At 47.4% G+C, this 144179-nt stretch overlaps 1 protein-coding gene across 1 annotated transcript; it reads right to left on the minus strand.

Moving 5' to 3' along the window:
• Positions 1 to 5963: 5963 nt before the first annotated feature.
• On the minus strand, positions 5964 to 77593 carry lzts3a (leucine zipper, putative tumor suppressor family member 3a). The gene is given in 5 exon segments (XM_078408938.1): positions 5964 to 6668; positions 6670 to 7043; positions 15635 to 16471; positions 43547 to 44026; positions 77389 to 77593. Coding segments are annotated over 4 exon segments (2040 nt in total). The 5' UTR covers positions 43988 to 44026; positions 77389 to 77593; the 3' UTR covers positions 5964 to 6280.
• Positions 77594 to 144179: the final 66586 nt, after the last annotated feature.

A 144179-nucleotide genomic window follows, 5' to 3' on the forward strand; every position in this document is an offset into this window, starting at 1 on the left:
TATTTACGCTGAGGATTTACTGTAAAAGTAGACATTGTCTGCCATTGAAAAAGTGCTTTCACCAAATGCCCTGTGTTTATTGCTATATTTCAATTAGTTCCTTGGGAGTGGTGTACAAGTGATTGGTACAACCACACTTCACCGAGAGAAGGTATATGTCCACCCAGCACTGGCTTGGCCATAGGCTGGGTTGTACCCAGTGCCAACCTTGGAGGTAGCCAAGAGGAAGGTCCCCTGGGTCAGTAGTCTCCGGCTTATACTGGCATCAGTTATACTGGCATTTATTATTTGTATCATAATAAATACGGCAAGATAGTCCTGCCCACGTGTAACTAATTCTCTGTCAACGGCAACCTTGCTGGATCAAGTTGGTAAAGATACCTTGTGGTATGGACACCAGTGAACAAGATGCTTGGGTTCCTAATTGTTGAACAGAATGCACCAAAGGGTGGGATATAATTTGAATGTTTAAAAAAAAAATCTAATGTAGTACACGACACAACTAAAGAAACTTTGGTATAAACTAAAGCGCTAAAGGTATTTCCAGGTGCTGAATAACAGAGGGGGTGCCTGAAGCAAATAGAAATGTGCTTACTGCTGCCAACGCAGTCTATGTCTTTCCTTGTGCTCAGCTTATTAAAAGACCAATTGTCAACATTTTGAGGCAATGAAGAAGTATAGCTGGGCACAGAATATTGACTGGATTTATGTAGGAAGGAACCTCAGATGCTGGTTTATGCCGAAGATAGACACAAAAGGCTAGAGTAACTCAGCGGGACAGGCAGCATCTCTGGAGAGAAGGAATGGGTGGCGTTTTGGGTAGAGACCCTTCTTCAGACTGAGAGTCAGGAGAGAGGAAAGCTAGAGATATGGAAGGGTACAAAGAGCATGTCAGGTGTGAGAAGGACAGATCAAAGCAGATGCTGATCAGGGAAATGTACGATGGTTAACTGATGACTGAGGGGAAGGTGACGATGAGCCAACGAGACCCGCTGAATTACTCCAGCATTCCGTGTCCATGATCCCTCCTTTCCTTAGCTATCCATGTGCCGAGATGTAACCTGCTGGATAACTGTTTTTTGAAATACCACTTCGGCACAATCTGCCTGGGGATTCAGTCTGTGCACCAGGGTGTCCATGACCATTCCTGATGTGTCAGTACAACTTAAATTGTATTTCCCCCCCTCCCCCACCACCAACCTCCAGCAGGTTTGGTCAAGGTTCAATCAAATGAAACAACTGCTGAGAAAACATGAAGCTCCAAATTAATTTCTGGTCACGCATTTGCAAATTGGTTGCAAGCACTGCTTGTATATTTAATGCATTTTCAATTGCACAATGTTGTGGAAGTTAAAAGACCTCCGGAATTTGGCGACGCATAAAATGAACAATTAAACAGCACGATAAGGGAGATGCAAGGGAGGAAATAGTCAATTGCATTGTCTAATTGTACACAAAATCTTTAGAAACTGTAATCTTAGGAAGAATAATGTCTACCTTTACGCACAGCACGGGCACACATATTTACATAGAACTATACACGTTCTACCCAACATTTACCAACGAACAAATTAATGGATAATTCCTCTTTCAACTGGTGTTGTTACAAGTAGATTACCAGTAATTCTCTGAAGGCTGATATGGGGGGGGAAAATCTCCTCTCAAATTGACAGAAATAGAAGCGACAATCTTTTCCCCCGGTCAGTACAGTAATATTGATGAGGATGTGACTTATTGAACTACTATCCATTTCTTCATTTATTCCTTCCCTGTCACCTCTTCAGTACAGGCAGGGGCACAAAGGGCCAAATGCCCCCCCTCCCCCATGTGTTGTTTGAATCTTATTAATCTTCATTTAATAATAACAGGGTTTTTCTTAATCATACACACAGCGTATCAATCCTCCTTTATCACCATAGATTCTTGAGGTCAGTAAAGGGGAAGAATCGGACAAAATTGCCAAGGCAACCAGGTTTGAGGAATCCTATTTGTCTGCAAAATGACTCCATTTGGGTTTCCACACTCTGAAATAGTGGAGTGGAGTCCATTTGCCACTAAAGGGCATCACCCATTGCTTGGGTCCTTGAAACATCAGTTGCATTCCCTTCTTGCTTAGCAAGCAATCAGACATGCCATTTGCATCAGTTCTTTGAGTGCATTTACTTCTAGTGTGAAAGAAACAATGGTAAAGAACAAATAATGATAGACACTATTTTGCTGTGCAGGTGTGGAAAGCAATATGTAAAATGGAATGAGCATTGGCCACAGCAATAAGTGAATGATATTACTAGTCGGCTCTCTTTTACAGTGTATGATGCTATCTTGTCCTAACTAGAGTTGTCCACAACAAATGTGGGCCAGTCCAATAAAAATTATTGTCATGACCTTTACTCACGTCACATGTCAGGATTTAATAAGGGTTGGGCATATTTTCGCTGGAAAGACATTTGGAGGTGGCTCCTCAAGATTATGAAAGGGATCGAAGTTTTCCCAATGAAAATGGTGTTCAAATCTCAAGGGTAGAGATTGGATTTGGGCAAGGATGACAAGGCTTGTTTATTCAGCAAAGAAACTTGTACAATATGGTTACCATGTGATAGGAGAGATGTTGTCAAGCTGGAAAAGGGTGCACAGATTTACGAGGATGTTGCCAGGGCTCGAGGGCCTGAGCTATAGGTAGAGGTTTGTGTGTGCTAGGCAGGAGGATGAGGGGTGATCTTACAGAGGTGTTCAAAGTCATGAGAGGAATGGATCGGGTGGACCAGAGTCTCTTGCCCAGAGCAGGGAAATTGAGAAGCAGAGGACATAAGTTTAAGGTAAGGGGGAACCTGAGGGGCAACTTTTTTTTACACAGAGGGTGGAGGGTGTCTCGAACGAGCTGCTGGAGGAGGTAGTTGAGGCAGGTACTATCATAACTTTTGGAGAAATTTGGACAGGTGGATAGGATAAGTTTAGCGGGTTATGGGCCAAGCGCGGGCAAGTGGGACTAGTGTAGATGGGGCATGTTGGTTGGCGTGGGCAAAGTGGGCTGAAGGGCCTGTTTCCAGGCTGTGACTCTATAACATGTTTCCAAAGATGTTGGAATGAACGTTCACTGCAGCAGGGTTCAAGATCCAATTACATGTCTTTGGAGAAACAAAGGAGATGAAGGAATACCAATGAATATATAAATTATTTGCAGGATTATTCCTTGTATCTTGATATGTGATGTCTCTGTCATTCTTACATAAACTGAAGGTTGCTACAGATAGTTAAGGTATTCCAGTGATTCACAGAGAAAGTGGTCACGATGGAAGATTTCCCTGACAATTAACTTGTTCCTTTCTGTCTCTGATCTTGAGCCCCTAAAACTTGTTCCACCCTCCAATTAAACCAGGGCTGGCTTCAATAAGGTGGACTGATTATGTTAAGCAAGGTCGAAGAGAGCTTTTTTTAAAAATAATTTGTTCTCGTTTTCAGAACTGCAAGCTCCAAACTGATAAATCTATCCATTTAAGGTTTTATCCGTCAGTAAAAGACACGGTTAAAAAGGTGGCAGGAACCGGGAGGAGGTGCGGGGTGGGGGAGAGGGGTTGTCAAGGAGGGTGTGAGGACAATATAGAGATATGGAGCAATATTGCACTCAGGCTTTACATGAGGGGCTACTGGACCAAAAGGGTGGGAGGGACGCTTCAAGGTAACTAAACATAATTTCAACAGGGAATGCTGGAACTGTTCAGCAAGCCAAGCAGCATCTGTGAAGAGGGAAACCGAGTTAATTTTTCACTTTGATGGCCCTTCATCAGCACTGGAAGCTGTTAGATTATAAACATAGCACAAAAAGTAAGGAAATTTGTGTTTGGTAGATTATTTCTTTGTTGTAACAATGCTTCTTGGCAATAAATCTTATACCATTGGAAAGCCTGTTTATTTCCCTTTTAAATGGTGCCACATTTGTAAGGAACATGCATTTGTGGGATGAGCAGCAGAGCTGAGTATATGGGTTGCGCCCATGAAAAATTTGCCAAATCTCTGCCAATGCCAAACAGCTTATTCTGCCATTGACTCTTGTTCGGTGTTGTTTGGTGGATTGGATGATTGAAGTCTGAAGAAACAAGACATATTGACAATTTAACAATTTATTCATTTAATAAACAGGAGCCACAGTAGCGTGTGGAAGAACCATACACAGCCATAACAGCCTGGCACCTCCTCCTCATGCTGGTCACCAGCCTGGTCACACACTGTTGTGGGATGGCATCCCATTCTTGTCAGCACCTGGGGGTACCAGAAGCTCAAAACAAGAGTCAATAGCAACAGCAGAATAAGCTGTTTGGCATTGGCAGAGAAGATTTGGCAAATTTTTCATGGGCGCAACCCATATACTCAGCGCTGCTGCTCATCCCACAAATGCATGTTCCTTACAAATGTGGCACCATTTAAAAGGGAAATAAACAGGCTTTCCAACGGTATAAGATTTATTGCCAAGAAGCATTGTTACAACAAAGAAATAATCTACCAAACACAAATTTCCTTACTTTTTGTGCTATGTTTATATGCATTTTAGTGACTGCAAAGAGGAAAGGACACAGTGGCACATCGGTAGAGTTGCTGCCTTGCAGTGCCAGCGATCCGGGTTCAATCCCGACTACGGGCGCTGTCTGCACGAAGTTTGTATGTTCTCCCCGTGAGTTTTCTCCGGGTGCTCCGGTTTTCTCCCACATTCTAAAGATGAACAGGTTTGTAGGTTAATTGGCTTCCGTAAATTGTCCCTAGTGAGTGGGATAGTGCTAGTAGTGTATGGGGCGATGGTTGGTTGGCGTGGACTTGGTGGGCTGAAGGGCCTGTTTACGCGCTGTATATATAACGTCAAAAGAAAAGGAAGTGCAGGAGGAGGGTATGGAAAGAGCAAGTGGGAAGGTTTGTGGTAGGGAAGTATGGAGACTCTTCTTCACCCTGAGAGTTGTGAATCTGTGGAATTCTCTGCCACAGAAGGCAGTGGAGGCCGATTCACTGGAAGTTTTCAAGAGAGAGTTAGATTTAGCTCTTGGGGTTAACGGAATCAAGGGATATGGGGAGAAAGCAGGAACGGGGTACTGATTTTGGATGATCAGCCACGATCATATTGAATGGCGGTGCTGGCTCGAAGGGCCGAATGGCAGTGGTCTCTGTGCCTATGATTTGGCTGGGAGTACAGCGCCTGGCATCGAGTACACTGCACGCACTGGGAAACAGCTCACCCAACCCCTCTCTGCAAGAGGACACAAAGTGCCGGAGTAGCCCAGCGGGTCAGGCGGCATCTGTGGAGAACATGGATAGGTGACGTTTTGGGTCGGGACCTTTCTTCAGCTCCCCCTGAAACGTTACCCTCCTTACCTCACTCCCCGAAACATTTGCCCTTCTCGCCTCTCTGCAAGTCTTGCTGCTGGAGGAACGGGAACAGGGTGTGAAGATTCCATCTCACATTTGGGATGGGAGAGGGGTGGTAGAAGGGGGGGGGGGGGGTCATTTTTTCCTCATTCAATTTTAAAAGGAAAAGGATCAGATTTCGTGCCGTGCAAACACATTTGAAAACCAGACCATATTTGACGTGGTGCTACATAAAAAGGAGGAGATGAATTGAACACCGAAGATAGACACAAAATGGTGGAGTAACTCAGCGGGAAACGCAGCATCTCTGGAGAGAAGGAATGGGTGATGTTTTGGGTGGAGATCCTTCCTTCTTACTCCAGCATTTTGTGTCCATCTCTGGTGTAAAGCACCATCCCCACACAGATGAATTGAACAGGCGAGGAGCTTTAGAGAAGCCATGTAAGCCACGATCCCATTCGCACATTCGTGTCACAGTCAACAGACTGCAGGAGGAGGCCATTCGGCCCTTCGAGCCAGCACCACCATTCAATGTGATCATGGCTGATCATTCTCAATCAGTACCCCGTTCCTGCCTTCTCCCCATACCCCCTGACTCCGCTATCCTTAAGAGCTCTATCCAGCTCTCTCTTGAATGCATTCAGAGAATTCGGTTTCCTCCACACTCCAAAGACGTACAGGTATGTAGGTTAATTGGCTGGGTAAATGTAAAAATTGTCCCGAGTGGGTGTAGGATAGTGTTAATGTACGGGGATCGCTGGGCGGCACGGACTTGGTGGGCCGAAAAGGCCTGTTTCCGGCTGTATATATATATGATATGATGTGATATGATAATTGGCCTCCACTGCCTTCTGAGGCAGAGAATTCCACAGATTCACAACTCTCTGACTGAAAACGTTTTTCCTCGTCTCATCTCAGTCCTCTGCAGGTGTTATATCTCGGTGGATTCGATGCGTTCCAGGCGGGAAGGTGTCCATTGCTTGATGTCCTCGGCGGTGGGGGAGCTGCCCTTTGAGTTTATCTCGTCAACTTTGCTCTCCAGCTCCTGGTTTTTCTGGTACATTTCCACATAGTTCAGCTGCAGCTGTTTCTGGTACTTGATGACTTTCTCCTTCTCCTCCTGCCAGGTCTGCCTCTCCTCCTCGAAGTGGGAGAGCTGCTGCTCGTGCTGCTGCCTCTCCAGCCGCAGCTCCCCCTGCAGGCGCTCCACCTGCTTCTTCAGCGCCCTCGCCGCGTCCTCGCTCTGCCGCTGCATCTTGGCCTCGTCGCTCTCGCAGGCCAGCCCGTCCCGCTGCTGCTGGTGCTCCTCCCCCTCCCCCCCCCTCCCCCTCCTCCCCCTCCCCCTCCGGCGTCGCCGCCTCCTTGCCGCACCCCCCGGCCTGCTGCCCGGCCAGGGCCAGTGCCTGCTTCAGCCCCGAGATCTCCGCTTCGTTCTGGCCCAGCTTCTCCCTCAGCAGCTGGGCCTCGCTGGCCTTCCTCTGCAGCTCGTTCTCGCACACCTCCAGCTCGACGCCCTTGGCACTGAAGGAGTCCTTCAGTGCCAGGACCTGCTCTTCCTTGGCCCGCAGTGACGAGGTCACCTCCTTCAGCTGAGTCCTTAACGCCACCATCTCGTTCAGCTTCTGAGCCACGTCGGCTTGAGAATCCTTCATCTGCTGCTTCATTAGGGAGATCTCGCCAGCCTTCTGACACACCTGGGGCCGAGAGAGAGAGAGAGAGAGAGAGAGAGAGAGAGAGAGAGAGAGAGAGGGTGAGTAATGGTCCAGCAAATATCCCCATTGTAAAAGAACTAGCCTTGTCCTCCAACCAATGGCCCCATTGTAAAAGACCCAGCCTTGTCCTCCAACCAATGGCCCCATTGTAAAATAGACAATAGGTGCAGGAGGAGGCCATTCGGCCCTTCGAGCCAGCACCGCCATTCAATGTGATCATGGCTGATCATTCTCAATCAGTACCCCGTTCCCGCCTTCTCCCCATACCCCCTGACTCCGCTATCCTTAAGAGCTCTATCTAGCTCTCTCTTGAATGCATTCAGAGAATTGGCCTCCACTGCCTTCTGAGGCAGAGAATTCCACAGATTCACAACTCTTTGACTGAAAAAGTTTTTCCTCATCTCAGTTCTAAATGGCCTACCCCTTATTCTTAAACTGTGGCCCCTTGTTCTGGACTCCCCCAACATTGGGAACATGTTTCCTGCCTCTAACGTGTCCAACCCCTTAATAATCTTATACGTTTCGATAAGATCTCCTCTCATCCTTCTAAAACTACCACCCTTGTACTCCAACCAATGTCCCCACTGTAAAAGACCCAGCCTTGTCCTCCAACCAATGTCCCCACTGTAAAACACACACCCCTTTACACCGACCAATGCCCCCATTGTAAAACTACCAGCCCTGTACTCCAACTATAGGACAATCTCAAGAGTCAAAAGTGTTTAATTGTAATATGTACTGAAATTGTGCACTGTATGCACATTGGGGGCCATGGGGCCTGTTCTTGTGCTGCTCTGCACTATGTTCTATGAGTGTGGTGAGAATGTAATGGGATTGGTATCAATGGGTAGTTGATGGTCGGTGTGTCTTTTTCAAAGGGCTCGTTTCCCTGCTGAGTGAATCTTTGACTCTGCCACTCTTCCATTTGTAGCTTCCAGATCACATCCACAGTTTCCGCTGCGCGACTGCTCCTAACACTGCCTTCAGCTACAACAAATGTTTTCTTTAACATTATCCACTTCCCTACCCTGTGACGAGATGTTCTGAAAACCCAACCTCTTCAACAAAAGATTTCAGCGCCTGTCTAACATCTCTTTCTGTTACCGGAGGCCTCTTCTACGTTGTATCCCTAAACTAAACTAAACTAAACTAAACTTAGGGCGTCACGGTGGCACAGCGGTAGAGTTGCTGCCTTACAGCGCTTGCAACGCCAGAGACCCGGGTTCGATCCTGACTCCGGGTGCTGTCTGTACGGAGTTTGTACGTTCTCCCCGTGACCGCGTGGGTTTTCTCCCAGATCTTCGATTTCCTCCCACACTCCAAAGACGTACAGGCTTGTAGGTTCATTGGCTTGGAATAAGTGAAAACTGTCCCTAGTGTGTGTGTTGATGTGCGGGGATCGCTGGTCGGTGCGGACTCAGTGGGCCGAAGGGCCTGTTTCTAAACTAAACTATAAAGAGCTGGCAAGTGATAGGCGGGTCCAGGTAAGGAGGGGTTGATTTTGCAGAATGAGTCCGATGCGGGAGAATGGTGAAGATAATAACCAAGGATGGAGGTGGTACAGAGATCACAAAAGGGTGCACATGGTGGAATCTGACAAGAAAGAAAGATGGGGAGTGAAATGTAGAAGCAAGCAAGGGGAGGGCGGGTAGAAGGAATGGGGGGAAGGGAAGAAAAATGTGGGAGTCGGGAATGGGGAGGGGTAGGCGATGAGCAGATAGATAAGGGGCAAGGAATTGGGTAGAGAGGAACTGGGAGGCTCCGCCGCGGGCCGCCTGGACGTCGGAAGCCCGCAGGCCCCTGGATGGGGGCTGACATCGGGAGCTCCGGCAGCGGCAGCGACAGCGTCTTCGCCCGCCCCGAATCGCGGGGCTTGGGTCGGCCCGCCGCGGACCTTTCACCGTCCGGCGCGGCCTGAAATAGGCCGCGGGATTTTCTCAGCCCGGCAGGGGCTTCAATGTCGGGAGCCCCGAACGCCCCGATGGGGCAACTTCAACAGCCTGACCGCGGGAGAAGACGGCAGGGGAAGAGAAAAAGGCATTCTGGCCTTCCATCACAGTGAGGAGGGGACTGGAGGAGACTCACTGTGATGGATGTTTCTTTTGTTTGGTGTTAGTTTATGATTGTATGTGTTATTGCATTTTTATTGATTATTCTTATGGTCTTATTGTTAAACTGCGGGTAATGTTTCATTTCACTACACATTTATGTGTATGTGACAAATAAACGACTATTGACTATTGAGCAGTAGAGTTGCTGCCTCACAGCGCCAGAGATCCAGGTTCGATCCTGAACACAGGTGCTGTTTGTATGGAGTTTGTACGTTCTCCCTCTGACTGCATGGGTTTTCTCCGGGAGCTCCGGTTTCCTCCCACATTCCAAAGACATATTGGTTTGTGGTTCATTCACTTCGGTAAGAAATGTAAATTGTCCCTAGCCTCGTAGGATAGTGCTGTTGTACAGGGATCACTGATCGGCACAGACTCGTTGGGCTGAAGGGCCTGATACCGCTCTGTATCTCTAAACTAAATTGAACAACTGGAAGAACTCACTGGGTCAAGCAGCATTTTGGAGACATAGGGTGTAGTTATGGTTGCCAACTTCCTCACTCCCAAATAAGGGACAAGGTGATGCCCAGCGCCCCACGTGACCTCACCTGGCCAGCGGCCACGTGCTCCCGCTCCACCAATAGCGGCCGCCCGGGCCGGGAGGTGGGTTGCTATACAACATCCGTTAGGCAGCGCCCGGGCCTACACTGTCCGGGACTCCAGCGGCCCCCGGGCTACAGTGTTCGAGCCTAGCGCCCGGGCCTACAGTGTCCGGGCCTACAGTGTCCGGGCCTACAGTGTCCGGGCCTACAGCGCCGTCTGGTCCTAATACGGGACAAGGGCGGTCCCGTACGGGACAAATCAATTTAGCCCAAAATACGATATGTCCCGGTTAATACGGGACAGTTGGCAACCCTAGGTGTAGAGGACATTTTGGGTCAAGGTCTGTAATGTGTGAATGAGGTATGGTGAATTAAAACGCTTTGTTTGAGAAGCCATTGGAAGCAGAATGAAGCGTAATTATGAAAGGGAAGTGAGTAAACACTTGGAAAGGGAAATCGTGTGGAGCTGCAGAGAAGGAGTGGGCGAGGTGGGGAGGATTAATTAAAGAGCTCTCAATGGCCTCCTTTAATGCTGTAAGATTCTATGGCTTACCAATGAAAACAAACATTAAATAACTTGCCAGAAAATTAACATTATTTTTACACCTCTGACTGAGAAGGAAATGATGTCAGCATGTTAATGGTTCATTATGAAGTTAATCTGAGAAGCATTATATAGAAGTACTCCTGTTAATGTGAATAAATGGAACAAAGTGCATGGCATCTGGCACCTTCATTCTCTGGGAGTAGTGACAGCCTGGATTATACCTATGACACCTAGTTTATTTTATAGAGTTTACACCATGGAAACAGGCCCTTTGGACCAACTTGCCCACACCAGCCATTATGTTCCATCTACGCTAGTCCCAACCGTCTGCATTTGGCCCATGTATCTCTCTAAACCTGTCCTAAATGTTTCTTAAACGTTGTAATGGTCCCAGTCTCAACTACCTCCTCCTGCAGCTCGCTCCATTCACCAACCACCCTTTGTGTGAAAAGGTTTCCCCTCAGGTTCATATTAAATCTTTCCCCCACCTCAGCTAAAACCTATTTCCTTTGATTCTCAAGTTTAGTTTAGTTTAGTTTCGTGAGAACCTGAACCGTTCCCAAGTCACCTCTGCTCCACCAAATGTTTACTAGCACTTACCCATTAACACGGGAATGCAACAACAGAGGCCATTCAGCCCCAGGAATCTGTTTGTACGTTCCTTTAGTTTAGTTTAGAGATACAGCGTGAAAACAGGCCCTTCGCCCACCTTGTCAGTGCCGACCAGCGATCTCCCTGCACACTAACACTATCCCACACACCAGGGACAATTTACAACCTTTACCAAAGCCAATTAACCTACAAAGCTGTACGTCTTTGTAATGTGGGAGGAAACCTGAGCACCCGGGGAAAACCCACAGGGTCACGGGAAGAACGTACAAACTCCGTACAGACAGCACCCATAGTCAGGATCGAACCTGAGTCTCCAGCGCTGTAAGACAGCAACTCTACCACTGCGCCACCGTGCCACACCTACACGCAAAGCCTGCAACCATTCTAAACACACTTGTTAGTAAAAATCCATCAATTTTGGATCTTAAATTACTAAACTGCAATCCAGTACAAAAATGTTGTTTGTGAACTATTTTTCCTATAGTCTTCCCATTGCTCCTCTTTCATGGTATTGATTTCTGGGTCCATTTCCTCCGATACCTTTTTCAATTATCTTCCTTCATGCTCGAGCTAAGACAGTGTAGCATTGATTTTCTTTACTCCAGGTATCTGGAGTTGGCAGGTGGATAACCTCAGAGGTCGATGCCCTATAGCCCAACAGGTCCTGAAGACCATAAGAGTAGAATTAGGCCATTCGGTCCATCGAGCCTGCCCCACCATTCGATCATGGCTGATCTATTTTTCCCCTCTCACCTCCATTCTCCTGCCTTCTCCCCGTAACCTTTGACACCCTAACTAATGAAGAACCTGACAATCTCCGCTTTAAAAATACCCAATGACTTGGCCTCCACAGATTCACCACCCACTGGCTGAACAAACTCCTCCTCATCACCGTTCTAAAGGTACGTCCTTTTATTCTGAGGCTGTGCCCTCTCGTCCTAGACTTTCCCATTACTGGAAACATCCTTTCGACAACCACTTTATCCAGGCCTTTCATTAATCGGTAAGTTTCAATGAGATCCCCTACACATCCTTCTGAACTCCAGCGGGTACGGGCCCAGAGCCATCAAACGCTCCTCACAGGATAAACCAATCGTTCCCAGGATCATTGTTGTAAACCCCCTCTGGACCGCTGGATTTCCTTACACTCCGTATATCGGGAGTCGCTAGGTGGATAACCTGTCACGTTTGACAATAGACAATAGGTGCAGGTGTAGGCCATTCGGCCCTTCGAGCCAGCACCGCCAGGTTCGATCCTGACTACGGGTGCTGCCTGTATTGAGTTTGTACGTTCTCCCTGTGACCGTGTGGGTTTTCTCGAGTTGCTCCAATTTCCTCCCACACTCCAAAGACATACAGGTTTATAGAGTAATTGGCTTTGGTAAAATTGTAAATCCCCCCGAGTGTGTAGGATAGTGCTGGTGTACGGGATAATCGCTGGCCGGCACGGACTCGACGGGCTGAACAGCCTGTTGTATCTCTAACGTAAAAGTCTAACGTAAAAGCCCGAAGCGCGAGGTACGATCGACCCGCTCGCAGGCCCTTCATCGCCCTGCGTAGCTCGGCCGCAGCACTTTCCATCGCCCGGTGGGGGCTCAGGACTTTCATCGGCCTGCTCGGCTCGGCCCTGGGACTTTCCATCGCCCGGTGGGGGCTCAGGACCTTCATCGGCCTGCTCGGCTCGGCCCTGGGACTTTCCATCGCCCGGTGGGGGCTTCAAAAAGTTGGGAGCCTCGATCACCTCGTGGCACCACGGGAGAAGAATGAGGAGGAGATAAGACTTTGCCTTCCATCACAGTGAGGGTATGCCTAGAGCAATCACTGTGATGGCTGTTTGTGTAAAAATTGTATCTGTGTGTCCTGTGCTTTTTGTTGTCTACTGCTGGACCCTGACGTGAGAGGACGCTGGCGCTGTTTATTCGCCGCTTTTCCGTTAGGATAGTTTGTCTGTTTGTTTTTATGTTGATTGTTTTTGTAAAGCGCTTTGAGCACCTGATAAGGCGCTATATAAAATAAATGAATTATTATTATTATTATTAAACAAATAAACTCGCCATCAGTTGCAGCCTGTAGTACGTGCAGTCTCCCTGTTCTCACTCTGCTCTTCTCCCTAGAACTCTCAGAAATCCACAAGTTTCACAAAACCACTGCTCTTAATACGCTAACAATATCCAAAGCTCACTGCAGTTGCAGGTTAAGTACCACCGTGAAATTGAGGGCAGGTGTCACAGTTGACAAATTGGATGGGCATATTGCTAACTTCCCGGGTAAGCACTGCAGCTTGGAGAGCCGTGTACAGGGGTGTGATTTGGCAAAAACGACCCCATTTGGCAAAGTGCTGTGGGCAAAGAGGTCCTTCTGCAGTTGTACAGGGCCCTAGTGAGACCGCACCTGGAGTACTGTGTGCAGTTTTGGTCTCCAAATTTGAGGAAGGATATTCTTGCTATTGAGGGCGTGCAGCATAGGTTCACTAGGTTAATTCCCGGAATGGCGGGACTGTCGTATGTTGAAAGACTGGAGCGACTAGGCTTATATACACTGGAATTTAGAAGGATGAGAGGGGATCTTATCGAAACATATAAGATTATTAAGGGGTTGGACACGTTAGAGGCAGGAAACATGTTCCCAATGTTGGGGGAGTCCAGAACCAGGGGCCACAGTTTAAGAATAAGAGGTAGACCATTTAGAACTGAGATAAGGGGAAACCTTTTCAGTCAGAGAGTTGTAAATCTGTGGAATTCGCTGCCTCAGAAGGCAATGGAGGCCAATTCTCTGAATGCATTCAAGAGAGAGCTAGATAGAGGTCTTAAGGATAGCGGAGTCAGGGGGTATGGGGAGAAGGCAGGAACGGGGTACTGATTGAGAATGATCAGTCATGATCACATTGAATGGCGGTGCTGGCTCGAAGGGCCGAATGGCCTACTCCTGCACCTATTGTCTATTGTCTATTGTCTGAAGCGTTCACATGGAGTGCGGTGGGTGTACGGAACAAGCTGCCAGAGGAGGTAGTTGAGGCGGGTTCCATAACAACATTTAAAAGTTATTTGGACAGGTACATGACCTTAAACTAGAACAGGCATCAGGTTCAATTTGACCTCCAATAAAGAGCCCAAAGCTTCTTCAGTGCCACCTCACCAAACTCACAAACCTCTGCCTGCATGACTGCTGGGATCACGCAGCAGTTTTGATGAAGGCAATCGGAAGGGCATCGGAGGGAAAATAATTTGCCGGGTTGCAGGGGGAGAGTTGCATGGTGGATTCAGGGATGATTGTATATAAAATCATGAGAGGAATAGATCGGGTAGATGCACAGAGTCTCTTGCCCAGAGTAGGGGAATCGAGGACCAGAGGACATAGGTTCAAGGTGAAGGGGGAAAGATTTAATAGGATTCTGAGGGGTAACTTTTTCATACAGAGGGTGGTGGGTGTGTGGAACAAGCTGCCAGTTGAGGTTTGTTGAGGCTGGGACTATCCCGACGTTTAAGAAACAGTTAGACAGGTACATGGATAGGACACGTTTCGAGGGATACGGACCAAGCGCAGGCAGGTGGGACTAGTGTAGCTGGGACATGGTGTGGGCAAGTTGGGCTGAAGGGCCTGGTTCCACACTGTATCACTCTATGACTCTATGATTGCTGCACAAGAAGCCAGCAATGGGTCGAACTCCCTCGCCCCATGTTGTCGTGGTTCCATGACTGGAGTGGGAGAGCAGAGACCTGTTAGAACCCACTTTACTGCTCCCAGTCAAAGGGGTCAAGAGTGTTTTATTGCCATATGTCCCGAAACGTAACATTTAAATTCCTACTTGCAGCAGGACGGAACATGTAAATATAGTCACTGTGGACAATGTAATAAATGGCAGTGCAGCAGTTCCAAGTCAAAGTCAAAGTCTCAAGTCAAAGTCCAGAATGTGGGGAGAACAGGTGACAGAGAACATTAGTGGGGAATGGGATTGATCGTAAGCAATGGGAGCAGAATTAGGCTACTTGGCCCATCAAGTCTATTCCGCCGTTCAATCATGGCTGATCCTATCTTCCCCTCTCAACCACATTCTCCCGCCTTCTCCCCACAACTCCTGACACCCGAACTAATCTAGAATCTATCTGGCTCTGCCGTAAAAATATCCATTGATGGCCTCCACAGCCTTCTGTGGCAATGAATTCCACAGATTCACCACCCTCTGACTATAGAAATTCCTCCTCATCTCCTTCGTAAAGGAACGTCTTTTAATTCTGAGGCTATGACCTCTGGCGCTAGACTCCCCCACTAGTGGAAACATCCTCTCCACATCCACTCTAACCAGGCCTTTCACTATTCGATTGCATAGGCTTGATGGACCAAAATGGCCTCCTCCTACATCATAAAGAAACATTGATGCCCATAGAAACATAGAAAGTAGGTGCAGGAGTAGGCCATTCGGCCCTTCGAGCCTGCACCGCCATTCAATATGATCATGGCTGATCATCCAACTCAGTATCCTGTACCTGCCTTCTCTCCATACCCCCTGATCCCTTTAGCCACAAGGGCCACATCTAACTCCCTCTTAAATATAGCCAATGAACTGGCCTCAACTACCTTCTGTGGCAGAGAATTCCACAGATTCACCACTCTCTGTGTGAAAAAAACGTTCTCATCTCGGTCCTAAAAGACTTCCCCCTTATCCTTAAACTGTGACCCCTTGTTCTGGACTTCCCCAACATCGGGAACAATCTTCCTGCATCTAGCCTGTCCAGCCCCTTAAGGTGACTGATAATCAATCCTCACCTCCCATTTGGTCTCCTCCAGCCTGGGTAGAAGTTCACATTGCTCCTTTTTGAAAGTCAGGCATTTTCTCTCCAGCTCCTCCCGTTGTTGCAGCAGTTTGCCGACATCTTCCTGTAGCTTCTTCTTCTCCTGCTGCAGCTTGTAGATCTGGAGCTGCAGGGCCTGCTGAGCTCGCTGCGCCTTCTTCGACACCTGCTGCAGCTTGTTGGCGTAGCTCTGCTTCAGCTCCTCCATCTCCCGCTCCCACATCTTCTGCTTCTCCTCGAACACCTGCACGATGGCCGCCTCGCTCTTATCCAGGCTCCTCCGCATCTGGATCACCTCCTGCTCCTTCTCCCACAGCCTGTCCTCCAGGTCCTGGACGATGTCCTCGTGGGAGGGCGAGTGGTAGGCCAGGCCCTCGTGCACGTGGTTCAGCTTGTTGAAGGAGGACACGCTTTTGCTGGACGAGCGGCCGCTGTCCGAGGTGGAGATGCCGTTGTAGGCCAGCGCGCCCCTCTCCCCGTAAGACGTGCCCAGGCGGTTGATGTGGCTGGTGGACGCGCTCATGGGCCCGACGTGCTGGTTGTATCCCGAGCTGTAGGTGGGAAGGCTGGTCAGCGAGTTGCGGCCAGAGTCCGACATGCCGCCACTGTGGTCCATAGTCCTGCTGTGGCCGGCCTTGTCAATCCCCACTCTCGCTCCGGCGGGGCTGCTGCTGTTATTGTGGTGAGCATTAAGGCTTTTCCTGCTGTCCACGATCCCATTGCTTTGTGGTGGACAGAGGTTCTGCATGGAGTGAAAGTTTTTGGGAACAACAGGCTTGAAGGCTGAGGGTCTAATCAACGACTCGCCGGTCTGCGGGTGGAAAATAAAACATATTACTTTAAAAGTGTTTTTGTTTAGATTTAGAGATACAGCGCGGAAACAGGCCCTTCGGCCCACCGAGTCCGCGCCGACCAGCGATCCCCGCACATTAACACTATCCTACACACACTAGGGACGATTTTTACATTTTTACCCAGTCAATTAACCTACATACCTGTACGTCTTTGGAGTGTGGGAGGAAACCGAAGATCTCGGAGAAAACCCACGCAGGTCAAGGGGAGAACGTACAAACTCCGTACAGACGGCGCCACTAGTCAGGATCGAACCTGAGCCTCCGGCGCTGCATTCGCTGTAAGGCAGCAACTCTACCGCTGCGCCACCGTGCCGCCCCTACGTTTAGTTTAGTTTAGTTTAGTTTAGAGATCCAGCGCAGAAATAGGCCCTTCGGCCCACCAAGTCCACGCTGACCAGTCATCCCCACACGCTAGCACTATCCTACACACTCTCGGGACAATTTACAATTATGCCAAGCCAATTAACCTACAAACCTGTACGCCTTTGGAGTGTGGGAGGAAACCAGAGATCTCGGAGAAAACCCACGCAGGTCACGGGGAGAACGTACAAATTCTGTACAGACGGCGCCCGTAGTCAGGATCGAACCCGTGTCTCTGGCGCTGTGGGGCAGCAACTCTACCGCTGTGCCACCATGTGTAGAAAGGAACTACAGGTGCTGGTTTATACTGAAGATAGACACAAAGTGCTGGAGTAACTAAGCGGGTCAGGCAGCATCGCTGGAGAAAAGGAATAGGGGACGTTTAGGGTCGGAACCCCATCTTCGGAGCTTCTTCAGACTTACTTTATAAGTGGGCTGGATCCCCTAAATCACAATACCACTGGGATTTTTTAAAAACACACAAAATGCTGTAGATGCTGCAGGTCAGGCAGCATTTCTGGAGAACATGGATGGACCATGTTTTGGGTCGGGACCCTTCTTTAGACTTCACACTTAAAAAGGTCCTGGCCTGAAATATTGCCTATCCATGTCCTCCAGAGAAGTTGTCAGGCCTGCTGAGTTACTCCAGCACTTTGTGTCTTTTTAAAACTAAACCAGCATCTGCAGTTCCTTGTATCTACCACTAGGGTTTAGTTCAGACTGCGTATTGATGGCTGGTGCGGTCTCATGGCCTGACGAGCAATCTCAGCCAGGGTAGGCAGAAGTTCACTGCCCGCCAGTGCCACCATGTTCCAACCTAGTGGTCATCGTGCAGGTGGTCTCCCCTTCACATATTTAGTTTTGTTTCAGGATACAGGGCGGCATGGTGGTAGACAATAGACAATAGACAATAGACCATAGGTGCAGGAGGAGGCCATTCGGCCCTTTGAGCCAGCACCGTCATTCAATGTGATCATGGCTGATCATTCTCAATCAGTACCCCGTTCCTGCCTTCTCCCCATACCCCCTGACTCCGCTATCCTTAAGAGCCCTATCAAGGTCTCTCTTGAATGCATTCAGAGAATTGGCCTCCACTGCCTTCTGAGGCAGAGAATTCCACAGATTCACAACTCTCTGACTGAAAATGTTTTTCCTCATCTCCGTTCTAAATGGCCTACCTCTTATTCTTAAACTGTGGCCCCTGGTTCTGGACTCCCCCAACATTGGGAACATGTTTCCTGCCTCTAACGTGTCCAACCCCTTAATAATCTTATACGTTTCGATAAGATCTCCTCTCATCCTTCTAAATTCCAGTGTATACAAGCCTAGTCGCTCCAGTCTTTCAACATGACTGCAACGGTAGAGCTGCTGCCTTACAGCGTCAGAGACCCGGGTTCGATCCCGACTACGGGCGCTGTCTGCATGGAGTTTGCACGTTCTCCCCGTGACCTGCGTTGGTTTTCTCCGAGATCTTCGGTTTCCTCCAAAGATATACAGGTTTGTAGGTTAATTGGCTTGGTATGAATGTAGAATTGTCCCTAGTGTGTGTATGATGGTGTTAATGTGCGGGGATCGCTGGTCGGTACGGACTTGCTGGGTCGAAGGGCCTGTTTCTGCACTGTATCTCTAAAGTTTTGTAAAAATTAAAACAGTGTGGATTCAGGCCCTTCGGCCCACCAAGTCCATGCCGACCAGATTTATAGATACCAATTGATCTACAAAACCACATGTCTTTGGGTTGTTTGAGGAACCTGGAGCACCCGGAGGATACCCACCTGGTCATGTTAAGAACGTGCAAACTCCACACGTAGATGGAACCCGGGTCTCTGGCGCTGTGAGGCAGCAGCACCACCAGCAGCGGCACTTAGCCACCCCACCTTTTCTTAAGTAGGGATGCAGAGACAAGGTGAGACCCAACTCTTGGCATTCTGCATTGCTCCATTTTCTGGACAGACTCTATTTGGAACTAAGGTTAATTGGCAGCTTAGTGTGGAGGGAGCGGATGGGAAAATGGGATAGCAAAAGAGTAAAAGAACTTGCATTGATTTAACACCTTCCATTCGTTCAAGTAATCCCCGAATATTTTTGAAGCAGTGAAATACTTCCACAGTGCAGCCCCTGCCTCAGTGTTGCAAATTATTAGTTTAGAAATACAGCGTGGAAATAGGCCCTTCGGCCAACCGAGTCCGGGCCAACCATCGATCACATGTTATGTGACCCATGCCTGCCTTCTCCTCATATCCCTTGATTCCACTAGCCCCGAGAGCTCCATCTAACTCTCTTTTAAAATTCATCCAGTGAACATGTTATCCCAGTTTCACATCCTACAGCCAGGGCAATTTACAGAAGCCAATGTACCTACAAACCTGCACGTCTTTGTAATGTGTGAGGAAACGAGATAACGAGAGGATTTGAGCATCGGACTACATAATGGATTTGAGAGTAGGAGTTTTATAATGAGAGGATTTGAGTGTAGGAGTAAAGAAGTCCTTCTGCAGTTGTATAGGGCCCTGGTGAGACCACATCTGGAATATTGTGTGCAGTTTTGGTCTCCTAATTTGAGGAAGGACGTCCTTGCTATTGAGGCAGTGCAGCGTAGGTTCACGAGGTTAATCCCCGGGATGGCAGGACTGTCATATGAGGAAAGATTGGAAAGACTGGGCTTGTATTCACTGGAGTTTAGAAGGATGAGAGGGGATCTTATGGAGACGTATAAAATTATGAAAGGACTGGACAAGCTAGATGCAGGAAAAATGTTCCCAATGTTGGCCACAGTCTAAGAATAAAGAGGAGGCCATTTAAAACTGAGGTGAGAAAAAACTCTTTCACCCAGAGTTGTGAATTTGTGGAATTCTCTGCCACAGAAGGCAGTGGAGGCCAATTCACTTGATGAATTTTAAAAGAGAGTTAGATAGAGCTATCGGGGCTAGTGAAATCAAGGGGTATGGGGAGAAGGCAGGCACGGGTTACTGATTGTGGTTGATCAGCCATGATCACAATGAATGGTGGTGCTGGCTCGAAGGGGCAAATGGCCTCCTCCTGTACCTATTTTCTATGTTTCTATGAAACCGGAGAAACGCGGTCACTGGGAGAACGTACAAACTCCGCGCTGACAGCACCCGTGGTCAGGATCACGGGCCTCTGGCGCTGTGAGGCAGCAGTACTACTAGCAGCATCACGTAGCCGGCCCATTTTATCTTGGGTAGGGGTGCAGAGATGGGGTGAAACCCAGCTCTTGCAGCTCTACCACTGTGCCACCCTCATGAGTGCAATAGGCAGCAACGAGATAACGCCCAGGGTATTGTTTGACGGAGGGATGTAGATGGGGCCAGAACATCCCATCCCAGGTCATCCCATTCAATAGACAATAGACAATAGGTGCAGGAGGAGGCCATTCGGCCCTTCGAGCCAGCACCGCCATTCAATGTGATTATGGCTGATCATTCTCAATCAGTACCCCGTTCCTGCCTTCTCCCCATACCCCCTGACTCCGCTATCCTTAAGAGCTCTATTCTTCTTCTGAACAGTGGTGTGGGAGAGGGGGATGGGGGGGGGGAGGAAGAGAGCGGGAGAGAGGGGGGGAGAGACAGGGAGGGAGAGGGAGGGGGGGGGGAGAGAGAAAGAGGGAGAAAGAGGGAGAGAGAGGGGAGAGAGAGAGAGGGAAAGGGAGATGGAGAGAGGGAGGGGGAGAGAGGGAGAGGGTGAGAGAGGGAGAGGGGGAGAGAGGGAGAGAGAGGGGGAGAGGGGGAGACGGGGGAGACGGGGGAGAGGGAGAGAGAGGGAGAGGGAGAGGGAGAGAGAGAGAGAGAGAGAGAGACTCAAGACCTCATCTGAAAGATGGCAGCTATCTCAGTGATTTTATGCTGCTACTGGACCCAGAACGTACAGGAAAAATTACCTGCTTTCTACAAAGTATTTAAATAAATAATTGGAAGGGGAAACAGCTGCTCGGACAAGTACGTCAGCCTGTCATTCCAACATCAAAAGCAGACATCAGCTGGCACCTCAGAACAGCCCTGAATATACAGTAAATCTAGGTCTGTCAGTCTGTGTCGGGCTGAGGATGGATTTAGACAATAGACAATAGACAATAGGTGCAGGAGTAGGCCATTCAGCCCTTCGAGCCAGCACCACCATTCAATGCGATCATGGCTGATCACTCTCAATCAGTACCCCGTTCCTGCCTTCTCCCCATACCCCCTCACTCCGCTATCCTTAAGAGCTCTATCCAGCTCTCTCTTGAAAGCATCCAACGAACTGGCCTCCACTGCCTTCTGAGGCAGAGAATTCCACACCTTCACCACCCTCTGACTTAAACTGCAATGACAGAGAGTTCTTATACATTGAGCTGCAACGAAGTTGTTATGGCCTCAGGAATTTTATCACAGCACACAGGAGTGCAGCTTGAAACTGTGTGATTAGAAAAGCCCAGCATGAGATGAGACTGCTGGAAGATTTATTTTCTAACCCATGAGTGGATTTAGTTTTGTTTGGAGATACAGCGCGGAAACGAGACCACCAGCCCACCGAGTCCGCACCCACCAGCGGTCCCCACACATTAACACAAGCCTACCCACACTAGGGTCAATTTTACACTTATACCAGGTATACAAACCCAAGCCAATTAACCTACAAACCTGAGATAGACACAAAAAGCTGGAGTAACTCAGCAGGGCAGGCAGCATCTCTGGATAGAAGGAATGGGTGACGTTTCAGGTCGAGACCCTTCTTCAGGCTGGTTAGGGATAAGGGAAACGAGAGATATAAACGGTGATGTGGAGAGATAAAGAACAATGAATGAAAGATATGCAAAAAAGTAACGATGATAAAGGAAACAGGCCATTGTTAGCTGATTGTGGGGTGAAAATGAGAAGCTAGTGTGACTTGGGTGGGGGAGGGATAGAGAGAGAGGGAATGCTGGGGCTACCTGAAGTGAGAAAAATCAATATTCATACCACTGGGCTGTAAGGTGCCCAAGCAAAATATGAGATGCTGTTCCTCCAATTTGCGTTTAACCTCACTCTGACAATGGAGGAGACCGAGGACAGAAAGGTCTGTGTAGGAATGGGAAGGAGAATTAAAGTGTCCAGCAACCGGGAGATCAGGTAGGTCCAGGCGGGCTGAGCGAAGGTGTTCTGTGAAACGATCACCCAGTCTGCGTTTGGTCTCGCCGATGTATACGAGTCCACATCTTGAACAACGGATACAGTAGATGAGGTTGGAGGAGGTGCAAGTGAACCTCTGCCTAACTTGCCTAAGGACTGTTGTGGTCCCCAGACAGAGTCGAGGGAGGGGGTATAGCGACAGGTGTTGCATCTCCTGCGGTTGTAGGGGAAGGTACCTGGGGAAGGGGTGGGAAGGGATGAGTTAACCAGGGAGTTGCGGAGGGAACGGTCTCTGCAGAAGGCGGAAAGGGGCGGAGATGGAAAAATGTGGCTAGTGGTGGGATCCCGTTGGACATGGCACAAATCAACCAAAATGTAGCTTGAAGAAAATGTCAACGGAAGATTCATTGGGAGAGAGTGATGAGCTTTTACTAAATGTATTTTAGTTTAGTTTAGTTTAGAGATGCAGCATGGAAACAGGTCCTTCTGCCCACTGAGTCCGTACCCACCAGCGGTCACCTGCTCACACTAGTTATCTTACTACACACGAGGGGCATTTTTCAGAAGTCAATTAATATACAATCCCACCTGTCTTTGGATCGTGAGAGGAAACCAGAGCACCTGGTGGAAACCCACGAGGGTTTTTTTTCTATGGGATCTTGGTGTAAACTGGGCTGTCTGCCCTTGGACAGCAGTAACCCCTCCCTCCATCCATGGTGAGTGCAGTCAGGAAAGGGTAGAAGTGTAGTCAGGGTAGGGTAGAACCCTATTCACAAAATGCTGGAGTAACTCAGCAGGTCAGGCAGCATCTCAGGAGAGAACTTCAGATAGCTCCTCTGTCCCTCCCCCTCCTCCTTCCCAGATCTCCCTCTATCTTCCTGTCTCCACCTATATCCTTCCTTTGTCCCACCCCCGACATCAGTCTGAAGAAGGGTCTCGACCCGAAACGTCACCCATTCCTTCTCTCCCGAGATGCTGCCTGACCTGCTGAGTTACTCCAGCATTTTGTGAATAAATCAATTTGTACCAGCATCTGCAGTTATTTTCTTATATATAGGGTAGAACCCTACTCTAAACAATAAACAATTTATAAGCAATAACAGCTTGGGGAACAGACATCTTAACCCACGTGTGCATTAGGAATTCCCTCAGCAGGGAATAAACTTAAACCTAAACTAAGTCCACAATGTAACCAGGCCGGGAATATAAATAATCGAGCTATTTATTCACAAAATGCTGGAGTAACTCAACAGGTCAGGCAGCATCTCAGGAGAGAAGGAATGGGTGACGTTTCGGGTCGAGACCCTTCTTCAGACTTATGTCATGGGGGTGGGACAAAGGAAGGATATAGGTGGAGACAGGAAGACAGTGGGAGAACTGGGAAGGGGGAGGGGAAGAGAGGGACAGAGGAACTATCTAAAGTTGGAGGTCAATGTTCATTCTGTTGGGCTGCAAGCTGCCCAAGCGAAATATGAGGTGCTGTTCCTCCAATTTCCGGTGGGCCTCACTATGGCACTGGAGGAGGCCCATGACAGAAAGGTCAGACTGGGAGTGGGAGGGGTAGTTGAAGTGCTGAGCCACTGGGAGATCAGGTTGGTTAAGGCGGACTGAGCGAAGGTGTTGAGCGAAACGATCGCCGAGCCTGCGTTTGGTTTCGCCGATGTAGAGAAGTTGACATCTAGAGCAGCGGATACAATAGATGAGGTTGGAGGAGGTGCAGGTGAACCTCTGCCTCACCTGGAAAGACTGTTTGGGTCCTTGGATGGAGTCGAGGGGGAAGGTAAAGGGACAGGTGTTGCATCTCCTGCGGTTGTTGGGGAAAGTGCCCGGGAATGGGGTGGTTTGGGTAGGAAGGGACGAGTGGACCAGGGAGTTACGGAGGGAACGGTCTCTGCAGAACGCAGAAAGGGGAGGGGATGGGAAGATGCGGCCAGTGGTGGGGTGTTGTAAATGACTGAAATGTTGGCGGATTTGTACCAGCATCTGCAGTTATTTTCTTATACAAAATAATCTAGCTGGTTAATTAACGTAAGCAGGCAAAATGCGTCTACCTTGTGTTATTTTTAATGCATTTGCAGGGGCTTCTGCCAATTTCACACCATTCCTTGTGAAGAGCACTGGATGAGACAGGTTTAGAGGGATATGGGCCAAACGCAGGCAGGTGGGACAAGTGTAGATGGGACATTATCGGTCAACGTGGGCAGGTTGAGCCGAAGGGCCTGTTTCCAAGCTGTGTGACTCTTCGACACTGAGAACTTGGACTCCAGGACACGAGAAACCAGCTGCTCCATCAAAATGTTCTGCCCGAGGGTCAGGAAGCGACAAACAATGGGCGAACGTGTCTCGGTTCTGGCGCCTAGTAACCCCAACCCTGCAGCTGATCTGATGCATTCTGACTGGCTCCACTTCCACTGCCAAACGCTCCGACTGATTAATACTCCTCGTCTCAGCGAAAGGAAAGAAAGATGGGTTTTTGCTTTTGGGAAGCAGTTGACAGTGTGCAGAGATGAGTTGATACAGTTGACAGTGTGCAGAGATGAGCCAATGGCTCATTGCCAACTATCTCCCAACACACTCCTTGGAATTACTCTTCCCTCCCTGAAGGATCTCCTGTGATTCTATAACCTGGCGATGACTTTGCTGTCCAGAGTTTCCTCAATACTTATCTCGGAAAGTTGGAACTTTGAGCATAAACTTTCCAGATTAGTTTAGTTTGGAGGTAAAGTGCGGAAACAGGCCCTTCGGCCCAATCGGGTCCGCACCGACCAGCGATCCCTGCACATTAACACTAGGAGCAACTTTTTAAAACTTTACCAAGCCAATTAACCTACAGACCTGTACGTCTTTGGAGTGTGCATTCTCTGAATGCATTCAAGAGAGAGCTAGATAGAGCTCTTAAGGATAGCGGAGTCAGGGGGTATGGGGAGAAGGCAGGAACGGGGGTACTGATTGAGAATGATCAGCCACGATCACATTGAATGGCGGTGCTGGCTCGAAGGGCCGAATGGCCTCCTCCTGCACCTATTATCTAGTGTCTATTGTGTGGGAGGAAACCGAATATCTCGGAAAAAAACCCACACGGGTCATGGGGAGAACGTACAAACTCCGTACAGACAGCGCCCGTAGTCAGGATCGAAGCCGGGTCTCCGGTGCTGCAAGTGCTGTAAGGCAGCAACTCTACTGCTGTGCCATAATGATGATTCAATCCATGCTTCAGAATCGCTCTCAAGCAGCCTGGGGCTCACCTGGTTTGGCAGCCACTGCAGTACATCGAGCGTGTCGAGCGTGGACTTTGGACTTTTTCAATTTGTAAACGGTGCCAAGATATGGCGACTGTGCAAAAACAATGTAACTGTGAAGTGCATACGTGACAATAAAGAACCATTAATGGTGGATGTGGACCAAGCTTTCTTGACAAGCTCCTGCCCTCACATAAACGCCAGCAACATTTTAATATCGTAACTTTTACACAACAAAATGTCCCAGCGGTCATCTCAGTCCTAAATGGCCTACCCCTTATTCTTAAACTGTGACCCCTGGTTCCAATCCCTTAAGAATTTTATAAGTTTCTATACATTGTGGGCTGGAAGGCCTGTTTTTGTGCTATACACCGATCAGCCAAAACATTATGACCACTGAAGGGCGAGGTGAATAACTTTGATTATCTTGTTACAATGGCACCTGTCAAGGGGTGGTATATATTAGGCAGCAAGTGAACAGTCAGTTCTTGACGTTGATGTGTTGGATGCAGGAGAAATGGGCAGGAGTAAAGACCTGAGCGACTTTGACAAGGGCCAAATTGTTATGGCCAGACGACTGGGTCAGAGCATCTCTGAAACGGCAAGGCTTGTGGGTTGCTCCCGGTCAGCAGGGGTGAGTACCTACCGACAGTGGTCCAAGGAGGGACAAACCACAAACCGGCGACAGACAGGGTGTTGGGCGCCCAAGGCTCATCGATGCGCGAGGGCAACGAAGGCTACCCCATCTGGTCCGAACCGACAGAAAATTTTAATGGTGGTCACGGGAGGAATGTGTCACAATACACAGTGCATCGCACCCTGCTGCGTATGGGGCTGCACACGGAGGACCAACAGCATATTAGGCAGGTGGTCATAATGTTTTGGCTGATCGGTGTACCTGGCTGCTTTATCTGACCATCCCCCAGACGAATGGACGGTGGATTCTGCTGATCTCCGCCACAAAAACCAGGCAGAAATAAAGTGAAATTAAAAGCAGTCCCTCCTGCCACCACCCCCAACACCCCAACCCCTAGACTGAGCCTGACACCTCCGTACTTCCCAGGACCTCACTCAGACACTAGCCCCAATCTGGAGTGTAGATGGAACCCATAATCCTCTGAGGCTCATAGAGTCATACAGCGTGGAAACAGGCCCTTCTTTCCCATTCAAATCCAAGTTCCTGATTGGTGATCAGTGTATGGTTTTTTTGGTAGTCAATAGACAATAGACAATAGACAATAGGTGCAGGAGGAGGCCATTCAGCCCTTCGAGCCAGCACCGCCATTCAATGCGATCATGGCTGATCACTCTCAATCAGTACCCCATTTCTGCCTTCTCCCCATACCCCCTCACTCCGCTATCCTTAAGAGCTCTATCCAGCTCTCTCTTGAAAGCATCCAACGAACTGACCTCCACTGCCTTCTGAGGCAGAGAATTCCACACCTTCACCACTCTCTGACTGAAAAAGTTCTTCCTCATCTCCGTTCTAAATGGCCTACCCCTTATTCTTAAACTGTGGCCCCTTGTTCTGGACTCCCCCAACATTGGGAACATGTTTCCTGCCTCTAATGTGTCCAATCCCCTAATTATCTTATATGTTTCAATAAGATCCCCCCTCATCCTTCTAGTCATAGTCATAGAGTCACACAGCAATCAAATAGGCTCTTCGGCCCAAATTGCCCACACTGACCAACATATCCCATCTACACGTCCCACCTGCCCGCGTTTGGCCCATATTACTCTAACCCTACCCTATCCATGTACCTGCCCAAATGTTTTCAAAATGTCGTGATAGTACCTGCCTCAACTACATCCTCTGGCAGCTCATTCCACATACCTACCACCCTTTGTGTAAAAAAAGGTTGCCCCTCAGGTTCCAATCTTTCCACCCCCTCACCTTAAACCTATGTCCTCTGGTTCTTGATTCTCTTACTCTGGGTAAAAGTCCATTTGCCCTATCTGGGTAAAAGTCCATTTGCCCTATCTATTCTCTTATGGTCTTATACACCGGCGGCACGGTGGCGCAATGGTAGAGTTGCTGCCTTACAGCGAATGCAGCGCCGGAGACTCAGGTTCGATCCTGACTACGGGCGCCGTCTGTACGGAGTTTGTACGTTCTCCCCGTGACCTGCGTGGGGTTTCTCCGAGATCTTCGGTTTCCTCCCACACTCCAAAGACGTACAGGTATGTAGGTTAATTAGCTGGGTAAATGTACAAATTGTCCCTAGTGTGTGCAGTATAGTGTTAATGTGCGGGTATCGCTGGGCGGCGCGGACTCGGTGGGCCGAAGGGCCTGTTTCCGCGCTGTATCTCTAAATCTATAAGATCACCCCTCATCCTCCTGCGCTCAAAGGAATAAAGACCGAGCCTGCTCAGCCTCTCTCTATTGCTCAGGCCATCGAGTCCTGACAACCTCGTAAATCCTCTCTGCACTCTTTCCAGCTCAACAACATCTTTCCTACAACAGGGTAGCCAAAACTGAACACAATACTCTAAATGTGTTCCACCAACACTCTCACAGTAATATATGGCCACACTTGCTGTTCCCCTTTCTTCAGACTGAAGGGTCACGACCCGAAATGTCACCCATTCCAGAGATGCTGCCTGTCCCGCTGAGTTACTCCAGCATGTTGTGCCTGTCTACGGTTTAAACCAGCATCTGCAGTTCCTGCCCACACGTTCCCCACGAAGGGTGGTGGGGCCTTGGGATTGGACTGTGCCACACTTGGTCTGCTCGTGTGCACTACCCGATGGCCAGCTGAAGAAGTGCCGGTGTTTGGACCGAGAAGGAAGGGGTTTGTACACGTGAAGCACAGAACAAAGCAGGGTTCGGGGTGCAGTGGGGAGAGCTGCACAGCATTGTTCAACAGCGCAAGAAACACGAGCACACAAATGAATCATTAGTTTGACGAAACACCTTCCATTCTAATCCCTTCGCAAGATACCGGATTTACTCAACTCTGAATCAAAGTTCAAGCCTTCTTAGCTTCCACGAATTAAAGCCGAGTTGATTGAAATGCAAATTGAGATGATAATTGCAAACGTCACCTTAAATTCCATTGTGGGTGAAGTACGAGGCTCATATTAAAAATTTGCAATTCATAATGCTTTTTCTATTTTCAAATGTCAAATATCAATTCAGTGGAAGCAGCCACTCTCCCCGGAGGTGGGGGACTTGGCTGAGCTGTTGCTGCTCACAGCCGGCTATAGGACGGGACAGGAATCCTTTCCTTTCACAGGCCCATTGGGACATTTGTGGCTGACAACAGTCATGGCAAGCAGCACTTTTTATGCCCGACTACTAGTCTTGCCAACTCCTGCACCTCGCAGCCATTTAGAGAAACAGAAATTCAGATTATAGTGTTTCGTGGAACATCGAACAGTATGTACACCGATCAGCCAAAACATTATGACCACCTGCCTAATATGCTGTTGGTCCTCCGTGTGCAGCCCCATACGCAGCAGGGTGCGATGCACTGTGTATTGTGACACATTCCTCCCGTGACCACCATTAAAGTTTTCTGTGACTTGTGCCACAGTAGACCTTCTGTCGGTTCGGACCAGACGGGATAGCCTTCGTTGCCCTCGCGCATCAATGAGCCTTGGGCGCCCAACACCCAGACCACTCTTCCCTTTATCTATTGCATCCGCTGCTCTAGATGTCAACTTATTTACATCGGCGAAACCAAGCGCAGGCTCGGCGATCGCTTCGCTGAACACCTGCGCTCGGTCCGCATTAACCAAACTGATCTCCCGGTGGCCGAGCACTTCAACTCCCCCTCCCACTCCCAGTCTGACCTTTCTGTCATGGGCCTCCTCCAGTGCCATAGTGAGGCCCACCGGAAATTGGAGGAACAGCACCTCATATTTCGCCTAGGCAGTTTGCAGCCCAGCGGTGTGAACATCGACTTCTCCAACTTTAGATAGTTCCTCTGTCCCTCCCTTCCCCTCCTCCTTCCCAGATCTCCCTCTATCTTCCTGTCTCCACCTATATCCTTCCTTTGTCCCGCCCCCCTGACATCAGTCTGAAGAAGGGTCTCAACCCGAAACGTCACCCATTCCTTCTCTCCTGAGATGCTGCCTGACCTGCTGAGTTACTCCAGCATTTTGTGAATAAATCGATTTGTACCAGCATCTGCAGTTATTTTCTTATACTCTTCCCTTCAGTTTGATATTTGTTGTTCTCAACCCCTTCATCAAAGGAGACCCACTATCCATTCCACCCAGACCACAGGTCCTTTTTTATCCCTTCAAACTTTGCCTCAGTCTTCCACGATGCAGCTCTATACGAACTTGGTTCGGCCGCGTTTGGAGTATTAGCTGCGGTTTTGGTCGCCCCATTACTGCAAGAGTGTGGAGGCTTTGGAAAGGGCACAGAGGAGATACACCAGAATTATGCCTTGATTACAGGGTATTAGCTACACAAAGTTGGGCTGACTTGGATTGTTTTCTCTTGAAGGTTGAAGCTGATAGAAGTATATAAAATTAAGAGGCTTAGATAGGATAGACAGTCAGAGCCCTTTTCCCAAGGTGGAAATGTCAAAAATTAGAGGGCAAAGCTTTAAGGTAAGAGGAGCAAAGTTTAAAGAGATAGAAACATAGAAACAGAGAAAATAGGTGCAGGAGGAGGCCATTCGGCCATTCGAGCCAGCACTGGCATGCATTGTGATCATGGCTGATCGTCCACAAACAGTAACCTGTACCCAACTTCTCCCCATACCCCTTGATTCCACTAGCCCCCAGAGCTCTATCTAACTCTCTCTTAAATTCATCCAGTGATTTGGCCTCCACTGCCCTCTGTGGTAGAGAATTCCACAAATTCACAACTCTCTGGATGAAAACGTTCCGTCTCACCTCAGTTTTAAATGGCCTCCCCTTTAGTCTAAGACTGTGGCCCCTGGTTCTGGACTCCCACAACATTGGGAACATTTTTCCTGCATCTAGCTTGTCCAGCCCTTTTATAATTTTATATGTCTCTATAAGATCCCCTCTCATCCTTCTAAACTCCAGTGAATACAAGCCTAGTCTTTTCAATCTTTCCTCATATGACAGTCCCGCCATCCCAGGGATCAATCTCGTGAACCTACGCTGCACTGCCTCAATAGCAAGGATGTCCTTCCTCAAATTAGGAGACCAAAACTGTGCACAATACTCCAGATGTGGTCTCACCAGGGCCCTGTACAACTGCAGAAGAACCTCTTTACTCCTATACTGAAATCCTCTCGTTATGAAGGCCAACATGCCATTAGCTTTCTTCACTGCCTGCGTGGGGCAAATCGTTTTTTAGACAAGAGTGGTGGACGTTGGAACTCACTGCCAGGGTATTGGTGGAGGCAGATACTAAAGTGGCATTTAAGAGGCTGTTCGGATAAACACATGGATATGCAGGGACAGAGAGTTATGATGGCGTGCAGGCAGGTTATTAGTTTTGTTTAGTTTAGAGATACAGAGCAAACACAGGCCCTTCGGCCACCGAGACCGCACCGACCAGCAATCCCCGCACACAAATGCTATCCTACACACACTAGAACCAATTTACAATTTTACCAAACCAATTAACCAACAAACCCCTACATCTTTGTGGGAGGAAACCGGATATCCCGGAGAAAACCCACACAGGTCACGGGGAGAACGCACAAACTCCGTACAGACAGCATCCGTGGTCAGGATAGAAACTGGGTCTCTGGTGCTGTGAGGCAACAACTTTACCACTGCGCCACCGTGCCGCCCCGGTAGAGATTAGTTTATCTTAGGATCATGTTACGGTAGCGCGGTAGCGCAGCGGTAGAGTTGCTGCTTTACAGCGAATGCAGCGCCGGAGACTCAGGTTCGATCCTGACTACGGGTGCTGCACTGTAAGGAGTTTGTACGTTCTCCCCGTGACCTGCGTGGGTTTTCTCCGAGATCTTCGGTTTCCTCCCACACTCCAAAGACGTACAGGTATGTAGGTTAATTGGCTGGGTAAATGTAAGAATTGTCCCTAGTGGGTGTAGGATAGTGTTAATGTACGGGGATCGCTGGGCGGCACGGACTTGGAGGGCCGAAAAGGCCTGTTTCCGGCTGTATATATATGATATGATATGATGATATGTTCAGCCGGGACATTGTGGGCTGAAGGGCCCGTTCCTGTGCTTTATACTCTACGAGTGCTGGTCTTCGTCAGGAGGACTGAACGACGGTTTGGACGGTGTGCTCCTATATTTACCACAGCATTCAGCAGCCAATACCTACAGACACAGCAACAGGTGTTTCAGACTCCAGTGAACCCTTGGCTGACTTTCATACAGTCACATAATCAGCAGTTAATAAACCCATTCAAGCTATTCCACAGAAGCCGATAAACCTGTCAGGCAGGAGATTTCTCAAGCACCGCATTCCATATGTGACATGTGTTGCATACTTTCCTTGCCTCGGAATGAAAGCGTCAAGTGAACAGAGTTCCTTGTGCAGCCTGTTGTGAGTTCTCATGGTGAAACTGGGCTAAACGTATCATTATCATTCCCACCACTACTTACCAACAGCGGTTGGCAGTTCTCATGAAACCGCTGATTGCGGCCCACCCAGTCAATCAGCCGCTTCTTCTTTACCTCAATATATAACTGATAAACAAGTGACGTACGGAGGTGCAGCGGTAGTTGCTGCCCCACAGCGCCAGAGACCCGGGTTCGGTCCGGACTACGTGCTGTCTGTACGGAGTTTGTACGTTCGCCGGGTGCTTCGGTTTCCTCCCACATCCCAAAGACGTGCAGGTTTGCAGATTAATTGGCTGCTGTAAATCGTTGCTAGTGTGTAGGATAGAACTAGTGTATGGGCGGTCGTTGGTCAGTGTGGACTCGGTAGGCCGAAGGGCCTGTTGTAAAGCTGCATTGTTCAACTAAACTAAACTAAACAAGGGTACCCAAAGAAAATGGAAGCGAGAAACACCATGATTATTTCTGAGTCACCTGCAGAAGCTTGCAAGAGGAATTTGTCTTTCATTCTTTGGAAACTCCAGAGAACCGGAAAGGGTTGGCAACAATCCCTGCCCTTCTGGGAATTTGTAGAGATGCCTGACTGATTGCCCAAAATTCCTGGGATTAGGCAGTGGTATCTTAGTGTCTTACAGCACGGAAACAGGCCTTTCGACCCAAATTGCCCATGCCAACCAAAATGTCTCATCTACACTAGTCCCACCTGACCGCGTTTGGCCCGTATCCCTCTAAATCTTTCCTGTCCATGTACTTGTCCAAATATCTTTTAAATGTTTAGTTTTAGTTTGGTTTAGAGATACAGCGCGGAAACAGGCCCTTCGGCCCACCGAATCCGCGCCGACCAGTGATCCCCGCATATTAACACTATCCCACACACGCTAGGGACAATTTTATACTTATACCGAGCCAATTAACCTACATACCTGTATGTCTTTGAAGTGGGGGAGGGAACCGAGAAAACCCACGCAGGTCACGGGGAGAACGTACAAACTCCGCACAGACAGCACCCGTAGTCGGGATCGAACCCGGGGCTCCGGCGCTGTAAGGCAGCAACTCTACTGCGGCGCCACCGTGCCACCATGTTGTTATATGTTTTGCCAAGATTAGTACTCCAGGTGCTGCCAAAGCTTGCAGTTTCACACTATTCCTATCTCATGAAACTCCTCATTTAAGTTTACACAAAAGAAAAGAAAAAGAAAAGGCAAACCTCCTTGTATCATAACAAATGTGTGCAATTGTTCCAGGCTGATTTACTAACCTAAATAGGGGAAGGAACCTGCTCATCTCACTGTCTAGCCTCGGTCTAATTCCAAAACCACAGTAATGTGGTCGTGTTAACGCCCCTCTGAAACTGCCTGGCGAGCTCTCTGTTTTACCATTCTCATAACGTTCAAGGGAAGACTAAAACCCAGCCTCAAACAAGGCCCAAAAGTTGCACCAAGCCTGATTAATCTTGCAAAGATCTCCTCCTAAATATCTGAGCATCGGTGGCCAAATTGGCAGTGTCCCACTCCTACAGAGTAAGATCTACCCAGAGGACATAGGTTTAAAGTGAAGGGGAAATGGATTTAATAGGAATCTGAGGGGGATCTTTTTCACAAAAAGGGTGGTGGGTGTATGGTACAAGCTGCCAGAGGAGGTAGTTGAGGCTGGGACTATCCCAACCTTCAAGAAGCAGGGTAGATGTCAACTAGTAGGGGTTGGCAGCAGTGTATCCACACTGACCACTTATGACCTCACGCTCCAGTTCTCTACCTCTGTTCCCCACTTCTCTACCTCACCCTTTATTTTCCAAATCGATCAATACACTATCTACTCTCAACGATCCATTAAAACATAGTCATAGAGTCATAGAGTGATATAGTGTGGAAACAGGCCCTTCGGCCCAACTTGCCACACCGGCCAACAATGTCCCAGCTACACTAGACCCACTTGCCTGCTCTTGGTCCATATCCCTCCAAACCTGACCTATCCATGTACCTGTCTAACTGTTTCTTAAACGATGGGATAGTTCCAGCCTCAACTACCTCCTCTGGCAGCTTGTTCCATACACCCACCACCCTTTGTGTGAAAAAGTTACCTCTCAGATTCCTATTCAATCTTTTCCCCTTCAAATTGAACCTATGTCCTCTGTTCCTTGATTTCCTTACTCTGAGCAAGAGACTCTGTGCATTTACCCGATCTATACCTCTCATGATTTTAGACAATAGACAATAGGTGCAGCAGTAGGCCATTCGGCCCTTCGCACCAGCACCGCCATTCACTATGATTATGGCTGATTATCTACAATCAGTACCCCTTTCCTGCCTTTCCCCCATATCCCTTCACTCCGCTATCTTTAAGAGCTCTATCTAACTATCTCTTGAAAGCATCCAGAGAATTGGCATCCACTGCCTTCTGAGGCAGAGAGTTCCACAGGTTCACAACTCTCTGAATGAAAAAGTTCTTCCTCATCTCAGTTCTAAATGGCCTACCCCTTATTCTTAAACTGTGGCCCCTGGTTCTGGACTCCCCCAACATCGGGAACATGTTTCCTGCCTCTAGCGTGTCTAATCTCTTAATGATCGTATATGTTTCAATAAGATCCCCTCTCATCCTTCTAAATTCCAGTGTATACAAGCCCAGTCGCTCCAGTCTTTCAACATATGACAGTCCCGTCATCCCGGGAATGAACCTAGTAAACCTATGCTGCACTCCCTCAATAGCACGAATGTCCTTCCTCAAATTTGGAGACCAAAACTGCACACAGTACTCCAGGTGTGGTCTCACTAGGGCCCTGTACAACTGCAGAAGGACCTCTTTGCTCCTATACTCTACCCCTCTTGTTATGAAGGCCAACATGCTATTAGCTTTCTTCACTGCCTGCTGTACCTGCATGCTTGCTTTCAGTGACTGATGAACAAGGACACCCAGATCTCGTTGTACTTCCCCTTTTCCTAACTTGACACCATTCAGATAATATTCTGCCTTCCTGTTCTTGCCACCAAAGTGGATAACCTCATATTTATTCACATTAAACTGCATCTGCCAGGCATCTGCCCACTCACACAACCTGCCCAAGTCACCCTGCAACCTCATAGCATCCTCCTCACAGTTCACACTGCCACCCAGCTTTGTGTCATCTGCAAATTTTGCTGTTATTTTTAATCCCTTCATCTAAGTCATTAAAGAAGGGTCTTGAACCGAAACGTCACCCATTCCTTCTCTCCTGAGATGCTGCCTGACCCGCTGAGTTACTCCATCTTTTTGTGATACCTTCGAAAAGTCATTAATGTATATTGTAAATAGCAGCGATCCAAGCACCGAGTCTTGCGGTACCCCACTAGTCCCTGCCTGCCATTCTGAAAGGGACCCGTTCATCCCTATTCTTTCCTGTCTGCCAACCAATTTTCTATCCATGTCAGTACCCTAGCCCCAATACACTTCTATAAGATCACCCCTCATCCTCCTGCGGTCCAAGGAATAGAGACCCAGCCGAATCAACCTCTCCCTATAGCTCACACCCTCCCGTCCAGGCAACTTTCCATTTACACCTGTGACCATGACCTTGTCTTTCTTCTGCTCGATTCCAATGGCCCGATGTGCTGGGAGAGCATTAACAAAGATATCATATCGTTGTTACTGCCATATTCTACCAGTTACTTATAGTCCGCTTGTGCCAATCTGGTGCTAAACAAAATAAACGGGCCCCTGACCATGTGACAGCTTCAGAAAGAATGATTTATAGATTCAGGTACGCCCCAATTTAGGTACAATAGTTCGGATTCTATTGTGACTTCAGTGATTGATGACCTTAGGGCTTTTCATTACTTTCCCTCTTTCGGTTTATTTTATCACCTGTACATTAACGTTGGGGCTGACAAGGTGTGAATACACCATAATTAAGCTTTGCAGAGGCATACGAGCCCGCGAATGGAAAATAAATATTTGCCATCAAGCAACTGTGATTGCACTATCCCAGGTAGACCGTGAGTACACTGGACTCCGACTGGATATCCCTGTTCTGTGGAACAATACACAACTATTAGCCGAACAAAAAACAGAACCAGACAAAGATCAACTGCAACGTTATCTCATCACGTTGTTCTGACTGAGAGATCAGGAGCTAAATATGTCTCAGAATACATACGACTCAAACTTATGCTGCAACAAAATCAGCCAGCTTTCCGTGATTTAAAAATTGATAAAAATGACTTGTGTTTTATAAGCACACGATTCAGCAGCAAACTTCATTCTGAATGATTTAAAGCAGAATATTTCTGACTACCTACACAATGGTTGGTGGGTGCCTGGAATGCCCTGCCAGGGTGGTGGTACAGGAAGATATGATAGTTATATTGAAACACATCCTATCTAAAATCGATTTAAGATTCAAGAAGATTTTAGATAGGATGTGTTTCAATATAACTCAGTCTTTAATGACCTCCCTTGTATTTTTTTTTATTTTTAGATTTTGAGATACAGCGCAGAAACAGGCCCTTCGGCCCACTGGGTCTGCGCCGCCCAGCGATGCCCGCATATGAACACTATCCTATACCCACTACGGACAATTTTTACATTTACCAAGCCAATTAACCTACGTACCTGTACGTCTTTGGAGTGTGGGAGGAAACCGAAGATCTCGGAGAAAACCAACGCAGGTCAAGGGGAGAACGTACAAACTCCGTACAGACAGTGCCCGTAGTCAGGATCGAACCTGAGTCTCTGGCGCTGCATTCGCTGTACGGCAGCAACTCTACCGCTGCGCCACCGTGCCGCCGAAGGGCCTGTTTCAAATGTTGGTTGTAGTTATAGAAACATAGAAACATAGAAAATAGGTGCAGGAGTAGGCCATTCGGCCCTTCGAGCCTGCACCGCCATTCAATATGATCATGGCTGATCATCCAACTCAGTATCCCGTACCTGCCTTCTCTCCATACCCCCTGATCCCTTTAGCCACAAGGGCCACATCTAACTCCCTCTTACATATAGCCAATGAACTGGCCTCAACTACCTTCTGTGGCAGAGAATTCCACAGATTCACCACCATCTGTGTGGAAAAAAACTTTCTCATCTCGGTCCTAAAAGACTTCCCCCTTATCCTTACCATGGAGCTCCGGGTTCAATGCTGACTATCCGGATAGAACCAGTATGTTCTCTGCGTGACAGCATGGGTTTTCCCCAGGTGCTCCGGTTTCCTCCCACATTCCAAAGACTACAGGTTTGTCGGTTTGTAGGTCGGCTTCGGTAAAATGGTAAATTGTCCCTAATGCGTAGGATAGTGTTAGTGTGCGGGGTGATTGCTGGTCGGCGCGGACTCGGTGGGCCGAAGGACCTGTTTCTGCAATGTATCTCTACAGTAATCTACCCTATTTACATCGCTCAGACTTTTGTCGACCTGTATCAGATTCCCCCTCGGCTTCTCTATTTCAAGGAAAACAAACCCATGGTCTCTCCATCATTCCAAGCAGCATCCTGGTGAATCTCCTCTGTACTCTCTCTCTAACGCAAACATGTCCTTCCAGTAGTGTTGTGGGCTAACTAATATTTTATGCAGCTGTATCTGTCACTAATCTCCCGCTATTTATACCTAAGAGCGGCAGAGTGGTGCCTTACAGCGCCAGAGAGCCGGGTTCGATCCTGACTACGGATGCTGTCTGCATGGAGTTAGCATGTTCTCCGCTTGCGTTTCCTCCCACATTGAGGTTATCCACTTTGGTGGTAAGAATAGGAAGGCAGAGTATTATCTGAATGGTGTCAAGTTAGGAACAGGGGACGTACAACGAGATCTGGGTGTCCTAGTGCATCAGTCACTGAAAGGAGGCATGCAGGTACAGCAGGCAGTGAAGAAAGCCAATGGAATGTTGGCCTTCATAACAAGAGGAGTTGAGTATAGGAGCAAAGAGGTCCTTCTGCAGTTGTACCGGGCCCTAGTGAGACCGCACCTGGAGTACTGTGTGCAGTTTTGGTCTCCAAATTTGAGGAAGGATATTCTTGCTATTGAGGGCGTGCAGCGTAGGTTTACTAGGTTAATTCCCGGAATGGCGGGACTGTCAAATGTTGAAAGACTGGAGCGACTAGGCTTGTATACACTGGAATTTAGAAGGATGAGAGGAGATCTTATCGAAACGTACAAGATTATTAAGGGGTTGGATATGTTAGAGACAGGAAACATGTTCCCAATGTTGGGGGAGTCCAGAACAAGGAGCCACAGTTTAAAAATAAGGGGTAGGCCATTTAGAACGGAGATGAGGAAAAATCCTTTTCAGTCAGAGAGTTGTAAATCTGTGGGATTCTCTGCCTCAGAAGGCAGTGGAGGCCAGTTCTCTGAATGCATTCAAGAGAGAGCTAGATAGAGCTCTTAAGGATAGCGGAGTCAGGGGGGATGGGGAGAAGGCAGGAACGGGGTACTGATTGAGAATGATCAGCCATGATCACATTGAATGGTGGTGCTGGCTCGAAGGGCCGAATGGCCTCCTCCTGCACCTATTGTCTATTGTCTATTGTCACTCTCTCTCTAACGCAAACATGTCCTTCCAGTAGTGTTGTGGGCTAACTTAATATTTTATGCAGCTGCATGTCACTAATCTCCCGCTATTTATACCTAAGAGCGTCAGAGTGGTGCAGTGGTAAAGTTGCTGCCTTACAGTGCTAGAGAGCCGGGTTCGATCCTGACTACGGATGCTGTCTGCACGGAGTTTGCATGTTCTCCCCATGGGTTTCCTCCCACATGCCAAATACGTCCAGGTTTGTAGATTAATTGCCTTTGGTAAATTGTCGCTCGAGTGTAGGATAGAACTAGTGTACGGGGTGAGTGTTGGTCGGCGTGGACTCGGTGGGCTGAAGGCCTGGTTTCCATGCTGTATCCCGAAACTAAACTGCACCAAACCTCCTTAAAACAGATCAGCTACGAGGAACAAGCCCTCCCCACTCTCTCCCAGTTGGCACGGTGATGCAGCGGTAGAGTTGCTGCCTTACAGTGCCCAGGTCCCAGGTTCGATCCTGACTCCGGGTACTCATCTGTACGGAGATTGTACGTTCTCCCCGTGACCTGCGAGGGTTTTCCCCGAGATCCCCGGTTTCCTCCCACACTCCAAAGACGTACAGGTTTGTAGGTTAATAGGTTTGGTATAAATGTAGAATTGTCCCTAGTGTGTGCAGGATAGTGATAATGTGCCGAGATCGCTGGCCGGTGTGGACTCGGTGGGCCGAAGGGCCTGTTTCCACGCTGCATCGCCAAACCAAGACCCCACCTACCACAAACATTCCCTTCAGCCCTCCCTCCCTCTCCCCACAACTGAAAACACACTGGTTTTCGAACCGCCCAGATCTGATGAAAGTTCACCAACCAGATGCACCTGGCAGATGCAGTTTAATGTAGATAAGTGTGAGGTTATTCACTTTGGAAGTAAGAATAGAAAGGCAGATTATTATCTGAATGGTGTCAAGTTAGGAGGAGGGGGAGTTCAACGAGATCTGGGTGTCCTAGTGCATCAGTCAATGAAAGGAAGCATGCAGGTACAGCAGGCAGTGAAGAAAGCCAATGGAATGTTGGCCTTCGTAACAAGAGGAGTTGAGTATAGGAGCAAAGAGGTCCTTCTACAGTTGTACCGGGCCCTGGTGAGACCGCACCTGGCGTACTGTGTGCAGTTTTGGTCTCCAAATTTGAGGAAGGATATTCTTGCTATGGAGGGCGTGCAGCGTAGGTTCACTAGGTTAATTCCCGGAATGGCGGGACTGTCGTATGTTGAAAGGCTGGAGCGATTGGGCTTGTATACACTGGAATTTAGAAGGATGAGGGGGGATCTTATTGAAACATATAAGATAATTAGGGGATTGGACACATTAGAGGCAGGAAACATGTTCCCAATGTTGGGGGAGTCCAGAACAAGTGGCCACAGTTTAAGAATAAGGGGTAGGCCATTTAGAACGGAGATGAGGAAGAACTTTTTCAGTCAGAGAGTGGTGAAGGTGTGGAATTCTCTGCCTCAGAAGGCAGTGGAGGCCAGTTCGTTGGATGCTTTCAAGAGAGAGCTGGATAGAGCTCTTAAGGATAGCGGAGTGAGGGGGTATGGGGAGAAGGCAGGAACGAGGTACTGATTGAGAATGATCAGCCATGATCGCATTGAATGGCGGTGCTGGCTCGAAGGGCTGAATGGCCTACTCCTGCACCTATTGTCTATTGTCTATTGTCTATTATAGAACCTTGCTCCACAAATGCGACTTGTCTCTCTCAGTTTCTGTTTTTATCTCAGGTTTCCAACATCTGTAACTTAGACCTTAATGCCTCTGCCTTTTTGTATTTATTCAATGCATGGGGTGTGGCACCTGGTGTTTACAGTAAAAATGGAGCTTAACTTGAACAAAGTCTCAATGCAGGCAAGAACATGTTATATAAATAAGAGATACAAAACAATGATATCAAAGTTGTAGGTTTCAGGACCGATCTGTTAACACGTGGCTTCCAGCTGCATCTAACACCATCAGATGTCCAGTCTGTAAAATCTACTGGACAATCATCCATCTACAGGGTCAGACAGGGATGAGATGGCAATCCTCGCCTTCTATTGCAACTATGACTTCAAACATTGCACGCTAAGAGCAGCAGTAAGCTCTCATTTCAGAATTATTCCCCACACTGTAGAGCTGCTGCCTTACAGCGCCAGAGTCCCGCGTTCGATCCTGACTAATGGTGCTTGTCTCTACAGTACGTTCTCCCCGTGACCTCCCTGGGCTTTCCTCGAGATCTTCAGTTTCCTCCCACACTCCAAAGACGTAGAGATTTGCAGTTTAATTAGCTTCGATAAATTGTCCCTAGTATGTAGGATAGGGCTAGTGATCGCTGGTCGGCACGGACTCGGTGGGCCACAGGACCTGTTTCCACACTGTATCACTAAAGAACAAAGACCAAAATCGGATTGGGGGGAAAACAAAATCACTGCAAGCAAAGTGAAAGGCTGGGAATGAAAAAAAGGTTGTTGCAATGTTTGCTCTATGAGGGCGGGTTGACAAAGTCTGAAAACATTTCATTCAGAACACCACAGTCAGCACCAAATGTTTTTGGAGTAAGCCACATACCCACCCGCACCATTGCTACAATTGCCAGTTGCTTGGTAAACAACAGGTCGCTGCAATTTACCAGTTGCCCCTTCAATGCAACCCGCCTCGCTCAGCCCAGCTCCTGCACAAACCCTCATCCATGTCTCCCGCCTCCAGGCAAGAATCGCAAAACTCTGTCCTGCCTGCCGTGCTTTCCCATTTCACAGAGATCCATACATTTGAACAGGACACTGTTCTATCTATATACTAAAACTCTCGTTTGTTATCTTGTTTGTGACTGAACGTCAGCCAAAACGGTACACGATAGCGCGACAATTTTAGGCCCACCATTGTCACCTTAGTGATAATGCAAGTACTTTTATTGAAATCGGTGTTATATTTTTAAAGTTGTTCACATTTTTAAGTTTAAAAGGAGGGGAGGGAGAGGGGAGGAGGGAGGGAGGGGGGAGAAGGGAGAGGGGGGTTGAGGAGAGAGGGGAAGGGGGGAGGACAGGGTGCTGCACCAATGCAGGAGAGGTTTGGGCCCAACGGGTCCACTTGGTCTAGTCTTTGCACTAAAGATAGATGATGCAAGTGGGGCGGCACGGTGGTGCAGCAGTAGAGCTGCTGCCTTACAGCGCCAGGGTCCCAGGTTCGATCCTGTCTACGGGTGTTGTCTGTACAGAGTTTGTACGTTCTCCCCGTGACCACGTGGGTTTTCTCTGGATGCTCCGGTTTCCTCCCATTCTCCAAAGGCATACATGTTTGTAGGCTAATAGGCTTTAAGTTGCTCCTAGCATGTACGATAGTGTTAGTGTTTGACAATATACAAGAGACAATAGGTGCAGGAGTGGTCCATTCGACCCTTCGAGGCAGCACCGCTATTCACTGTGATCATGGCTTATCATCCACCAATCAGTACCCCGTTCCTGCCTTCTCCCCATATCCCTTGACTCCGCTATCTTTAAGAGCTCTATCTAACTCTCTCTTGAAAGCATCCAGAGAATTAGCCTTCTGAGGCAGAGAATTCTGCGCAACTCTCTGAGTGAAAAGGTTTTTCCTCATCTCCGTTCTAAATCCCTTATTCGACCCCTTATTCTTAAACTGTGGCCCCTGGTTCGGGACTCCCCCAACATCGGGAACATGTTTCCTGCCTCTAGCGTGTCCAACCCCTTAATAATCTTATACGTTTCAATAAGATCCCCTCTCATCCTTCTAAATTCCAGTGTACACGAGCTCTATTCTTTCAACATATGACAGTCCCACCATTCTGGGAATTAACCTCGTGACCCTACGCTGCACTCCCTCAATAGCAAGAATGTCCTCGCTCAAATTTGGAGACCAAAACTGCACACAATACTCCAGGGTGATCGCTAGTCAGCACGCTCAGTGGGCCGAAGGGCCTGTTTTCATGCCGTATCTCTGTGCACCCTTTATCCCTGCACTGTGGACAACTTGATTGCATTCATGTACAGTTTTTGAAGGGCTAGCATGCAAACAAAAGCAACTGTATCACTGGTCGGCACGGTCTCAGTGGGCTAAAGGGCCTGTTTCCACGCTCTCTCTCCAAACTAAACATCCTGGTCTATGAGGAATGAACAGGAGACTTTCTTCTTGAAGCAGGTGAGGAATGACCGGGAACAGGTGATAAATTTGATAGATCGACTAATGTCCCGTGAAAAAAAAGTGAACAGACGGTTGAAGGTGCTGGGAAGAAAAAACTAACACAAAGAAAGCAGCAAAATGTAGGCAGAATGAACTGCAAATGGTGGAATCTTGCGTAGAACACAAAGCGCTGGAGTACCTCAGTGGGTCAACCAGCATCTACCATTCCTTGTGTCTATCCATGTTCTCCAGAGATGCTGCCTGACCCGCTGAGTTATTCCAGCGCTTTGCGTCGAGTTTTGTAAACTGGCGTCTGCAGTTCCTTGTGTCTATGTAATAATGCAGTAAGGTCCTATTAGTAGGAGAGAAACACAGCAAGTTGCTTATTGGAATATTTTCTTGGAATGGTCAGCCACTGAAACAAATTCGAGTGATTGATGTGGGTTACACACTTTGCATGGCTAACACAGGAAAGAAGGGTCGGTTCTGGGTTTAAACTCCCATCAATACCTTCACTGCTTTAGTTTAGTTCTGTTTTGTTCATTGCCATGTGTACCGAGGTACAGTGAAAAGCTTTTGCTTTGTGCTAATCAGACAGCAGAAAGACAACACATATGATTGCTATCAAGCCATCTACAGATACATGATAAGGGCGTAGTTAAAGTAAGAAAAGCTGCTGTTGGAGTAGAGATTTAAAAGAATGGAGTGATTGTAATGCGTGATTACAGATGCACTTCTGTGACCAGCACACAACGAGTCACCTGGCTTGGGCGCCATCTTGGATTTACAAGCTTTCTTAAAACACACAATGCTGGATTAACTCAGTGGGTCAGGCAGCATCTCTCTCAAGAACATGGATAGGCGACTTCAGACCATAAATCTGAAGACAGGTCTCAATCCAAAACCACACTTATCCATGTCTTCCAGGGATGCGGTCTGACCTGCTGAGTTCTCCAACACTTTGTGTTTTTTACCGAAGATAGGCACAAAAAAAGCTGGAGTAACTCAGCGGGTCAGGCAGCAACCCTGGGGAAAAGGAACAGGTGACGTTTCGGGTCGAGACCCTTCTTCAGACTGCAGAAGGGTCTGAAGAAAGGACTCGACCCGAAACGTCACCCATTCCTTCTCTCCAGAGATGCTGCCTGACCTGCTGAGTGACTCCAGCTCTTTGTGTCTATCTTTGGTTTAAACTCGGTTCCTTCGTACACACTTTGTGCCTTTTCGTGCATTATTACCTGTTCCAGTTTGCCAGAGATGGGAAGTATCTTCGGAGGGTTACTTGGCTCCCTGTACTGCGGGGGCAAGTTCTTCTCATTGTTGTTTTTCACGTCAGTTTTCGTTCTGTCTCCCAGGCGACGGTCCCCGTTGATGTACAAAGAACCCTGTGGGTTGAAGCACTTCTCGTCGGCCGAGAAGCGTTTGGAGAATTCCCGGGAGGTGTAACCATTCCTCGGCCCGTCCTGCTGGCGCCCAGCGGTCTGGACCAGGCCCGAGCGGTTGATGGTGTTCATGCTCTTCATGGCAAACTCCTGCTCGTTGGCGACGCCGCTGCCCACGCTTCCCATCGTGCCCTGGGGGTAGCCAGGGTCGGCAGGCCTGGGGCCAAAGACCGGGAACGTCTCACAGCCGCGGTAACCCGCCTCACTGCTCGCCGACAGCATCTGAAGCTTCGCCATGTTGCCCCAGCGACAACGCAGCAACCTCAGCCGGCGACCCTGAAAGGCGGAAGAGAATTGGATGAGTGCCCCTCGCTCACACCATACAGCCCCGATGCCAGAAACTCCCTCCCCCGCCCACTCACACCGGCAACTGCACAGGAAAGTGGAAGAGCATCGGCATAATGGCGCAGCGGTAGAGTTGCTGCCTTACAGCGCCAGAGACCTGCGTTCAATCCTTCATAAGACATTGGAGCAAAATTAGACCATTCGGTCCATCAAGTCTACTCCGCCATTCAACCATGGCTGATCTGCCTCTCCCTCCTAACCCCACTCTCCTGCCGTCTCCCCTGAAACCCGTACTAATCAAGAATCTATCAATCTCCACCTTAAAAATATCCATTGACCTGGCCTCCACACCTCTCTTAGCAATGACTTCCACAGATTCACCACCCTATGACTAAAGGAATTATGGGAATAGCGCACCCGGTGGTGCAGTACCGGGGATATATTACCCATGAGGCTGTAGCCAAGCTGATCCTGAATTTAAATGGCTGAACCCAAGACTCGAGTGTAAAGCCTCTGTTAATTAGTTGTGTATCTTAAGGATAGCGGAGTGAGGGGGTATGGGGAGAAGGCAGGAACGGGGTACTGATTGAGAGTGATCAGCCATGATCGCATTGAATGGCGGTGCTGGCTCGAAGGGCTGAATGGCCTACTCCTGCACCTATTGTCTATTGTCTATTGTAGCAGGTTACAGAAAGGAAACACACTAACAAAACACTCATCATCTTTCTAAAGATCCGTCCTTTTATTCTGAGGCTCTGGCCTCCTCTGGTCCTAGACTCTCCCACTAGTAGAAACATCCTCTCCACATCCACTCTTCCCTGACCACAGGTGCTGTCTGTACGGAGTTTGTACCTTCTTCCTGAGACACTGTGGGGTTTCTCGGGGGAGGGGGTTCCTGTTTCCTCCCACACTCCAAAGGCGTGCACGTTTGTAGGTTAATTGGCTTTGGTACAAAATTGCAAATTGACCCAAGTGTGCAGGATAATGCTAGTGTACAGGGTGATCACTGGTCGGCCCAGACTCGATGGGGCTGTTTCCGCGCTGCACATGCAATGTTTAAAGTCCTCAGTATCAGAACTGGTGAAAGATGGTCCTTTCAAATGCCTTGGCTGGTTGTAAAACCTTGGCCTGCCAATTCAAGGTGGTAGAGTGGCTGTAATTGGTCCATCAATCCAGGAGCCTGGATCGATGTCTACAAAACCGTGAGAGGCACAGGTAAGGCGAATGGTTATAGTCTTTATCTCAGGCTAGAGGATTCCAGGACTAAGAGGGCATAAAATGGGAGGGGGAAGATTGACAAGAAACCTGAATGGCAATTCCTTCACCCAGAGTGTGGTGCATATATGGAACGAACTGCCAGAGGAAGATAGAGGCAGGTACAATGGCTATGTTTAAAGAAATATTTTGACAGATATACAGGTGGGAAAGGTTTTTGGGATTTTAGATTTTTTTTTAGATTTAGATTTAGAGTTACAGCGCGGAAACAGGCCCTTCGGCCCACCGAGTCCGTGCCGCCCAGCGATCCCCGCACATTAACACTATCCTACACATACTAGGGATAATTTTTACATTTACCCAGTCAATTAACCTACATACCTGTACGTCTTTGGAGTGTGGGAGGAAACCGAAAATCTCGGAGAAAACCCACGCAGGTCACAGGGAGAACGTACAAACTCCGTACAGACAGCGCCCGTAGTCAGGATCAAACCTGAGTCTCCGGCGCTGCATTCGCTGTAAGGCAGCAACTCTACCGCTGCGCCACCGTGCCACCCATGGTACATGGACAGGCCAGGATATGAGCCAAATACAGGTAAATGGGACTAGCTATGAGACCTGGCCAGCAGGGCGAGTTGGGCAGAAGGGCCCGTTTCCCCGAGTAGGAAGGAATTGCAGAAGCTGGTTTATACCAAAGACAGACAAAAAGTGCTGGCATAACTCAGCGGGTCAGGCAGCATCACTGGAGAAAAGAAGATGGGTGACGTTTTGGATCGGAACCTTTCTTCAGACTGAAAGTAGAGAGGGGGGGGGGGGGGGGGGGCACTGGAGGTAGGAAAAAGGACGACCTTTAGTCCCCCCCTCCCGCTCTCCCTCTCCACCTTCAGTCTGAAGAAAGTGTCCGACCCGAAACGTTAGCCATCTTGGTCTCCAGAGGTGCTACCTGACCCTCTGAGGTACTCCGGGCATGTTTCTACCCTTGTAACTCTATGATCTGTAGATATGTTCAAATGCCACTATGGAAATGGTGGCTTTTATAGAGTCATAGAGTCAAACAGCATGTAAACAGGCCCTTCGGCCCAACTTGCCCACACCGGTCAACATGTCCCAACTACCTGCCTGCGTTTGGCCCATGTCCCTCAAAACCTGGCCTGTCCATGTACCTGTCAAATTGTTTCTTAAACATTGGGATAGTCCCTGCCTCAACTACCTCCTCTGGCAGCCTGTTCCCTACACTCACCACCCTTTGTGTGAAAAAGTTACTCCTCAGATTCCCAGTCAATCTTTTCCCCTTCATCTTAAACCTTTGTCCTCTCGTCCTCGATTCACCTATTCTGTGCAAACAACTCTGTGCATGAAGTAATTTGGAACAGACAGCGAATTATGGTGAAAGAAAGTGCTGGAGTAATTCAGCAGGTCCGGCAGCATCTCTGGAGAACAAGGAATGGTGACGTTTCAGGTTGGGGCCCTTCTTCAGACCCAATTATGGCAATGGTGACAGTGATCAGATTGTTTTAAAAGTTGATCTGGTTCATGAAAGTAAATTCAAGGAGGAAACATGCTATACTTAACCAATCCATCCTACGTACAACTTGAGGCTGTCTTGTAACTGAAAGGTCTAGGAAGCTCATCAACACAATTCAAGATGGATATAAATGATGTAGAAACAAGGAACCACAGATGCTGGTTTACAAAGGATGGCACAAAGTGTTGGAATAACTCAGTGGCATCAGGCAGCATCTCTGGAGTGCATGGATCGGTGATGTTTGGGGTTGGGTCCTGTCTTCAGACTGGTTCCATCTCATGATGGAATATGTAAAGGATAAGGCACTGGAGAACGGATCATTTGTGCAGCCAGCTCTCTCCCACACTGGTCGGCCATGTTGGAAAATGTGGACAGCAAAACCGACATGGAAGATAGACACAAAAAGCTGGAGTAACTCAGCGGTGCAGGCAGCATCTCTGGAGAGAAGGAATGTGTGATGTTTCGGGTCAAGACACTTCTTCAGACCTGACCCGAAACATCACCCATTCCTTCTCTCCAGAGATGCTGCCTGTCCCGCTGAGTTACTCCAGCATTTTGTGTCTATCTTCGGTTTAAACCAGCATCTGCAGTTCATTCCTGTACATTTAGAGAGGTATATGGGTGGGATAGGTTTAGAGGGATATGGGCCAAATGCTGGCAGGTGGGACATGTTGGTCGGGCTGGGCAAGTTGGGTCGAAGGGCCTGTTTCCACGCTGTATGATTCTATAATCAACCCAGGCACTGGATCAATCCTGTCTTGTTTCGCATTGGCTAAAGTCACCAGCTTTACATCAGTACAAATGGGGCAAGGGAAGGAAAGGAAGACAGGGAGATAAAAGAGACTGTGAGAAAAAGAGAGAATACAAAGCAATGGAGGTAAAGAGAGAGCAGGAGAGGGGAAAAGAGCAGAGAAATAGAGGTATAGGAAGGATAAATAATAAGAACATTTTCCCTCTGGATTGGTATCTAAGACCAGAGGGATGGGTTTAAGGAGCAAGAAATTTAGGGGGATGCGGGTTAAGAATGTTTTCACCCAGAGGGTGATTGCAATCTGGAATGTGCTGCTGAGATGGGGACGGAGGCAGGTATTCCCACAACATTTAAGAAGCATTTGGACCATCACTTGAATCACCAAGTGATAGCAAGCATTGGACAAGTGCTGGTAAATGTAATTAGAATGGATCGGCACTTGATGGTCGGCATGGACATGGCGGCCTGAAGGGCCTGCTTCTGCACTGGAGGATTATGGTTGTAAAGTGACCAGATATTGATTCGGTCAGAGAGAGAGTGATAGGAAGTGCTATGATGTACAAGTTAACTCGAGGTCTCCAAGTATTACACGTTATTATTAGGAAGTTGAATCAAACCTCATGTAGCATTGATGTGCCGACTGTGAGCAGTTTGACTGTTTGGGAAATGGATGGCGGGATGCGGCACGAGACCCGGGTTCGATCCCGACTACGGGTGCTGCCTGTATGGAGTGTGTACGCTCTCTCCATGACCTGCGTGGGTTTGCTCCAGGATCTCCGGTCTCCTCCCACAATCCAAAGGCATACAGGTTTGTAGGCTAATTAGCTTGGTGAAATTGCACATTTTTCCTAGTGTGTTTAGGAAAGTGTTTGCGTGCGGGGATCGCTGGTCGGTGCGGACTCGGTAGGCAGAAGGGCCTGTTTCCATGCTGGTAGACACAAAATGCTGGAGTAACTCAGTGGGTCAGGCAGCATCTCGGGAAAGAAGCGAATGGATGACGTTTCGGGTCGAGACCCTTCTTCAGACTGAAGAAGGGTCTCAGCCCGAAATGTCACCCATTCCTTCTCTCCCAAGATGCTGCCTGACCCGCTGAGTTACTCCAGCATTTTGTGTCTACCTTCGATTTAAACCAGCATCTGCAGTTTTTTTCCTACTGTTTCCACGTTGTATCTCCAAAACTGAAAAACATCTATTGACTGGGATTCCCCTGCAATTTTCCCTACAGGTTCCCCATAGTTCATGTTGCAAAGCCCCACCTTGAACACGCCAATTAACCACAAGGGTTGAATCCATAATTCTGCAGCTGGTGAATGATTAGTCATAATACTGATTCCCTGAAGGGCTGGATTAATGAATCTGAGACAAATAAATCTTAAATAATGGACAAATATACGCCAAGCGGGAAGTATGTGGAAAGGAAATAGGACAGTGCACGTAATCCATACGTACATGTGGTTAGACACACGGGAATGCCCACACGCAAACCCACACGCTAACGCAGAAGCATTGATTTCAAGAGGGCTTGTATACAAAAACAGGGATGTAATGTTGAGGCTCTACAAGGCACAGGTTCGAAGGACCGGATGGGCTACTCGGGCACCTATTTTTCTGTGGTCAGGCCGCATTTGGAATCTTGTGAGCAATATTAGGCACCATATCTGAGGAAGGACGTGCTGGCTCTGGAGAGGGTCCAGAGGAGGTTTACAAGAATGATCCCAGGAATTAGTAGGTTAACATGTGATGAGCGTTTGTCGGCACTGGGCCTGTACGCGCTGGAGTTTAGAAGAATGAGGGGGGACCTCATTGAAACGTACAGAATAGTGAAAGGCTTGGATAGAGTGGATGTGGAGAGGATGCACCAATGGGAGAGTCTAAGACTAGAGGCCATGGCCTCAGAATTAAAGGACGTTCTTTTGGGAAGGAGATGAGGAGAAATTTCTTTAGTCAGAGGGTGGTGAATCTGTGGAATTCTTTGCCACAGACGGCTGCAGAGGTCAAGTCAATGGATATTTTTAAGGCAGATGTAGATAAATTCTTGATCAGTACAGGTGTCAGAGGTTCTGGGGAGAAGGCAGGAGAATGTGGTTAGGAGGGAGGGATAGATCAGCCATGATTGAATGGTGGAGTAGACTTGATGGGCTGAATGGCCTAATTCTACTCCTATTACTTATCATACACAGACAGACCCACATGCACACAGACCCGCACGCACACAGACAGACCCCCACACAGACAGACTCACACACACAGGCCAAGGCAACAGGCCCTTCAGCCTAACTTGCCCGCGCCCACTAACAGGCCCCATCTATACTTGTCCCCACCTGCCTGCGTTTGGCCCATATCCTTATCCACGTAACTGGGTTCAGGGCGTAGCGGTAGAGTTGCTGCCTTACAGCGTCAGAGACCCGGGTTCGATCCTGACTCTGGCTTCTGTCTGTGCGGAGTTTGCAAGTTCTCCCCGTGACCTGCATTGGCTTTCCCCAGGTGCTCCGGTGTCCTCCCACACTCCAAAGATCTACACGTTTGTAGGTTAATTGACTTCGGTAAAATTGTAGGTTGTTCCCGAGTGTGCAGGATAGTGTTGGTGTGCGGGGATCGCTGGTCGGCATGGACTCGGTGGGCCGAAGGGCTTGTTTCCTCGCTGTATCTCCAAACTAAACCAACCCAAATGCTTTTTTAGACAGTGTGATAGTACCTTCAAACATTGGATAGTACCTCCAATGATAGTTACCTTCTCAGGATAATAAAAATAATATATTCCTTTATTCGTCCCGCACCGGGGAAATTTACCCAGTCACATTGAATATATGTTGATAAGACTGGCATAGATAACATTATAAAAAGTTTGAGCAGAATATTCTTCAATAGGTTGCTCCAGTTTGACACCTTCCGTGGCTGTTTGTCATAATGCTACAACTGTGGAGTGGACTCTTCAACATACTTGTTGACACCAAGAGTATCACCAGGTTGATAGAAATTGTTCCACTGTGTACCTTATGCATGTGTAATGCTTCCATATATAGAATAAAACAGCAAATATTCTTAATTTCCTTCTGGGACGTTCGAAGCCTTTCCTATGGGAAAAGTTGGGGCACTTAATACACACATTTTCCTCTCCAGAGCCAGGTCCCCAGTAGGATGATTCTGAGAACACAAAACAACAGGTGCTCCCACCGCCTTCCTCAATTTGAGGCTTGTTGTGTTTCATTTTAAATAAGTCAGATTGAGTGCGGTAATGTTTCGGGTCAGGACAACAGACAATAGACAATAGGTGCAGGAGGAGGCCATTCGGCCCTTCGAGCCAGCACCGCCATTCAATGTGATCATGGCTGATCATTCTCAATCAGTACCCCGTTCCTGCCTTCTCCCCATACCCCCTGACTCCGCTATCCTTAACAGCTCTATCCAGCTCTGCCTTGAATGCAAGGGACGCTCCCTTAGACTGATGGGGTAGGGGCAAGAAAGCTGAAAAGAGAGTTGGGGGTGAGACAAAGCCTGGCAAGTGATAGGTGGACACAAGCGAGTGGGGGTGGGTGGTGTCAGTGGCAAAGGGTGGAGATGAAAGGGAGACAAAAGGAAAGAAGGGGGAGGAGAGAAAGGTAAAGCTGGAGTAAATGGTATAGAGTCATGGAGTCATAGTGCGTGGAAACAGGCCCTTTGTCCCAACTTGCCCATGCCGACCAACATGCCCCATCTACACTAGTCCCACCTGCCCGCGTTTGGCCCATATCCCTCTAAATCGGTCCTATCCATGTACCTGTCTAAATGAATCTTAAATGTTGTGATAGTACCTGTGATATCGAGGGAAGAAAACTGGCGGGGGGGGAGGGGGGGAAAGAGGGAGTTTAAGAGAGAAATAGGTGACACAGAGATAAGGGATGAGCGTACAGGCTGGCTGGGGCAACGGGAGATGGTGGGAGGGAACACAGTATAGAGAGGTGGGGGTGGAGGTGGGGAGGAGTGGAGGATAAGGAGCTATTACTTGAAATTGGATCATTCAATGTTACTCCGTTCATAACATTTGTGTTTCATATCTAGAATTTGGAGAGTAGAATTCTATATTTAGACTACCCAATTTGAGGGAGCAATCTGCTTCCATCTATCCCACCTCACCACGTAACACCTTTTGATGAAAGATCGCAAGGTTTTGCACAATGTGCAGTGACCCACATCTGGATCAATGGTCATTTTCTACTCATCGATAAACACTGTCCTAAATGCCGAACCCATTTTGACAAGTACAGGATAGGGGCAAGGCAAGCTGTCGAAACAAGGAACTGCAGATGCTGGTTAGATTTTCAGATTTTAGATTTAGAGATACAGCAAAGAAACAGGCCCTTCGGCCCACCGGGTCCGCGCCGCCCAGCGATCCCCGCACATTAACACTGTCCTACACCCACTAGGGATAATTTTTACATTTGCCCAGCCAATTAACCTACATACCTGTACGTGTTTGGAGTGTGGGAGGAAACCGAAGATCTCGGAGAAAACCCACGCAGGTCACGGGGAGAACGTGCAAACTCCATACAGACGGCGCCCGTAGTCAGGATCGAACCTGAGACTCCGGCACTACATTCGTTGTAAGGCAGCATCTACACTAGTCCCGCCCATGGTGTTAATTCACAAAAGGACACAAAGTGCTGGAGTAACTCGGCGGGTCAGGCAGCATCTCTGGAGAACATGGCGAGGTGACTTTTCGGGTTAAGGACCCTTCTTCAGACAGTCTCGCCGCTTTAGTAAAATCCGGCCGCTCTCTGCCCATTGCTCCACCCCTTTGGCCAACATCTGCGCTCAACGGAGGACCGGACAACAAAACGAAGGAACTAGAGAGCCAGAGGAATAAAAATTCTGAAACTCCAGGGGAGGCGTGAGCTTTGCAGAAACACTGCTTTGAAATGGCGTTCCCAATGAACCGAGTTAATGCTGGCGTGATGGAACAAAAGAGCAGTGTGGCCATATGGTTGGTGCGTGGGCCAAGGGGTTATGAATGCTGTGTAGATTATGACTCCTGAGCTGTTGATGCAACGCCATGCCAAGTAAAGCAGCCAGTCAGGGATGATTAATGTCGCTCAGGATATAATTGGACCAGGGAGGGTTTGCAACGTCAAGACATGAAGTAAGCAGGCCTGAACTCCATGACAGGGTGGATTGCTGTCGTCCAGGGAAGGATCAAATGACTTCTTGTCATTTCATGTGCAAGAAAATAACTGCAAATGCTGGTACAAATCGAAGGTATTTATTCACAAAATGCTGGAGTAACTCAGCAGATTCACAAAATGCTGGAGTAACTCAGCAATAGACAATAGATGCAGGAGGAGGCCATTCGGCCCTTCGAGCCAGCACCGCCATTCAATGTGATCATGGCTGATCATTCTCAATCAGTACCCCGTTCCTGCCTTCTCCCCATACCCCCTGACTCCGCTATCCTTAACAGCTCTATCTAGCTCTCTCTTGAATGCATTCACAGAATTGGCCTTCACTGCCTTCTGAGGCAGAGAATTCCTCAAAATTCCAGCAGATTCACAAAATGCTGGAGTAACTCAGCAGATTCACAAAATACTGGAGTAACTCAGCAGATTCACAAAATACTGGAGTAACTCAGCAGATTCACAAAATGCTGGAGTAACTCGGCAGATTCACAAAAATCTGGATTTCATGCTTATTTAGTTCATCTGATACCACCTCCCAATTAAAGCACTAACCTGCCACTAACTGCACAGTAAAGCCCTGGGGTCCTATACAAACCTCTGTGCATTGAACAGTACAGCACAGGAACAGGCCCTTTGACCTACAATGGTTGTGCCGAGCATGATGCCAAGTTAAACTGATCTCATTTGCCTGCATGTGATCCATATCCCTCTATTTCCTGAATATTCTCTGAAGCAGGGGCTCGACACGAAACGTCACCTATTCCTTTTCTCCAGAGCTGCTGCCTATCCCGCTGAGTTCCTCCAGCTTATTGTGTCTGCCTTCTATTTCCTGCATACCCATGTGCCTATGTAGGCGCCTCTTAAACGCCACTATAGTATCGGCTTCCACCGCCAACCCTCAATGCATTCCAGGCACCCACCACCCTCTGTGTAAACAACACACCTGGCACATCTCCATTAAACTCTCCCCCTCCCCCCTCACACCTATGCCCTCCAGTGTTGGACATTTCCAGCCTGGGAAATAGGTTCTGACTGTCTACTCTATCTGTGCCTCGTATAAGTATGTCTTTGAAGGTGTTTCTCTGCCCAAATAAATATACTTGGGGAAGATTAGACAAACCAGGTACTTGCTCAGAGGCAACAGAGGTTACGCTGCCGAGGGTAGTAGTGGAGGTAGACAAAATAGTGGCATTTGAGAGGCTTTTAGATAGGCACATAGATATGAAGGGGATGGAGGGACATGGGTTTTATGCGGGCAGAGGAGATTAGTTTAACCTGGCATCATGTTCGACACGGACATAGTGGGTTGAAGGGTTTGTTCCACTGCTGTACTAGAAACATAGGAAAATATAAACATAGAATCATCGAAAAATAGGTACAGGAGTAGGCCATTCGACCCTTCGAGCCAGCGCTGCCATTCAATATGATCACGGCTGAACATCTAAAATCAGTACCCTGTTCCTGCTTTATCCCCATATCCCTTGATTCCTTTAGCCCCAAGAGCTAAATCTAACTCTCTCTTGAAAACATCCAGTGAATTGGCCTCCACTGCCTTCTGTGGCAGAGAATTCCACAGATTCATAACTCTCTGGGTGAAAAAGTATTTCCTCATCTCTGTCCCAAATGGCCTACTCCTTATTCTTAAACCGTGACCGCTGGTTCTGGACTCCCCCGACATGGTGAACAATTTTCCTGCATCTAGCCTGTCCAATCCTTTAAGAATGTTATACGTTTCTATAAGATCCCCTCTCATCCTTCTAAATTCCAGTGAATACAAGCCCAGTCGACCCATTATTTCATTATATGTCACAGAAGACAATCGCCGAAGCCGACTCGTTAGTGCCAGAGACAGGAGGAAGGCGGCAAGCCTAAATCCGGGGCGAGACCCTTCTTCAGACTGAGGGTCGGGGGAGAGGAAAACTGGAGATATGGAAGGGTACAAAGAGAATGTAAGGTGTGAAAATGACAGATCAAAACAGACGATGATAAAAGGAAATGTGGAATGGATTTATCTACACTAATCCCATTTTCATTAGGTCTAGGGCCTTCTATGCTTTGGCTATTCAAGTGCTTGCCCAGATTCTATTAAACGTCACCAGTGTACCTGCCTCCACCACATCTCAGGCAGCTTGTTCCAGATTCTAACCATCATCTGAGGGTGGAAAAACTCCTCTTCCAATCCCCTCCCAACCTGCTGGCAATCTCACACCTTCTACCTACAAAGACGTACAGGTTTGTAGGTTAATAGGCTTGGTAATAATTGTAAATTGTCCCTAATGTGTGTGTAGAATAGTGTTAGTGTGCGGGGATCGTTGGTCGGTGTGGACTCGGTGAGCCGAAGGGTCTGTTTCCACGTTGTCTAAACTAAACTAAAATAAATTAAATCTATGACTTCACACCACAGGGCTGTGTTCTCAGCCCCATGCTCTACTCCCTCTTCACACACGACTGTGTTCCTGCATTCGACACCAACACCATTGTCAAGTTTGCAGACGACACAACGGTGATCGGGCTTATCACCAACGGTGATGAAACAAAATACAGAGCGGAGGTGCAGAACCTGGCGGACTGGTGCTCAGATAACAACCTGTCCCTAAATACCACCAAGACCAAGGAGCTGATCATCAACTTCCGTAGGTCTCATAACGGGGAATACGCCCCGATCTCTATCAACGGGGACAGTGTGGAGAGAGTGTCCAGCTTCAAGTTTCTGGGCACTCACATTTCGGAGGACCTAACATGGTCCAATAACACTGCTGCGCTGGTCAAGAAGGCACAGCAACGACTGTTCTACCTAAGAACACTGAAAAAGTCTGGTCTACCCCAACAGCTGCTGACGACCTTGTACCGCTGCACCATAGAGAGCATCCTAACGCATGGCATCCCTGTGTGGTACCTCAGCTGCACGGAGGCAGAAAGGAAAGCCCTTCAGCGGGTAGTCCATAGAGCTCAGAGGACCATCGGAACACAGCTACCAGACTTGGAGGGCATCTACAACACACGATGCCTCAGAAAAGCCACCAGCATCCACAAAGACTCTTCACACCCCTGCAACAGTCTGTTCGAACTCTTTCCATCGGGCAGACGATACAAGGCCTTCTACGCCCGCACCTCCAGACTCAGGAACAGCTTCATCCCCAGGGCCATAGCTGTTATGAACCGGTCCTGCTGAGCCGGATGGTCACATCGCACAGTGATCCGGCACAGATCTACTTGCACTTTATTCTGTCTTAAAACTGTTACAATTGTTTCGTTGGGTTGTTGTTGGTTAAATTAATTAAATTATTGCATCGTATGGGAGGCGCATTCCCAATCTCGTTGTACCCCTGGGTACAATGACAATAAAGATATATTGTATTGTATTGTATTGTATTGTATTTTAGACAACCTTATTATGGGAATATTAATCTCACAATCCACCCTGTCTACGCTGCTCATAAGGCTGCGTATTTTACAGAACTGGAGACACAGCTGACTTGAGTCCGCCATTTCATTTTCCCAACATTAGCCGCTGCAGGTAAAGCTGATGTGACATTTTTGTAAAGTGTGTGATTTTGACCTTGAACAAAGTCCATTGTGGAGTGTACAGAGTGATTTACGAGCAGCTCAACGCCGATCTATGTTTAAACCAGTGCATTACATTCACAGCAGGAAATTAGTGAACCTGACGTCGGTCAAAACACAGTCACGGAGTCACAGCATAGAAACTGGCCCTTCGGCCCACCACAGCCGTGCTGACCTTTAAACCCAACTACACCAATTCCCAATTCGCTCTGCATTCTTCTGTGCCCTGCCTGTTTAAATGACCTACTTGAACTTTGTACTGTTTTAAATCTGTTTCTAATTTTGTTTCACTGCGTTGTATAAATTTATACTGATTAGCTAATTAATTTATTGCATCGTAAGGGAGGCGCATTCCCAATCTCGTTGTACCCCTATACAATGACAATAAAGATATATTGTATTGTATTGTATTGTATTGTAATAACATTTAATGGACATTTGGACAGATGCATGATGCGAAGTTAAACTGATCTCATCTGCCTCTCCATATCCCTCGATTGAGTTTGAGTTTAGTTAACACTATCCTATCCACGGCGGCGCAGCAGTAGAGTTGCTGCCTTACAGCGAATGCAGCGCCGGAGACTCAGGTTCGATCCTGACTACGGGCACCATCTGTACGGAGTTTGTACGTTCTCCCCGTGACCTGCGTGGGTTTTCTACGAGATCTTCGGTTTCTTCCCACACTACAAAGACGTAAAGGTATGTAGGTTAATTGACTGGGTAAAATGTAAAAATTGTCCCTAGTGTGTGTAGGACAGTGTTAATGTGCGGGGATCGCTGGGCGGCATGGACTGGGTGGGTCGAAGGGCCTGTTTCCACGCTGTATCTCTAAATCTAAAAAAAATCTAATTTATTGTCACGTGCACCAAAGTACAGTGAAATGCTTTGTTGCTTGTTAACCAGTCAAGCAAAAAGACAAAACATGATTATAATCGAGCCATCCACAGTGCCTAGATACATGACAATAGACAATAGACAATAGGTGCAGGAGGAGGCCATTCAGCCCTTCGAGCCAGCACCGCCATTCAATGCGATCATGGCTGATCACTCTCAATCAGTACCCCGTTCCTGCCTTCTCCCCATACCCCCTCACTCCGCTATCCTTAAAAGCTCTATCCAGCTCTCTCTTGAAAGCATCCAACGAACTGGCCTCCACTGCCTTCTGAGGCAGAGAATTCCACACCTTCACCACTCTCTGACTGAAAAAGTTCTTCCTCATCTCCGTTCTAAATGGCCTACCCCTTATTCTTAAACTGTGGCCCCTTGTTCTGGACTCCCCCAACATTGGGAACATGTTTCCTGCCTCTAATGTGTCCAATCCCCTAATTATCTTATATGTTTCAATAAGATCCCCCCTCATCCTTCTAAATTCCAGTGTATACAAGCCTAATTGCTCCAGCCTTTCAACATACGACAGTCCCGCCATTCCGGGAATCAACCTAGTGAACCTACGCTGCACGCCCTCAATAGCAAGAATATCCTTCCTCAAATTTGGAGACCAAAACTGCACACAATACTCCAGGTGCGGTCTCACCAGGGCCCAATACAACTGTAGAAGGACCTCTTTGCTCCTATACTCAACTCCTCTTGTTACGAAGGCCAACATTCCATTGGCTTTCTTCACTGCCTGCTGTACCTGCATGCTTCCTTTCAGTGACTGATGCACTAGGACACCCAGATCTCGTTGAACATCCCCTCTTCCTAACTTGACACCATTCAGATAATAATCTGCCTTTCTATTCTTACTTCCAAAGTGAATAACCTCACACTTATCTACATTAAACTGCATCTGCCATGTATCCGCCCACTCACACAACCTGTCCAAGTCACCCTGCAGCCTTATTGCATCTTCCTCACAATTCCTCACATGATAAAGGGAATAACATGAATAACGTTTAGTGCAAGGTAAAGCCAGTAAAGTCCGATCAAAGATAGTCTGAGCCTCACCAATGAGGTAGATAGTAGCTCAGGACTGCTCTCTAGTTGTGGTAGGGCGGTTCGGTTGCCTGATAACAGCTGGGAAGAAACTGTCCCTGAATCTGGAGGTGTGCGTTTTCACACTTCGATACCTTTTGCCTGGTGGGAGAGGGGAGAAGAGGGAGTGGCCAGGGTGCGACTCGTCCTTGATTATGCTGCTGGCCTTGCCGAGGCAGCGTGAGGTATAAATGGAGTCAATGGAAGGGAGGTTGGTTTGCGTGATGGTCTGGGCTGCGTCCACAATTCTCTGCAATTTCGTGTGGTCTTGGATGGAGCGGTTCCCAAACCCTGCTGTGACGTGCCCTGATAAAATGCTTTCTATTGTGCATTCCCTGCACTTCCCTGTGCCTATCTAAAAACCCCTTTAATGCCACCATCGTACCTGTCTACATCACCAACCCTGGCAATGCATTCCAGGTCCACACCATTCTCTGTGTAAACAAAAACCTACCCCCCACATCTCCTTTAAACATTCCCCCTTTCACCTGCAGCCATGCGCTCCAGTGTTAGACATTTCCACACTGTGAAAAAGCTCCTGACTGTCCACACGGTCAGTGGTGGTAGCCCATCGTATACAATGATAGCATGGTTGTGCAGCCTCATGTCTCGTGGGATGGAGCTTGGTTCACGAGTCCGATGTGCGAGCCATACAGGCGGGAGTAGTGGGGGTACACGAAAGCTGTTTTGGGGGGATTTAGGCTTGCCGCCTTCCTCCTGTCTCTGGCACTAACGAGTCGGCTTCGGCGATTGTCTTCTGTGACATATAATGAAATAATGGGTCGACTGGGCTTGTATTCACTGGAATTTAGAAGGATGAGAGGGGATCTTATAGAAACGTATAACATTCTTAAAGGATTGGACAGGCAAGATGCAGGAAAATTGTTCACCGTGTCGTGGGAGCCCAGAACCAGGGGTCACGGTTTAAGAATAAAGAGTAGGCCATTTGGGACTGAGATGTGGAAATACTGATTTTAGATGATCAGCCATGATCATATTGAATGGCGGTGCAGGCTTGAAGGGCCGAATGGCCTACTCCTGCACCTATTTTCTATGTTTCTATGTTTCTTCAAAACTGTTGACCACCTTCCTATGTATGCCCATCGACCGTATCTATGCCTCTCATGATTTTATATACTTCGATCAAATCTCTCTTCAACCGTTGACGTTCCAGAGGAAACAATCTAAGTCTGTCCAACCTCTCGCTGTAGCTCAAACCCTCTAATCCAGGCAACATTCTGGGAGACCTTCAAACCTCCTCTGCAGCCTCTCCAAAGCCCCCACATCCTTCCTGTAATGGGGTGACCAGAACTGCACACAATACTCCAAAAAGAATGAAAAGCCCTAAAGCAATAAGTTTTGTTCAAAACCAATGTTACATATTCCACAACTGCGTAAGGCAGTGAAAGCTTCAGGCAAAGAGGGTGTGGACAAAGAGGAACTATTACAATAGCAGACACAAACAAGCTGCAAATAATGTTCTGTAAACACTGGCGTGTTAACATTTAATTAAGTTTGTTTGAATCTCCTTTGTGTGACTTCTTGTTGGCTGTAAAGTGCATTGGGATATTGTGTGTTTACAATGACAATAATCATCTCAATGGAACTGATTTATTTAGAAGAATTGCAAACCCTTTCAGAATGGCTGGTGTTTATCGCAGTACATGTACAGAAGGCCATTCAGCCCATCTTAAGCGTGCTGGCTGGTAAACACCAGTAGGGCTTTTTCCCATTCCCAGTTCCTGTTCCGATGCCTTGCAGTTTCCGACAAACTCGGAGTGTGAAGTGATTTTCTGGCAAAATTTACAACAGTTATCTCCAAATCGCATTAATTTCTGAGTCATAAAATCAAACAGCGTGGAAACAGACCCTTCGGCCAAATGTGTAGGAAGGAACTGCAGATGCTGGTTTAAACCGCAGATAGACACAAAAAGCTGGAGTAACTCAGCGGGACAGGCAACATCTCTGGAGAGAACAAATGGGTGACGTTTCGGGTTGAGACCCTTCTTCAGACCAACATGCCCACGCCGACCAACATGCTCCATCTAAACTAGTACCACCTGCCTGCTTTTGGCCCATATCCCACAAAACCTTTTCGACCCATGTACCCGTCTAAATGTTTTTTAAACATTGCGATAGTACCTGCCGCAACTACCTTCTCCGGCTGTTTGTTCCATACACCCACCACCCTTTGTGGTCAAGAGACTCTGTGCATTTACCCCGATCTATTCTTCTCATGATTTTGTACACCTCTATAAGATCAACTCTCAGAAAACAAAATTTCCTCTCATCCTTTCTAACTTCTTATATAAACACAGTCAGTGCGGCCTTTGGTTATGACTGCAAGCTTAGAAACATAGAAAATAGGCGCAGGAGGAGGCCATTCGGCCCTTCGAGCCAGCACCGTTAATGTGCGGGGATCGCTGGGCGACGTTGACTCGGCGGGCCGAAGGGCCTGTTTCGCGCGCTGTTACTCTAAATCTAAAAAATCTAAAAATTACCCATTGTACTTGGTTTAGTTTAGTTTAGAGATACAGCGCGGAAACTGGCTCTTCGGCCCACCGAGTCTGCGCCGACCAGCGATCCCCGCACATTAACACTATTCTACACGCAATAGGGACAATTTACACATACACCAAGCCATTTAACCCACACATCTGTACATCTTTGAAGTGTGGGAGGAAACTGAAGATCTCGGAGAAAACCCAAGCGGTCACGGGGAGAACGTACAAACTCCGTACAGACGGCACCTGTACTCGGGATCGAACCCAGGTCTCCGGCGCTGCAAAGGCTGTATGGCAGCAACTCTACCGCTGCGCCACCGTGCTGCCCTTGTATGTGCCCTGATTATACTCATGTACAGTATGATTTGACTGGACAGCACGCAAAACAAAGATTTTCACAATATCCCACTATACATGACGACAATAAACCAACATCAATAAATTCTCAGAAAACCCCACATCGCAAAAGGTTGGTGAGTCAGTGGCTTGAAGTACATATTTTGGGTTATTACAGAAATAGGAATGGAGAAGATTTGGAAGAACTCATCATAAGAATGAATGTCGGGATATAATAATCTATAATACCCAGCCAGAATGAGTAATAAAAGCAGAATTCATAAATATTTCCATGAAATATTTTGGCATGGATAGGACAATTTAGAGGGATATGGGCCAAACGTAGGCAGGTGGGACTAGTGTAGATGGGGCATGTTGGTCGGCGTGGGCAAATTGGGCCGAAGAGCCTGTTTCCACACAGTATGACCTTAAACACGAAAGACATAAGGTTGGCGTAATGTCGCACCTAGTAATGCCACAACCTCACGGTGGCGTAGCAGTAGACCCACTGCCTTACAGCGCCAGAGACCACGGTTCGATCCTGACTACGGGTGCTTATCTGTACGGAGTTTGTACGTTCTCCCCGTGACCTGCATGTGTTTTCTCCGAGATCTCCTTTTTCCTCCCACACTCCAAAGACGTACAGGTTTGTCGGTTAATTGGCCTGGTATAAATGTAAATTGTCCCTCCTGTGTGTAGGATAGTGTTAGTGTGCGGAGATCGCTAGTCGGGACTCAGTGGGCCTAAGGGCCTGTTTCCTCGCTGTATCTATAAACTAAACTAAACCCACAGCTCCAGAAACCAGGGTTCATTCCTGACTTTAGACAGTGTGGAGTTTGCATGGTCTTCCTCCGTGGGATTCCTCCGGGAGCTCCGGTTTCCTCCCACATCCCAAATACGTGGAGTTTGTTAAGTTAAATGGTCATTGAATATTGCTTCCAGTGTGTGGGTGAGTGCTAGAATCTGGGAGTAGTTCGAGAGAATGTGGGGAGAATAAATTGGGCATGATGTAGGACTGGTGTCAATAGGAGCTTGATGACTGGCGTGGACTTGGTGGGCCGAAGCTTCATCCACGCTCAATTTCTAAATGACTCTATGAAAATATTACCAGGATAAAGAGTGTAGATATTTATTTCACGTAATTGGCATGGATTTGACAGGCTGACCTCCCAAACCCATTCCACCAGAGTCAGACCAGAGGAGTATGGGACCACCACTGCCTGCAGCTTCCTCTCCACATCACCCACCACTCAGACTTTGGAATCCATCCTCGCTCCTCCTTCATTGTCGGGTCTAACCCTGAACTCCTCCGTCGCCAGCTTTGTATAGGCAGCTTCAATAGGACTGCAGTGATTCTAGATGGCACCTCTTCTAGTTTAGAGAAAATAGACAATAGGTGCAGGAATAGGCCATTCGGCCCTTCGAGCCAGCACCGCCATTCAATGTGATCATGGCAGATCTTTCACAATCAGGAACCCATTCCTGCCTTCTCCCCATACCCCCTGACTCCGCTATCATTAAGAGCTCTATCTACTCTCTCTTGAAAGCATCCAGAGAATTGGCCTCCACTGCCTTCTGAGGCAGAGAATTCCACAGATTTACAACTCTCTGAGTGAACATTTTTTTCCTCATCTCTGTTCTAAATGGCCTACCCCTTATTCTTAAACTGTGGCCCCCTGGTTCTGGATACATCGCAGAAACAGGCCCTTCGGTCCACGCTAACCAATAATACAACGTGGAAACAAGCTTTCACCCACCGAGTCCGCGCCAACCAATAATACAGCGTGGAAACAGGCCTTCACCCACCGAGTCCGCGCCAACCAATGATACAGCGTGGAAACAGGCCCTTCGGTCCACCGAGTCCACGCCAACCAATGATACAGCGTGGAAACAGTCCTTCACCCACTGAGTCCAAGCCGACTAACGATCACCTGTACACTAGTTCTACTCTACAACCTCGGGACAATTTATAGAAGCCAATTAACCTGCAAACCCACATTCCTTTTGTGGAGAAAACAGGAGGAAACCCACACGATCACAGGGAGAACGTACAAACTCCGTACAGACAGCACCTGTAGTCAGGGTGGATCCTGGGTCTCTGGTGCTGTGAGGCAGCAACTCTACCGCTGCACCACTCTGCCGTCCTCGTTTTCAAGAGCAATTAGATAGAAGCAATAAATGCAGCTCTTGACAACAATTCAATAAGATATAAGACCTATGATTAAAGATCACCTGCTGCTTGGCAGAATTTTAATGAGGTGAATTTTCACAATGTAATTTGAAGGTTACATAATGTAGTTCAATGATTAGCATGGTCCTCAATACATTGTCCTAGACATTGATCGTTTCGTATCCTCTGCACATCAACGGTGGGAGTATATTTGGGCAGCCCGGCCTTTTGGGGATGTCTTATCCTGTCGGGCACACAAATCTTTGGCTGGTCTTTGAGGCGGCAAGTTAGCTGCCTGCGCCAGAGGCAAGCGTACAACACAATTACTGGGGAAAGGCAAGGAATGGAGTCTGGGAAGATAAGCTTCAGGCAGGCCCTGCACTAGGAAATGCTAGTGGGAGTAAAAGACTGTGGCGGTCCCTGGGTATCAGGCCACTCCTTGGGTCAGCCCCCTCGGCACTTGACGGACAGGCTTAAGGGGTTAAGAGTCAGCCCGTTGGGGGGGGGGGGTGGTTTATCCCTAAGTGGACTTCGCTGTGAGTAGAAGCTCACAGCCAAATAAAGACCTTTACTAAACTTGCCTGGCGTCCAGCCTTTTCTGTGGCCTCCGCCAGGCCACCACAAGACGGTGGATGCAACTTTCAGGATTCAGTTCAGTTTTGTTTATTGTCATGTGTACCGAGGTACAGTGAAAAGCTTTTGTTCCGTGCTAACCAGTCAGCGGAAAGACAACACATGATAAATACATTGCAACCCTTGTTGAGCACAGAGGGGCACTTTAGCAGTATGAAAATTATAGCCACCTCGCAAATATTTAACTGCTTAGTTTAGTTTAGTTTAGAGATACAGCACGGAAACAGGCCCTTCGGCCCACCGAGACTGAGCCGTGACATGAGTGGATTTTCTCCGGTTTGTTCCTACACTCCAGAGACATACAGGTTTGTAGGTTAATTAGCTTGATATAATTGTAAATTGTCCCAGGTGTGTGTAGGATAGTGTTGGTGTACGGGGATTGCCAGTCGGCCCGGACTTGAAGGGCCTGTTTCTGTGCTGTATCTCAAAACTAAACTAAACTAGACCCAAAAGTCTGAAGAAGGGTCTCGACCCGAAACGTCACCCATTCCTTCTCTCCCGAGATGCTGCGTGACCTGAGTTACTCCAGCATTTTGTGAATAAAAATCTAGACCCAAAACGTCATCTGTTTATTTCTCTCCACAGATGTTGCCTGACCCGCTGAGTTACTGCAGTGGTGAAGCTGGTAGAACTACTGCCTCACAGCGCCAGAGAACAGGGCTTCAATCCTGACCGCGGGTGCTGTCTAGGTGGACTATGCATGTTCTCCCTGTGACCAAGAGGGTTTCCTCTAGGTGCTCTGGTTTCCACCCACACCACAAAGACATGCGGGTTTGAAGGTTAATTGGCCTCTAAATTGCTTCTGTTGTGTCGAGAGTGGATGAGAAAGTGGGATAACATAGAACTAGCTTGATGGACACAAAATGTGAGAGTAACCCCTGGGTCAGGCAGCATATCTGGAGAAAATGGATAGGTAATGTTTCCGGTCGGGACTCTTCAGACTTTTCTGAAGAAATGTCCCGACCTGAAAAGTCACTTCAGAGTCTACAGAAGGGTTCCGACCCAAAATGTCACCGATCCATTTCCTCCAGATATGCTGCCTGACCCACTGAGTTGCTCCAGCATTTTGTGTCTATCTTTGGTACAAACCAGCATCTGCAGTTCATTTTTTAATACGTTATGTGAATAATCGATGAACAGTGTGAACTCAGTGCGCCGAAGGACCTGTTTCCATGCAATATCTTGAAACTAAACTAAACTATTGGTTTGCACAGTTTTAATGTTCATTCCTTCATTTCTTGCTCCACTGATGCTAGCTGACCTGACAAGTATTTCCTGATTTTTTTTGTTTCCAATGAAAAAAAAAATGAGAACAAAAGACATTCGATGCCGTTCGCTACCATGATCCTTAACATTTGCATCCAAGTCACGCTTGACTATCAGCTCAGTAACAGGTTAAACGAGTAGCTTAGTAAACAAAGACATTGTGCCTTCTTTCAATTATTTTGAGCTAACCAATTAGCATTTACAAAAGATCCTGGGACTTTCCTGTTGCATCAGTTATGTAACTGGTGTGACCAAGAACAAAATGGCTTTGTTCAACTCAGGAAGTGTGCTGTGCATGTGGTCAGTAAGGGAGTCACAGAGTGGATTTGACTGAGTTATTGAGAAACAAGGAACTTCAGATGCTGGTTTACAACAACAAAAAAAAGAAAAATCAAAGACTAAAATAGACAAAGTGCTGAAGAATCACCTTCAGTCTGAAGAAGGATCCCTTGACATTCCCAACCTGAAACGTCACCTGTCCATGTTCTCCAGAGATGCTGCCTGACCCACTGAGTTACTCCTGCATTTTGTGCCTTAGATTGAGTTATGATGTCTTGGACCATGCTCAAGACACAAAAGAGGAGATATGGTGGCAAAGATAACATCGCTGCTGGACAACGACTCCCACCCCATTCAGGACACTGTCACTGCACTGAGTAGCTCCTTCAGTGACAGACTCCTTCACCCCAAGTGTGTGAAGGAGAGATATAGGAGGTCCTTCCTTCCCGCTACTGTGAGACTGCACAACCAGCGCTACTCCCAACAGACCAGTCAATAGACCAGTCAACAGTAAAGGAAAAACACAGCAAATGATGACAATTATCCTTATCTTTATTTTTATTTATAATGAATGTCTCTTGCTATCTATCCACTTTGCTGCTGTGACACTGTAAATTTCCCCAGTGTGGGACAAATAAAGGAATATATTATTATTATTATTATTATTAAAACAGATAAAGGTGGATAAATCAGGGTATAACTTTCACGGTGAATGGTAGGACCCTTGAGAGTACTGTTGAAAAGAGTAATTTAGGAGTACAAGTAAACACTTCTCTGAAAGTAGCTTCACAGATAGAAAGGATGATGAAGAAGGCTTTTGGCATGCTGGCCTTTGTTGGTCAAGGAAAAGAGGTCAGAAGTTGGGAGAGTAGGAAAGAACTGCAGACGCTGGTTTACACCGAAGATAGACGCAAAGTACTGGAATAACTCAGCAGGTCAGGCAGCACCTCTGGAGAAATGGAATACGTGACATTGCGGGTCGAAACCCTTCTTCAGACCTCTTCAAAGTCGGCAGAAGTTGGGATGCTATGTTGAAATTATACAAGACATTGGTGAGGCTGCACTAAGGATAATGTGTTCAGTTTTGGTCGCCCCACTATAGGAAAGATGCCATTAAGCTAGAAAGAGTGCTGAGATGATTTATAAGAATGTTTCCTCAAGGATCTACAGTATAAGAGGTTGGGCAACCTAAGACTTTATTTGTTCAATTCTTTGACTGTAGCAGACCAAGAGACAACTTTAAGGATGTATATAAAATCAAGAGGGGTGTAGATAGGGTGGAAGCACACAGACATATTGACCAAGGGAAGGGGAATCTGATAAGTGTGAGGTGCTGCATTTTGGTAGGACAAATCAAAATAGGACGTACAGGGTAAATGGTAGGGAATTGAGGAATGCAGTGGAACAGAGGGATCTGGGAATAACTGTGCATTGTTCCCTGAAGGTGGAATCTCATGTGGACAGGGTGGTGAAGAAGGCGTTTGGTATGCTTGCCTTTATAAATCAGAGCATCGAATATAGAAGTTGGGATGTAATGTTAAAATTGTACAGGGCATTGGTGAGGCCGAATCTGGAGTATGGTGTGCAGTTCTGGTCGCCAAATTATAGGAAGGATGTCGACAAAATGGAGAGGGTACAGAGGAGATTTACTAGAATGTTGCCTGGGTTTCAGCACTTAAGCTACAGAGAGAGGTTGAACAGGTTGGGTCTTTATTCTTTGGAGTGTAGAAGGTTGAGGGGGGACGATAGAGGTTTTTAAAATTTTAAGAGGGACGGACAGAGTTGACGTGGGTAGGCTTTTCCCTTTGAGAGTGAGGAAGATTCTAACAAGGGGACATAGCTTCAGAATTGAGGGACAAAAGTTTAGGGGTAACATGAGGGGTAACTTCTTTACTCAGAGGGTGGTGGCAGTATGGAATGGGCTTCCGGTGGAAGTGGTGGAGGCAGGCTCGATTTTATTATTTAAGAGTAAATTGGATAGGTATATGGATAAGAGGGGATTAGAGGGTTATGGTCTGAGAGCAGGTAGATGAGACTAGGTCAGAGAGAGTGGTCGGCGTGGACTGGTAGGGCTGAACGGGCCTGTTTTCGTGCTGTAGTTGTTATATGGTTATATGGTTATATGGAATCAAAAACTGGAAGACGCAGCTTAAGGTGAGGGAGAAAAGATTTTGAAAGGATCCGAGAGGCAATGTTGACACACAGAACTTGGTGGGTATATGGAACTACCTGCCAAACAAAGTATTTGAGGCAGGTACAATAACAATTTTTAAATATATATTTGGTCAGGAAACTAAATAGGAAAGATTTACACGGCTAAATGTGGGCAAATGGGACTAGCTCAGATTGGGCATAAATGAAGACAGATACAAAAAGCTGGAGTAACTCAGCAGGTCAGGCAGCATCTCAGGAGAAAAGGAATAGGTGACGTTTTGGCCCGAGACCCTTCTTCAGACTGAGAGTCAGGGGAAAAGAGAGGTATAAATGGTACTTAGGAACAATGAATGGAAGATAAGCAAAACAAAACGATGATAAAGGAAATGTGGAGTCCACAATGGTCCATCACTGCCTGTAGGATAGGCAATGATAAGTTAACACAGACAGTGGAACTCAACAGGACAACAGTAAAACTGGTATGATGACTAGAGTGGGGGAGGGACGGAGAGAGAGAGAGGGGGTACCAGGGTTACTTAGTTAGAGAAATCAATATTCATACCGCTGGGCTGTAAGGTGTGGTGCTATTTACGTTTGGCCTCACACTGACAATGGAGGAGGCCCAGGACAGAGAGGTCAGTGTGGGAATGGGAGGGGGAGTTAAAGTGTTTAGCAACCGCAAGGTCACGTAATTCTGAGGCGGACTGTGCGAAGGTGTTCGGTGAAAGAATCGCAGAATCTGCCCTTGGTCTCGCGAAAATGTACAAATGAATTGGGTTGATGGGCCTGTTTCTGTGCCCAATGTCTCTATGACTCCCCAAGAAGCAAGGGAACAGTTGTTCAAAGGCAGTCCCTCTGCCTGCCTCCACTCAGAGCTGGCTGCCAACAGGAGAGAGATGGTGCACAGGAGCCCAGAAGCAATCATGCAAACTGCGTACGTGGAGCCATGGCGACCGTTTTTCTGATAATATATGTTACATGGTACGCACGAATATTGCGCCATGCAGTAGAATATTCTAGGCTAACGCCAACAGGCCTGCCACAAGACCCCAACTGGAAATGGGAAAAAGGGATTTCCTTTCAGTGTTTCAGTGTTTACATTGCCTGCAAAAGCTTTGAAACGCTGAATGCTGAGTCACGGCGATTGCCTCGTCTCTGATCTCATCCTTGGCACCGGGACTTTGGAAGTTTCTGTTGGCTGCCGATGGTTTTTACAATCTGCTTATTTCATGTTGGTTTATTGATTTAAACCCAGTGAATTCCTGGGCAGCAGTGAATGCCTGGGCTTTTCCATCGCCCCGCCTCTACTGCCTTGTTCTACATTTCCCAGTTAACCGTCATCACTAAATGCAATGTTACGTGATCCCCGAGCAACAATGGAGGCCCCGACGTGGGGGGGCCAGCCTGAGGGACGGGGAAGAACAACGGACAATGGAGGGCCCAACGTGGGAGGGGGTACAACAATGGACAATGGAGGGCCCAACGTGGGAGGGGGAATAACAATGGACAATGGAGGGCCCAATGTGGGAGGGGTAATAACAATGGACAATGGAGGGCCCAATGTGGGAGGGGTAATAACAATGGACAATGGAGAGCCCAACGTGGGAGGGGGTACAACAATGGACAATGGAGGGCCCAGTGTGGGGAGACTGCCCTGAGGGAGGGGCAAGAACAATGGAGGAACGGGCGTAGGGGGACCTGCCTGAGGGAGGGGGAAGAACAATGGAGGACCCAGCGTGGGAGCGGGAAGAACAAAGGACAATGGAGGTCCCAACGTGGGAGGGGGAAGAACAATGGAACAGTGAACAATGGAGGTCCCAACGTGGGATGGGGAAGAACAAAGGACAATGGAGGAACCGGCGTGGGAGGGGGAAGAACAATGGACAATGGAGGGACTGGTGTGGAGAGACTGCCCTGAGGAAGGGGGAAGAACAATGGACAATGGAGGAACTGGTGTGGAGAGACTGCCCTGAGGGAGGGGGAAGAACAAAGGACAATGGAGGACCCAACGTGGGAGGGGGAAGAACAATGGACAATGGAGGAACTGGCGTAAGGGGACCGCCCTGAGGGAGGGGGGATGGGGGAGGGGAAGAACAAAGGGAGACCTGCGCAGGGGGGGCATTTGTAACTTTGTAAACACCCTTTACATGGCGACTATTTACACACCTTGGGTATGCAAGCAAAGAATTTAGACAATAGACAATAGGTGCAGGAGGAGGCCATCCGGCCCTTCAAGCCAGCACCGCCATTCAATGTGATCATGGCTGATCATTCACAATCAGTACCCCGTTCCTGCCTTCTCCCCATTCCCCCTGACTCCGCTATCCTTAAGAGCTCTATCTAGCTCTCTCTTGAATGCATTCAGAGAATTGGCCTCCACTGCCTTCTGAGGCAGAGAATTCCACAGATTTACAACTCTCTGACTGAAAAAGTTTTTCCTGATCGTTCTAAATGGCCTACCCCTTATTCTTAAACTGTGGCCCCTGGTTCTGGACTCCCCCAACATTGGGAACATGTTTCCTGCCTCTAACGTGTCCAATCCTTTAATAATCTTATATGTTTCAATAAGATCCCTTCTCATCCCTCTAAATTCCAGTGTATACAAGCCCAGTCGCTCCAGTCTTTCAACATAAGACAGTCCCGTCATCCCGGGAATTAACCTAGTGAACCTACCCTGCACTCCCTCAATAGCAAGAATGTCCTTCCTCGAATTTGGAGACCAAAACCGCACACAGTGCTCCAGCTGTGGTCCCACCAGGGCCATGTACAACTGCAGAAGGACCTCTTTGCTCCTATACTCAACTCCTCTTGTCATAAAGGCCAACATGCCATTAGCTTTTTTCACTTCCTGCTGTACCTGCATGCTAACTTTAAGTGACTGATGAACAAGGACACCCAGATCTCTTTGTACTTCCACATTTCCTAACTTGACACCATTCAGATAATAATCTGCCTTCCTGTTCTTACCACCAAAGTGGATAACCTCACATTAAACCGCATCTGCCATGCATCTGCCCACTCACACAACCAGTCCAAGTCACCCTGCATCCTCATAGCATCCTCCTAACAGTTCACACTGCCACCCAGCTTTGTGTCATCCGCAAATTTGCTAATGTTACTTTTAATCCCTTCATCTAAGTCATTAATGTATATTGTAAATAGCTGCGGTCCCAGCACCGAGCCTTGCGGTACCCCACTAGTCACTGCCTGCCAGTCTGAAAGGGACCCGTTAATCCCTACTCTTTATTTCGCCTGTCTGCCAACCAAATTTCTATCCATGTCAGCACCCTATCCCCAATATCATGTGCTCTCATTTTGCCCACTAATCTCCTATGTGGGACCTTATCAAAGGCTTTCTGAAATTCCAGGTACACCACATCCACTGGCTCTCCCTTGTCCATTTTCCTAGTTACATCCTCAAAAAATTCCAGAAGATTAGTCAAGTATGATTTCCCCTTCGTAAATCCATGCTGACTCGGAATGATCCTGTTACTGCTATCCAAATGTTCAGCAATTTCTTCTATTCTAATTGACTCCAACATCTTCCCCACCACTGATGTCAGGCTAACTGGTCTATAATTTCCCCTTTTGCTCTCTCCCTCCTTTCTTAAAAAATGGGATAACATTAGCTACCTTCCAATCCACAGGAACTGATCCTGACTCTTTTGAACATTGGAAAATGATCACCAATGCATCTACGATTTCTAGAGCCACATCCTTAAGTACCCTGGGATGCAGACCATCAGGCCCTGGGGATTTATCAGCCTTCAGTTCCATCAGTCTACCCAACACCATTTCCTGCCTAATGTGAATTTCGTTCAGTTCCTCCATCACCCTAGGACCTCTGTCCACTAGTACATCTGTGAGATTGTTTGTGTCTTCCTTAGTGCAGACCGATCCAAAGTACCTGTTCAACTCGTCTGCCATTTCCTTGTTCCCCATAATAAATTCACCTGCTTTTGTCTTCAAGGGACCCACATTTGTCTTAACTATGTTTTTCCTCTTCACATACCTAAAGAAGCTTTACTATCCTCCTTTATATTCTTGGCTAGCTTACCTTCGTACCTCATCTTTTCTCCCCGTATTGCCTTTTTAGTTATCTTCTGTTGCTCTTTAAAAGAGTCCCAATCCTCTGGCTTCCCACTCTTCTTTGCTATGTTAGACTTCTCCTTTATTTTTATACTGTCCTTGACTTCCCTTGTCAGCCACGGTTGCCTCTTATTCCCTTTAGAATCTTTCTTCCTCTTTGGAATGAACTGATCCTGCACCTTCTGTATTATTCCCAGAAATACTTGCCGTTGGTGTTCCGGCGTCTTCCCTGCTAGGGTCTGTTTCCAGTCAACTCTGGCCAGCTCCTCCCTCATGCCTCCATAGTCCCCCTTGCTCAACTGCAATACTGACACTTCCGATTTTCCCTTCTCCCTCTAAAATTGTAGATTAAAACTTATCTATTATGATCACTGCCTCCTAATGGCTCTTTTACCTTGAGTTCCCTTTATCAAATCCAGTTCATTACACAACACTAAATCCAGAATTGCCTTCTCCCTGGTAGCCTCCAGTACAAGCTGTTCTAAGAATCCATCTCGGAGGCACTCCACAAACTCTCTTTCCTGGGGTCCATTACCAACCTGATTTTCCCAGTCTACCTGCATGTTGAAATCTCCCATAACCACCGTAGCATTACATTTGCGACATGCCAATTTTAGCTCTTGATTCAACTTGCACCCTATGTCCAGGCTACTGTTTGGGGGCCTGTAACTCCCATTAGGGTCTTTTTAACCCTTACAATTTCTCATTTCTATCCATACTGATTCTACATCTCCTGATTCTATGTCACCCCTTGCAAGGGAGTGAATATCATTCCTTACCAACAGAGCGACCCCACCCCCTCTGCCCACCTGTCTGTCCTTTTGATAGGTCGTATACCCCTGAATATTCAGTTCCCAGCCCTGGTCCTCTTGTAGCCATGTCTCTGTGATTCCCACACCATCATACTTGCCAATGTCTAAATGAGCCTCATGCTCATCCACTTTATTTTTTATACTTCGCGCATTCAAATACAACACATTAACCTCGGTATTCACCTCCCCTTTCCCACCGGTCACTATTGGCTCTGACCTTACCCTCTTATCCCTTCTCGAACTTTCCTTCCCATTCATTCGGGTGTCTTTTGCAACTTTTCCTGTAATCACTTCCTCTTTAACTCCATCTTTATATTCCCAATTTGTCAACCCCTCCCCCCCCACTATTTAGTTTAAACCCACACGTGTAGCACTAGCAAACCTGCCTGCCAGAACGCTGGTCCCTCTCCAGTTAAGGTGTAACCCGTCCCTTTTGTGCAGGTCACCCCTACCCCAGAGGAGATCCCAATGGTTTATAAATCTAAATCCCTGCTCCCTGCACCAGCCTCTCAGCCATACATTCATATCCCCTACCTCCCTGTTCCTGCCCTCACCAGCACGAGGTACAGGAAGCAGTCCAGAGATAACCACCCTGGAAGTCCTGCTCTTCAGTCTTCTTCCTAACTCCTTAAACTCTCGATGCAGAACCTCCTTCCTCTTCCTCCCGACGTCGTTCGTGCCCACATGTGACAATATCGTATTCAATTCAATGACGCCGTCATTATTTGGTCGTGTTGTTTGGATGAGGTTTTGGTGTAAATTGATCGCCACACTCCGGCATCGGAACAAATGTGCTTTATTGGTTGGAATGCACCATGGGATCTCCTGCAACAAAGGCACAAGAGGAATGCCACTTCTCCTTTCAGCTCAAGGCTTCCCATTCATTTTGTTTAGTGAGCCAATGAGTTATAGAGTCATACATCGTGAAATAGGCCCTCCAGACCAACATGTCACATCTACACTAGTCCCAGCTACCTGTAATTGGCCCATATCTCTCTAAACCTGTTTTATCCATGTACCTGTCTAAATGTTTCTTAAATGTTGCAATGGTACCTGGCTTCAACTACATCCTCCGGCAACTCATTCCATACACCCATCCCCTTTTGTGCAAAAAAGTTACCCCGCAAGTTCCAATTAAATCTTTCCCCTCTCACCTTAAACCTATGTCCTCTAGTTCTCGATTCCTCTACTCGGGACGAGAGACTCTATGCGTTTACCCAAAGATAGACACAAAAAGCTGGGATAACTCAGTAGGACAGGCAGCATCTCTGGAGAGAAGGAATGGGTGATGCTTCGGGTCGAGACCCTTCTTCAGACTTCAGTTGCAGTTAAACAAGGAAAGACGCAGAGTGCTGGAGTAACTCAGTGGGTTAGGCAGCATCTCTGGAGACAAGGAATAGGTGACGTTTCGGGTCGGAACCCTTCTTCAGGCTGGGATGCTGGGGTTCTTCTCCAGGGACGTTGCGTGACCCGCTGAGTTACCCCCACCATAGTTGCTGCCTCACAGCGTCAGAGACCCGGGTTCGATCCTGACTTCGGGTAGATTATCCAAGGTATCAGTCTGAGGAAGGGTCTCGACCCGAAACGTCACCCATTCCCTCTCTCCTGAGATGCTGCCTGACCCGCTGAGTTACTCCAGCATTTTGTGATACCTTCGATTTGTACCAGCATCTGCAGTTATTTTCCTACACAACTTGTAGATTATCCAAGTGACCTGCATTGTGTTTTTTTCTTCGTCATTTGGTGTTCATTTATAGCACAAGGACATTGCTAACAATTACAACATTCACTGCCCACTTCTAATTAACCCCTACACCGAGAAGGCAGTTTAAGTATCAACACATTGCTGGGTCTGAAGTCCCATATACAGTGGGCACGAAAGATTTCCTTCCCCTAAAGACATTTGTAATCCAGAAAGGGTTTATATTACAAGCGGTACTTTCATAGTTCGTTTAATGATGTCCAGTTCCACCCACCGCCACCAAAAGTCAAAAAGACAATGACAATGATCAGTGGCGCAGCGGGTAGAGCTGCTGCCTCTCAGCACCGGAGACCCAGTTTAATCCTGACCCCGGGTGCAGTTTGCACATTCTCCCTATGACTGAGTGGGCTCCCTCTGGGTGCTCCGGTTTCCTCCCACATCCTAAAGACATGCAGGTTAATTGGCTTCTGGAAATTATCCCTAGCATGTGGAATAGAACTAATGTAAGGGCGATCGATCGATCATTGGCATGGACACGGTGGGCCGAAGGATTTGCTTCCACGCTGTAACTCTAAAATAAAAACAAAGAAGCAAAACGACATGTACTGGGTCTTCAGAGACCCATAATTGCCATAATCTTCAAGAAGATAACTCCGTCGGTGGTAACTATCACAAACTCTGCCACACAAAGAGATTAGCAGTCGCTGATGCAGAAAGTGATTCAAGAATGGACTGGTAGTATAATAACAAGGAAATACAGATGCTGGTTTACCAGAGACAACCGCACTGACTCTTTAGACTTGAAACAGCGTGGAAACAGGCCTTGCGGCTCACCGAGTCCGCATCGACCAGTGATCACCCTGTACACCATCACTATCCAACACTCCAGGGACAAATTACAATCTTTACCAACAAACCTACATGTCTTTGGTGTGTGGGAGGAAACTGGAGCACCTGGAGAAAACCCACGCGGTCACGGGGAGAACGTACAAACTCCTTACGACAGCAACCGTGGTCAGGATCGAACCCGGGTCTCAGGTGCTGTGCCACCGTGCCAACAAACCCCTGGGAATCGCTGGCCTCATGTCTACTATGGAACATACACCAAAGCCCAGGGTGCAAGGTGGAAGAAATGCAACACCTTCCAAACAAACCAACTGTCCACCTCACCAACACCTCCTGACCCACCCAAGGCAGCGTCTGCAGCTCCCAGCGGTCACCTCAGGACCCATGCACAGTGTCATACAGCGTAGAAACAGGTTCTTCGGCCCAACTTGCCCTCTACGACTAGTGTGTCCCATCTACACTAGTTCCTCCTGTCTACGTTTGGTTCATACCCTTCTAAACCTGTCCTATCCATGTACCTGTCCAAATGTATCTTAAATGTTGTAATAGTCCCAGCCTCAACTACCTGGCAGCTCTTTCCATACACCCACAACCCTCTGTGTGAAAAAATTACCCCTCAGGTTCCTATTAAATCTTTCGCCCCTCACCTTAAACCCATGTCTTCTGGTTCTTAATCCCCTAATCTGGCCAAAAGGCTCTGTTCGTCTTCCCGATCTATTCCACTCATGATTTTATACATCTCTATAAGATCACCCCTCATCCTCCTGCGCTCCAAGGAACAGAGTCCCATCCTGCTCAACCTCTCCCTATAGCTCAAGCCCTCGAGTCCTGTCAACATCCTCGTAAATCTTCTCTGCTCCCTTTCCAGCTTGACAACATCTTCCCTGTAACATGGTGCCCAGAACTGAACACAATGCTCTAAATGCGGCCTCACTAAGTGCTTGTACAATTGCATCATGACCTTCCAGCTTCTATACTCACAGAACATCCGAGAGGATCATTCAGAACTTCGATAACAGGGTGGTAGGGGGAAGAGAAGCTGTCCCTGAATGGGGTGGGTATGTGCCTGCAAACTTTTATATCTTCTGCTCAACAGGAGTAGGGGGGGGGGGGGGATAACCTGGGTATAAAAGGCGCTGCTAAATTCAGTATTTCCCCCAATCCTCTCTTTTCACATTCTCCTTAAATCCAGCCTTATCAATCTAGTCTATGTTCTCTCTCTCATTCCCCAGTGCCTCCGCGTCCTGTTTACAGCACACACTGTTTACAACACTCCGGCTGTGGCCCAGCCACCTGTTCACCTGGGATTGCCTCCATCGACAAATAAACAGGCTGCAAAAATATTTCAAAAGCTAAATAAAACACAGATGTTAGATATAGAGTCATAGGGCGATACAGTGTGGAAACAGGCCCTTCGGCCCAACTTGCCCACACTGGCCATCAATATCCCAGCTACACTAATCCCACCTGCTTGCTCTTGGTCCATATCCCTCCAAACTTGACCTACCCATAAAGTAACCCCTCAGGTTGTTATTAAATCTCCCTTAAACCCATGCCTCTGGGCAATTCCCCTATTCCGGCAATGACTCTGGGCAAGAGGCTCTGTGCGTTTTACCTTATCTATTCCCCTCCTGATTTTATACACCTCTATAAAAATCACCCCTCACCTCCTAAACTCCCAAGGAATAAAGTCCTAGCCTGCCCAACCTCTCCCTATCTATTGAATTCTTCTCACGGTTTTTGGACACATCATGGACACACACTGTTTCAATCGACACCGAAAGACAGACACAAAAAGCTGGAGTAACTCAGCATCTCTGGAGGGAAGGAGTGGGTGACGTTTCGGGGTCGAGACCCTTCTCGCGTTTTGCGACACAGGAGGGGGGAATCAGAGGTTGTTAAACAGAGCAAGTGGAGTGAAGGTAGTATAAGAAAATAACTGCAGATGCTGGTACAAATCGAAGGTGTTTATTCACAAAATGCTGGAGTAACTCAGCAGGTCAGGCAGCATCTCATACAGGAGAGAAGGAATGGGTGACGTTTGGGGTCGAGACCCTTCTTCAGTGGAGGTGAGCGGTTCGACAGAGAGGGAGAGGGAGAGAGAGAGAGAGAGAGAGACCGAGAGAGAGAGAGAGAGAGAAAGAGAGAGAAAGAGAGAGAGAGAGAGAGAGAGAGAGAAAGAGAGAGAGAGGTCGATTGAGTCCTCTGCTACCACAGCGTTGCTAACAGGTGCCCGGCAGCTGAGAGGGGTAGAGAGGAGCCGGGTAGTGCATGCAACGCCCCGGGACAGCCGCACTAACAGACAGACAGACACAAGCCAGGCGCTCATCCGTGCAAAGAGGCAAGGGCTAGCCTGAAGGGGAAAAATGAAAGTCAATCCTACCTGACGCCTCCTCCTCGTTCAATGCATGTCGGGGTGCACCTTTGGTGGCAGCGCTGAGGGTCTCAGTGTGTGTGAGAGAGAGAGAGAGAGAGAGGGGTGCAGTGATGGGCTTCTGGAGTTGTAGTGAGAGTGAGAGAGAGTGAGAGTGAGAGTGAGCGCTCCTCTCCCTCACTGCGCTCCGCCAGCACAGCCGCCACTGCCGACCTTGGCGCGGCTCCTGCTGCTGCAATGCAGGAGGGGAGGGGAGGGGTAGGAGGGGATAGGAGGGGAGGGGAGGGGAGGGGAGGGGAGGGGAGGGGAGGGACTGGCACTCGCAACTAGTGGCTGGCACGGATCAGAGGACATGCTCGCAGCCCGCCGGAGTCAACCATCCTGCCCCGTGCCTGCCCACAAGGGACTGGGTCTGACTGGAACCCGTGTGTGTTTGTTTGTTTGTAACGTGGACAGACTGACTGACTGACTGCCCCGCTTGCTTCATCCTGTCGACGGAGACCCGCCTTCCCCAGGACCCCCCCCCCCCCCCCCCCCCAACACACACAAACCCTCAGCTGTCGTTGCTGCTAAGGGAGCAACTCGTCCTTTCAATGTAGGGGGGGGGGGGGGGAGAGGGAAGAAGGGGGGGGGAGAGGGAAGAAGGGGGGGGAGGGGGGAGGGGGAGGGAGGGAGAGGGGGGAAGGAAGGGGAGAGGGGGAAGGAGGGGGGAGGGCAGAAGGAGGGGGGAAGGAGGAAGGGGAGATAGGAGGGGGGAGATAGGAGGGGGGAGATAGGAGGGGGGGAGGAGGGGAGGGAGAGAGGAAGGAGGGGGAGAGGGGGGAAGGAGGGAGAGAAGGGGAAGGAGGGGGGAGAGGGGGAATGAGGGGGAGGGGGCAAGGAGGGGGAAGGAGGGGGAGGGGGGGAAGGAGGGGGAGGGGGGGAAGGAGGGGGAGACATTCGGCCCTTCGAGCCAGCACCGCCATTCAATGTGATCATGGCTGATCATTCTCAATTAGTACCCCGTTCCTGCCTTCTCCCCATACCCCCTGACTCCGCTGTCCTTAAGAGCTCTATCCAGCTCTCTCTTGAATGCATTCAGAGAATTGGCCTCCACTGCCTTCTGAGGCAGAGAATTCCACAGATTCACAACTCTGACTGAAAAAGTTTTTCCTGATCGTTGTAAATGGGATCAACCCCTTATTCTTAAACTGTGGCCCTTGGTTCTGGACCCACATTTGCCTTGACTCTTCACGTACCTAAAAAAGCTTTTGCTATCCTCCTTTATATTATTGGCTAGTTTACCCTCGTACCTCATCTTTTCTCCCCGTATTGCCTTTATAGTTATCTTCTGTTGCTCTTTAAAAGAGTCCCAATCCTCTGGCTTCCCACTCTTCTTTGCTATGTTATACTTCTTCCCTTTTATTTTTATGCTGTCCTTGACTTCCCTTGTCAGCCACGGGTGCCTCTTATTCCCCTTAGAATCTTTCCTTCTCTTTGGGATAAATTAATCCTGCAACTTCTGCATTATTCCCAGGAATACCTGCCATTGCTGTTCCACCATCTTCCCTGCTAGGACCTCCTTCCAATCAAATCTAGCCAGCTCCTGCCTCATGCCTCTGTAATCCCCATTGCTATACTGTAATACTGACACTTCCGATTTTCCCTTCTCCCTCTCAATTTGTAGATTAAAACCTATCATATTATGATCACTACCTCCTAATGGCTCTTTTACCATGAGTTGCCTTATCAGATCAGGTTCATTACACCACACTAAATCCAGAATTGCCTTCTCCCTGGTAGACTCCAGTACAAGCTGTTCTAAGAATCCATCTCGGAGGCATTCCACAAACTCTCTTTCCTGGGGTCCATTACCAATTTGATTTTCCCAGTCTACCTGCATGTTGAAATCACCCATAACCACCGTAGCATTACATTTGCGACATGCCAATTTTAGCTCTTGATTCAACTTGCACCCTATGTCAAGGCTACTGTTTGGGGGCCTGTAACTCCCATTAGGGTCTTTTTACCCTTACAATTTCTCATTTCTATCCATACTGATTCTACATCTCCTGATTCTATGTCACCCCTTGCAAGGGAGTGAATATCACTCCTCACCAACAGAGCGACCCCACCCCCTCTGCCCACCTGTCTGTCTTTTCTATACGTTGTGTACCCCTGAAGAGGAAAGAAAGGGGGAGAGGGAAGGCAGGGGAGAGGGGAGGGGGAGAGGGAAGGAGGGGGGAGAGGGAAGGAGGGGGGAGAGGGAAGGAAGGGGAGAGGGGAGGAGGGGGGAGAGGGAAGGAGGGGGGAGAGGGAAGGAGGGGGGATAGGGAAGGAGGGGGAGAGGGGAGGAGGGGGGAGAGGGAAGGAGGGGGAGAGGGAAGAAAAGGGGAGAGGGGAGGAGGGGGGGAGAGGGAAGGAGGGGGAGAGGGAAGGAGGGGGAGAGGGAAGGAGGGGGAGAAGGGAGGAGGGGGGAGAGGGAAGGAGGGGAGAGGGAAGAAAAGGGGAGAGGGGAGGAGGGGGGAGAGGGAAGGAGGGGGAGGAGGGGGGAGAGGGAAGGAGGAGGAGGGGGAAGGAGGGGGAGAGGGAAGAAAGGGGGAGAGGGAATGAGGGGGGGAGGGGTAAGGAGGGGGAGAGGGAAGGAGGGGGGAAGGAGGGGGAGAGGGAATGGAGGGAGAGGGGGGAGGGGGAGGAGGGGGGGAGGGGGGAGGGGGAGGAGGGGGGGAGGGGGGAGGGGGGAGGAGGGGGGGAGAGGGGGGAGGGTGGAGAGGGAAGGAGGGGGGAGAGGGAAGGAGGGAGAGGGGGGAGAGGGGAGGGAGAGGGAAGGGAGGAGAGGGGGCAGAGGGAGGGGAGGGGAGAGGGAGGAAGGGAGGGAGGAAAGGAGGGGGAGTGAATGAGAGAAGAGGGGGAACTGCATTTATCTCGCGCCTTAACGTGGTATTTCATTGAACCACGTTTGAATCAAGGTCATTAGCAGGAGGGCCGAATGCGAAGACCGATTAGTGCACAGCGACATCTCAGCTGACGACCGCACTGTTCATAAGTGAGCAGAATGAGGCCATTCAGCCCATCAAGTCCACTCTGCCATTCAATCGTGGCTGATCTATCTCTCCCTTCTAACCCCATTCTCCGGCAAGAATCTATCTATCTTTGCCTTAAAAATATCCATTGACTTTGCTTCCACATTGTGGCAAAGAATTCCACAGATTCACCACCCTCTGACTGAAGAAATTCCAAAGACGTGCATGTTTGTAGGTTAATTGGCATCGGTAAAAATCGTAAATTGTCCCTCACGTGTAACTAGGGGTGATCTCTGGTCAGCGTGAACTTGGAGGGCCAAAGGGCCTGTTTCTATGATATTTCTCTAAAGTTTAATGCAAGGAGGAATTTTAATCTCACCTTGAAAATAAATAACCCATTATTAACCGACTGATCTTATTGGGAGCTTCAGAAAAAACTCCATCTTCACGAAAGTTGTAGAAGAGGAACTGCGGATGCTGGTTTACACCAAAGATAGACACAAAATGCTGGAGTAACTCAGCGGGATAGGCAGCTTCTCTGGAGAGAAGGAATGGGTGACATTTCAGGTCGAGACCCGTCTTCAGACTGAGAGTCAATGGAGAGAGAGTCGAGAGATATAGAAGGGTAAGGTGTGAAAATGACAGATCATAGCAGATGTTGATAAGGAGGTGCAGAATGGTTCACTGTTAGCTGAGGGGAAGGAGGGAATATGAGGGTTAACACTGGCAGAATTCTCCCACTGACAAAATGGCTGCTGCAGCATGGTCTTGCTGCAACCACCATCCTGCTAAACCACGCGGATAAGTTCAAGATCTCTGAGCAACAACCTCGATCCAGGCAGCAACACTGCTGGATTACAAGAACTGCAGATGTTGGTTTACAGGAAAAAATACACCATGCTGGAGTAACTCAGCAGGTCAGGCAAGATTCCTGGAGAACATGGATAGGTGATAGAAACATAGAAACATAGAAAATAGGTGCAGGAGGAGGCCATTCTCCCATAATGTTTGGGACGCATGGCTTCACAGGCCTTTGTAACTGCTCAGGTGTGTTTAATTGCCTCCTAAATGTAGGTATAAGAGAGCTCTCAGCACCTAATCGTTCCTCCAGTCTTTCCATTACCTTTGGAAACTTTTATTGCTGTTTATCAACATGAGGACCAAAGTTGTGCCAATGAAAGTCAAAGAAGTCATTATGAGACTGAGAATCACGAATAAAACTGTTAAAGACATTATCCAAACCTTAGGCTTACCAAAATCAACTGTTTGGAGCATCATTAAGAAGAAAGAGAGCACTGGTGAGCTTGCTAATTGCAGAGGGACTGGCAGGCCAAGGAAGACATACACAGCTGATGACAGAAGAATTCTCTCTATAATAAAGAAAAATCCCCAAACACCTGTCCAACAGATCAGAAACACTATTCAGGAGTCAGGTGTGGATTTGTCAATGACCACTGTCCGCAGAAGACTTCATGAACAGAAATACAGAGGCTACACTGCAAGATGCAAACCACTGGTTAGCCACAAAAATAGGATGGTCAGGTTACAGATTGCCAAGAAGTACTTAAAAGAACAACCACAGTTCTGGAAAAAGGTCTTGTGGACAGATGAGACAAAGGTTAACTTATATCAGAGATATGGCAAGAGCAAAGTATGGAGGAGAGAAGGAACTGCCCAAGATCCAAAGCATATTAACCCATCTGTGAAACACGGTGGTGGGGGTGTTATGGCCTGGGCATGTATGGCTGCTGAAGGTACTGGCTCACTTATCTTCATTGATGATACAACTGTTGCTGTTAGTAGCATAATGAATTCTGAAGTGTATAGACACATCTTCTAACCCCCCTCTCTATCTCCAGGTCCCTCAGATCGGCCGACTTGGGGCTATTCACTATCCCGCGGTCTAGGCTTAAACTCAGGGGTGACCGCGCTTTTGCGGTTGCAGCTCCTAGACTGTGGAACAGCATCCCTCTCCCGATCAGAACTGCCCCCTCCATCGACTCCTTTAAGTCCAGGCTCAAAACATATTTCTACTCCCTAGCGTTTGAGGCTCATTGAGGAGGCGCTGTGAACTGTTTGCGTACTACTGTATGTTTTCATTTTTTTTTCTATTGGAACCTAATCAAATGTACAGCACTTTGGTCAACGTGGGTTGTTTTTAAATGTGCTATACAAATAAAATTGACTTGACTTGACTTGACATCCTATCTGCTCAAGTTCAAACAAATACCTCAGATGCAGTCCCTGCTTTAACCAGACCATTGCTGGCCACACACATGGTGCATCAAACAGTACAGCCACGGTCTGAAGGTCAAACTGACCAGAGGGGGTAGACTAAGTGGCTCAGCATGGCTCAATAAGTAGTGCTGCTCCCTCTGTGTCAGAAGTTGTAGATTGAAGGCCCACTCTGGAGAGAAGAATGGTAGACACAAAGGATGGGTAACGTTTCCAGTCTGAACCCCTCTTCAGACGAAAGAAGAGTTCCGGCCCGAAACATCACCCACCTTTTTTCTCCGGAGATGTTGCCTGACCCGCTGAGTTACTCCAGCACTTTGTGTCTATCTTCGGTTTAAACCAGCATCTGCAGCTCCTTCCTACACACCGGAGAGATGAATGTCTGATTCAGGCCAGCAATGCAGTGCAGCACTGCCAAATACGCACAAAACATTAGGTGGGTGAAACTATCTTGAAGAAGAGCAGAAGAGTTCCTCTCAGTGCAATGGCCACAGAAGAATCCCGATCCAAAGCGCCGCCTGTCCATTCCCTCCATCCGCTGAGTTCCCCAGCACTCTGTGTCCTGTTCATTGATCTGTCCGTGCATGTCATTAATAACAAGCTTATCATATTATGGTCACGTTGCTCGCGCACAGCTTCAATAGTTCCTACATGACAACAAAGACCACACCACAGAACACACGAAGCTGGACAGTACAGGAGCAAGCTCTTTGGCCCACAAGATTCATGCCAAACGAGATAAATTAAACTAGTCTCCTCTGCCTGCATGTGATCCATATCCCTCCATTTCCTAGATAAGCACGTGCCCATCTAAAATCGTCTTAAATGCCACTATTGTATCTGGTTCCACCACCACCCCTGGCAGCGTGTTCCAGGCACCCACCACCCTCTGTGAAGTACTTCACTGGGTGAAGAGAAGTTTGGGGTGCTATGGATTAAAGTCATCGAGTCATACAACAAGGAAACTGGCCCTTCGGCCCAACTTGCCCTTGCCCCGTCTACACTATAGTTCCATCTGCCCACATTATAGACAATAGACAATAGGTGCAGGAGGAGGCCATTCGGCCCTTTGAGCCAGCACCGCCATTCAATGTGATCATGGCTGATCATTCTCAATCAGTACCCCCTTCCTGCCTTCTCACCATACCCCCTGACTCCGCTATCCTTAAGAGCTCTATCCAGCTCTCTCTTGAATACATTCAGAGAATTAGCCTCCACTGCCTTCTGAGGCAGAGAATTCCACAGATTTACAACTCTCTGACTGAATTTTTTCCCCCTCATCTCAGTTCTAAATGGCCTACCCCTTATTCTTAAACTGTGGCCCCTTGTTCTGGATTCCCCCAACATTGGGAACATGTTTCCTGCATCTAATGTGTACAACCCCTTAATAATCTTATACGTTTCGATAAGATCTCCTCTCACCCTTCTAAACTCCAGTGTATACAAGCCTAGTCGATCCACACCAAGTGTATACAAGCCTAGTCGATCCACTCCAGTGTATACAAGCCTAGTCGATCCACTCCAGTGTATACAAGCCTAGTCGATCATTTGGCCCATATCCCTCCAAACCATTTGGCCTATATCCCTCAAAACCCTTCCTATCCACGTACCTAGTCATAGAGTCATAGAGTCCTGCAGCACAGAAAGAGGCTCTTCGGCCCTTCGGCCCATCGTGTCCGTGCCGCCCGTTACCAAACACCTGTCTAAGTATCTTTTAACATTAGCAAAGGTGTAATAAAAATGTAAGCTTGACACTAACTGTGACAATGCAGCAAATGTGAAAATCTGTGTTATTCAAACGTCAAGGTTAAATACTGTATGCACTTATGTGTTTGCTGAATCCTTGGGAGTCAGGGGTTATGGGGAGGAGGCAGGAGAATGGGGTCGAGAGGGAAAGACAGACCAGCCATGATTGCACGGCTGAGTAGACTCGATGGGCCGAATGGCCCCATTCTGCACCGATAACTTATGAACTTTGAACTTATGACTCTTTAGCTGTTGAAATTTGAACTTATTGGTGTCCTGCTTCATAATGAATCTGCTGAAGTTCACGATCAGTTTGGGGGAGTAATGCTGCTGATTGACATCAATTTGAAGGGTAACGGAGTCAGACATTCCTGGGTCAGGTTGCTCTTTCTCCAACAGAAGCTCTCCTTTAAATGTTTGCCTCACTAGCGGATAGTCCCAGGGGTACTGTACACCTCCTCTGAGCCCTAGCTAAAACGACTTACGCAATCAATCAGAACAAAAATTGAAGACAGACACAAAAAGCAGGAGTAACTCAGCAGGTCAGGCAGCACCTCTGGAGAAAAATGTCAGGTGACGTTTCACAGTCTGAAAAAGGCTCTCAACAAAACGTCTCCTATTTATTTTCTCCGGAGATGCTGCCTGTCCCGCTGAGTTACTCCAGCTTTTTGCATCTATCTTTGGCTTAAACCAGCATCCGCAGTTCCTTCCTATACAAAATAGAGATTGAACCGGTTGTTCAAGTGATAAATGGGCTACAAGGAACACTCCCAAGATCATCACAAATAATTTTTAAAAAGAGCTGTTTGCATCATCCAGTGAGGATAACTCACACTGATTCCAAACATGCTTCAGGATTCACCCACTGCCAGCTGTCTGCTGCTCCGAACTCAATAGATAATAAACAATAGGTGCAGGAGGAGGCCATTTGGCCCTTCGAGCCAGCACCACCATTCACCGTGATCATGGCTGATCATCCACAATCAATACCCCATTCCCTTGACGCTGCTATCATTAAGAGCTCTATCTAGCTCTCTCTTGAAACCATCCAGGGAATTCTGAGGCAGAGAATTCCACAGCTTCAAACTCAAATATGTGGCCAGCGGTGATACCTGTACATGCCTACTAGAATCATAGAGTGACACAGTGTGGAAACAGGCCCTTCGGCCCAACTTGCCCACACTGGCCAACAATGTCCCAGCTACACTAGTCCCACCTGCCTGCGCTTGGTCCATATCCCTCCAAAACTCTCCTCTCCATGTACCCATCTAACTGTTTGTTAAACGATGGGATAGTCCCAGCCTCGACTACCTCCTCTGGCAGCTTGTTCCATACCCACGACAGCACCCTCACACAGCCAGAGAGACAGCCGTACTGAAAAGCACCCGGGTACGTTCACCACTCACACCTACCTCTGACTCCCAGTCCCCACACAGCAGATGCTGGCTTCACCTGATAACAGTCCCAGAACTTGGACTGCAACCCAGGCCCATTGGTTGGGTTACCACGTCTCATGTGCATCTCTTTCAGGCTATTGGCGTTTGCTTTCCCCGATTTGCATCGGCCCGCCTTGTTTACACTTCTCACGGTATTTACTCATGGGATCATTACATGATGAGGAAATACACAGGCTCTCAGCAAACAACTCTACCTTCCAAAACACATCAGCAGCACCCCTTAAATCCTAACAGTTAGTTCCCCTCATATAACCACTTCACCTCTGATGTTACTCTTTCCATTCTATTTCTTTTTAGCCTGAAGAAGGGTCCCGACCTGAAATAGAAACATAGAAAAAACATAGAAAATAGGTGTAGGAGTAGGCCATTCGGCCCTTTGAGCCAGCACCCCCATTCAATGATCATAGACAATGGACAATAGACAATAGGTGCAGGAGGAGGCCATTTGGCCCTTTGAGCCAGTACCGCCATTCAATGTGATCATGGCTCATCATTCTCAATCAGTACCCCGTTCCTGCCTTCTCCCCATACCCCCTGACTCCGCTATCCTTAAGAGCTCTATCTAGCTCTCTCTTGAATGCATTCAGAGAATTGGCCTCCACTGCCTTCTGAGGCAGATAATTCCACAGATTCACAACTCTCTGACTGAAAAAGTTTTTCCTCATCTCAGTTCTAAATGGCCTACCCCTTAATCTTAAACTGTGGCCCCTTGTTCTGGACTCCCCCAACATTGGGAACATGTTTCCTGCCTCGAACGTGTCCAACCCCTTAATAATCTTATACGTTTCGATAAGATCTCCTCTCATCCTTCTAAATTCCAGTGAATACAAGCCTAGTCCCTCCAATCTTTCAACATATGACAGTCCCGCCATTCCTGGAATTAACCTAGTAAACCTACGCTGCACACACTCAATAGCAAAAATATCCTTCCTCAAATTTGGCTGATCAAATCATGGCTGATCACCCACAATCAGTACCCCGTTCCTGCCCTCTCCCCATATCACCTTGATTCTGTAATGCCTCCTATCCGTGCTGGGGCTGCAGGACTATAAGGATAGTTTGCTGACACCACTGAATATGATTAGTACGGGTGTCAGGGGTTATGGGGAGAAGGCAGGAGAAAGGGGTTGAGAGTGAAAGACAGATCAGCCGTGCACGAGATAGCCCAGCTGTTGGCGGTTGTGCAGTAGAAAACAAAAACAGAAGAGTAGACTTGATGGGCCGAATGCCCTAATTCTACTCCTGGAACGTATGAACATGAATATAACACTAATGAATGTATAAACGCAGAGAATATTAGAAGAGTTTCTGCACTGTTCTCGTTTTGGATACATATTTTTGTTCCATTAAAGTTTATTTTTGCAAAAAAAACAATGTTCTCCAGAGATGCTGCCTGACCCCGCTGAATTACTCCAGCATTTTTTTTTTGTACGCCAGCATCTGCAGTTCCTTGTTTTTCTCCCTGGTTTCTAGAGAAACCAGCAATGTCCTAGAGAGATACCTACAAGAGAGTCGTTCCGTGTGAAAGGAGGTTTGACGATTATTCAGTCTAATTCTGTCCTCACAAGTCACCATCCACCTCTTGCAAACATGCACATGCATGCACGTACGCACGCACGCACACACACACACACACACACACACACACACACACACACACACACAAACAAATATCTTCTATCTGCCTATCTTCCAATCTTCGGGAGCCCTCACTAACAACTTCGTCATAGGCCCATAGTCATACAGCATGGAAACAGGCCCTTTGGCCCAACTCATCCATGCCGACCAAGATAACCCATCTCAGCTTGATCCATTTGCTGGCCTTTGGCCCCGTACCCCTCTAAACCTTTCTCATCCATGTACCTGTCTAAGTGTCTTCAAATGCTGTTATAGTACCTGTTTCAACTACCTCCTCATCTTCTCAATCTGCCAGCAGTAGAGTTGCTGCCTTACAGCGCCGGAGACCCAGGTTTGATCCCAACTACGGGTGCTGTCAATAGACAATAGACAAGGAGTAGGCCATTCGGCCCTTCGAGCCAGCACCACCATTCAATGTGATCATGGCTGATCATTCTCAATCAGCCTTCTCCCTGACTCCGCTATCCTCAAGAGCTCTATCTAGCTCTCGTTCTCCCCGTGACCTGCGTGGGTTTTCTCCGAAATCTTCGGTTTCCTCCCACACTCCAAAGACGTACAGGTCTGTAGGTTAATTGTCTTGGTAAATGCAAAAATTGTCCCTAGTGGGTGTAGGATAGTGTTAGTATGAGGGGATTGCTGGTCGGCGCGGACCGACCGAAGGGGCTGTTTCCGCGGTGTATCTCTAAACTAAACTAAACAAAAGGTAATGCAAACTGCTAACTTTCACAAATCCCAATCTTCAGGGAATCCTCACGACAGACCTCCAGGCAAATCTCCTGGGGAAACAATCCAGGGAATATCTATCAAAGACGCCATGTAGAATTTCCTCCTAACTCCCTACCCTCATCTTTTGATACATAGCTACATAGATACATAAAAAATAGGTAGAGTAGGCCAGTCGGCCCTTCGAGCCAGAACCACCATTCAATGTAATCATAGCTGATCGTCCATAATCAGTACCCTGTTCCCGCCTTCTCTCCATATCCCTTGAATCTGCTAGCCCTTAGAGCTCTATCTAAATCTCTTTTGAATGCATCCAGTGAATTGGCCTCCACTGCCTTCTGAGGCAGAGAATTCCACAAATTCACAACTCTGTGGGTGAAAAGGTTTTTCCTCATCTCAGTTCTAAATGGCCTAACCCTTATTCTTAAACTGTGACCTCTGGTACTGGACTCCCCCTACATCAGGAACATGTTTCCTGCATTTAATGTGTCCAATTTAATATGTTTCTATAAGATCCCCTCTCATCCTTCAAAATTCCAGCGAATACAAGCCCAGTCGTTCCATTCTCTCATCACATCGCAGTCCCGCCATTCCGGGAATTAACCTCGTGAACGTAAGCTGCACCCCCTCTTCACCTCCAAAATCTTCACCTCTAAAACCTCCACAAATCTGGGAGATCTTCACCTCCTGAGGGTGAACACCTGTCCCAGTGAAGGACAGGCTTCACAACATGGCTGTCTCTCGTTGTCTCCCATCTCCATGCTCAGTGTAACTATTAATGTTTCACGTCACCCACGTCAACAGTGCACAACAACTAACGGTCAAACATCCCTATGTACGTCAAAAGAGAATTATCAGACAAATTGTCACATTGAGGCCCAGAAGCAGATAAAAGAGAAGTAAAAGAACGAGTCTGAGGAAGGATCTCAGAGAGATAATGAGGAAGGAATGTTTCCAGAAGGAATTCCAGGAATTAGAATTGAAATGGTTGAAGGGACAGATGTCAATGGTGTCAATTGTAGGAAGCGGGCTACAGAGGTGGGAAAGAGTAATAACGTGTTAAGGTCATAAGTGATAGGAGAATTAGGCATTTCAAGTCTACTCCGCCATTCAATCATGGCTGATCTATCTCTCCCTCCTAACCCCATTCTCCTGCCTTTTCCCCATAACCTCTGACACCCGTACTAATCGATAATCTATCTATCTCTGCCTTAAAAATATTCACTGACTTGGCCTCCACAGCCCTCTGAGGCAAAGAATCTGTGGCAAAGAATTCCACAGATTCACCACCCTCTGACTAAAGAAATTTCTCCTCATCACCTTCCTAAAAGGACGTCCTAAAAGTTAGAGGACTGAGGAGGTTACAGATTTAGGGCTGGCAGAGAGGCCTGAAGGGTGAGAATGTTAGCTTGGATATGTCACCAGACCAGGAGCTAAGTTAGGTCAGGCAGCACAGGAGTGTTGGGTGAACAATTGCTGTGAGGTTTGGACAAGCTCACATTTACAGAGGCTAGAAGATTATCACTACAGTTACAGAGTCATGGGGCCATACTGCATGGAAACAGACCTTTTGGCCCAACTTGCCTATACTGACCCTTATACTGACCCTTATAAGCCTCCTGCTTGCATTTGGCCAAATCCCTCTAAACCTGTCCTATCCAACTACTGAAACAATGTTTTTTAAACATTGTAATAGTACCTCCTCCAGCAGCTCGTTCCATACACTCACCACTGTCTATGTAAAAACTTTGCACCTCAGGTTTCTATTACATTTTCCCCCTTCACCTTACACCTGTGTCCTCTGGTTTTTGATCCCCCTACTCTGAGTCAAGGACTGTGCATTTACCCGATCTATTCCTCTCATGATCTTATACACCTCTATAAGGTGTACCCCTCATCCTCTTGTGTTCCAAGAAATCAGGTCCTAGCCTGCTCAATCTTTCCTATAGCTCAGGTCCTCAAGTCCTGGCAACATCCTCGTAAATCTTCTCTGCACCCTTTCCAGATTAACAACATTATTCTCAAGGCAGAGTGACCAAAACTGAACACAATACTGTAAATGTGGCCTCACCAATGTCTTATACAATTGGCCTATGACTTCCCAATCTTCAGTACTCAACTCTATTCCTTCTGCAGTTGTACAGGGCCCTAGTGAGACCGCACCTGGAGTACTGTGTGCAGTTTTGGTCTCCAAATTTGAGGAAGGATATTCTTGCTATTGAGGACGTGCAGCGTAGGTTTACTAGGTCAATTCCCGGAATGGCGGGACTGTCATATGTTGAAAGACTGGAGCGACTAGGCTTGTATACACTGGAATTTAGAAGGATGAGAGGGGATCTTATCGAAACGTATAAGATTATTAAGGGGTTGGACATGTTAGAGGCAGGAAATATGTTCCCAATGTTGGGGGAATCCAGAACAAGGGGCCACAGTTTAAGAATAAGGGGTAGGCCATTTAGAACTGAGATGAGGAAAAACTTTTTCAGTCGGAGAGTTGTGAATCTGTGCAATTCTCTGCTTCAGAAGGCAGTGGAGGCCAATTCTCTGAATGCATTCAAGAGAGAGCTAGATAGAGCTCTTAAGGATAGCGGAGTCAGGGGGTATGGGGAGAAGGCGGGAACGGGGTACTGATTGAGAATGATCAGCCATGATCACATTGAATGGCGGTGCTGGCTCGAAGGGCCGAATGGCCTCCTCCTGCACCTATTGTCTATTGTCTATTGTCTATACAACTAACGTAGGAAGCAAATACTGACAATAGATTTCTATATTTTATTTCCAATATCCTCCGCAGCCAGAGACTGTAATCACTGCACTGCAATCACAGAGTCTCCATCAGGCTGGTGAAACCTTGTTCTCACAGCACCTTTGTTGAATACACTGCACATGCGCGAGCTTTAAGAGGAAACTCAAGCACTCCTCTGCTGCAATAATTATTCAAACGTTTACACATCGTGGCACAATGTGACCGTGAACCATGCTGAAACATCACACCTTCTCCCTCACGCTTGGTCTGGGCTGGGCTGCAAAGCAGGGCTGCATCCGAGATGCCTGACCCAGAACTATCAAAGCTCGCATCCCAGGTGGGGATGGCTGGGTTCATTGCTAGTCGAGGCTGAAGTTAAAGCCCGTGATGCCAGCAGTCTGATGCTTCCCTGCCTCACTCAATTAACACATTTAGCCGCTCTCGAAGAACGGTTCAGGCAGACTAATCAGCCTCTGGACAGAATAGTCTCCTTTTATCAATGATTCAACGATACTTTATTGTCACATATGCCGAGGTGCCGGGAAATGCTTTGTTTGGCACACAACCGATAAAACCACACAGCAGACCTCGTCTAGGTAGACCTCACCAATGAAGAGTATTTGTAGCTTTATTTCCAAATACTGCAATCAAACCCCCTTTCCTTCCCCCTTTCGAACACCCGAGCTCCATCCAAGACCGCAAGAAATTGCAGTGAGAAGGGAAAGACATTGTGGCCTTCCATCACAGTGAGGAGAGGACTGGAGGAGACTCACTGTGATGGATGTTTCTTTGATGGATGTTTCTTTTTTTGCGTGTTTTTGGGGTTGTGTAATTTTAATGCCTATTTAATGCTTTTATTGTTGGACTGTGGGTGACTGAATTTCGTCCAATATTGGATGACAAATAAAGCTATCTTGAATCTTGAATCTTGACACAGCCACTTTAATACTCGACCTTACTGGAACTGCACGAGTGGAATCTTCAGAGTACTGTCTCCCTGCATTTACATCATTAAGAACGGCTTCATTATCCCAACAGCTCCTTTGAATGAAGGGCACCATGAAAACACTTCACAGCAGCTGTTAACCAGCATTTTGCCTTCTCTTGTTCAAAGACTGAAGGACACTTGAAATGCTTTGCTGAATCAAAAATATGGACTATTTAAATTTTATTCATAAAGGCATCTTTCAGGCAAAATCAAAGGAGCAAGAATGCTCTTTAAGTTCCAATTGTTGAAACGTCGATCACAGGAATACACGGCACAGAAGGAGGCCAATTGGCCCGTCACATCAATACTGGTTAAAACAAACTTCAGGTTCATTCCATTACATGGCTTCTCCAGGCAATTTTTAAGTGTGTGGACCTCGTTGCAATGTTATCAAAAAACACTTAACAAGCTACATAAAAAGAATGGAGGTTACTGGGAGATGTCACGGTACTTGGCCAAAGATCTGCGGCCCGGTGGCGCAGAGGTAGATTTGCTGCCTTACAGCGAATGCAGCACCGGAGACTCAGGTTCGATTCTGACTACGGGTGCTGTCTGTACGGAGTTTGTACGCTCTCCCCGTGACCTGCGTGGGTTTTTCCCGAGATCTTCGGTTTCCTCTCACACTCCAAAGACGTACAGGTTTGTAGGTTAATTGGCTGGGCAAATGTAAAAATTGTCCCTAGTGGGTGTAGGATAGTGTTAGTGTGCGGAGATCGCTGGGCGGCGCGGACCCGGTGGGTCGAAGGGCCTGTTTCTGCGCTGTATCTCTAAATCTAAATCTAAAAAATCTCTAACTTTAGATAGTTCCTGTCTCTCTCTTCCCCTCCCCCTTCCCAGTTCTCCCACTGTCTTCCTGTCTCCACCTATATCCTTTCTTTGTCCCGCCCCCCCTGACATCAGTCTGAAGAAGGGTCTCGACCCAAAACGTCACCCATTCCTTCTCTCCTGAGATGCTGCCTGACCTGCTGAGTTACTCCAGCATTTTGTGATACCTTCGATTGGCCAAAGAGTTAGCTTTTAAGGAGGATATGCTAATATCTGGTATCCAAGGCTGATCCAAAGACAAGCCCAAATTTAAAATCAATTAATTAATTAATTAATTTGGAACTGAAAGCTGGTATCAGTAAAGGTAAATACAAACAATGGCAGGGAAACCATTGAACCAACTGAACCATCCAACCACAACTAGAGACCCATCATGAACTACTATCTACCTCCTTCACATCAGGTGGCAGGAGAAAATTCCCGACACAGAGGTCTTGGAACGGGCTGGAATCCCCAGCATCCACACCCTCCTACGGAAAGCCCAAGCCAGATGGGCAGGCCATGTCGTCAGAATGCCCGAGAATCGACTGCCAAAACAGCTTCTGTATGGAGAACTGTGTCAGGGCAAGCGCTCAGTAGGAGGACAGAAGAAACGGTTTAAGGACTGCCTCAAAGTGTCCCTCAAAGACTTGGACATCAACCTCAGCACTTGGGAGTCTCTTGCTCTGGACTGTCCAACCTGGCTTAGCAAGCTCACCATAGGAGCCCGTGCAGCAGAGAACAGACGCACTGCAGAGGCCCAGAGGAAACGCGCCACGCGCAAGGCCCGGGCTACCTCCACTTCCACTGCAACAGCCATCCACTTGTGTCCTACGTGTGGGCGTGCCTTCCGGGCCCGGATTGGCCTCACCAGTCACTTCCGGACCCACAGTCACCAATCCTCCAACTGAAAGTGAAGTCATGGTCATCTTCGAACCCGAAGAACGAACAACAACAACCTCATTGGTGACCCTTGGTCTAACTTTGATCGGACTTTACTGGCTTTATCTTGCACTAAACGTTATTCCCTTATCATGTATCTGTACACTGTGGAAGGCTCGATTGTAATCATGTACTGTCTTTCCGCTGACTGGATAGCACGCAACAAAAGCTTTTCTCTGTACCTCGGTACACGTGACAATAAACTAAACTGGGCTAAACTGAACTGACCTACTGAAGAGAATTCTTCGAGATAGGATTTACTCCTGTTTGGAAGAGAATGGGCTAATTAGGGATGGCCAGAACGGCTTTGAATGTGTAGGAAGGAACTGCACATGCTGGATTAAACCAAAGATTAAACCAGGGCGGCACGGTGGCGCAGAGGTAGAGTTGCTGCCTGACAGCGAATGCAGCGCCGGAGAGAGGTTCGATCCTGACTACGGGTGCTGTACTGTACGGAGTTTATACGTTCTCCCCGTGACCTGCGTGGGTTTTCTCTGAGATCTTCGGTTTCCTCCCACACTCCAAAGACGTACAGGTTTGTAGGTTAATTGGCTGGGCAAATGTAAAAAAATTGTCCTAGTGGGTGTAGGATAGTGTTAATGTGCAGGGATCGCTGGTCGGCGCTGACCTGGTGGGCCGAAGGGCCTGTTTCCGCACTGTATCTCTAAATCTAAATCTAAAATCTAAAAGATAGCCACAGAAAGCTGGAGTAACTCAGCGGGTCAGGCAGCATCTCTGGAGTGAAGAAGGGCCTCGACCCGAAACGTCACCTATTCCTTTTCTCCAGAGATACTGCCTGAGTTACTGGCTGAGTTACTCCAACGTTTTGTGTCTATCACAGCTTTGTATGTGGCACGATGTGTCTCACTAACTTAATTGATTTTTTTTTTAAAGGTGACGAACGAGATTAATGAAGGTAAGGCAGTGGATGTTGTATACATGGAGTTAGGAATGCTTTTTATAAGACCCCTCATGGTATGCTGATCCAGAAGATTAAGATGCACAGGATTTTAAATGACTTGGTCGTATGAATTTGGACATGAAAATGGCGGGACTGTCATATGTTGAAAGACTGGAGCGACTAGGCTTGTATGCACTGGAATTTAGGATGAGAGGGGATCTTATTGAAACATATAAGATTATTAAGGGATTGGACACGTTAGAGGCAGGAAACATGTTCCCAATGTTGGGGGAGTCCAGAACAAGGGGCCACAGTTTAGGAATAAGGGGTAGGCCATTTAGAGCGGAGATGAGGAAAACCTTTTTCACTCAAAGAGTTGTAAATCTGTGGAATTCTCTGCCTCAGAAGGCAGTGGAGGCCAATTCTCTGAATGCATTCAAGAGAGAGCTAGATAGAGCTCTTAAGGATAGCGGAGTCAGGGGGTATGGGGAGAAGGCAGGAACGGGGTACTGATTGTGAATGATCAGCCATGATCACATTGAATGGCGGTGCTGGCTCGAAGTGCCGAATGGCCTACTCCTGCACCTATTGTCTATTAACTGGCTTACACATAGAAAATGGGCGGCATGGTGGGGCAGCGGTAGAGTTGCTGCCTTACAGCGAATGCAGCGCCGGAGACTCAGGTTCAATCCTGACTACGGGCGCCGTCTGTACGGAGTTTGTACGTTCTCCCCGTGACCTGCGTGGGTTTTCTCCGAGATCTTCGGTTTCCTCCCACACTCCAAAGACGTACAGGTTTGTAGGTTAATTGACTGGGTAAAATGTAAAAATTGTCCCTAGTGGGTGTAGGATATTGTTAATGTGCGGGGATCGCTGGGCGGCGCGGACTCGGTGGGCCGAAGGGCCTGTTTCCGCACTGTATCTCTAAATCTTTAAAAAAATCTAAAGTCCAAGTTCACAGCTTACTAAAGATGGCAATACAAGTAGATAGGGTGGTAGAGAATGCATATGGTATGCATGCCAGGGGCATTGAGTATAAGAGTCAGGAAAACGTGATGCAGGTGTACAGGGCTTTAGTTAGGCTGCATTTGGAATATTGCATGCAGTTCTGTTCCCCCATCTGCCTATACATGGTCCATATCCTTCTATTCCTTCCATTTCCATGTGCCTATCCAAAAGCCTCTTAAACAACTTAAATGGCCTACTCCTTGTTCTGAAATTGTGCTCTCTGGTCATGGATTCTGCAGACAGGGAAAGCATTCTTCCCGCGTCCAGTTTGTCAAATTTCCTTGAAATCTCCTCTCATCCTTCTAAACATTAAGGAATGGAGAAGATAGACACAAAATGCTGGAGTAACTCAGCAGGACAGGCAGCGTCTCTGGACCCATTCCTTCTCTCCAGAGATGCTGCCTGTCCCGCTGAGTTACTCCAGCATTTTGTGTCTATCTTCGGTGTAAACCAGCATCTGCAGTTCCTTCCTACACATTAAATAATAGAGTTTCATTCTACTCAGCCTCTCCTCGTACAGCAAGGCCTTCATCCTTGGTACCTACCGCTGTATGTTCTCTGTAGCAAGTGCATGTTTATGTTTTGTTTAGAAGACCAAAACTATTTTTTATCGTACTTCATTCTAGTGCAGCATCAACTTTCAGTCTCCGGAAAGGTATCACCAATTTGAAACTAGTAACAGTACCGTTACAGACTGCTACAGGTTTTGCCATCATTATTTCTTCTAGAAAATCCTCACTCCTTTCTTGTAATTGTGAGCAGCCTTCACGTTTGGACCCTGACACACCTTTAACTTAGACTTTAGACTTTAGAGACACAGAGCGGAAACAGGCCCTTCAGCCCACCACATCCGTGCTGACCAGCGATCACCCCAAGTGCTAGCACTATCCTACACACCAGGGACAACTTACAATTTACAGAAGCCAATCAACCTACAAACCGGTACGTCTTTGGAGCGTGGGAGGAAACCGGAGCACCCGGAGAAAACCCACGCGGTCACGGGGAAAACGTACAAACTCCGTACAGGCCCGTAGTCAGAATAAAACCGGGGTCTCTGGCGCTGTAAGGCAGCAACTCTAACGTTGCCTACCATGCCGAACCTAATTCTTTATCCATTCCCACGCCTGATCAGTGTGTTCCCACAAACCGTGGGATTGCACGGTAGTCAATTCAAGATTTATTTTTTTAATCTGTGCTCGCTTTGAAAGCAAAATGTCTGAAAATGTAAATTCAGCAAAACTGACGGTGCACGTTTCATAGGTTAAATAAAAACCTGAAAGACGGTTCTCAGTTTGGACTCCAGGGAATTTTGTTTTCCTATTTGTACAATTTGAAATTGAAAAATTCTAGCCTCCCGTATAATAGCTCGCCCAAGTAATCACACCAGTGAGCCTGCCAAGGTTTGCCATCAATTTGCAGCAGCAGTTTCATTGCTGAATACAGATAATGTCCAGGCAGACCCATTAGAGAGGGACGGTTTATGTCATACCAGGAGCAATTTGAAAGCCATCAAGTATTTCTCAATGAGGTATAATTTTGTTGATTAACCTCATTATGCTTTTGTGCTGGGAGCAGGTATTTGTATGGGCATTGTGCTGGTCCTCTGTTGAATGCATAACATCCACGTTGTTACATCAATGAAAATTGCAACCATTGGATTATTAAGGTACTATTTGCAGTCCATTTTTCTCTCGTGGCACTGAACCTAATAAAATATATTCTGACAAACATATATAGAGGCATGCAGAACCCAACTCTTTCAACTCGTTGCCTTATTGTTAACTAATTTAATAATCCGAAGGTATCACAAAATGCTGGAGTAACTCAGCAGGTCAGGCAGCATCCCTGGAGAGAAGGAATGGGTAACGTTTCGGGTCGAGACCCTTCTTCAGACTGTTTCTGCCTGTTTCCCCTCCCTCCCCCTCTCTCCCTGCCCCCCTCTCCCCTTCCCCCCTCTCTCCCTGCCCCCTTCTCCCCAACCCCTATCCCTGCCCCCCTCTCCCCCTCCCCCCCTCTCTCCCTGCCCCCTCTCCCCCTCCCCCCCTCTTCCCCTCCCTCCCTCTCTCTCTCCCTGCCCCCCTCTCCCCCTCCCCCCCTCTCTCCCTCTCCCCTCTCCCCTCTCTGAGGGGTGGTGGCCTTACACTCAAAATCATGAGTAGCATCAATGTGAATGGACACAGTCTTTTTCCAGGGAGGTGAATCTGTGGAATTCTTTGCCACAGAAGGCTGTGGAGGCCAAGTCAGTGGTTATTTTTAAGGTAGAGATAGAAAGATTCTTGATTAGTACAGGGTGTCAGAGGTTATGGGGAGATGGCATGAGGAATGGGGTTAGGAGGGAGAGATAGATCAGCCATGATTGAATGGCGGAGTAGACTTGATGGGCCGAATGGCCTAATTCTACTCCTATCACTTATGACCTTTCCAGCATAGTACATCCTCAAACAATTCCAGAAGATTTGTCAAGCATGATTTCCCCTTCGTTAATCCATGCTGACTTGGACCGATCCTGTTACTGCTTTCTAAATGTGCCACTATTACACATTTGATAATCAACTCTAGCATCTTCCCTACCACTGACGTCAAGCTAACTGGTCTATAATTCCCTGCTTTCTCTCTCCCTCCTTTCTTGAAAAGTGGGATAACATTAGCTACCCTCCAATCCACAGGAACTGATCCTGAATCTGTAGAACATTGGAAAATTATCACCAATACGTCCACGATTTCTAGAGCAACCTCCTTGAGAACCCTGGGATGCAGACCCTCAGGCCCTGGGGATTTATCAGCCTTCAGTCCCATTAGTCTACCCAACACCATTTCCTGGCTAATGTGAATTTCCTTCAGTTCCACCATCACCCTAGGTCATAAGGTCATAAGTGATGGGAGCAGAATTAGGCCATTTGGCTCATCGAGTCAACTCTGCTATTTAATCATGGCTGATCTATCTCTCCCTCCGAACCCCATTCTCCTGCCTTCTCCCCATAACCCCTGACACCTATACTAATCAAGAAGCTATCTATCTCTGTCTTAAAAATATCCACTGACTTGGCCTCCACCGCCGTCTGTGGCAATGAATCCCACCGATTCACCACCCACTGACTAAAGAAATTCTTCCTCATCTTCCTAAAAGAATGTCCTTTAATTCTGAGGCGGTGACCTCTAGTCCTAGACTCTCCCACCAGTGGAAACATCCTCTCCAGATCCACTCAATCTAGGCCTTTCGCTATTCAGTACGTTTCAATGAGGTCCCCCCTCGTTCTTCTAAACTCCAGCGAGTACAGGCCCAGTGCCGTCAAACGCTCATCGTATGTTAATCCACTCATGCAAACCTCCTCTGGACCCTCTCCAGAGCAAGTACATCGTTCCTCAGATACGGGACCCAAAATTGCTCACAATACTCCAAATGCGGCCTGACCAGCGCCTTATAGAGCCTCTGCATTACATCCCCGAGTAAGATGTCAAGGGCGGCATGCTGGCGGACATAGGGACATAAATCCTCTGTCTGCTAGTAAATCTGGGAGATTGCTTCTGTCTTCGCCAAGGAAGACACAAACAAAGTACCTGTTCAACTCCTCTGCCATTTCCTTGTTACCCATAATAAATTCACCTGTTACTGTCTTCAAGCGACCCACATCTGTCTTAACTAATTTTTTCCTCTTCACATACCTAAAGAAGCTTTTACTATCCTCCTCTATATATTCATGGCTAGCTTACCTTCGTACTTCATCTTTTCTCCCCATATTGCCTTTTTAGTTATCTTCTGTTGCTCTTTCAAAGAGTCCCAATCCTCTGGCTTCCCACTCATCTTTGCTATGTTATACGGCTTTTATTTTATTTTAATATTGTTCTTGACTTCCCTTGTCAGCCACGGGTGCCTCTTACTCCTCTTAGAATCTTTCTTCCTCATATATATATATATGTGTGCATATTTTCTATATTTAGAAATTATCTGCGTGTGTAGATATACACATACACACACACACATATTTGTATACAATAGACAATAGACAACAGACAATAGGTGCAGGAGTAGGCTATTCGGCCCTTTGAGCCAGCACCACCGTTCACCGTGATCATGGCTGATCATCCACAATCAGTACCCCGTTCCTGCCTTCTCCCCATATCCCTTGACTCTGCTATCATTAAGAGCTCTATCTAATTCTCTCTTGAAAGCATCCAGGGAATTGGCCTCCACTGCCTTCTGAGGCACAGAGTTCCACAGCTTCACAACTCTCTGAGTGAAAAAGTTTGTCCTCATCTCCACTCTAAATGGCCTACCTGTTATTCTTAAACTGTGGGCCCTGGTTCGGGACTCCCCCAACATCGGGAACATGTTTCCTGCCTCTGGCATGTCCAATCCCTTAATAATCTTATATGTTTCAATAAGATCCCCTCTCATCCTTCTAAATTCCAGTGTATACAAGCCCAGTCGCTCCAGTCCTTCAACATACGACAGTCCTGCCATTCCAGGAATTAACCTCGTGAACCTACGCTGCACTCCCTCAATAGTAAGAATGTCCTTCCTCAACTGCACACAATACTCGAGGTGTGATCTCAATAGGGCCCTGTACAACTGCAGAAGGTCCTCTTTGCTCCTATACTCAACTCCTCTTGTGATGAAGACCAACATTCCATTGGCTTTCTTCACTGCCTGCTGTACCTGCATGCTTCCTTTCAGTGACTGATGAACAAGGACACGCAGATCTCATTGTACTTCCCCATTTCCTAACTTGACACCATTCAGATAATAATCTGCCTTCCTGTTCTTACCACCAAAGTGGATAGCCTCACATCGGGCAGACGATACAAGGCCTTCTACGCCCGCACCTCCAGACTCAGGAACAGCTTCATCCCCAGGGCCATAGCTACTATGAACCGGTCCTGCTGAGCCGGATGGCCACAACGCATAGATCAACTTGCACTTTACCCTGTCCAAAACTGTTACAACTGTTTTGTTTCGTTGGGTTGCTGCTGTCTAAATTACTTAAATTATTGCATCGTATGGGAGGCGCATTCCCAATCTCGTTGTACCCCTGGGTACAATGACAATAAAGATATATTGTATTGTATTGTATTGTATTGTATTTATCCACATTAAACTGCATCTGCCATGCATCTGCCCACTCACACAACCTGTCCAAGTTACCCTGCAACCTCATAACATCCTCCTCACACATCACACTGCCACCCAACTTTGTGTCATCTGTAAATTTGCTCATGTTACTTTTAATCCCTTCATCTAAGTCATTAATGTTTATTGTAAATAGCTGCAGTCCCAGCACCGAGCCTTGTGGTACCCAACAAGTCACCGCCTGCCATTCTGAAAGGGATCCATTTATCCCTACTCTTTGTTTCCTGTCTGCCAACCAATTTTCTATCCATGTCAGTACCCTACCCGCAATACCATGTGCTCTAATTTTGCCCACTAATCTCCTATGTGGGACTTTATCGAAGGCTTTCTGAAAGTCCAGGTACACTACATCCACTGGCTCTCCCTTGTCCATTTTCCTAGTTACATAGAAACATAGAAACATAGAAACATAGAAAATAGGTGCAGGAGTAGGCCATTCGGCCCTTCGAAAAATTCCAGAAGATTAGTCAAGCATCCTCAAAAAATTCCAGAAGATTGGTCAAGCATGATTTCCCCTTCGTAAATCCATGCTGACTCGGAACGATCCTTTAGTGATATCCAAATGTTCCTCAATTTCTTCTTTTATAATTGACTCCAGCATCTTCCCCACCACTGATGTTAGACTAACTGGTCTATAATTTCCTGTTTTCTCTCTCCCTCCTTTGTTAAAAATTGGGATAACATTAGCTACCCTCCAATCCACAGGAACTGATCCTGAATCTATAGAACATTGGAAAATGATTACCAATGCGTCCATGATTTCTAGAGCCACCTCCTTATGTACCCTGGGATGCAGACCATCAGGCCCGGGGATTTATCAGCCTTCAGTCCCATCAGTCTACCCAACACCATTTCCTGCTAATGTGAATTTCCTTCAGTTCCTCCGTCACCCTAGGATCTCTGGCCACTGGAACATCTGGGGGGGGGGGGGGGTTGTGTCTTCCTTAGTGAAGACAGATCCAAAGAACCTGTTCAACTCGTCTGCTATTTCCTTGTTCCCCATAATAAATTCACCTGCTTCTGTCTTCAAGGGACCCACATTTGTCTTAACTATTTTTTTCATCCTCACGTACCTAAAGAAGCTTTTACTATCCTCCTTCATATTCTTGGCTAGTTTACCCTCGTACCTCATCTTTTCTCCCCGTATTGCCTTTTTAGTTACCTTCTGTTGCTCTTTAAAAGAGTCCCAATCCTCTGGCTTCCTGCTCATCTTTGCTATGTTATACGTTTTCTCTCTTATTTTTATACTGTCTTTGACTTCCCTTGTCAACCACGGTTGCCTCTTACTCCCCTTAGAATCTTTCTTCCTCTTTGGAATAAACTGATCCTGCACCTTCTGTATTATTCCCAGAAATACCTGCCATTGTTGTTCCACCGTCTTCCCTGCTAGGGTCTGTTTCCAGTCAACTCTGGCCAGCTCCTCCCTCATGCCTCCATAGTCCCCTTTGCTCAACTGTAATGCTGACACTTCCGATTTTCCCTTCTCTCTCTCAAATTGTAAATTAAAACTTATCATATTATGATCAGTGCCTCCTAATGGCTCTTTTACCTTGAGTTCCCTTATCAAATCTGGTCCATTACACAACATTAAATCTAGAATTGCCTTCTCCCTGGTAGGCTCCAGTACAAGCTGCTCTAAGAATCCATTTCGCAGGCACTCCACAAACTCCCTTTCTTGGGGTCCAGTACCAACCTAATTTTCCCAGTCTACCTGCATGTTGAAATCTCCCATAACCACCGTAACATTACCTTTCCGACATGCCAATTTTAGCTCTTGATTCAACTTGCACTCTATGTCCAGGCTACTGTTTGGGGGCCTGCAGATAACTCCCATTGGGGGTCTTTTTACCCTTACAATTCCTCAGTTCTGTCCATACTGACTCTACATCTCCTGATTCTATGTCACCCCTTACAAGGGACTGAATATCATTCCTTACCAACAGAGCGACCCCACCCCCTCTCCCCACCCGTCTGTCTTTTCGATAGGTCGTATACCCCTGAATATTCAGTTCCCAGCCCTGGTCCTCTTGTAGCCATGTCTCTGTGATTCCCACACCATCATACTTGCCAATGTCCAACTGAGCCTCAAGTTCATCCACTTTATTTTTAATACTTCGTGCATACAAATACAACACATTAACCTCGGTATTCACCTCCCCTCTCACACCGGTCACTATTGGCCCTGACCTTACTCTCTTATCCCTTCTCGAACTTTCCTTTCCTTAATTCGGGAGTCTTTTGCAACTTTTCCTGTATTCACTTCCCCTTTAATTCCATCTTTATATTCCCAATTTGTCAACCCCTCTCCCACACTATTTAGTTTAAACCCACAGGTGTAGCACTAGCAAACCTGCCTGCCAGAACGCTGATCCCTCTCCAGTTAAGGTGTAACCCGTCCCTTTTGTACAGGTCACCCCTACCCCAGAAGAGATTCCAGTGGTCTAGAAATCTAAATCCCTGCTCCCTGCACCAGCCTTTCAGCCATACATTCATATCCCCTATCTCCCTCTTCCTGCCCTCACCAGCACGAGGTACAGGAAGCACCCAGAGATAACCACCCAAGACGTCCTGCTTTTCAGTCTTCTTCCTAACTCTTTAAACTCATGTTGCAGAACCTCCTTCCTCTTCCTCCCGACGTCATTCGTGCCCACGTGCACAACGACTTCTGGCTGTTCACCTTCCCTCTCGAGGATGTTCTGAAGTCGATCCGTGACATCTTGAACCCTGGCACCAGGGAGGCAACAGACCATCCTCGAGTCTCGCCTACCACCACAGAATCTCCTGTCCGCACCTTGGACAATCGAGTCACCCACCACTATGGCTCTGCCCGACATCGGTCTCCCCGGTCAAGTCTCATTGCCAGGATTGGAGCCACCGACCCGTCCGCCGCTCGGACTGGAACAGTCTTCTGCCCCCGACAGCTCCCAAGAGGGTGTACCTGTTATCATTAGGCACAGCCATCGGGGTCTCATGCACTCCATGTTTACTCCCCTTTCTCACGGTCATCCACCTTCGCTCTTCTTGAATATATACACATATATACAGATAATATATATGTGTGATCTATATATACATATGATATGACCTATTTATGTGGATACGTGAGTATGTGTTCATTTATATACACACTGAACTTTTTTTTTCTCATTCATTATATTGTTTACAGCGTTGCTATGTTTGCATATTGTGTTGTGCTGCTGCAAGTAAGAATTTCATTGTCCTATCTGGAACATATGACAATAAAACACTCTTGACACTTGGAGCCTATTCCACTCAGGACCTTGCTGCACAGCCAGGGAACATTTACACTGAGTTACGCTTACAAACAGTAGGGGAAGCCGGCAGATAAACATGATTAATGCAGTTATTTTGAGAAGAAAGCTTTCACATCTGAATGGTTCAGTAAAAAACAGATGTTAAATACAGACTGCTGGGGGCGGAATTCATTGCAAATGTTAATAAACTGATAATCAAGGCCGCTTTATTTTGAGAAAATTTTAATTTATCAAATAATATGATTGCATACATGGTTGAGTCCGAACTCCTTCCACAGATTTAGTCAGATACAGATCAGCCAAATCTAAACGACTGTGCAGCTATTTTGAGGCATTGAATGTCCTATTCCTGTCCGCACAAGTTCTTATCAGTATTGAATTTGGAAGGTCATGTTACAGTTGTATAAGACATTGGCGAGACTGCGACTGTGTTCAGTTCTGGGCACCATGTTATAGGAAAGATGTTGTCGAGCTGGAAAGGGTACAGAGAAGATTTACGAGGATGTTGCCAAGACTAGAGGGTCTGAGCTATATGAGAGGTTGAGTAGGCTGGGTCTCTATTCCTTGAAGCGTAGGAGGATGAGGGGTGATCTTATAGAGGCGTATAAAATCATGAGAGAAAGAGATCAGTTAGATGCACAGATTCTCTTGCCCAGAGTAGGTGAATCAAGGACCAGAGGACATAGGTTTAAGGTGAAGGGGAAAAGATTTAATCGGAATCTGAGGAGTAACTTTTTCACACATAGGTTGGTGGGTGTATGGAGCAAGCTGCCAGAGGAGTTAATTGAGGCAGGGACTATGCCAACTTTTAAGAAGCAGTTAGACTGGCACATGGAAAGGACAGGTTTGGAGGGATATGGACCAAACACAGGCAGGTGGGACTAGTGTAGCTGGGACATGTTGGCCGGTGTGGGCAAGTTTGGCCGAATTGGCCTGTTTCCACACTATATCACTCTACGACTCTATCAATATGGATTAACCGACAATTTCACAGCCGTTCAGATCATGAAAGTGGTGACCATGTCAAGACTGGTTGAGTGCCATTTGTGCATGAGGCCAACGTGATCTGAGGATGTGAGTGTTTCCTTGTTCATCACGAGGGGACTCAAGACCACGGACTCCAACTCACATCAGTGAAATGGCTGGCTGCCGAGACACTGACAAAGTCCTCTTTATCTGACAGAAAAGTGTGGTCGGAATATACTTTTAAATGTAGGTGTAGTAGAGTCAGTTTATAGCTCAAAGTAAAGGTGTCAGTGTGTCAGGAAGTTAATTTCTAAATAACTACCTTTTCCTTTCATAATTCCTGATTAAAATAGTATTCTGTAGGATTGAAAGTATTGCTGAGGATTGTTTCTGTATTGGAATGTTATTCCAACTAACGGTCGGCTTCTTCCCACAGCCACTAGGTTAGGGACTACCTAGATAGACACAAAATGCTGGAGTAACTCAGCGGGTCAGGCAGCATCTCTGGAGAAAAGGAATAGGTGACGTTTTGGGTCAAGACCGAGTCTGAAGAAGGGTCCTGACCCGAAATGTCACCTATTCCTTTTCTCCAGAGACGCTGCCTGACCTGTTGAGTTACTCCAGCATTTTGTGCTATCTTCGGTGTAAACCAGCATCTGCAGTTCCTTCTTACACGGTGGGAACAGCCTAAGTAGGATAAGACTCAGAGTTCAATACAGTATAACAGCTTATTCCAAGGCTTTACAAAACTCCCAGATCATTGCTGCAACCACAAGTGCAGTCAATCACACCATTCTATCTTTAACTGAGTAGTAGCCTTAACATCTCATGCACTCTTTTACAGCTGATATTACATACAATTTATTTCACTTTTCTGTCTCTCCAAAGGGCTTTTCAGAACGACCTTCATTTGCCAAGCCAGGTATTTCCTCTAATGTTGCAGTGTCACAACTGCTTAGTAACTCGTTTATTATTGTCACGTGTACCGATATACAATAAAAAAACTGCTATATGTGCTAACCAGATCGATCATATACCATACAGGTGCAAAAAGAGAAAAGAAGCAGAATGCAGAATATAAGGTTATAGCTGCAGAGAAAGTGTATATTCTTAAAAAGTGCAAGGGGCGCAACAAGGCACGTTGGAAGAATACATCCACGTGAGAGGTCTGTTGAAGTCTGATGACTGTGGGGAAGAAGCTGCTCTTGAATCTGGTTGGATTTTGATTTTGATTCTTCCTTCTCCCGACGGGAAGATGGAAGAAGGGAGAATCCCTATCTTTCATAAGATTATGTGATAGGAGTAGAATTAAGCCATTCAGCCCATCAAGTCTACTCTGCCATTCAATCTCTCTCTCCTAACCCCATTCTCCTGCCTTCTCCCCATAACCTCTGACACCCGTACTAATCTGTCTCGGCCTTAAATATATCCACTGACTTTGCCTCCCCAGCCTTCTGTGGCAAAGAATTCCACAGATTCACCACCCTCTGACTAAAGAAATTTCTCCTCACCTACTTCCTAAAAGAACGTCCTTTAATTCTGAGGCTTTGACCTCTAGTCCTAGACTCTCCCACTGGTGGAAACATCCTCTCCACGCCCACGCTATTCAATAATGTTGGGGCAGGTTGGTTTGCACAATGGACTGGGCTGCATCCACAACTCTGCAAAAATTGTTGCTGTCTTGGGCAAAGCAGTTGCCATACCAAGCTCTGATGTGTTTGGATAGGATAGTGCAAGAAAATAACTGCAGATGCTGGTACAAATCGAAGGTATTTATTCACAAAATGCTGGAGTAACTCAGCAGGTCAGGCAGCATCTCAGGAGAGAAGGAATGGGTGACGTTTCGGGTCGAGCGTCTCGACCCGAAACGTCACCCATTCCTTCTCTCCTGAGATGCTGCCTGACCTGCTGAGTTACTCCAGCATTTTGTGAATAAATGTTCGGATAGGATAGGATGCTTTCTTTGGTGCCCCTGTAGAAGTTGGTAAGTGTCACTGGAGACAGGACACATTTCCTCAGTCTTTGGAGGAAGTCGTGGTGTCGATGAGCTTCCTTGGCTGTTGTATCAGTGTGGTCGGACCAGGTCAAGTTTGCAAAGAGCTTGGCTGTTGGCTTTCTTGGCTGTTGTATCAGTGTGGTCGGACCAGGTCAAGTTTGCAAGGAGCTTGGCTGTTGGCTTTCTTGGCTGTTGTATCAGTGTGGTCGGACCAGGTCAAGTTTGCAAAGAGCTTGAAGCCCGTGACCACATTGACGCAGGCAGGAAGGTGTGTTCCACCCTGCTTGGTGAAATAGATGATCAACAACTTCATTTTGCTGACACTGAGGGTTACTGTCTTGACACCATGTTACTGAGCTGTCTATCTCCTCCCTGTGCTCCGTCTCGTCATTGGTCACGATCTGGCCCACTACACTGCAGTAGCTTGTAAATGGAGTAAGGTTCAGTGTGTGCATATATACATATATGTGTGTGTGTGTGTGTGTGTGTGTGTGTGTGTGTGTGTGTGCGTGTGTGTGTGTGTACACCGATCAACCAAAACATTATGACCACCTGCCTAACATGCTGTTTGGGGGCCCTCCGTGTGCCACCGAAACAGCGTCCACCCACCGAGGCATGGACTCTACAAGACCCCTGAAGGTGTCCTGTGGTATTTGGCACCAAACCATTGGCAGCAGATCCTTCAAGTCCTGTAAGTTGTGAGGTGGAGCCGCCGTGGATCGGACTTGTCGATCCAGCACATCCCACAGATGCTCAATCGATTGAGATCTGGAGAATTTGGAGGCCAGGGCAACACGGTGAACACTTCATCATGTTCCTCAAACCATTCCCCAACAATGTGTGCAGTGTGGCAGGGCGCATTATCCTGCTGAAAGAGGCAACTGTCATCAGGGAATACCATTGCCATGATGGGGTGAACCTGGTCTGCAACGATGTTTAGGTAGGTGACACGTGTCAAATTGACGTCCACATGAATAGCCGGACCCAGGGTTTCCCAGCAGAACATTGTCCAGAGCATCACACTCCCTCTTCCCACAGTCGGTTCGGACCAGACAGGATAGCTTTCGTTGCCCTCGCGCATCAATGAACCTTGGTCGCCCAACACCCTGTCGTCGGTTTGTGGTTTGTTCCTCCTCGTACCACTGTCGGCAGGTACTCACCACTGCTGACTGGGAGCACCCCACAAGCCTTGCTGTTTCAGAGATGCTCTGACCCAGTCATCTGGCCTTAACAGTTTGGCCCTTGTCAAAGTCGCTCTGGTCTTAACTCCTGCCCATTTCTCCTGCATCCAACACATCATCTTCAAGAACCGACTGTTCACGGTAGCGCAGCGGTAGAGTTGCTGCTTTACAGCGAATGCAGCGCCGGAGACTCAGGTTCGATCCTGACTACGGGTGCTGCACTGTAAGGAGTTTGTACGTTCTCCCCGTGACCTGCGTGGGTTTTCTCCGAGATCTTTGGTTTCCTCCCACACTCCAAAGACATACAGGTATGTAGGTTAATTGGCTGGGTAAATGTTTAAAAAAAAAAAAAAATTAAAAAAATTGTCCCTAGTGGGTGTAGGATAGTGTTAATGTACGGGGATCACTGGGCGGCACGGACTTGGAGGGCCGAAAAGGCCTGTTTCCGGCTGTATATACATGATATATGATATGATATATCCCACCCCTTCTGCCATTGTAACAATGTTATTCACTTCACCTCTTAATGGTCATAATGTTTCGGTTGATCAGTGTATATATATATATATTTATATGCACAAATACACACACACATGCATATGTACACATTATAACAAACAAACATGCAATGTGTAGGCAAGAAGTGCAGATGTTGGTTTAAATCGAAGATAGACACAAAATGCTGGAGTAACTCAGCGGGACAGGCAGCATCTCTGGAAAGAAGGAATGGGTGACATTTCTGGTCGAGACCTTTCTTCAGACTGCAAGAGAACATGCAACTTCTGTTGAAGGATAGTCAAGATTCTTGCTTATTCTGAGGAGAGCAGAAAGTTTTCCATGTGAAGGAATGCTATTACCTACCACCAGCATTCTATTTCCTCCTTAGATTTTTCATTGGAGCTTAAATGATTGCAAAATGGCCTTAACCGCAGCAATATGCTTTTAGGTACAACTGATATCAGGACTACATATGCATACTTCATTGAAATGGCAGGGTAAATTAAGGAAGTGGTTAAGAAGGATCCTGGCCATCATAGGTTGTGTACAGGACGTAATCATATGACTTTATAAAAAACTGGCTTGACCACAACTGGGAGACCGTGTTGGCACAGGGCGGCACAGTGACGCAGCGGTAGAGTTGCTGCCTTACAGCGCCAGACAATAGACAATAGACAATAGACAATAAGTGCTGGAGTAGGCCATTTGGCCCTTCGATCATGGCTGATCAATCTCAATCAGTACCCCGTTCCTGCCTTCTCCCCATACCCCCTGACTCCGCTATCCTTAAGAGCTCTATCTAGCTCTCTCTTGAATGCATTCAGAGAATTGGCCTCCACTGCCTTCTGAGGCAGAGAATTCCACAGATTCACAACTCTCTGACTGAAAAGGTTTTTCCTCGTCTCCGTTCTAAATGGCCTACCCCTTATTCTTAAACTGTGGCCCCTGGTTCAAACATTGGGAACATGTTTCCTGCCTCTAACGTGTCCAACCCCTTAATAATCTTATACGTTTTGATAAGATCCCCTCTCATCCTTCTAATTTCCAGTGCATACAAGCCTAGTCGCTCCAATCTTTCAACATATGACAGTCGGGTTTGATCCTGACTCCAGGTGCTGTCTGTACGGAGTTTGTACGTTCTCCATGTGACCACATATCTCCGGATGCTCCGGCATCCTCCCATACTCCAAAGACGTGCAAGTTTGTAGATTAATTGACCGGTAAAAATTGTAAATTGTCCCTAGTGTGTAGGATAGTGTTAGTGCACAGGGTGATCGCCGGTCAGCGTGGACTCAGTAGGCCGAAAGGCCTGTTTCCACACAGTGTCTCTGAAGTAAAATCTAAAGTCTAAAAAATGTTGTTTGGAATGTTGTACATCAGAAAACGCTTCAGATAGGGGTCAGAGGACTTTTCCCCCAATATGGTTCCAGGGAGGAGGACCTTTAGTTGTGTGGTCTAAAATGGAGAAGCTCGGTTTGTTCTCGTTGGTAGAGAGTGGGTTGCAAGGCAACCTGAAAGAGTTATCAATGCAATAGTTGAGAGAGACTATTGCCATTCATGGAGGGGTTAAAATCTAGGAGAGACAGAAAGATGGTGATTGGCAAAAGAATGACAAAGGAAATGAGGAAAGAATTCTTCCTGCAATAAAACATTAAGGTTTGGAATGAACTGCTGAGACAGCAGTGGGGGCAGATTCAATTGTACTGCGTAAAAGGGAGACGGAGAGATATCTAAAATGAATGCAGTGCTAAAGGAAGAGAGTGGACAAATAGGACAAGCTGAATTATTTTTATATAGAGCCAATTATGCAAGATGGCGCCCAGGCCAGGCAGAACTCTCTGTGTGCTGGTCCCTGAAGTGTACCTGCAATCACTCACTACAATCGGCCCACTCTTTTAAACCTCTATCTAACAGCAGCATTTCTTACTCTAACTCTGCTTACCATGCATGATTCCCGTTTTTCTGTAAAGGGCTCGATTGTAATCATGTATGGTATTTCTGCTGACTGGATAGCAGGCAATAAAAAGCTTTTCACTCTAGCTCAGTCCGCATGACAATAAACTAAACAAAACTATTAGAATTACTTACAGCCTTTGCTTCGGTGATGGTGTACTGATCTCGGAGTTCAGGCTCCTAACGAATAACCCAGGCTGACTCCTCACTGCTGAGGGTAAACTGCACTGCCAGAGGAGCCAGGTTTTGGCCCAGATGCCAAACAATAATGCTGGGTGGCTCGGTGGCGCAGCGGTAGAGTTGCTGCCTCACAGTGCCCCAGAGATCCGGCTTCGATTTTGACTACAGGCGCTGTCTGTATGGAGTTTCTACGTTCTCCCTGTGACCCACGTGGGTATTCTCTGGGGGCCTCTGTTTCCTTCCACACTCCAAAGTCATACAGGTTTGTTGGCTAACTCAGTATAGTTCATTGTCACGTGTACCGAGGTACAGTGAAAAGATTTGGTTGCCCGACGGAAAGACAATACAAGATTACAATTGAGCCATTCACAATGTAGAGATACATGATAAGGGAATATCACTTTGTGCAAGGTAAAGCCAGCAAAGTCCAACCAAGGGTAGTCCAAGGGTCCCCAATGAGGTAGATAGTAGTTCTGGTGTCCTCTCTGGTTGCGGTAGGATGGTTTGGTATCATTGGTATAAGTGGCAATTGCAAATTGTCCCTAGTGTGTGTAGGATAGTGAAAGTGTGCAGGGATCGCTGGTCAGCGCGGAATCGGTGGACCAAGGAACCCGTTTCTGCTCTGTATCTCAAAACTAAACTAAACTAAACTAAAAGCCCTATCTTCCCTCTGAGGTCTCAGTTTGCAATGTTGCCATCTTGCAAAGTATTACATTCCTATGCTGTTTGCTTTTGGACGAAGACCTCACAGACACACGACTGGTTTGAGGCCTAGTCGACCAAGATGACTTCCGTCATCGAAGCCAAGCGCGCCGCCCTAGCTGAGTGCGAGCGGTCAGCCAACGAGCCAAACCTGCAGATCCTCAGGGCTGCCAGGAGCAAGGCTCAGCAGACTGCCAGGCGTTGCGCCAATGAGTACTGGACACAGCTTAGTGAGGACATCCAGTCGGCTGCCATAACAGGGAACATCGGTGGAATGTACAATGGCATTAAGAAGGCACTAGGACCAGTCCGAACGGAGCAAGACAGCCCCCCTCAAATCCCCCACTGGGGAAGTAATCACAGACAAATGCCAGCAGATGGAGAGATGGGTGGAACACTACTCCGATCTCTGCTCGAGTGACAATACTGTGTCCCCCTCAGCCCTTGATGCCATCGAGTGCCTGCCGATCATGGATGAGCTAGATGGAGAGCCGATGGTAGAAGAGCTTAGCAAGGCCATTGACAGCCTGGCCTCAGGCAAGGCCCCAGGCAGCGACGGGATTCCCCCTGACCTGATCAAGCACTGCAAGACTACCTTACTGCTTCCTCTGCATGAAGTCCTCTGCCAGTGCTGGCAAGAAGGAGCTGTACCGCAGGACATGAGGGATGCCACGATCATTACCTTCCACAAGGGCGAGAGAAGCGACTGCAACAACTACAGAGGCATCTCCCTCCTCAACATCGTCGGCAAGGTCTTTGCTCGGGTCATCTTGATCCGCCTGCAGAAGCTGGCAGAACGTGTCTACCCAGAGTCACAGGGTGGTTTCTGAGCTGGAAGGTCAACAGTAGACATGGTCTTCTCCCTTCTCCAGCTCCAGGAGAAGTGCAGAGAACAGCGGATGCCCCTGTATGTTGCTTTCATTGACCTCACCAAGGCGTTTGACTTCATCAGCAGATATGGCCTACTCAAGGCTCTCCCAAAGATCGGCTGCCCACCAAAACTGCAGAGCATGATAGAATCCTTCCACATCAACACGAAGGGGACAGTGCAGTTCAATGGCAGTTTCTCAGAGCCCTTCGACAGTGGCGTCAAACAAGGCTGCGTCCTCGCTCCCACACTCTTTGGGATTTTCTTCGCTCTGCTCCTGAAACATGCCTTCGGCACCGCAACAGAGGGGATCTACCTGCGTACTAGATCAGACGGCAGGCTCTTCAACCTCACCCGCCTCCGAGCCAAGACAAGAATACGTGAAGCTCTCATCAGAGACATGTTGTTCGCCAATGACGCAGCAGTTGTGTCCCACACCCAGCAGGAACTACAGTCACTGTAGTTATTGAGGGCGTGCAGCGTAGGTTCACTAGGTTAATTCCCGGAATGGCGGGACTGTCGTATGTTGAAAGGCTGGAGCAATTAGGCTTGTATACACTGGAATTTAGAAGGATGAGGGGGGATCTTATTGAAACATATAAGATAATTAGGGGATTGGACACATTAGAGGCAGGAAACATGTTCCCAATGTTGGGGGAGTCCAGAACAAGGGGCCACAGTTTAAGAATAAGGGGTAGTCAGAGAGTGGTGAAGGTGTGGAATTCTCTGCCTCAGAAGGCAGTGGAGGCCAGTTCGTTGGATGCTTTCAAGAGAGAGCTGGATAGAGCTCTTAAGGATAGCGGAGTGAGGGGGTATGGGGAGAAGGCAGGAACGGGGTACTGATTGAGAGTGATCAGCCATGATCGCATTGAATGGCGGTGCTGGCTCGAAGGGCTGAATGGCCTACTCCTGCACCTATTGTCTATTGTCTATTGTCTATTGATGGAACGCTTCTATCGGGCTTACAAGGACTTTGGGCTGACCATCAGCCTGAAGAAGTTGAACGTCCTGGGGCAGGATACAGAGGCACCGCCTGTCATCATCATCGGCGACTACGAACTCGATGCCATCCATCAGTTCACGTACCTCGGCTCCACCATCACCGACAACCTCTCCTCGGACAGAGATTGACAAGAGGATCGGGAAGGCAGCTACAACTCTCGCTCGCCTCACAACTCGAGTGTGGACGAACCCAAAGCTGACAGTGAAGACAAAGATAGCAGTCTACAACGCCTGTGTCAACAGCACGCTGCTGTACGGCAGTGAGACATGGACTAGACTGGAGAGAAGACTCAACACCTTCCATCTTAGAGCATCCACCATATCCTGGGCATATCCTGGCAAGACAGAGTGTCCAACGCCAAGATTCTGTCTCGCGCTGGCCTTCCCAGTATGTACACTCTACTCAGGCAGTGCAGGCTGCAGTGGCTGGGCCATGTCCACCGCATGGAGGATGGCCGTATTCCAAAAGACATCCTCTATGGAGAGCTGACATCTGGGAGGAGAACCATCGGCCTCCCCCAGCTACGTTACAAGGATGTCTGCAAGAGAGATTTGAAGTCGCTCAACATCGATGTGGAGTCCTGGGAGAGCCTTGCAGCTGACCGCACGAGATGGAGAGGAACCCTGAACCAACACCTCAAAACGGGGGAAGGGAAACTGATGAACGCAGCGGCAGACAAGCGGGCACGCAGAAAGGAGCGCAGCAACTTCAACAGACCAGAGACCGCACACAAATGTGACCTTTGTGACAGAGACTGTCACTCTCACATTGGTCTCTTCAGCCACAAGCGACGCTGCTCTAGCCGAGGTGTGGAGCAAGCAGCCAACTAGGATGCATCACCCATGGTCAGCCATGACCGAGGGGGGGCCTACAATGGTGTTGATGTATTTTTAGGTTTCTTTGTACAGTTGGCACTTACTCCTCTTCCGCTGCCGGGGAAAGAGAGTGAACAAATTATGCATGTAGTAAGGTTGCAATTTACGTTTGTGAGTTACACTCTCGGCTGCACCTGTCTTCAATTAACCCACATCCCTGTCCCCAGGATCTTTCTGTGAATATATTTACATAAACAGGTTGGAAATTCCTTGCAAGCTATTCCTGCTTATTCTCTCGTGTGCATAATGACTGCCACATTTCCCTACATTGCAGAAGTGTCTCCACATCAGAAGCTCTTCATTGACTGGGAAGCTCTCTGGACCAGGTGCCACAGAAACGTACACCTATTATAGACATAGACAATAGGTGCAGGAGGAGGCCATTCGGCCCTTCGAGCCAGCACCGCCATTCAATGTGATCATGGCTGATCATTCTCAATCAGTACCCCGTTCCTGCCTTCTCCCCATACCCACTGACTCCGCTATCCTTAAGAGCTCTATCCAGCTCTCTCTTGAATGCATTCAGAGAATTGGCCTCCACTGCCTTCTGAGGCAGAGAATTCCACAGATTCACAACTCTCTGACTGAAAAAGTTTTTCCTCATCTCAGTTCTAAATGGCCTACCCCTTATTCTTAAACTGTGGCCCCTTGTTCTGGACTCCCCCAGCATTGGTGCACTGTTTTACATTCCCTTTGTTAGCTTGCGGCCAGAACACTGAGTCTACAATTGTATTTGTACAAGCATCTTCCCTCAATTTGTTAATCTCCTTGTTGACTCTGGTGGGTTAAGTGGAGCTTCGGCCCTTTAGGGTTTTGCTTTTGAATCGTCCCCTGCTCTTCTTTGTATCCTTTCCATTGTTTCTAGGTTAATCCAATATCAATTGAGTTCTGTTTACTGTTTAGTTCATAATCCTCGCATTACCTCGGTTACTTTAGGTTACTTTTCTTAAATGTAAAGTCTTGGTCACTGCATTTCCTTCTCTCTCATTTATTTAGTTTAGAAATATAGCACGGAAACAGGTCCTTCGGCCCACCGAGTCCACGCCGACCAGCGATCCACGCACACTAACACGATCCTACACACACTAGGGGCAATTTACAATTATGCTAAACCAAATAGCCTACAAACCTGTGCGTCTTTGGAGTGTGGGAGGAAACCGGAGATCCTGGAGAAAACCCATGCAGGTGGTCTTACCAGGGCCCTGTACAACTGCAGAAGAACCTCTTTACTCCTATGCTGAAATCCTCTTGTTATGAAGGCCAACATTCCATTAGCTTTCTTCACTGCCTGCTGTACCAGCACACCAACTTTCAGTGACTGGTGTACAAGGACACCCAGGTCTCACTGCACTTTCCCCTTACCTAACCTGACACCATTGAGATAATAATCTGCCTCCTTGTTTTTGCCTCTCATAAATGTAGATAAACCTCTCATTTATCTACATTATACTGCATCTACCACGCATCTGCCCACTCACTCAACCTGTCCAGGTCACCCTGTAACCTCCTAACATCCTCTTCACAGTTCACATTGCCACCCAGCTTTGTGTCATCTGCAAACTTGCTAGTGTTACTTCTAATTCCTTCATTCAAATCATTAATATATATGGTAAATAGTTGCGGCCCCAACACCGAGCCTTGCGGCACTAACTCGCCACTGCCTGCCATTCTGAAAACGACCTGTTTACTCCTACTCTTTGCTTCCTGTCTGCCAACAAATTCTCTATCCATGTCAACACCCTTCCCCCCTATACCATGTGCTCACCAATCTCCCGTGTGGGACCTTATAATAGGCTTTCTGAAAGTCTAGATACACTACATCCACTGGCTCCCTCCCCTTTATCCATTTTACTTGTCACGTCCTATCCACATCCTTCAGAGATGCTGCCTGAATATCTGCCCCATCTGTAACATAACATCCCAACCTCTCCACTCAGTACTGTGAATGATGAAGGCCAATATAGCAAAAGCCATCTTGACCACCCTATCTGCCTGTGATGCCACTTTCAGGGAATACTGCACCTGCACTCCTAGGTCCCTCTGCTCTACAATGGTTCCCAGGCCTCTGCCATTCAATTTAGATTAAGATTACTGATTGATTGTAAAATGCAGCATAAAGTCAGACCCTTCTGCCCACCGAGTCCATGCTGACCATCAATCACCCTTTCACTCGAGTTCCATGTTATCTTACTTTCGCATCCGCTCTCCACATTTCACATTTTACAGAGACCAATTAACCTGCACGCCTTCTGGATATGGGAGGAAACCGGAGTTTGTGCAGTTTTGGTGTCCAAATTTGAGGAATTCTTGCTATTGAGGGCGTGCAGCGTAGGTTCACGAGGTTAATTCCCGGAGTGGCGGGACTGTTGTATGTTGAAAGACTGGAGCGATTGGGCTTGTATGCACTGGAATTTAGAAGGATGAGAGGGGGGTCTTATTGAAACATATAAGATTATTAAGGGATTGGACACGCTAGAGGCAGGAAGTATGTTCCCGATTTTGGGGGAGTCCAGAACCAGGGGCCACACTTTGAGAATAAGGGGTAGGCCATTTAGAGATAAGGAAAAACTTTTTCACTCAGAGAGTTGTAAATCTGTGGAATTCACTGCCTCAGAAGGCAGTGGAGGCCGATTCTCTGGATGCTTTCAAGACCTCTTAATGATAGCGGAGTCTGGGGGTATGGGGAGAGGGCAGGAACGGGGTACTGATTGTGGATGATCAGCCATGATCACATTGAATGGTGATGCTGGCTCGATGGGCCGAATGGCCTCATCCTGCATCTATTGTCTATTGTATTGTCACCCAGAGGAATCCGACACGGTCACGAACTCCACACACAGACAGGTCAGCAACAAACCCGGGTCTCTGGCACTGTGGAGCAGCAGCTTTAAGTACTGCGCCACTGTGCTGACCCATATCTCCTCAATGTATGCCAACTTTGAGGAAGTTCTCCTCCTCTCTCCGACAGGAGTTCTGCAACAACCTCTCTTGCTGCTCCCTCTGCAGTTCCTTCCTACGCAGATTTAGCTTTAGGTTCAGTTTTCTTCAATCTTCCATTGCTTTTGCGAAGCCTCCTGTTCAGTCTGTGCTTTGGAAAGTGCCATCTGGCCTCCAAATGGCCGCACAAAATCAGACAGATCGGCCTTGTCCAATTCCATGACTGAATTCAATTGATACGTTTTCTTTTACATCATTTGTGTTAAACTGAATTAAATTGAAATTATTTTTTTTAATTGCTTTTGTTAGACCTGTGAAATGTGAAATGATAGAAAATATTTAAATATTTAATCTGCTCACAGATAGTATCGTGATCGAGATTATGAGGTTAATCATTGTCAGAGTTAAGAAAATATCAAGTAAAGACTATTTTGAACACAACTAATTCTCATCTCCTCCACTAGAATTACCAATTATAGCCTACGAAGGCATAATTACATTTCACCAATTCTGCCTTAATAGACCTTTAATTAAATCTGCACAAGTAAATGATCTGGCTCTTTAGGGAAAACAAGGGAACCTTTTTTGCTCTGAAAATAGGAGGATTTGTCTCGTTTTAGAGTCACTGGGCAATTGTCTAAATTAAAAATTATCTCGCAAAGTGCTTCCTTTAAAAATTTAAATAAGTGGCCTTTTGGTTAGTTAACTTTGAAGGATGAAGAATTGCATTAGAGTCATACTGCGGTGAACTCGATCCTTCGGCCCAACTTGCCCACACCGACCATCATGCCCCATCTACACTAGTCCCACCTGCCTGCATTTGGCCCATTTCCCTCTAAACATGCCCTATCCATGGACCTGGCTAATTGTTTGCTTAAACATTGCGATAATCCCTGCCTCAACTATCTCCTCCGGCAGCTTGTTCCATACACCCACCACCCTTTGTGTGAAAGATTTATGCTTCAGATTTGTTTATATCTTCCCCCCCTCTCCCTTCACCTTAAAACTACACCGATCAGCCAAAACATTATGACCACCTGCCTAATATGCTGTTGGTCCTCCGTGTGCCGCCAAACCAGCACCGACCAACCGAGGCATGGACTTTACAAGATCCCTGAAGATTTCCTGTGGTATCTGGCACCAAAACATTAGCAGCAGATCCTTCAAGTCCTGTAAGTTGCGAGGTGGAGCCGCTGTGGATCGGACTTGTCGATCCAGCACATCCCACAGATGCTCAATCGGATTGAGATCTGGAGAATTTGGAGGCCAGGGCAACACCGTGAACAATTCGTCATGTTCCTCAAACCATTCCCGAACAATGTGTGCAGTGTGTCAGGGCGCATTATCCTGCTGAAAGAGGCCACTGCCATCAGGGAATACCATTGCCATGAAGGAGTGCACCTGGTCTGCAACGATGTTTAGGTAGGTGACACGTGTCAAATTGACGTCCACATGAATGGCCGGACCCAGGGTTTCCCAGCAGAACATTGTCCAGAGCATCACACTCCCTCCACCGGCTTGTCGTCTTCCCACAGTCGGTTTGGACCAGACGGGATAGCCTTCGTTGCCCTCGCGCATCGATGAGCCTTGGGCTTGTTTGTGGTTTGTCCCTCCTCGGACCACCGTCGGCAGGTACTCACCTCTGCTGACCGGGAGCACCCCACAAGCCCTGCCGTTTCAGAGATGCTCTGACCCAGTCGTCTGGTCATAACAAGTTGGCCCTTGTCAAAGTCGCTCAGGTCGTTACTCCTGCCCATTTCTCCTGCATCCAACACATCAACTTCAAGAACTGACTGTTCACTTGCTGCCTAATATAACCCACCCCTTGACAGGTGCCATTGTAACAAGATAACCAATGTAACAAGATCACCTGTCAGTGGTCGTAATGTTTTGGCTGATCGGTGTATATCCTCTGGTTCTTGATTTCCCCCACTCTGGGCAAGAGACTATGTGCGTATTCTCAATGATCTGATGTTAACTATTCTTTGCACATGAATTGACTGTAGCTTTACTCCTTGTGTACATTCGGTTGCTTCCCAGCTGTAGGGTTGGCCAGAAACCGGCTGAGGCAAAGAATGCACAATAAAATGTTATCATCCGCAAGGTTGTTTTATAGATTTAGTCAAGCACTTTGCAAGTCAAACGTGGACACAAACACCCACTTTGTTCTCCTTATCCTTTGCTTCCTTGTCTGTAGGCAGCTCAGTTAATGATTGCACAAAGTACAATCTGCTTCTATGCTCATGGCAGCACAGCTAATATGCAAAGAAATGTTGCCGCTCTTTACCCTCCGGGTATTTCAATGGGCCCTTAAATGACTTGCTGACTGCACAGATTGCCTTTCATTCAAAGCTAAAAATTCTCTAGTGTGGGCACTATGTTTTTGTGAATAATGTGAGGACATTATTATGTACAATTCCATCGCCAGAGTGATTGAGTCCCTCATGGCCATGAAGGGCACTTTCATAAGTCCATCATGTCTGGTAATCTACAGGGCCTAGGGTGGTACACGGTGGCGCAGCGGTAGAGAGGCTGCCTTGCAGTGCCAGGGACCCGGGTTCGATCCTGACTACGGGTGGAGTTTGTACGGTCTCCCTGTGACCTGCGTGGGTTTTCTCCGGGTGCTCCGGTTTCCTCCCACACTCCAAAGACGCACAGGTTTGTAAGTTAATTGGCATCGGTAAAAATTGTAAATTGTAAATTGTCGGGAGTGTGTAGGATCGTGCTGGTGTATGGGGATCGCTGGTTGGCGTGTACCTGGTGGGCCGAAGAAGCTGTTTCCGTGATGTATCTCTAAACTGGAACTAAACTAAACACACAGAGGCATCGTGTGGCACACATGTGCTTGATGTCACAAGCACACTTATGAATACGATAAGAGGTCCATGAGGGACATTCCCCTCAAGCCAGGTCTCTGCTGAATGACCAAGTCTTCTTCTGTGTTAGTTAGCGTGGCGGTTTTCACTTGGCTTCCTACCCTGGAACCTGGGGCACCTGCAAGGGTGTCCTCCCTTGAGAAGATTTCTTGGTCTTTCATGCATCGTGAAGGACCCGCTCAAAGATCTGGCCAAACACACAACCCTCCAGCGGCGACTTAAAATAGGTTTAAGATGAGAGGGAAAATATTTAATAAGAACCCGATGGTGTAACTTTGGGGGGGGAAGGGGGGGGAGGGGGGGGGGACGGGGAGAGAAGAGGGTGTTGCACCAATGCAGGAGAGGGTGGGACGTGCATGGAACGAGCTGCCAGAAGAAGCGGTTGAGGCAGATAATATAACAACATTTAAAAGATATTTAGAGGTATACTAGACCAAGTGGACGCGTTGGGCCCAAACCTCTCCTGCATTGTTGCAGCACCCTCTCCTCCCCCCTCCCCCCTCCAGCCCCCTCCCCCCTCCCTCCCTCTCTCCCTCCCTCCCCCTCCCTCCTCCCCTCCCCCTCCATCTCCCTTCACCCCCCCTCCCCTTCTGCTCCCTCTCCCCTCCCCCTCGATCATGCTGACCAAGAAGCCCATCTACACAGGTCTCTCTTTCCTGCCTTTGACCCATCTATATACTAAGACTCTCATTTGTTTGTTTGTTTGTTCCCAAACTACAGCCAAAACGGTACACGATAGCGCGCCAATTTTAAGCCCACCTTACTCACCGTCGTCCCTTTGGTGCTAATGGAAGAAGTTTCATTGAAATCGGTGTTATATTTTTAAAGTTATTCACATTTTAAAGTTTAAACCTATCTCTTAGGGAGAGAGGGGGGGAGGGAGGGAGGGGGGATGGAGGGAGGGGGAGCGGGAGGGAGGGGGTGAGGATCCCCCTCAACCCCCCTTATCCTCCTCCCCATCCCTCTCTCCCCTCCCCCCACCCCCCTCCCTCCCCCCCCCTTCTCTCGTTCATAGGTTCTAGGAGCAGAATAGGGCCATTCAGCCCACCAAGTCTACTCTGCCATTGAATCATGGCTGATCTATCTTTCCCTCTCAACCCCATTCTCCTGCCTTCTCCACATAACCCCTGACACCCCTTACTAATCAAAAATCTGTCAATCTTCGCCTGAAAAACATCCATTGACTTGGCTTCCACAGCCCTCTGTGGCAATGAATTCCACAGAGTCGCCACGCTCGGACGAAAGAAATTCCTCTCATCTCCTTTGTAACGGAACATCCTGTTATTCTGAGGCTATGACCTCTGGTCCTGGACTCTCCCACTGGTGGAAACATCCTCTCCACGTCCACTCTACCCAAGCCTTTCACAATCGGTAAGTCTCAATGAGGTCCCCCCTCATTCTTCTGAACTCCAGTGAATGCAGGTTCAGTGCCTTCATATGCTCACCATAGAGCCAGCACAACATTCCTCAGACATGCTGCCCAAAACTGCTCACAATACTCCAAATGCGGTTTGACCAGTGCCTTAGCATTACATCCCTGCTCTCTCAAAATAAATGCTAGCATTGCAATCGCCTTCCTTACTGCAGATTTAACTTGCAAATTAACTTTCTGGGAAAGTACCTTTGCACCTCCGTTTTCTGAATCCACTCCCCATTTATAAAAAAAATAGACTTCCCATTCAATGGGCATGCAGAGAGTTGTGAATCATAGGGAATCATATGACTTGGATCATTTAGGCTTGAATGACCTGATTGTTCGATTAACATTATGTAATATGTTATTCGGTAAAGCAAAATCTTAATTTTTATTACGGAGTTTTTTCTCCCACAATTTTTGTACCTCTGGTGTATTTTTTTCCGCTTGACTTTTATTATCTTTGAATGTTGCCCATTTTCATGAAGTTTCATCAAATTTATAGCCACCTGTCCAATATCCATTACTTTAGTTGCAATTCACTCCAGTCCAGTGAGACCCTATAAATGCTTTGCTATGTTACATGCCGCATGTAAGTTTCAGGTGTTGAAACTGCGGTTTCAGTTGACGCAGGTAGTTGGGTGACCACCAACAGAGGTAGCGGGTTAGGTACAGAGTGTTGGATTCCGCTGTGGCCATTCCCCTCAATTACACATATATCATTTTGGATACTGTTGGCGGATGGGTGGCCTTTCAGAGGAGACCAGCTGAGGTTGAATAGTTTAGTTTGGTTTAGAGATAGATACAGCACGGAAACAGGCCCTTCGGCCCACCGTGTCCGCACCCACCAGCGATCCCTGCCCATTAACACCATCCTAAACTAGAGACCATTTTTATATTTATACCAAGCCAATTAACCTACAAACCTGCGCGTGTTTTGAGTGTGGGAGGAAACCGAAGTTCTCGGAGAAAACCCCACGCAAGTCACGGGGAGAAGGTACAAACTCCGCACAGACAAGCACCCGTTGCCAGGATCGCACCCGGGTCGCTGGCACCGTAAGCGCTGTAAGGCAGCGACTCTACCGCAGCGCACAGGCCGCATAAGGTAGAGACAAAGAGAGCTACAATGATCAGAGACTCGATAGTTAGAGGGACAGACAAGAAATTCTCTAGGCTGTAAATGGAACACCGAGATAGTATATTACCTCCCGTGTGCCAATGGGCCAAGGAGATGCAGACAGAGTTTAAGTCAAGTATATTTGAGATGCTGCATTTTGGGATGGCAAGCCAGGTTAGAATAGGGCTAGGGCCCTGGGGAGTGTCATGGAACTTCACTGGTCATAGAATAACTAGCCAGCTGGAATAATAACCTTCGATCACATCCTCTGTCTTCTATGAGTAAGCCAGTTCTGAATTCAAATGACCAGGTCATTGTGGTTCCCATGCATCTTAATTCTCTGGATCACCCCTGTCCTCATTGAACAACATCCTCGAGCACAGGAAGATGAGGGGAGATCTTATAAAGGTGTATGAAATCATGAGGAATAGATTATGAGAGGGTAGATGCACAGAGTCTCTTGCCCAGAGTAGGGGAATCGAGGAGAAAAGATTGAATAGGAATCTGAGGGGTAACTTTTTCACACAAAGGGTGGTGGGGGTATGGAATGAGCTGCCAGAGGAGGTAGTTGAGGCTGGGACTATCCCAACGTTTAAGAAGCAATTAGACAGGTACATGGATAGGACAATTTCGGAGGGATATGGACCAGGAGCAGGCAAGTGGGACTAGTGTAGCTGGGACATGGTGGCTGGTGTGGGAAAGTTGGGCCGAGGGCCTATTTCCATGCTGTATCACTCTATGACTCTATAATTTTGTCACCTGCTCAAAAAACATAATCAAGATATGACCTCTCGTGGACAAAGCCACGATGACTGTCCCTAATTAGCCCATTCTCATCCAGATGCAAGTGAATCCTATCCCAAAGAATAATCTCCAACAGCTTCCCAAATACTGACAGGAGTCCCAGCGGCTTATCATTTCATGGATTATCTCTACTTCCCTTTCCATGTTGGGTTTGCTTTGAGAGCTGGCATTGGCTCAATGGGCCAAACGGCCCTATGGCCCCCTTCAACACCAGGACAAGCAGAAATAAACATGAATCATGTCTTAAAAGTACTTGAATGTTTACACGTTCAGAAGTTCATAGGAGCAGAATTAGGCCATTTGGGCATCAGTCTACTCCGCCATCCAATCGTGACTGACCTATCTCTCCCTCCTAGCCCCATTCTCCTGCCTTCTCCCCATGACCCCTGACACCTGCACTAATCAAGAATCCAGCTATCTCTGCCTTAAAAATATCCATTGTTCCATATACCTATCACCCACTGAGTGAAACAGTGATCCTCAGGTTCCTATTAAAGCTTCCCCCTCTCACCTTAAACCCATACCTTCTGGTTCTCGATTCCCCTACTCTGTGTAAAAATACACCTCTGTGTATTCACTCTATTCCCCTCATGATTTACAGTAATACACCTCCATAAAGGTGTATAGTTGAACTGCACAGTTTATCAATGTAAAAAAATCATTTGTAGCTTCACTATGTTTCCACAATATATAGAAATTGGTAGCAATGCTTTATTTTAAGAATCTCACTCACTCTTCAGCCTCCTATGCTCCAAGGAATAAAGACTTAACTTGCCCTATCTCTCCCTAAAACTCAGACCCTCGGGTCCTGGAAGCACCTTTGTAAATCTTCTCTGCACTTTTTCTGGCATAATGACATCCTTCCTATAGCAGGGAGACCAAACGGTCTAAGTTTACAGTAGTCTTAGTTTAGTTTAGTTTAGAGATACAGCACGAAAACAAGCCCTTCGGCCCACCGAGTCCGCGCCGACCAGCGATCCCCGCACACTAATACTATCCTACACACACTAGAAACGATTAACAATTTTAACAAAGCCAATTAAGCTACATACCTGTACGTCTTTGGAGTGTTGGGTGTAACCAGAGCACCCGGAGGAAACCCACACAGTCATAGTAAGAACGTACAAAATCCGTACGGACAGCACCCGTAGTTAAGATCAAACCTGGGTCTCTAGTGCTGAAAGGCAGCAACTCTACTGCTCTGCTATGATGAAGAGTTGAAATATCAGGGCACGAAAGTTCAAGGACTGATAATTTAGAATGAAGACAGGTGGTTAAGCAAACATTCTTGTTGTATACAAAGGTTGATAGACACAAGGGAAGGTTATTTGAGTGAGTGATTTAAAGGGGTTTAAATAGCTGAGTTTGATCTGTATTAAGGTGGATCAATTATTGCAAGCTGCACTTTCCAATCCTTTAGTTTTGTTTTTCTGGAATAAAGTTAAATGATTTGGATGAGAACATACAGGGCAAGATTAGCAAGTTTGCTGATGATACAAAAGATAGTGGTTTTGCAGATAGTGAAGATGGTTGTGAAAGATTGCAGCAGGATCTAGATCGATTTGGCCAGGTGGGCGGAGGAATGGTTGATGGAATTTAATACAGAGAAGTGTGAGGTGTTGCATTTTGGGACGTCAAACAAGGGCAGGACCTACACAATAAATGGTAGGCCTCTGGGTAGTGTTGTAGAGGGATCTAAGAGTACAGGTGCACGGTTTCGTGAAGGTTGAGTTGCAGGTAGATAAGGTGGTCAAAAAGGCTTTTGGCACTTTGGCCTTCATCAGTCAGAGTATTCAGTATAGAAGTTGGGAGGTCATGTTGCAGTTAAACAAGACATTGGTGAGACTGCATTTAGAATATTGTGTTCAGTTCCGGGCACCATGTCAGAGGAAAGATATTGTCAAGCTTGAAAGGGTTCAGAAAAGATTTACGAGGATGTTGCCAGGACTAGAGGGTGTGAGCTATAGGGAGAGGTTGAGTAGGCTGGGTCTCTATTCCATGGAGCGCAGAAGGATGAGGGGGGATCTTATATACTCCCAACCTCTATACTCAATACTCTGAGGTATACAAAATCATGAGAGGAATAGATCAGGTAGATGCACAGAGTCTTTTGCCCAGAGTAGGTGAATCAAGGACCAGAGGACATAGGTTCAAGGTGAAGGGGAAAAGATTTAATAGGAATCTGAGGGGTAACTTTTTCACACAAAGGGTGGTGGGTGTATGGAACAAGCTGCCAGAGGAGGTAGTTGATGCTGGGACTATCCCACCGGTTAAGACACAATCAGACAGGTACGCGGATAGGACAGGTTTGGTGGGATATGGACCAAGCGCAGGCAGGTGCGACTAGTGTAGCTGGGACATTGTTTGCCTGTGTGGGCGAGTTGGGCCGCAGGGCCTGTTTCTACACTGTGGGACTCTGTGACTCGATGACTCCAACTATATATAGTAATCCTTGCAGCAGTTTCTTTACTCTTTTCTAAGGGTAGCTGAAGGCTTTTATGATGCACAATGACATTGACTTCCACAGGGAATCTCTCTTGACAAGGTGTCAAGTGATTAAAATATAACAAACTCAGCGACAGACACTTAACCGACAAGCAAAATTATCATGCGACAACCCCGCGAGACGCACACACAATTAAACTGCACCGTTTCTTTTGCAATGTAAACATTCATTGGTCGCTTCCAGATGTTTCCACATTTTACAGGAACTGGTAGCAATGCTTTATTTCAAGAATCCCACTCAAAACTGGGCAATTGTCAGTGCATGAGAATGTGGTGCGTGTGGGTGAGGTTGAAACGAGGAAGACTTATGTGTAAAAATAGTCGTTGGAGGACAGGCCTTTTGAGGAACCACAGTAACCTTCAATGAAATGCAAATAACTCTGAAAGGACAAATTAACCAGGTGTTTGATCATGAGAATGTGGCCTCAATATGTTGCAATCTCTGAACACCCCGTGCAGTCACTGTACACAGTATCTATCAAAGTAAATATGAAGCCCACAGTTATGATCTGACTGAGAAACAATAGTCCACCTATTAAAAACACGTTTTTTCCCCCAAATTTCTTAAAGGGATGCTGTCTTAAAAAAAGAAATGCTTGTTAGACTCTGACCACTGCCTGGAGAGTAAGGAGAAAGCTTTTCACCTTCCTTTGCTATTTTATGGTTGTTGATGCATGTTTTAGAGTTTAGTTTAGTTGAGTTTAGAGATACAGTTTAGAGACACAGAGATACAGGCCCACGGAGACTGCAGCGACCAGCGATCCTCCAGCACACCAACACTATCCAACTCACACTAGTGACAATATGCAACATCACCGAAGCTAATGAATCTCCAAACCTGTATGTCTTTGGGGGTGTTTTAAAACCACCTTTTAGTGGCAGCTGCTTCTCTTTAAGATCTATCGCCGTTCAGTGTTATAATCAATGTAGAAGCAAAGAACTTCAGATGCTGGTTTATAGCAAAGATAGACACAAAGTGCTGGAGTAGCTCAGCGGGTCATGCAGCATCTCTGAAGAATCTCTGTCTGAAGAAGGGTCCTGACCCGAAACGTCGCCCGTCCTTTTACTCCAAAGATGCCGCCCGACCCGCTGAGTAACTCCAGCACTTTGTGTCTATCAGGGGGCTCGGTCAAGCAAACGTAGGTAAATAAAGTTAACAAAAAACAATTATGTGTTATATAAGTTAATGGTGGGATATTTCCCATTGGAAATGGTTTCAAATGGTACAATATGTTACACTGCATTGCCTGGTCATTGGAGTTGATTACCTCTTTTATGGGGTTAAGGTCCTCTAAATGCAACACATCCAGAACGTACAACTCAGACTCATTATATGTAGGAAGGAACTGCAGATGCTGGTTTAAATCAAAGATAGACACAAAAAGCTGGAGTAACTCAGCGGGACAGGCAGCATCTCTGGAGAGAAGGAATGGGCGACGTTTCGGATCGAGACCCTTCCTCGGGCTGGTTGGTGATAGGGGAAATGAGAGATCTAGACGATGATGCGGCTGAGATAAAGAACAATGAATGAAAGATGTGCAAAAAAGTAATGATGATAAAGGAAACAGGCCATTGTTAGCTGTTTGTAGGGTGAAGACGAGAAGCTAGTGCGACTTGGGTGGGGGAGGGATAGAGAGAGAGGGAATGTCGGGGCTACCTGAAGTGAGAGAAATCAATATTCATACCACTGGGCTGTAAGCTGCCCAAGCGAAATATGACATGCTGTTTGTACAATTTGCGTTTAGCCTCACTCTGACAATGGAGGAGACCTAGGACAGAAAGGTCCGTGTGGGAAATGGGAAGGAGAATTAAACTGTTTAGCAACCGGGATTTCAGGTAGGCTCTGGCGGACTGAGCGAAGGTGTTCGGCGAATCGATCGCCCAGTCTACGTTTGGTCTTACCGATGTATAAGAGGCCACATGTTGAACAACGGATACAGTAGATGAGGTTGGAGGGGGTGCAAGTGAACCTCTGCCTTACCTGAAACGACTGTTGGGGTCCCTGGACAGAGTCATTGTATATCTTCTCACACCAGACCAGCCGTACGCAGGTGAGTGTGAGTGAATTAACTAGATTGAGAAGCTAAAAATACTATCATCACCCATTCAATATTTACGGTGACCCAAATGTCTGTAATCGCTGCTGTTCTATATCATTTCTGTCTCTCAAGGTCAAGGCCAAGCAAGGCTGGCAAAGCCCGCTCAGATTCGCTGTAAGTTTTCACTTTTGGATGTACAACTTCAGGTTCTCTGTGAAACTCTCTCTTGTCCCTGACTCCACCCCCCCTCCTCCCATTCTGCCCCTGACAGTTCCACACAGAGGTCTCTTCAATGTGAAGACGCCTTTCAGACATAAGGTAAGTCATGATGTACAGATTATTGGAAATCTGAGAATGGATTGCAGCTCGGTAATTAATTTATTTGTTCTTTTCTGTCTTACACACGTGATGTTCTGTATTTATGTCCAATATATCATAAGGTCATAAGGTTATAAGTGATAGGAGTAGAATAAGGCCATTCGGCCCATCAAGTCTACTCTGCCATTCAATCGTGACTGATCTATCTCTCCCTCCTTCCTTTTTTTTCCTCTCTGTCTAACCTCATTCTCCTGCCTTCTCCCCATAACCTCTGACACCCGCACTAATCAATTAATTATTGAACTGATGGCACACTCTCCTTGCCCTTTAAAAATGTGATTCACTGACAGGAGTGAAATAACAAGTCTCTCTGGAAAGGGATCTGGGGATTTAATGTGTAGGAAAGAACTCTGAATGCATTCAAGAGAGAGCTGGATAGAGCTCTTAAGGATAGCGGAGTCAGGGGGTATGGGGAGAAGGTAGGAACGGGGTACTGATTGAGAATGATCAGCCATGATCACATTGAATGGCGGTGCTGGCTCGAAGGGCCGAATGGCCTCCTCCTGTACCTATTGTCTGTTGTCTAACTGCGGATGCTAGTTTATACTGAAGATGGACGCAAAACGCTGGAGTAACTCAGCGGGTCAGGCTGCATCTCTGGTGAAAAGGAACAGCTGATGTTTCAGTCTGAAGAAGGGTTCCGACCTGAAACGTCACCTATTCCTTTATCTCCGGAGATGCTGCCTGACCCGCCGAATGACTCCAGCATTTTGTGTCTATCTGTGGAGTTAATGCACCAGCTACATATCGTACCCCATTAATCACTTCCAGTTTTTTTTTGGTCAAAGATTTGTGCGAATGCAGGAACATCCTCTTGGCGTTTGCTGTTTGACAATCTTTAACCTTTGATGCATTCTTGCTGTGGAACATTAACCAGCAGGGATGAGGGAACCTTGGCCCAAGACCCGAGCAGATCTCCCATCATTCACAACTCAAGTCACTCTTCTACAATTAACACATAAATAGCTCAGAGGTTTTTGAGTACCTGCCATTGCTGCTGACTGGTTGATATGCATTCACTTTTTGCTTTAGAATGGAAAATGAACTGTTTGTGCAACAGCGTGACTGCCCTATTGTGGGGCCGTTACTGATGGTGTAGTTTCCCATTGTGTTTGCTGTCTGAAGTGACATTCGGTGACTGCCTCACAGAAATGGCTGATTACTTTGTGAGGAAGGTGCCAGGAAAAGGTCAATCTTCAAACATTACTCCTGCTAAAACATCACCTGGATTCACCTCTTCCACCCCTACCTATCTCCTCGGAGCGGGCGATGGGTTAAATGGATCTGAACTCCCTCTTTTATATTTTCCATACACTCGAGTTGTGCAAATTGCTGCCCTGTACCCTGCCTATGCCAGCTCACACTCGCCCAAATGAACCCATGCTTGCTGTCTAATGCTGCCCAATCTTTTAGCAATGTCCCAGAAGGACAGAAGGGATCCCAGAAGTTCAGTTCAGTTTAGTTTATTGTTGCGTGTACCGAGGTACAGTGAAAAGCTTTTGTTGCGTGCTAACCAGTCAGCGGACAGACAATACATGATTACAATCGAGCCATTTACAGTGCACAGATACATGATAAGGGAATGACGTTTAGTGCAAGGTAAAGCCAGTAAAGTCCAATCAAAGACAGCCAAGGGTCACCAATGAGGTAGATAGTAGATATTTTAGATTTTTTAGATTTAGAGATACAGCGCAGAAACAGGCCCTTCGGCCCACCGGGTCCGCGCCGCCCAGCGATCCCCGCACACCAACACTATCCTACACCCACCAGGGACAATTTTTACATTTGCCCAGCCAATTAACCTACATACCTGTACGTCTTTGGAGTGTGGGAGGAAACCGAAGATCTCGGAGAAAACCCACGCAGGTCACGGGGAGAACGTACAAACTCCGTACAGACGGCGCCCGTAGTCAGGATCGAACCTGAGTCTCCGGCGTTGCACTCGCTGTAAGGCAGAAACTCTACCGCTGCGCCACCGTGCCGCCCTAGCAGTTCAGCACTGCTCTCTAGTTGTGGTAGGATGATTCAGTTGCCTGATAACAGCTGGGAATAAACTGTCCGTGAATCTGGAGGTGTGCGTTTTCACACTTCTATACCTTTTGCCTGATGGGAGATGGGAGAAGAGGGAGTGGCCAGGGTGCAACTCGTCCTCGATTATGCTGCTGGCCTTGCTGAGGGATGAATACCTTTTGTCGGCACCTTTGTGGTGACTCTTTTGCGTACTTTGTGTACTTTGCATGCAAATTCAAACATTTTCACTGTACCCAGCCAGGTACAAGTGACAATAAAGTTTCATCATCAAATTTTAACATTTGTATCAAGGATCGACACAATTGCCCCATATATCTTCATTAAACATCTCCCCCTCTCACCTTATAGCTAACTCAGTGGGTCCTGGCAACGTTTCAATCCGAAACGTCAGCCATCCATTTTCTCCGCAGATACTGCCTGAGTTACTCCAACAGTTTGTTTTTATAGAAACATAGAAACATAGAAAATAGGTGCAGGAGGAGGCCATTTGGCCCTTCGAGTCAGCACCGCCATCCATTCATACCCCCTGACTCCGCTATCTTTAAGAGCTCTATCTAGCTCTCTCTTGAATGCATTCAGAGAATTGGCCTCCACTGCCTTCTGAGGCAGAGAATTCCACAGATTCACAACTCTTTGGGTGAAAAATGTTATTCCTCATCTCCATTCTAAATGGCCTACCCCTTATTCTTAAACTGTGGCCCCTTGTTCTGGACTCCCCCAACATTGGGACCATGTTTCCTGCCTCTAATGTGTCCAACCCCTTAATAATCTTATATGTTTCAATAAGATCCCCTCTCATCCTTCTAAATTCCAGTGTGTACAAGCCTAGTCTTTAAACATACGACAGTCCTGCCATTCCGGGAATTAACCTAGTAAACCTCAATATAGTGTTGATAAGAACTATAGGGACATGTCTAGCAAGTTAGGTTGTACTGTCCAGTAAACCTGCCCATGGTGTAAATCAGTCATCAGATCGGCAATGAAACACAAAGTGTCTCCTCTAAGAAAGGTCGCTTAGTTGGCTCTGTTTGTTAGCGGGGTTGTAGTAGTTATCAGTGAATATTTTATCTACTGAGATGGAGAAAGGGAGATCAAGAAAGGGGAGAGAGGTGCAGGAAAAGGGTGAAGAGAATTAGAGGTAAAGATGGAAGTTATTGGCGCAGCTAATGAAATTGATAAGTTCTGCATGGGTGCAGCTGGCAGCACCAATGCAGTCATCACTGCTCCATGTAGCCAATAACGAGTGGCAGGCACAGCTAGGGTCCACTCCTTGTTTGGTCTACATGGAGCAGTCTTTGTTCCACATTTACTCCAGCACCACTCCCCAATACTTTCTCTGTTACACCAATGACTGCACTGGTGAACTTGTCCATTTTATCAGCAGTGCCACTAACTTCTACCTTTAACCTTTTCCAGCACCTCTGCCCCCTTTCTGGATACGAGTGCCCATGGCAACGCCTTTGATTTGCAGGGAGAGGAAATTGTTCAGAGTGAGAACAAGTTCTTCTGTTTAATAGTTGGGGACTAGTTGAACCAACGTTCTGGTTCGAAGGAGTAGGCCCGAGGGCTTTCTTGTTGGAAGTGTACATATAGGGACTGGATATTGTGTTTAAGGTGAGGCGGGGGGAGAGGGTGTGCAAGGAATTGGAAGCTGTTGAAGTGGTGGAGACCATCCAGTGTCCTGAATGCAGATGGGAAAGGATTGGACAAGAGGGGACCAAGAGTGGACATATGAGGAGATAAGTTCAGTGGGGCAAGAGCAGGCAGATATCATCAGCCTATCAGTGCAATCCTGTATGGTAGTAGATGGAGCTATCAGATTGGAGGCCATGGAATGGAGATCTCCTGAAATGATGAGGTAGTTTAGTTTAGCCAAGAGATACAGCATGGAAACAAGGCCGTCGGCCCACTGAGTCCTCGCCGACCATCGGTCACCAATTCTATGTTATCCCACTTTCTCATCCACAGTTGTTGGGGAAAGGATCGTGAGGGCTAATAACTACGGGTGTCAGGGGTTATGGGGAGAAGGCAGGAGAATGGGGTTAGGATGGAGAGATAGATCAGCCATGATTGAATGGCGGAGTAGACTTGATGGGGGCGAATGGCCTAATTCTGGTCCTATCACTTATGACCTGATGACCATAGTAAATAAGGATATGGATTGCGTCAATGTAGTGACAGGGGACCACAGACAAAGTCTAAAAGTGGAGACGATACCCAAGTTTCAGGAACTTCGTTGATTATGTTATAGCGTGCACCCATCATTGTAACAGAAAATTGGATCTACTGTTGACGAAGTTAGACTCGTGGATGATCATTTTATTCTGCTTGTTACGAATTAAATCTTTCTCCGCTCAATCCTGTAATCAAGACCTCGTTTTACTGTTAGTCAAGAAGGGTGCCGCGTCTGCGGTCTCGTGAACCCATCGACGAGAAGTGTTCTGAACAACATGGGCATGAAGGGCCTTTGAGCAGGCGGGTAATTTTCAGCGTAAATCTCCGAGATTTTCTTTGCTGCTATCGCTTGCTCATCACGTTCACACCGCACCCACAGGGGTTCCCCCCTACCGGCATTGCTAATTAAAATGAGAGTTCCCCAGCATTAGTTGTCACGACTGAAGGCATTCATTAAGGCCCAGAGGAAGAAAAGTTGCAAAAGCTATGGGATTTAGATTCCACTTTTAAAATTAAATTGACTTTGATTTCTAGGTCATTGTTTGTTTGCAGTTAGCCTAGCAGATGCCCATGTCTTCTTCTTTAGTTTAGGGATACGGCGCTGAAACGGGCCCTTCGGCCCACCAGGTCGGTACCTACCAGCAGGGCCGTCTTAACGCATGGGCCTGATGGGCACTTGCCCGGGGGCCCACCAGCATAGGGGCCCCATGCTGATCTGTGTATGTTAAGTGACTTGCAATAAATAAATACTACTTTAAAAATGTAGGTTCAATAAGTGCTTTTTTTGCAACATTTTCGGTCACTAAGTGCTTCTCACAGCGATATGTAAGTGCTTTTTGCAACAATGTAGCACCCTAAGTCCATCGCTAAGTGCTTTTCGGTAAGTGCTATTCGCTGGTATGACAGGGGGGGCTGGTAGGGAAAAGGGGGTGGGGGAGAGTAACGGTAGGGGCCCCAGTACACTGCTTTGCCCGGGGGCCCATAATGCTGTAAAAACGGCCCTGCCTACCAGTGATCCCCGCACATTAACACCACCCTACAAACAACATTAACACCATCCTACAAACACTAGGGACAATCTTTACATTTACTAAGTCAATTAACCTACAAACCTGTACGCCTTTGGAGGGTGTGGGAGGAAACCGAAGATCTGGGAGAAGACCCATGCAGGTCACGGGGAGAACGTACAAACTCCGTACAGGCAGCACCCGTAGTGGAGATCGAACCCGGGTCTCCGGCGCTGCATTCGCTGTAAGGCAGCAACTCTACCGCTGCGCCACTGTGCTCATTGGTTGTTAGGTGTAATGAGCAATTCTGCTCATTGGCTGCTAGGTGTTATCAATAGTCATGGAATCATGCAGCGTAGAAACAGGCACCCGGCCCAACGTTCCCACACCGGCCAACATGTCCCATCTACATCACTCTCACCTGCCTGCGTTTGCCCCGTATCCCTCTAAACCCGTCCTGTCCATGTACCTGTCTAAATGTTTCTTAAACGTTGCGGTTGTACCTACGAAAGGACGGTCACTGTATCATTGGATCAAATACTACCATGTCTTTAGTAGTTGGTGCCAAGTTACAGAGTACGAGAAGCAGAATTCATAACTGAAAGTATAAAAGTAAGATCGTTTGTCCAGAAAAAATGCAGCAAAAATGCAGAGGATGTCGCCGGGACTGGAGGTCCTGAGCTGTAGGGAGAGATTGGGCAGGCTGGCCTTGTCTTTATTCCTTGGAGCGAAGGAGGCTGAGGTGTATAAAATCACCAGAGCAATAGGATGAATGCACAGATCTTTTTCTTCACCGAGGTAGAGAAATCAAGAAGGAGAGGACATAGTTTCAAGGTGAGACAACAGACAATAGACAATAGGTGCAGGAGTAGGCCTGAGTAGGAACCTGAGGGGCAACTTTTTCACGTTATACGGAACGAGCTGCCAGACAATGTAGCTGAGGTAGATACAATAACAACATTTAAAAGACATTTGGACAAGCACATGGATTGGAAAGGTTGAGAGGGGATATGAACCAAATATATTGTAGGTAAATGGGACTAACTTAGATGGACCATATTAGTTGGCATGGCCAAATTTGGACAAAGCTCCTGTTCCTGTGCTGCATGACTCTAAATGGAGCATAGTTACTTTTTTTAACAGGCAATATCCTTTATGGTTAATACTTAGCAACTTTCTCTCTCTCGTTGTCTCATGCATGGCCATATCAATCAAATTGCAGGGCCATTATGTCACCAAATGCAGAGTGGATCCCCTCGCATGTCGTTCCCAACACATTGTTTCTTGAATAACTTTCTGCTGCGGCGACAGTGCACTTGGAGACCAGATTGCATCAGCCGGCATCAGCTGCATCACCCGCATCAGCTGCATCACCCGCATCAGCTGCATCACCCTGCATCAGCTGCATCGCCCGGCATCAGCTGCATCACCCTGCATCAGCTGCATCGCCCGGCATCAGCTGCATCAGCTGCATCACCCTGCATCAGCTGCATCACCCTGCATCAGCTGCATCACCCTGCATCAGCTGCATCAGCTGCATCAGCTGCATCGCCCGGCATCAGCTGCATCGCCCGGCATCAGCTGCATCACCCGCATCAGCTGCATCACCCTGCATCAGCTGCATCGCCCGGCATCAGCTGCATCGCCCGCATCAGCTGCATCGCCCTGCATCAGCTGCATCAGCTGCATCAGCTGCATCGCCCTGCATCAGCTGCATCACCCGGCATCAGCTGCATCACCCTGCATCAGCTGCATCGCCCGGCATCAGCTGCATCGCCCGCATCAGCTGCATCGCCCTGCATCAGCTGCATCAGCTGCATCAGCTGCATCACCCGGCATCAGCTGCATCACCCGGCATCAGCTGCATCGCCCGGCATCAGCTGCATCGCCCGGCATCAGCTGCATCGCCCGGCATCAGCTGCATCGCCCGGCATCAGCTGCATCGCCCGGCATCAGCTGCATCGCCCGGCATCAGCTGCATCGCCCGGCATCAGCTGCATCGCCCTGCATCAGCTGCATCGCCCTGCATCAGCTGCATCGCCCTGCATCAGCTGCATCACCCTGCATCAGCTGCATCGCCCTGCATCAGCTGCATCGCCCTGCATCAGCTGCATCGCCCTGCATCAGCTGCATCCCCCTGCATCAGCTGCATCACCCTGCATCAGCTGCATCACCCTGCATCAGCTGCATCGCCCTGCATCAGCTGCATCGCCCGGCATCAGCTGCATCACCCGGCATCAGCTGCATCACCCGGCATCAGCTGCATCGCCCTGCATCAGCTGCATCACCCTGCATCAGCTGCATCGCCCGGCATCAGCTGCATCACCCTGCATCAGCTGCATCACCCGGCATCAGCTGCATCACCCGGCATCAGCTGCATCACCCTGCATCAGCTGCATCACCCGGCATCAGCTGCATCACCCTGCATCAGCTGCATCGCCCGGCATCAGCTGCATCACCCTGCATCAGCTGCATCACCCGGCATCAGCTGCATCACCCTGCATCAGCTGCATCGCCCGGCATCAGCTGCATCACCCTGCATCAGCTGCATCGCCCGGCATCAGCTGCATCGCCCGGCATCAGCTGCATCACCCTGCATCAGCTGCATCACCCTGCATCAGCTGCATCGCCCGGCATCAGCTGCATCGCCCGGCATCAGCTGCATCACCCTGCATCAGCTGCATCACCCGCATCAGCTGCATCACCCGCATCAGCTGCATCGCCCGCATCAGCTGCATCACCCGCATCAGCTGCATCACCCGCATCAGCTGCATCAGCTGCATCACCCAGCATCACCCAGCATCAGCTGCATCAGCTGCATCAGCTGCATCACCCAGCATCAGCTGCATCACCCAGCATCAGCTGCATCACCCGCATCAGCTGCATCACCCGCATCAGCTGCATCACCCAGCATCAGCTGCATCAGCTGCATCACCCGCATCAGCTGCATCACCCAGCATCAGCTGCATCAGCTGCATCACCCAGCAGGTGGAAAAACATTTGATCAATAACGCGCAATAGACCAATTCCTTTAAGCGGTTTGCTTTCCTCCCCCCATTATCTGAATGGTCTCACACGGATAACATTATTATTCTCCTGAGACGGCACGGGGCCGATGCTCACAGAAACCTGCGTAACCGATAGTCGTGAAAGGCCTATCTCCCTCTGCAGTCCCGCTTTACAGACAACAAACCCTTTGTTTACCCAACCCTGATCTGGAAGCAGAAGACCATAGAACGTAGAACAATCCAGCACAGGTACAGGGGCCTTCAAGATCCACTCTGTGGTACAGCACAGATACAAGGCCCTTCAAGATCCACTCGGTGGTATAGGGCAGTCTGCAATGTCTGTGCCAAACACGATGTCAAGATCAACTCTTATCTACCTGCACATGATCCATATCCCGCGGCCACTCCTTGCATATCCATGTCCCTATCTAAAAGACTCTTAAATGCCGCTTAAATATCTGCTTCAACAACCACCTTGGCAGCGCATTCCAGGCCTCACCACCTTCTGAATAAAATAACGTCTCTGCACATCTCCTTTAAATTTTCTCCCTCTCACTGTGCCCTCCGGTATTGATATTTCTATCCCGGTGAATAGGTTCTGACTGCCCACCCCATCATTGCCTCTCATAATTCACATAATTCTATGAGAGGCATAACCGCAAACTCCGGCGTCCTAGAGAAAACAATACAAGTCTGACCAACCCCTGTAGCTAATACCCCCTAACTCAGGCATCATTCTGGTAAACCTCCTCTGCACCCTCTCCAAAGCCTCCACATCCTTTGTGTAATGGGGCGACCAGAACTGCACACAATGCTCAAAGTACGGCCTGACCAAAGCCCAATGAAGCTGCATCAGGACTTCCTGACACTCAGTGGCATTTAAGAAGCTTTTAGAGAGGCCCATGGAAGTGCAGGGAACAGGGGGATATGGATTGTGTGCAGGCTGTTTTATTTGGCATCATGCTTGGCACAAACATTGTGGGTCGAAGGGCCTGTACTGTTCTAAGTTCTACGTTATACTGCCTGACCTGCTGAGTGTCACCAACAGTTTTTTTTTTTTGCTGGCTATTAATAGCAATTGATTTGGGTGGCTTCATATCTTGCGATTTCTAAAGGAGCTGTTTAAATAGTTTCCATTCTGAAAATGTCAATGCCAGTCAAGAGTGGGAGAACACAAACTTGAATTCCTTACATGTTTCAGGGGCACCAAAACATTGTAGATGTAATTACCAGTGAAAGAATAAACCAATTACTGTGACTGACAATGGAGGCAAATGTGATGTGTGGAGAATTATTAATGTCTTTGCTGGTGGGGAACTTGAAATAAATTGCTTTATTCACTGGAATTAGTGTTTACAGATTGCGTTGTGCCATTTTAACCATGCTCATTTGACAAGTCCATTGACCAGATTAAAAATTAAACATTTTACTTATTAGTTTTATATTCAGAAGCAGCTTAGTTGCTTTCAAACCAAAATTCCAGTAATCAAATAGACAATAGACAATAGGTGCAGGAGGAGGCCATTCGGCCCTTCAAGCCAGCACCACCATTCAATGTGATCATGGCTGATCATTCTCAATCAGTACCCCGTTCCTGCCTTCTCCCCATACCCCCTGACTCCGCTATCCTTAAGAGCTCTATCCAGCTCTCTCTTGAATGCATTCAGAGAATTGGCCTCCACTGCCTTCTGAGGCAGAGAATTCCACAGATTCACAACTCTCTGACTGAAAAAGTTTTTCCTCATCTCAGTTCAAAATGGCCTACCCCTTATTCTTAAACTGTGGCCCCTTGTTCTGGACTCCCCCAACATTGGGAACATGTTTCCTGCCTCTAACGTGTCCAACCCCTTAATAATCTTATACGTTTCGATAAGATCTCCTCTCATCCTTCTAAATTCCAGTGTATACAAGCCTAGTCGCTCCAGTCTTTCAACATATGATAGTCCCGCTATTCCGGGAATTAACCTAGTAAACCTACACTGCATGCCCTCAATAGCAAGAATATCCTTCCTCAAATTTGGAGACCAAAACTGCACACAGTACTCTAGGTGCGGTCTCACTAGGGCCCTGTACAACTGCAGAAGGACCTCTTTGCTCCTATACTCAACTCGTCTTGTTATGAAGGCCAACATTCCATTGGCTTTCTTCACTGCCTGCTGTACCTGCATGCTTCCTTTCAGTGACTGATGCACTAGGACACCCAGATCTCGTTGTACTTCCTCTGTTCCTAACTTGACACCATTCAGATAATACTCTGCCTTCCTATTCTTTTCACCAAAGTGGATAACCTCACACTTATCCACATTAAACTGCATCTGCCATGCATCCGCCCACTTACACAACCTGTCCAAGTCACCCTGCAACCTCATAGCATCTTCCTCACAGTTCACACTACCACCCAGCTTTGTATCATCTGCAAACTTGCTAATGACTGTTGGAGAGGTGAAGACCTTTTATATATGAAACAGTATTGGATTTGTAATTCTCCCCTTAAATTGGCACTTAAAAGCATTTTCACAGTAGGCCGAGCAAGAAAATACCACCGAAGTAAATAAATCTAAAAATAAATTAATGGAAGTTATCATAAGGAAAAAAAATTATGATGAAGAATATAACACAACTTAAGAGAAAGATTTTGTCCCGACCAGACTGTTTCCATCTCAGGTTATCAAAAGAAATATTGCAAAAACATAGGTAGTTCTGCTATTTTTACATGTTTCTGTAATTCTGGTTAGACATAATGCAATTGATAAATTAGGGAACTCTAATTAATTTCCATCGCACAGGGTGAATTTGTTATAACCTGATTTCAATCGGGAACTAGAGAAACACCTAAATATCACTTTGGAAATTGACAGGCACAGAAGAAGCTGTCTTGGGGAAAAAAAACAGTCCACTGATAAAAAAAACTATTACCATGTAACCTCCCGGCAGTAATCAGACACTTAGGAACACAGGCTGCTGGTTTCACCGCAGTTCGTCATTGAAATTGACAAGCGATCGTTTCTATCACACCTGTGCAATGATATCGATTAAACCATGGAACATACAGCCATTGGTATTTCTTGCTTGCAGTAACAAAAATAATCTTACCGCTATTAAAAGGATCTCTGAATTTGAAAATCTTGCAGGAAAATAACTTTGTTAATGTGGGTCTGAAACTCCCTACACCCTAATCCCCTTTTATTAGAGTCATAGAGTCAAACAGATATACAGCATGGAAACGGGCCCTTCGACCCAATCTCTCCGTGCCGAAAAAGATGCTGCATCGACGCTGTTCCCATTTGCCCACGTTTGGTCCATTTCCCTCTAAGCCTTTTCTATCTATATACCTGTCCAAATGTCTTTTAAATGTTGTTATGGTACCTGCCTCAACTCTTCTGGCAATTCATTCCATACACCCACCACCCTCTGTGTGGAACAGTTGCATCTCAGGTTCCTGTTAAATCTTCCCCCTCTCACCTTAAACCAATGTCCTCTGGTTCTTGATTCCCCTACTTAGGAAGTTAGGAACAGTGGACGTACAACGAGATCTGGGTGTCCTAGTGCATCAGTCACTGAAAGGAAGCATGCAGGTACAGCAGGTAGTGAAGAAAGCCAATGGAATGTTGACCTTCATAACAAGAGGAGTTGAGTATAGGAGCAAAGAAGTCCTTCTGCCCTAGTGAGACCGCACCTGGAGTACTATGTGCAGTTTTGGTCTCCAAATTTGAGGAAGGATATTCTTGCTATTGAGGGCGTGCAGCGTAGGTTTACTAAGTTAATTCCCGGAATGGCGGGACTGTCATATGTTGAAAGACTGGAGCGACTAGGCTTGTATACACTGGAATTTAGAAGGATGAGAGGAGATCTTATCGAAACGTATAAGATTATTACGGGGTTGGACACGTTAGAGGCAGGAAACATGTTCCCAATGTTGGGGGAGTCCAGAACAAGGGGCCACAGTTTAAGAATAAGGGGTAGGCCATTTTGAACTGAGATGAGGAACAACGTTTTCAGTCAGAGAGTTGTGAATCTGTGGAATTCTCTGCCTCAGAAGGCAGTGGAGGCCAATTCTCTGAATGCATTCAAGAGAGAGCTGGATAGAGCTCTTAAGGATAGCGGAGTCAGGGGGTATGGGGAGAAGGCAGGAACGGGGTACTGATTGAGAATGATCAGCCATGATCACATTGAATGGCGGTGCTGGCTCGAAGGGCCGAATGGCCTCCTCCTGCACCTATTGTCTATTGTCTATAGTCTTGTCTACTCTGTGTAAAAGACTCTGCGCATTCACTATATCTATTCATGATCTTAGACACCTCTGCAAGATCACCCCTCAGCCTTCTGTGTTGCGAGGAAATAATATCTTTCTTTAGCTCAGGCACTCAAATCCTGTCAAAATCCTGGTAAATCCTATACTCTTTCCAGCTTAATGATATCTTTCCTTTGGCAGGGTGACCGAAATTGTTGTTATAACACAAAGCTTCTTAGGAACACAACAATCGTGTTGTAACAGAACTATAAGCATAACGCACTGGTTAAGCTGCAGCCAGGATATATATAAATGACCGGGACGTAAATGTAGATGGTTCAGTGAGTACGTTTGCTGACGACAGGAGTTGGAGGAGTTGCAGACAGTGAGGAAGGCTGACAGAACATAGAGCAGGATTTAGGTCAGCTGCAGAAATGGGCAAAGAAATGGCAGATGGAGTTTAACCCAGGCCAGTGTGAAGTGTTGCACTTTGGGAGGTTGAATATAAGGGGAAGGAATACAGTTAATGGAAAGACCCTTAACAGCATTGCTATGCAGATGGATCTTCGAGTCCAAGTTCATAGCTCACTGAAGGAGGCAACACAAGTGGTAGATTGGGTGGTAAAGAATGCATACGGTAAGCTTGCCTTCATTGCTAGGGGCATTGAATGTAAGAGTCAGGAAATCATGATGCAGCTCTCTAGGACTTGATTTAGGCCACATTTGGAGTACTGCATGCAGTTCTGGTCGTCCCATTATAGGAAAGATGTGGGAGGTTTGGAGAAGGTGCAGAGGAGGTTTACCAGAATGCTGCCCGGATTAGAGAGTTTCAGCTACTGGGAGAGATTGGATAGACTTGGATTGTTTACTCTGGAACATCAGAGGTTGAGGAGAGACTTAATTCTATGCTTTATGTTCTATGATATTAGAAAGATGAAAGAGGATTGGTACAGAGAAGGGCAGGAATATTATAATCATGAAGGGAGAATGTTTGGAATAATGGAAAATGAGAGGCGATCTCAATTTGTTGTTAGGGTGGTTCCGTTGCCTGATAACAGTTGGGAAGAAACCATCCCTGAATCTGGAGGTGTGCGTTTTCAAACTTCTGCACCTCTTGCCTGATGGGAGAGGGGAGAAGAGGGAGTGACCAGAGTGAGACTCTTCCTTGATTGTGCAGTGAATGACTGAAGGAGCTGAGGAGAAGTTGATTGTGCAGGGAGATGTCAATATCTGAGTCGAGCAAATGACCTTGTGCAGAATGAAAAGAAAATACAAAAAGGAAAGATTGAATGAAACTATCCTCTATCCACCAAACTCCTTTGTTCATTTCTGTCAATATCATTTCATAAATGATAAGGTGGGCATTGTAATTTCTTGCAGTGGGAACTGTAATTATTTTGATCTGCACTGAAGTGTAATATTTAGAGTGACCTTTTTTTTGTTGAGAAGTTAATGATAAAATTAATTGGTTTCTAAAATATACCCACACTTGAGAGTTGAAGGAATGAGTTTACCCCAGTGACTAATGATCTTCAGATTGTCATTGTGTGCAGGGTCAGGGAAAATAAGGTAGCTGCACTTCTTGCATCCCCACAAAGCTGCTGATGATTATTTTTTTAACTATGGCTACAGTTGTGCTGATCTCAGAAGAAAACTGTTCTGAAGGAAACATTTAAAAACATTAAAAACTTATCTTTTTTAAATGTAAATTCTTGGCTCCCCAGGTGTTACAGCAAATGCGTGCACATGTACACACACACGCACACGCACACACACACACACACACATGCACACACACACCCACAAACACGCACACAAACATACACGCACACACACATGCACACGCACACACATGCACACGCACCCACATGCACACACACACATACACACACACAAACACAGACACACATACACCCACAAACACGCACACAAACATACACGCACACATGCAAACACACACACACATGCGCACACACACACACACACAAAGCCACATGCATGCACACACACACACACACACACACACACACAAACACACACACACACACACACATGCGCACACACACACACACACACAAAGCCACATGCATGCACACACACACATACACACACACAAACACACACACACATACACCCACAAACACGCACACAAACATACACGCACACATGCACACACACACACACACACATGCGCACACACACACATGCGCACACACACACACACACACACACACACACACACACACACACACACACACAAAGCCACATGCACGCACACACACACAAACACACACACACAAACACACACACACATACACACACACACACACACACACACACACACACACACACATGCGCACACACACACACACACACAAAGCCACATGCGCGCACACACACACACACACACACACACACACACACACACACACACACACACACACACACACACACAAAGCCACATGCACGCACACACACACAAACACACACACACAAACATGCACACACACACATGCACACACGCTCAGATACACAATCACACACACATACATGCACACACATACGCATTGGCACATATACACGCATGCACAGACATTCATACACACACATTGGCACACATACACGCACGCACACACTCACCGTATGTCATGACACGTGTCTATTAACAGAAGCCACCACTCCCACAGCCCCTCTCAAAAGAGCCACATCCTATATATAATGGGGGTGACTTTATTGTCAGTATCATTTCAGTGGTCTACTGGCAGACTAGTCATGCGGAAAATGTGTTCTAGCCATAGAAGCGACCGAATTAAAAGTGGCTCATTTTCTCTTTATCATGAATAGGCTGCCGACTGATTCAGAAGCATTATTCTGTCAGTATGGCCCATCGCTGATGATTAATGGACCGTGGAATGTGACAAAAGGAATTAAGGCCACACAAGAACTTTGCAATGTATTACCGTTGATGTTAATACACTCATATAGACTCAGGGAATCACAGTGGCACAGCGCCGGAGACACGGGTACCATCCTGACTACGGGTTCTGTCTGTACGGAGTCTGTACCTTCTCCCTGTGACCATGTGGTCTTTCTGTGGGAGCTCTAATTTCCTCCCACAATCCGAAAATGCACAGGTTTGCAGGTTAATTGGCTTTGGTGAAATTGTAAAATTGTCCCTAGTCTGTATGATAATGCTAGATGTACCATCACTGGTCGGGTGCGGTGGCCTGAAGGGCTTGTTCCTCCACTACCATATAACCATATAACAACTACAGCATGGAAACAGGCCCGTTCGGCCCTACCAGTCCACGCCGACCACTCTCCCTGACCTAGTCTCATCTACCTGCACTCAGACCATAACCCTCCAATCCCCTCTTATCCATATACCTATCCAATTTACTCTTAAATAATAAAATCGAGCCTGCCTCCACCACTTCCACCGGAAGCCCATTCCATACAGCCA

The sequence above is a fragment of the Rhinoraja longicauda genome, chromosome 1 (assembly GCF_053455715.1).
Source record: "Rhinoraja longicauda isolate Sanriku21f chromosome 1, sRhiLon1.1, whole genome shotgun sequence".
NCBI classification, from domain to species: domain Eukaryota; kingdom Metazoa; phylum Chordata; class Chondrichthyes; order Rajiformes; family Arhynchobatidae; genus Rhinoraja; species Rhinoraja longicauda.